Genomic DNA, 144,179 nt, shown 5'->3' with positions numbered 1-144,179 from the left:
TCAATAAAGAAGTCACTGAGCCATTTAAAAAAATGTGAAGTATTTGCAAGATACGATGAAGTGAAATAAATTGTTCCTCTTATGGCTCATAAAAGTAGCCCTATGAAATGTAGAAAAGATTCCAATGATTATCTTATCAGAAAAAAATAATACTTGATTTGTATTCCAGTTAAATTGTAGCAATTTATTAGAAAGATCGTGTCACCTATAAAATAAATAGCTTGATACATACCATGTCATTTCCACTGCGAGCAAATTTCAGTCTAATAGAAAATCCACTTTTGCTGACTGGTTTCATGATCTTTCACATAAATATTCCACAGATGCTCATGTTTCTGCAAAACCAAAGTGAAAACCTCTCAGAAAATGTGAGGGAGAAGTCTAATAAGATTAGTAAAAGACTAATAGGTCTAAAAGAGACATCTAATTCATAGTAATTTAAAAGTCACCTTCGGATAAGATGTCTGGAAAACTGGTTTTCCTACATGCTAAAGGAGGAATTGAGGTGTCCAAAGTCACTTCCAGGACAGGCAGCAGATAGCTGGCAGAAATCTACATTTTGGACAAAGGTTTCTCCAGGGACACCTGGACAGCACATAGCCTCTAATTTCCTCTTGTGGAGTTGAGCATCTGGTGGTTTTGCTCTTCAGCTGTAAAATGGTGGTACCTATCGTATCTTCCTTCCTCACCAGAACATTGCGAGACTGAATCAGATTAAAACTTTCAACACCTGGTTCTGAGGAACTTGGGTCATGGAAGTGTCTGAGATGTTACTTTTAACTGCAGCATCAAGAATGATATCTGCTTGATCGTCTGATAGCTAAAGGGATTGATTTCTATGCAACTGCCAAGAATCTGAGACTGTTAGATTTCCATTTCTCATTACCTTGTTTCCGTTCTCACAGGGCACCAGCTGATTTGAGATATAGGCTGCCGTTTTGGATTTAAAGAATAAGATTAGCTAACGCTAACTATGGATATCACTATTTATTCAGCTTGTCAAGATGGATTCTTTATGGCCTAGAAGGGAGTGTCTGTTATTTCCATTTTCCTGAGGAAAATGGGAGTTAAGACATATATCTGGAAGTAGCCTATAGTCATGACACGAGATCACAGACCTCTGACCACACCAGAGATTTCAAAGAGAATTTAAACACCTTAACCGTTGTGGTGGGCTTGATCACAGTCTCCTACCAAAGTTCAGGTAACTGAATCCAATTCTCCAGGATCTGAGTACTACTGCTGTGATGGCAGCTTCCTCTGTTGCTGTGTTTTATCTTCACCAAGCACATGTGAATGCCAAGCACCCAATGAGGGTTAGCAATCAGTGTCTAAGAGGACATTAGCTATAGTGTCTGAAAAGTAGAATCTCTTGTTGTGCTGGTTCATCCATACATCTAATTTGGTTTTCACTTCCACTGACCGCAGCTTGAGCTCCCTTGCTATGTAACTGGTAGAAAGGCACAGACACCTTTGTAAGTGTGATTTCTAGGGAATAAACTCCTAAATTAATGGTTTGGTCTCCAAAGAAGAATCTGGTAGAATAAAAAAAGGTTATTCTGAAAAGTATCAGCGTTTATAATGTCCCTGGAGATCGTTATCACTCCAGAATGGCTGCAGACCTCACAGTGGCTGGAGAATATAGGAAATCTTGTGTTTTATCATGAAATGTGTTTTTAAAACACTTTAAAAACAAAAAAACCCCACCCCAATTCTGCTGTAATTCCTGTACATTCAAAGGCAAAATGTAAATGTCCCCCTAGAGAACAGTCTACTGGATGATAGCGGAAGAGGAGAAAATTGAATGCAGGTGAAAATATAATAAAAAACAACTACTTGCATGTAGCTACATTATTATAATTCATGTGGGCATTGCTAACGTCTTGCTGAATTCTTACAGATGACAAAACTAATTTGTGGCAGTGGCATTAATGTCGGAATGTCACATTTGAGCACAGCGTTTTTTCACTCTCCAAACTTCTTTTCTCTTCCTCAGTTTTCTGGAAGACTTTTCCACCTCTGCTCTCTCTGCTTATCCCCAACCACATTATGGGGTTTTCTAAGTTCTTTTTTCCCAGTTCTTATTTGTTACCTTTTTTAAAAAAAAAAAAAAAAAAAAAAAAGGAAAGGAAAGGAAAAAAACCTGTGCCATTAGAGAACCATTAAGATCCCCTTTCATCTCTGGGGCTGTTTCTACACCGAAAACTCTTGAGTCAGGACTGACTCCACCAGTGGGCATTGACACCTTGATGCCTAATGGCCTTCAGAGTTGCATAGTTCATAGCTGTGCCTTTGGGACCAGAGTGAGGATGGGCATCAGCAGGAAGAGTATGGCCCTACATGAGATATCAATCCCAACCAGGATGGCCTTCTGCCCACCAAGGAGACCCTCTACTCAGCTATCTGTATGGCACACGTACATGGGTCCTGAATCGGCTGAGGCAGTCCTGCGCTCAGAGGCACCCAAGGGAAACCCATCAGGAAAGTCTGGATGTTTGCATCCTCACCGTTAAATAAGTAGCTCTGATAACAGGGTGGGCAAACCCCCTCCATCTCATGGATTAACCCTTACTCATTACAGTTCACAGAATCTAAAAGCCTGTTATTATTTTCACAATTGTTACTGATATCATTCTGGCTGTTTTATCCCCATTTCCATGAGGAAATGGTTTCTTTGGGTGGAGAATTCCAAGCTGCCATTAAAAGATAATCCTCAACACTTCTCTTGACACACTGTGCAGAGACAACCTGGCAATAGTGTGAAGGGCAACTGGTATGAAATTATTCAAAAACTTTTTTTTTTTTTTTGTCAGAAACATGTAGGATCAGATGAAAACTTGTTAGTTTTCTAACTTCAAGGGAGGAGGCTGAGATACTTTCCCATTGCATGGAAGAGAAGTCACTGGAGATGGGGAAACTTCAGTTGAAGATCCTACTGCATTTCATGCAAAACCAGAACTTGAACTTGAACACCTTCTTGTACACTGGTGGTACCTGAACCACAAGCTAGACAGGCAAGGTTGGAAATCCTCTTTCTTGCTCATGTTTCAAAAGGTAAGACATCTGTTATGGTACAGGAACAAACACCTCAGAACTAGTAAAGGTTTTGTGAAATGGGGCTGGCATCCTCCCCCAGAGGACATCCCTCCTGCCCTTCTGCTGCCCACACACGCAGAAAGCTCTCCTCTCCCAGCAGAAATGGGCAGTGACGGAGCGGGAGCCACCACTCTCACACCAGCTCTGCATCAAGCAACAGTGAGGTTTGAACCTGGGTTTCCCATTGTGTAGGTAATGATCCTAATCACTGCAATTTCACATTGATTTTATGAACTTACCCTCTGATTTCATTAGCCAATTTGCTAAATATTCTCAAAAATCAGATTTGTGTTGTCCTGAAACAATTATCTTCCCATTTTGGGGTATAAGCCTGAAAAGAATCAATTCTCTCCCCTCATATATCTATGTACCTCAGAATCCACAGTGCAGTTATCCCTTCATGTGCAGAGAAGTTGTAAGTATATTTTTGATTCCACTCGTAGATGAGTGACCACGGCACGGAGCAGAGAAGGGGTTTGCCCAGGGCCATACAGATACTTTGTGGAGGAGCAGTGACGTGAACCAGCTTTCCCACATTCCTTCTCTGGTTCAGTAAGAGACCAAGATGATTTCAGCCAGTAGACATTAGATTGTTTTGACTCTGACTCTGCTCTCACATTTCACAGTGTAACAGTCAGGTACAGTATTTTCTGCAAGTTTGTTTAACTTTGCTAGTGTTCCCAGATACCTGCTTTCCTATGGGCGTGCTCAGTATTTCCATCAGAAAATTTTGACTAGGCAGGAAACAAAAGGGATTTTGCCATTTGTCAAAGACCTCCAGGTTTTGGAGCAGCGTGGTCAGCTTGGCACTTGTGGTGCTAGTGTACACTTCACGCAAGTCATAGGCAAGTGGCCTTTCTGCAAATCTGCTATGTTTCTTCTTCACCGAGTAAGTTGCTAGCCCATACATAAATCCCTTTTTTCTTCTAGGGTGTCCTATTTAGAAATATGCAAGACCTGCTCTGTTCTTTTCTAGGCTATAGGAATGATGAGTTACTTTTTGCCATCTACAAAATAGCTCCACTGGAAAAATCCAGAAGCTGCTTAGGTCTTGTAAAATTTTGGTGTAAGCAATACTCTAAATGGCAGACATTATGCTTACTTAAAAGTGCTACCAATTTCTACAGTGAAGCCCAGAGTTTCTCAAATGTAATAGGAAGAACAGAGTTAAAAAAATGAGATGATTCATTATTTCTGTATCTTTACTGCATTGGTAAATTCTAAAACAGTGCGCATGAGTGAAGAATAAGTTTTTGAGGGATTCTAGGGACTGTTCCCATTTCTGTATGTGCAAAACAAATCACTGTAAAACTAATTTGATTTATCTTCACATCACTGTGGTAATTTCAGTCTGAGGTTAACACCTGTATGTCAGCAGAGGTTGTGGGCATATAAGTGAGGTGGAGGACAGAACAGCAGTAACACTGTCCACTTCTTTATTAATTACCTGATAAAAGATTGCTGGTGAAAAAAATACGTGCTACACTGTCCTGACATTGAATGCTCTTTTGTGTATCAGCTGTTTTACTAAGGCTGCTTGGTTCCAAATATTTTTAGAACTGTTTCTGGTATTTTCCTACTTAGATCTGATATATATCATACCTCACAAGCTTCCCCTTGTGCTCAGCTCTCCTAGATAGCATAATTTTTAAGGACACTGGTTTATGAAACACAACTGGCATCTATACCCCTTATAAGAAATAATACTCAGGAGAGAGACATGTGTAGTGGTCGTGAAGGAATAGCAGAATTTAGATTCCCTGACTGCTGCAGGAAAACTGCAGCATTCCCTCTATAAAATATAACAAGATGTAGTGCTCATCCTACAAGCAAGATGTTTTATACCAACACATATATCTTTATGTGACATACAAAATTATTAGTCAGTTCAACGTTCATGCAAATTACCAAACGTGTCTCCAAACCGGGCACCCTGTGGCTGGTGCCGGTGTGAGGTCTGCTGCTCCTCTGCCTCCGAGCGCCTGATCCAGAAGTTGGTGGATGCTCTCACCTCATCGGTGCATCAGACACGTGGGGCCTCGCTTGTGTCTCTAAGCACAAGCGACTTCACGTCTCTCTGCCTCTGAGAAATTATGTGCCAGAGCGTCGGGCTCCTTTGGAAACAGCGGTGTGACTTCCCAGGGAGAAGCACCCATGGAGGGTTAAGGAATGTTTCTGGGCAGCAGCAGCCAAACTAATTCCTGCTCTCATTTCCACCAGACTAAACCCAAAACTGTGACAGAAGCAGAGAAGCACATTGGCACCTTAAAGCCAACATAACGGAGGTCCTTCTGCGCCTGCACACAGCAGCACCTTCCCTGTGGACACGGGCACGTACCGCCTGGGAAGGATTTGGCCCAGAGCTTGTGCAGTTTGTCCTCATTCCCCCTCTAGACGAGCTCTCCTTGTAATTCCAAAAACGTAGTTCAGTAGCTCAGCACAGCTTGGCTGATGACGAGAGGACGCAGAGCAACTTTGGAAACACAAACTGGCACGGGGAGAGAGTCTTTTTGGCTTCGAAAGGACAGCGCACACGTTCAGAGCCAGAATGTGTAAAGACTTTTGTTCACAAACAGAAATCCCTTGTGCTGACAGGCTCTGAACAAGGCTGACACTCCTGTGAACGCAATATGAAAGTTGCCTTGTATTGGGATTAGCTGAGAGAGCAGTTTGCAGCGAGCAATTGACTGAGAAAAATTAGTGGTAGGAGGATGGTTCTCTAATATTAAAAAAAGAAAATAAATCCACTGTGAACAGCTCTGCTGTTTTGACTTCGTTCTCTCTTCAAAATCACCCAGCAAATGTTTCAGGAGAAAGTGCTTCAGCCCAAGGGTAGCTCATGGTCTGTTTGTTACAAATATTCATTATTCAGGGTGTGATACTCTGTCTACAGAGTGACCCATATCCATGGCTGTTGTCTATTTGCATCTCTCGAGCAACGACCTGATCCTTGCAGCGAAGCGTGGGACTTGCTTCCCCCACCTTACCCACAGCAAATTGAGGTTAACAGAGCCAGAGCTTTGGTACCAAGTCACACAGGGAGTCTATTGCCAAATTGGTCTTGCTGTGTCTCAGCAAGAATCACAAGGTCAGAGCCACGTCTTGTTTTGGCAAAACTGTTATCTCCTTGATACAGACAGGTTAGAAAAGGGTTCTTTGCTATCAGGCAAGAAAGTGAAGTGTCCACACAGACACTCTCTCCTGGATTCTTCTCTCCCACCTGGGAAGGGATGGGCTGTCCTATGGACGAGCTGCTGTTTCCATAAGCTATAGAGGGAGCATGAATGGGCCAAGTAACTCTCTTACGTGTCTTCAAGTTTGCTGTGGAGGGAAGAGGCTGAAGCCAGATTATGCTGAAGTTTCTGTTCCTGATCAAAAATCCTGTATTTTACAAATTACTTTTTTTTTTTTTTCCTTAATTTCTTCTCAAATTAATTTCAGGCCGTTTTCAAAAAATGAATGACTCAAATGTCACTTTTCTCTGTGAACTTTCACATGTTCCAGCTTCTCCAGAGCAAGTATTCTCTGAAAAGGTCACAAACACAGACATAATAAAATCCCCAGATTATTGCCAATACTTTCCCCTCACTTCAGGCAGATGTGGGGCTCAGTGCTTCACCAGTGCTGTTTATTTCACTGCAATGGTTTAGTTCCTATGCCCTGTCTTTGTTAATTATCTTGAATGGAGCTAATTATTACTGCATAAATTCATTTATGTAATATAACTAACCCTCAGAACTGAAATGTGAGCCAAGCCTAAAAATGAATGGGTTAAAAACTATGAGATATTAAAAAATAGCAATTAGTCTTTGGATTTTTATTTTTTCTTTGCTAATAGCTGAGCCCCACACTCCTCAGTTTCAAGCTTTCTGCAGTGATGAGAAACTTCTTGTTGTCTAAACGATAAGCTCCTTACTGCCTGGCATGAAAGCATCAGCATTTGCAAAAGCCCCAGTGCAATGGGAGAACGCGGGCGGAGGGGGCTGCCCTGGCCGAGCAAGAAGCAAAGCACTACTCAGAGCAGGACCTCAATGCCAAGGAAAGCAGTAGGTTCACATGATACAAGTCCATTTGAGAGTGGTTTAGGACCAACACCCTTGCGTGGTGCCCCATGCATGTGTCAAGCCCTATGTATGCTACCACGGACTGGCTGGGACTGTGGATTTAGGGGGTCTACTTTTGTATTTCTTACACGAGTCACCAGACTGTGGGTCTTCACACCTCATTTGCTGTCCCATCAGGCTGTGGCCACTGAGGAGGCCCAGGGCAAGGGACTAGAAGTAATTTTGTGGGAATTTCAAGACCAGACCTATGAGATCCAAACCTGAACCCTGGTGGGGAACCTCTAGGTCTTCATAAGGGCACTTTTACCTCCTCTTTTCTCTGCCACAACAATGTGAAACAGCATGCTGTTCTCCACTTTCAGGACATGCCCCCAAAATGTGTACATTTATCCCTTTTCCACACCTATCAAATTCCTTTGTTGTTTTTTTTTTTCTTCTTCATTTCTTTACTCACTATCTCAACTTGCATGAGGGACTCCACACAAAACCATCTGAGGGTGAATAGGAAGGACCCTTCCACTGAATATCTGGTTAGGGCTCACAGGCACATGCATTTTCCAGCAGCACTGAAAGGATTAATTGAAATGTTGAGCCAGAGCCGTAATTATTTTACCAAACAGTGAAACACTATTCAGCCTTCCCTTCTTACCTGCTACTGATGCAATCAAGGCCAAACGGAGCCAGGATATAAAATTACCTCTGCAGTTCACCAATACTCTGCATTTTAAAAGCAATTAAAAGAGAGAGGTGCCCATGATTACTCTGTAAGAAAGAGGGTTTTCATTAAACAAATGGGTGTAATACTTGCTCTAAAGCCCTACTACTGCTTCCCAGCAAAACAAAACATACAGGACTGGACTTACTTCTGACTTTCCAGAATGAATCCATTCACTTGAGTAGAATTACTCCAGATTTACACTGTGACATCAGAATCAGTCCTGTTCAATGAAAGATATTAAAGGTGCTTTTTCTTTGCTTTGCTTTGCTTTGCTTTACTTTCCTGTGAGCGTATTTTTATCTCTTCTTATTTGCAGTTCAAATACAGGGAAAACAATAAAAGTCCTAAAGCAGAAACTAAACTGGGGTGGAGAGGAGGAAGTGAAAGTATTCCAGTCTTCATGTTTATTCTTGCCATAGGAGTAAACAGGGCTTGATTCAATGCAGAGCTCTGTCACAGTATATTGTGTTTGCTTCTCCTTATGTCAGTGAATCTCCACCAACTGCCGTGAAGTCATCACTACAGTGAGCAAACGGAAACCAGCCGATGCTCAGAGTGGACAGCAGCTGTCTCCTTTCAGCTTTTAGAAGCAGAAACTGCTGAATGATCTGCTTTCTCAGACCTGCACAAAGTGATCATCAGCCTTATGCTAACAGTGAATGGCCCTGCACTTTTATCACTATGAATCCGCCTCGTCAAATCCACAGGGGCAATGTGCATTTCCCCGACCTACATTTGCACACTCTGCTTCACCAGCCATCTCCATACATTTTTTGTTCTTTAGTCCACTTGGAACTTTCCAAAAAATTCAACCACCTTTGCTGAAATTTTCCATGTTTCATTTCTGACCAAATGTGAGTTTGGGTTTTTTTAAAAAGCCAGAGGAAAATTCCATTGGCTGCTTGTGAACTGAAATGAAGTGCCAAAACAAAGAAACATTTCCCCCATTTGAGAGGGCTTCTAGCCACATCTCATTAGGGAGTGCAACACCAACCATTCGACATAAGGGAGCTGCACACAGACCTTATGAAGGTCTCACCCCACCATTCAATAGGCAATAAAGAGCTACACCTGGACTTGCACAAGCAATGGCAGGTTGGAAACCATAAGATGCAGCAGGTTTATTTATATATCCAGCCCAAGCCCTATTGAAATGTGCAGGCATCCTTCCATTGATCTAACAACAACTTATTTGGACCTGAACATCAGCAATAACTTGGTAAAATGTGGGGCTGCTGTCTGGGTTTTGTTTGTGGCTAGCTGGATACCTGCTAGCCCAATGAGGTTGTGAGGTCCCTGCATGCCCCTCTGCTTTATATCCACCTTCTTTCCCCAAAGCAAACATTTTTCCTAACAACAGTCCTCCCGGTTCTAGTCTCAATTGCCAAAAATGACCCTCTGCCTCTGAACAGAAGAGGTGGCTGGTAATTTTCTACCTTTCCCAGCCAACACAGAATTAGTTAGTCCTTTTCCAGAGAATCAAACCCTGGGGTAAGAAGGTCTTTATTGAGATTTTCATTGAAGGACTATTCCATCACTGGAGGAATCTTAAAAGTTTGGTCTTTTTTTGCTATGAACAAAAGTGAAGCTGCAGAGATCTCCTAGATCTAATAATGGAAACCTCTCTCTAATGCAGCTACCTTAATAACTTTGCTTTGGAAAGCATGAGGCAGACCAACCTTTCCTGCTATTTCATTTTATTTTTTCTTTATTTCATTCATGTTTCTCTTTCTTTCATTCATTTTTCTCTTTCTTTCTGCCCATTGCAATCTTATCCCTAAACTTGTTTTTAATGCTTCCCCTCAGTACTAGTGCCATAGTGGTATTTGACTTACTGGGTACAGAGTAATGTTGTTCAGCCCTCAGAAGGAGCTCTCTGGGGTAGGACTGGAACATGTTAGGGAAGTTTGTTATGGCCTCTGTCTTGGCTGACACACTGGGATTGAACTAGGTGCCTCCAGAGCTAAAAGCCCAGGTTGTTGCAGGCTGAGGTTCAGAGCCAGGCTGCGTAGCTGGGAGCCGTAACAACTCCTATCCTCTGCGGATTAGCACAGAGGGGGACTTGTGAGTGGTCCATGTGATATCTGTTCTGGAGGTAAACAGAGGATTTTAGTCTCCTGGGCTGTCAAACCAGTTCCTTTGACAAGCTCTAAATTCACTTAAAGCCATGTAATTTGAACGTGCTGTGGGGTCCAAGTCTACTTCACCCTTGATACTGCTTCAATAGGCCCATTAAGATTTAGCCAAGTTTTGTGTGGTTTGTTCGTAAACAGTCACCGCGATGTCTCCTCCGGAGAGATAAGCTCTGCCAGAGCACAATAGGTGCCGCTTACATGGTGTGAATCCATGACTTTAAAATCATTGAGGGTAAAAAAAGTGCAAAAACAAATAATGCTCAAAAGACGTTATTGAAACTTTAGCAACTTTGCCATCTTGTGTACATTTTCCCAGATAGAGACCTCGTATGCTGAGTACGACTTTGTCAGCACTCGAATCATAAACACTGCCTTGTAGGGCTTTTATAAATCAGGCGTAAAATTTTATGATAGGATGGAACTTTGCACACAGCTCCTCAGGTAGAAAAGAAAAAAATTCTTCTTTTTAAGGTTAGGAAATTTAAAAATTGTGTGGATATATCTAAGTGCCAGGATGTTGCAGGACAGTTCTGTCTTATTGAATAGAAAATTCCATGCAGAGGAAGATCATATTGCACTGACATTTGCTTAGACTATTTTTTTTTGGGGGGGGGGGTGGGTGGGTGGTAAAGCCATAGCAGTATCAAAGTTCTAGAGGTTCAAAAATGCAGTCTTGGCCCCCAGATCATTCTTGCAGTTCTTCTCTGAACCAGCATCAGATATCGCCTTCTAATCATAACCTGGAGATGGTCTTCCATGATCATACATGCACTAAGTATGTGTCTCGAGACAATTTGGCAAATCTCTTCAAAACTTCAACAAGGAGCACAGGCTGGACATTCTCGCCTAATAAATTCTGCAACAAATCTGTCTTTTTTGTTTGATCTATACCAACTGCTTCAAACACAATATTTACACGTATCTTAAAGATTGCAGAATTCCACCGTGGCCTCTCTAGGTAGGAACCTAAATTATTGCCATGTGTAGGAAAACTTGGGTAAGGAGAGATGTATGAGGAAGCTAAGTAGTCCACAGATACCGACTGAAGCCACAGGGGAACATATGGTTGCAAAGGAACAGTATTCAGGTGGGTTGTTATTTTCAAACATCTTTAAAAGAAAGGATGGTTAAGAAAAGACTTTGCTGAGAAATTGCACAGATAAGAATTCACTGTTAGTCTCCCAGTGTGATAGAGCGGGACACCAAGAGAACGTGCAGACAATTGGGCAGGGTGAGAGCACTCATGAGTACGGAAGGCAGCCAAATCACCGAGCCCCAAGTCTCTGAGGAGGGGCATAGACCCATGCTCTTCTGTGCCTGCAGCCCCTTGGTTAAAGAACTGGCAGTTTGGGTATGGCTGTCTTAGAGCACAGGCAGCCAAAGCAAAGTCTTCCTGCAGCAGACTGTTCCTCGTCCAAAGAGGGTTGGCCAGGTTGTATTACAGCTGTCTGCTATGACTGGTAATATTTGCTTTATCAGTTTTGTGCCTTACATTATCTGTATGGCACATAACAAGTTTGCAGTAGTGGGTTAATGCTCTCTCTTTTTGCTCATACCAACCTCTGAATGGCTGCACTTGCAGTAGGCTGAGTACAGACCTGTTTGGATGTTGATACATCCCCACCCTGAAGGCCAAGGAAAGGCTGCCACTGATTGCTGTGGGGCCGAATTCCCCATGTTTTTTGCAAGAAGAAAGCTTATAAAAACAACAGGGAGGCAGCCCTGAGTCCCTCCTGGAGCTGGCTTCAGTCCCTCTCCTCGAGATCCTCTTTAAGCTAAATCCCAATTTTCCAGTCTGCCCCTAACTCCCCGAGCTTTCGCAGCTTTCCAAGTCCCTCATCACTCCATTCTCCTTCAGGTTTTCTGAGTGCTCCTGCACACAAACCTCCTTGATCACTCCCTGGTGTTTTAGCTCAGCAGTAGCCCTTTGCACTGTGAACCAGATGAGACAAATGCCATCATTACAGCTGGAAAGGACACAATGTTGTTCTGCAAAGCAAGCAGCTATCTCAGGACCCAAGCTGCTGGTTTCGAGTCTTAAGGAAGGGGTGTCGAGGTCTGTCTCGGCTCCACTTCAGTGCTTTTGCTGGCCTTCCTTAGCCCCTTGGTGTTGCTTTAATGTTTTTTTGTATGCCCGGAGCTCTGCCCATTGCCTAAGCTTCCTCCTCTTCATTACAGGGCTCTCAAGTTTTCAGCCTTCCTTGGGGAAAGGACTATTCGTCTTACACCAAGTGAGACTTTGGGGAAAGTGAATGAACAGAAGAGAGCACTTAGAGCCCAGACGTTGAAAGGCTCCTTACACAAAACACAAAAGAGCTTTTCTTCTCATCAGTGTTTTCAGGAGACAAAAGAAAACACATTTTCTGAAGTGTTCCTTGGAGATATTTTGTTTTGAAGTGGTTAAAGAATTTCAAATGTGAGATAAGGGGGAGACACTGGCATGGAGTGAGGATAACAGCTTGTTCCTCCAAGGGCTCGGATTAAATTGCAGGGAATGCTGGCACTCAGCCCACGCTCAGCTTCCCCGGCCCAACACTTGCTTAAAAAGGTAGAACTTGAAACATGTGCTTTGCACTCTCTTCTTATCATCGCCCTCCCAGTTTCAACCATTGTTCATGTGCTCTGGCATTCACAAAGCCTGCATCTAGGTTTTGCTCAAGACAGAGTTGATAAGCCAGATGATGAATGTGGAAAACTCCTCCCTGAGAGGGTTTGATTGGGGCTGCATTTGAAATCACTGGCAAAGGACTCCTCTGTTGTTTTTTGTTCGTCTTTGCCCAGCATAGGGGCAGTCCCATCTTGCAGAAGGCTGCACAGTGAGAAGCAGAGATGCTCCGCTTGCAGGTCACTCATTAGCAGGTTGACAGTGCTTATTGCTGGATTATGTCAGCTCTTGTTTTGACGTGACACAACCCAAGATCTGTTCCATGTGCAGTTCCCACTCCCTCTCCTTACCTGCTGTTGCTCTTTTTTACAGCAGCAAAGACTTGATTGCAGACGTTTGCAGCTTAACATTATTTGAGGCAGAAACTGTGCAAATCACTCACAAAGTCCTCCCCTCTCAGTTTGCAGGCACTGCTGACAGATAAGAGATGTTTCACCTGTCTAACCCTCAACACACATGTTCTCACAGCAGATGGGTGAGTGGGGATTTACGTGTACTCTAAGTCAGCATGGAGCTGCAGATTAGGCAGGTCTGTGAGTCAGAAAATACTGCGAGGCCCTTTTTGTGCGCTGACAGAGAGTGTCAAGACCTGTGTTTTCCTACATCCATTTATCATGGCTTGGTATGTTCAAAAATGTTGTTGTTCTTCATTAACTCTTTCATCTGTAAAAGGCCAGGATCTTCATGCTGTCTTTGCTGACGCATTCCTGGGTCTCCCAGGTTAATTGATTAATGAAGTGGTGATGCTGGTATCTGGAAGAGAGGGCATCTTGATTTAATGTAGATACCGCAATGACGGTCACCAGAGGCCTGAGGTAAACACAGGAGCCTGGTATGCAAGAAGAAAGACACAGTGCTCTGAAAACTTTATGTGCTAAATAGCAAGGCAGAGTAGCATTTTACCTTTTAAAGTAAGGGAGGAGGTTGGACGTGGTGGAAATGAGGGCAGGAAATACACCGTGACTTGTCTAAGATCATACAAGGCGGCAGTGGAACATTTAAGAACCCAAGTATCAGCCATGTGTCTTAGCCACAAAGAAATCAACTTGCAATTTTAGGTGGACTTGTCTTGTTAGCTACGTGAGCTATGTGTAGACTGCCAGCTTACTTGTTCTCTTCTGGTAAGAAATGGTGAACAGTCCCGTCTCTAATCAGGCAGAATGCAGGGATGCACACTGGGCCATAAAGTTTCCTGGCTGGCTGCTAAACCCAGCTGCTGTAAGTGGGTAAACATTGTGCTGATCCCTATCTCATTCTCCTAGAGCAATTTTGGCATGCCCTGGCCTGCCTGGGTTACAGGTGATTCTACATCCATAACTCTGCTTTGTCCCATCATAAGGACAGGTCCCAAATCCAGCACATGTAAGCGCAATCAGTAATACTGCATGGCTTAGATTTCCCCTGGGGATAAAAAGGAGTTGTAAAGCCTGCTTCCTAGTTAGGGTGCCAGAATGTACTGATACTGAACTGGGGAAAGAGATGCCCCATAAAAACCAGAAGGGTCAGTTTAAACCTTGATCTTCCTATGGTTTGGAAAGAGGCTGTTGTGTGTTTTGGGTTGGGTCAGTTTTGTTTGGATTAGGATTTTTGGAGAAAAAATATGGATTCTAGCCTATGTATTTTAAATAGTTGTATCACAGAGTTTGGCCTGTGTTGTCTCTGACATATTGTATACATGCAGCTTTATTTAAGTAACAGCTGGGATATATGCACATATGTCATGCATCCAAGATTGGAGAGGGAAACACGTGAGCTGGTGCATTTTTGTATACTTGCTGTCATCACATTTCTGTAAAAAGAATTAAGGCTCAAAGAAAAAAATCCTTGTTGTTCCATCTGACCCTATGGAAATCTTCTTCCTTTAACCTTATGCCCTGCATGGTTGAGCAACTATACGGAAAAGTTTAAGTGGATAGTAGAGAGATCAAAAGAACTCCATCCATTATAAATTATTTGAGTCTCTTGCACTTCAAAACCCCCCCCCAGAGTCAGGTTCTGTTTGTGTTCTTGTGGGTTGTTGTTGTTTTAACCTGCTAGTATTTGTTTCTTTAATGTCTTAGTTTGATGCTGATTGTGCCCTTCATCCAAAGCCTAAGAAAATCATTAAAACAGGGACTGTAAGCTCTATGGGGCTAGGACCTATCGTTTGTCTCTCTTGGACTGCTGGGTAGCTGCTCAAGGATATAAATAAAAGTTAGTGATTTGGGCCCCTTTCTTGGATGGACAAACTTTAAGGAACCAAAGTCCCAAGGGAAAACAATGTGTCTCTGTTAGGACTTTGTAGAAGGTATCAGAATCCCACTTCCCCAGGTAACATGGGTGATATGGGTACGCTACGGGTAATGGGAGGGCCTGGGGAGGTCAGAGCACACCTTTGTGGATGGATGAAATGCCACTTGAAGCGAGACGGTGTCTGGCTTTGAAATGTGTCGTTTTGGTAAATCCCCTCTCAACAGAAGCACAAGATCCAAATACTGCTTACGACTTTTTTTAACCCCTCTCAGACAGCAGAGGCAGCTGGACTTCGAAACACTGAATTTAGGTTTGGATACCCTTTGTTCTTCATGCCACATTAGAGAAGTCAGTGAAGCATAAGGGAAAGACATGAAAATTGTATTTATCTTCTGTATATCTCATCTATAGATCTACAGATTGTCTTTCCCCATCCCCAGAATACAGAAGCTGACATTTTAAAAAAGACCCAAAGCTGATCTAATCCAGTACGTTGATTCTGACAGTAGCCAGTGGCAAATACTTGAGATAACTGCATTAAATCATGACTGCAGGCAAATTTGAAATAATCTCTCTCAGAATATCCATCCTGCACTGAAATAGTTAAGGAATTACTTCAGTTCTGAACCAGGAAGTGTACTATCCCTTCAAATGTGCATGAGGTTAACGATGTATAACTTACACCTGGGTATGCTTGTTATTCTTAGGAGTATGCCTTTTGGATTATGGCTAAGCAACTCCCTGCAGCAGTGAGTGCCGCATGCCTTCGTGTGTGGTACTAGGAGATGGTGTTTCCGTATAGTCTTATGCCAGTTCCTCTGAAAGCCAGAGTTGTGTTGTGAATTTGGAGAAACACCTTAAGATGTCTCCTAGCAACTTATTTCTATCACATCTTCTGCTATTTCCGTCCTTTCTCATTTGATACAATGACCACTTACGTGGGCCTCTCCAGCTTGAGGAGCTTTGCCCTTAGGAACATTCCTCCCAGCAGCAAAGGCTCATGTGCATCTCAGCTAACTTCAAGCGGCTCAGCAAACTGACCAAAGGAGATACCACCCAGAGGCCAACTGAGATGTCATGGGCATGACCCTGGAAGTGCCACACTTTCTTTGTGGCTGGGCAGAAAGTTGATGTTCCCAGTGCCAAATGCCGTGAGTCGGGGGAATCAAGACTTGTCATGAGTTTGCTTACAACTGCCCCTACCTGCAGTCCATCTGCATGTCCTCTTCTGTCTTGTCTTAGTGGAAACACCATGTCTAACCACAGTCTGAGAACAGGGACCTTTCAAAAGGGCTTACAAACAGTAAACCAGCTACAGATTGCATTCAGAATTGGTTTTAAAATGCTACAAAGCTCAGCAAGTAATACCAGCTGAGTTTTGTATTCACAACCTTCTCATGTCCTGAAATACAGCAAGTGCCAGATCATGTCTTTCCCTTTCTGAGCTGCTGGGTGGAAGGAGAGCTGTCATGCTGTTCCCCATTAACACCACCACCAGGCTGCTCCTCACACACAGGCTTTCTCACAGAAATCCAAAGCCTTGCATGAGCTGTAGGTGGATTTCTAAGACCTGGAAGCATTTTCATTACTCATAAACAACTTTTTCCACAGGCCTGTCTGTAACTCACTCTCTGAAAAGACTTGACATGGATGCCACGTATCTCCACAGGCTTGCTCCTGTCCCAAGCTTGTTTCCGGTAATCTGCTACAAATAACATCATTTCACTTGCATGCAAGATACTTTAGCCAAAACCTTCATCTGAACTCTGTGTACTCGTTCTGAAGAGTTCCTCCCTCCCTTTCAGCATGTTGATTTTAATCTCCTGTATGGAAATTGCTGTTAAAACCCATATGGATCGATTTCACCATCACCAGCACTGTTTCAGCCTTTATCCTGCTGTGAAATGCTGCCAGGTCAGGAGAGTGGTGTTTTACTGTCACCTTACCTGCAGCAACTGACAACACTGGACAGGTAACAGTCCTGTGGTTCATGTTTAATTTAATCTCTGGCTGTCAGGATTACTGGATACTATCAAAAGACAGGAAGAAAAGAAAGGAAAACCTTACTTCCACAGAGCTGTGGTCAACTGAGTGTTGAAACTGGAGTAGTTGAAATGAGAAAGAGTCAGGGTGAGGCAGCATATAAGTAGGATTTAAGAAAAGAGAGGATGAGCTGTGAGGATAACTCGGGTCTGCTGTGTGTCCCGCAGCCCAGGCCGCAAGGCAAAGCTCCTCACGTTAGGAGAACATCAGATGAGCCCAGACCCGGGACTCAGGGCACCGACGCAGGCTGAGCTCTGCTCTGCTCTCCTCTCCCGGTGGAAATGATGCTATAGGCAGGGATGTGATCTATATTTTTGGCTCTTCCTCTCTTTGTGGCTAATGTGAGACTTATGGTAGATGAACGCATTTTGAGGAATGCATTGAGGAGCTCTCATTTCTAGCTGAGGTCACCTCTTGCATGCCTTAATTTTGCTGGAGAAAGCGAGGTCCATAGGGTGAAACACTTTGAGATAAGGGCCATATAAAGACATATATGTATGACTATATATCATCTTCCACACCACACTCAGATCTCAGCAAGCTGTGAACAGTTTCATACCTGTACCCACCCTTCAAAAGGTGCTTCCTCATGGCTTTTTATGTTTAGCAAAACGTCTGGGCAAATAGTGAGCAATGATTTCCTTCAATTGTTGCCGCCATCCTCCACCACCCCTCAAAATTATTCATTCTAAAGGAAATTTAAAAAAGCTTTTGTTTGAGAATTCCCTCCCTCTAATTGAGTGCATTGTACAGAGATCAAAGCACTGTTTTTAGTGGGTCTTGGTAGGCAGGAGTTTTTCTGAACAGACTCCAAGCTTTTGGTGTAGAATGGGTCAAAATGACCTTTGCTTCCCCCTCCTCCCACATTCATACACCAGTGACTGCTAATTCCCATTAGCTGGCATGGACTAGACTTAGTTTCTAGATCAATTATTCTTACAGCCTTATAGTTTTCACACAGTGTGGAAGAGTAAACAGTGCTCTTAAATTGCACACATTTGAATCTTAGAGTGTTGCTCTACAAGGGAGAATATGCCTCTCAAAGGCTTTTTTGATGGATACATTTCACCTCTACCAGCTTTCCACTCATGGGACCAGAGTGGAGGGAAGTGGAGGGAAGACTGAATCCACAGCAAGCTGCCATCAAAGAGGTCCAGATTTCATGTGTGGGTGATTTTCCTGATGCAGTACTCTCATAGGTGGGCAAAGCAAATAAAAGCTCATTTTATACCCCTGAACACAGAACTCAAATGTCGACCTTCGGCAGAAACATTCATCACAATGAGGAACATGGACTGTTAAAGACCTAAAAAACCAAAACAAAAATACAGGTAAACTTTATACATCATCCCTGGGGAAAACCTCGTCCAACACGCAAGTGTCAGGTGCTAGTCTTGGCTTGATTGTTGCCTGAAATGCTAAATCACTAAAAAGAAAAAAGAGATGGCCACCTTAGCATGACTGGTTTCAAAGCTTTGTGTAGTTAATGACCTTTGGAAGGAGCCATTCCTCACCCGCAGGAAGTCCTGTATTTAGAATGGCCAATGGGTTATCAGAGGAAAGCAAAGGTGGGATGGCTCCAGAGAGAAGCACTTGATGGAAAAGGGCAAAAAAGAAGAGCAGAGGAAGATAATGTGAGGATTTACTCATAAGCAGACGCATTTCACTGCTGCCAAATCGGCAACCTTACTAATGAGGGTTTAGAGAGTCTCTTGCCAAATAACTAGTATTACACTGTGTGAAAAAGCTCAGGTTTTCTAAATGCATGCCTCTAAATCTCCAGCCAAAACCAGCTGAATGCTTCCTCATTTAATACTCAGTAAAATGTTTTATTTAAATGTACCATAATGCATTCAGTGTTTCTATTACACTGAAATGTAATTTGTATCATTTAAATCCTGAAAATACCACCACTTTGCAGGTTTGTTCAAGCTATCAAATACATCATATTGCCCACTGCTGCTATATTGGGGAGTATTTTGAACAGAGACAGTAGTCCAAAACAGTATTCATGTTACACTATTTTCCCAGTCTCAGACAATTTTTTTTCCCCTAATTTTCGAAGTCTGCAACAATCCATCTGGAATTTTACATGCATGATCTTCTAGAAGAACGGACCTTTCTTTCTGGAAAGTTTTAAGTAAAAATGGACAAAGCGCCTTTGAGACCTGGAGGTTCAACAAATGAGGTGTTTTCATTCTTGGAAAAGTTGCCCAGTTTGTGTTTATTTTGGCTCATCTGATCGTGTATGGCTAGAACTACAGACAACTGGGGAGGATCAATTCTTTTTCACCAGCTCTTAGTAAGGTTGTTTAGAGACAAGGACCGGAGGCCTGGCCCAACAGACGCAATTAAAAAAAGTGGGCCAACATGCTTGAGTTTAAAGCTGAAAATCTTAACACGGAAGATCACTGAGTCCAAGAAACAACTAAATTACCTTTGCCTAAATGGACGATGTTCCTTATATGGTATTCTGTGGTAATTTGAAAAGGAGGAGGACGGTCAAACTCAAATTAAATGCAACACAATTTTTCCACTCGTTCACTTAGACCTTACTCCCTTGCAGACCCGTCTCCCAAGGCTACAGGAGATGTCCTGCTGGGCTGCAGCTACTCCTTTAGAGCCATCTCCCCTTCCCAGCAGTGCAGTTATTGCTCTGTCTCCGCCGCAGATCCCCAGCTACACCCACAATCCACCTTGGTTTTCCTTGACTTTATACTTATTTTCTTCACCTCATGACTCATTGGGATCAAATAATTTTTGACTTTTTCAGCAACTGGACGTCCATTTCCCCCCACCCCCCATTCATTTGTGACTATTCTAGCATTACATGTTTACAAAGATGCAGCTGGGCTAAGGAAGTCTCTGAACCCCAAATTGTTGAATCTTGTATGTTTAACATTTCTTAGGCATCTGCTACTGGTCAAGGCTCGGAAACAGGACAGTGGGCTACCAGAGTCTTTATACAATCATCTTACATTCTTGTGCTCTTACAATGCATCATTTCTACTATGCTATAATAACTGTAAATCTGTGTGAGTGACGAGGCTGTAGTATTTTCAGGAAAAAGGATGTTCCTTCTTTTAGGTGAAGCACTGATCCATGTGTGTTTATAAGCTATTATTTCTGCCTTATCCACAAAGGAAGAGAATTTGGGACTGTCTATTCAGCAAAAGTTGTGAATGCAGTCATGATAGCTCAATCTAGGCAGCTGTTAATGACAGCACTGACAATATGGTGACGCTGGCCTTAGCAATGGCACTGTGAGTAAATAGCACGGCCCCAGGAGAGCTCATATGTTGTCACCAAAGCTCTTGCTGTGGGGTCTTTGCTGCTACTGCAATTTACTCAAAACATGTACCATCTGATTCCATTTTCTGCTAGAAAGCTAAGCCTGGCTTTAAAGACTCCTGCTTTCCCAAGCATGATACCCAGCGTGAGCCCGAACTAAGGGCATCCCAATGGCCAAAGCTGTTCTACGCTTCTATATACAGCTTGGTTCCTGGAGTGTAACCTTAACTCAACCTACAGACATTGGAAAGACAAAAGCCCTGCTGAAACCAAATGGCTTCACTTCCACAGGAGTGTAAGAGTCAGCCCTGAATTTTGAAAAGCCCTCTGTCCTTTGTGATGCCAAGATGTTTTGGAGAAGTCACAGGAGACCGAACCAACCCCTCACCCTTCCTTGCCCCGATCTGCCAGTAGAGGGTTAGACAAAAGTTCGCTGTGCCGTATTGCCCAAAGCATTAAAGACTAGCAAGAAGTGACACGTGGCAAATGCCCCCTCCAGCTAAAGGATTACCAACATGTAATCATGCGAGATTTATATAATGATAGGAAAAGAAAGCAGATATTTTTCTTTTCTAATGAAAAATATGCATATGCAGCTACACTAATAATGTTTGCTTGACCTTGGCTAATCTGCTTCAGTAAATACCATTCAAGTGCCCCCTAGGAAGAGTTCAGGACACTGAAGAGTTTGGAAATTGCCTAGGAAAAATGATAAATAAAACAACCTGGCCTCCAAATTAAAAGCCAAGCTGATGGAGGAGTACAGTTCCTGAACACAATACTCCACAATCACAAGGTTGCCTGTGTTCAGTTGTACGCACATGAGTACCGGTGAAACAGCAAACCATTTACCAGGACGAAAAAAAATAATTTCAGGCCCTGGATAGGAGGGTAGATGGGAGAGCAGCTGCATAGTCAAGGCTTGTGTCACTTGATCTGCAGCCTTCTAGGCAATGTAACTATTCTTTTCAATTTACCGTGTAGGCTGCCTGGATAAAGAAGCTGTTTCTCCGCAGTGCGAGGGTACTCACTGTCTCTGGAAAGTCTCAGTCACTTGGAAACAGAAATGGCAAATGCTGGCAGTGTTAGTATAGTCATTTTTCCATCACCCATGCTGAAAGTTGTTTTCTGTCTCCAATCTCTTTGACATGAATGGTCTGATTTTGAAAAAAAAAATGTGTGTACGCAAAGGAAACCACTGAATGCAATAGCAAGAAAACTTGTTTAATGTGCTCATTTGGGTGCTGTCATAACCTGGGTATTTTCAAGGTTCACAAGTTGCCCACTCCATAGTTGAAAAATCATAGATAAAGCTTTTCAAAATTCTGAGATCATCTTAAAAAATCATGAGATGGTTGAAAAATTAGCAACAGATTTTTACTAATTTGAATTCTAAGGATTAAAGCGTCATGGCTCATAGTCTCAGCCTCTTTTTTGCAACAGCTGCTTGTATTTTTGTTTTCAATAAAAGGTGAATTCTTGTGTAGTTGCCCATAGGAAAACAGTCATAAAAAATTCATAGAGGCTAGTGATATTGGTTTAGTCAGACGCTTACCCAGATACGTGCAGACAAAAATGTCATGGTATTACTACAGGTTTCACAATTTTCTGTGTTTTTGCTAAAGGTCCACTGGCTAGAATAAAGAGGTGTGTATAAACATTCCATTTTCAGTTAAAAAAAATCATAAGGAACTTCTAGGCATTAACATTACAGAGAAATATTCATATGTGTGAAGCTGAGAATCAGATGGTGATTCAGATCTTAAAGGCATGACTTTTACAGTGAGATGTCACAATTTCCAAGCAAGTCCCTTGGATCTGAAGGCCCAGCTCAAGGGTTAGACCATGGGGTTGGGATGTTAGCAGTATTCCAAAACACTCAGATGATCTGGGGAAAATCTGGTCTGAAGTTAGGTACACAGGCAAGACACCAGTTTATACATGTGCCTCTGTTACAGGAGAGTGTATAAACACAGATCTGTCAGTGTATATCAAACAAAAAACAAAAAACAAAAACCCAAAAAACACACACAAAAAAAACCCCAAACCCCACCCCATGTTTTAATTCAATGCAAATTCTGGGAGCATTAAGAAGTCAATCCATACCCAATTGTTTACATCACTGTAATGGTGTCATGCAATGGTGCTCCCAGCTTGCAAACCTGGGACACAATGGCTGCAATCAAGAAATGCACAACCTGGATTCTTCTCAGGCAGTGGTGAAGTCCGAATCCTAAAGCCGCCATGTAAACAGCAGGACTGGGGCTACAGCAAACGCCACTTCCTACAAAGGGAAGGGTCCTCAAGCCCCAGCACATGGGAGTCAATCCCAAAGAAAGCAGTCCTTAGAATTCAAATTATTAAAAATCTGTTGCTAATTTTTCAACCATCTCATGATTTTTTAAGATGATCTCAGAATTTTGAAAAGCTTTATCTATGATTTTTCAACTATGGAGTGGGCAACTTGTGAACCCTGAAAATACCCAGGTTATGACAGCACCCAAATGAGCAGTCAAACTGGTCCTCCCAAGTAAAAAGTTTGGCTGTTCATTGCATTGCCCTCAGAGCCATCCTGCTCTTGGAGAAGGATCAATGTTTTACACCTTTGAGCCTTGCTGTTTGGAAGGTGACTGTAGGAAGCCAACTTCTGGTGCTTTCAGAGCATCCAGAGGCACCCAGACAAAATCACCTCTCACACATGCCCCACAGCTGAGTCCCAAGTCCAGGTCTTAAAGGAAGAGCTTATACTAAAGTGGCAATGACAAACCAAAGGCTAACACCGCATCCTTGCACATGAAAGATGAGGTTTTGTGATGTATATAAAACACCCAAGATTTCATGATCTCAGAAATCTGCTTCCTTTTACCACTCATACGAGTCACTCACCAGGTTTAAACCTGCAGCCTTTCACTTCCTCCACCATAAGTACCTGCTCCTTGAGTTACGGTGCAGGTAGCATCTGTCCCCAGTGCCCCCACCAGCACAGGACGACAGGCATATACACTTATACAAGTACTTGCAGGATGCAATATGGTACCAAGCACTGTGATTCAGAGTATGCTTCCCTGTATCAGCGAGCAACCTGCGGACAGCCGGAGCCATGCCTTTGCTTGACACCTCTGTACAGAGGAAACAGGCATCAACCCGTCTACAAACACAAGCTGAAAAATTAGCTCTTCCGCAGCAATCACAGAGAGAGATTCATCAGTCTGTGTGATGCAAGGACCTCAGCAAACTATTGTTAACTTCAGTGTCAAATGGGTGAACGATGGGCAGCTCCTCCACAGGGCAGAGGCATGAGGTCACAGCTCTTAATCCAGCTATGAACAACACATCGATATTCACTCCAGGCTGCAGAAGTGCTGGGACTTGTACTGTCTTTGAGCTGGTACATGAGCACATTCCTCCCACCTACAGCATGGCTGTGAAGCCTCTTCAAACGCAGACTGGAACTCCCTGCATGGCCACAGGCCCGGCAGCAGCAAGGCCAGGTCCTGCTGCTGAGGAGGAATGCAATCAACAGCCCTGGGATGGAGCAGCCTGAATCCATTTTCCCAGATTTTTATTCGGGGGATGTTTTTGTTTATCCAGCTCACCCATTTGCATTTGCCGCTTTGCTATTTCACCTCGTAAGAGCTTGCTAAGCAATTCTTCACGGCTGTGAGCACTGGCAGGGTACAGCCTTCCACCAGACGGTTACTGGGACTTTTCTCCAGCTCTGCAGAGTGAGTCACTCCAGCACTCTGTCCTCCCCTCCTTTCTTTCTCCCTATGCACAGAGACATTTGTGAGACACAAAAGGATAAAAGTCCTCCTGTGAACTGCTGGGTGAGTGCTGACACTTCTTGCCACGCAACTGATAGGACTGAGTTTATAAATATAAAACTTCACAATAAATTTCTCAGGAGATTGCTAAACTAGAGAAGAGCCATTTGCTCAGCTGGGGAAGTCTTCGGGAAATCACTCCCCAAGAGATTTCACCCTGGTTTCCTTCTGCTGAGCCAAATCACTTTTATTTTGATCAAAGCATGACTTTCAGTAAGGCGTTGAGTATTGATTTGAAAATGTCTTGCTTCCCCTCCATAATCTGTGCTAAGGGTTAATCAGCCTTGCTGTTTTAATTATTTTTTTACATGCTTTATTTCCCCTGTGAATTTGACTGCCCTTAACTTCCAGGCTGAGCTTCTTCTTACTGGTTCTTGTTGTGCTGCTTTCTGGCTGAATTTGAAAAGCCCTTGTAGTGCCCGGTATCTCTGGAATGTACTTGGACACTTCATCAAGTCAACTCGTCGTTCAATCTTCCTTTTATTGTCCTATTTATCTGGGGAACAGGAGGGAAATCAGGCATACAGTTACCACCCCAAGGAAATCACAGGTAGCTGGGGCTGTGTCCAGCTCTGGAGGGATTATCTCAGCACATCACAAGCATTGTCTCATGGTTTTCTCTCTGGAAGTCAGGATAAACTGGGGACCATCCTAGTGAGGGCTCCTGTCTTCAGTGACTCCCTCAGGAACCCATCCATGCCCCAGAGAGCATGTAGGTGGTGTTATGAGGAAATGAAGTGACATGATGGCATAGTCTCTCAGTGACAGAAGGACAGTGAGCCCAGTCCGGTGACCAGAGCACTCTACGAGGAACTGATGTTTGTCTGTTTTCATGACACCATTCCCCTTTACACAGCCCATCACTCATCTTCCTTTGCACTGGCACCTTTAGCCTCAAGGTCTGTCGCCTTCAGTTTCTTGACCTTTCTCTCTGATTCATAGACTACAAACTCCTGGGAGAAGGATCACAGTCTCACTATGTCTAGACAGCACCAGAGGAATCTGATGTGTAATGTGGTGAAGTTGTGTTTCCAGCATGAGACGTGATACTTGTCGGTGGACGTGGGCCTCGAGCCCTTCTCCAGTACATAGTTCTTCAGGTGAGTTTGCTTCCTGGCTTGTCCAGCAATTTTCTGTACAAGCTGAAACAAGGGTCCCTGCCTCAGTTTCCCCAACCAGTGAGAGCATTTCAGTGTGGTTATTGGTGTTATTCGTGGGGGCATATGCTCTCCTGATGGGAGTGGGACCAGAGGTCTGGTGAAGATGTGCTCAAGGTGGTAGTACTGAGACATGAAATTGCTGTGGTTGCCAGCAATCCCTCTGTTTATTCTCTTGCCCATGAACTGACTAGTTCCTTAGATTTCACAGGGAAAGGAACAGCCCTGACTGGGGAGAAAAGGCACTTTTAGCAGCAAATGCAGAAAGCTCCCATTTTGCAGCCTATCGGCAACTGAACTTCACACCCTTTCACTCTGAAATGGACCTACAATTCCTCCCCTCAATTTTTTCTGCCTCAAAATCCAGGTTGGTTTGTTGAAATAAGAAGTAAACATAGTGACTTTAATGGGATGAGCTTGCGGGGCTGTTGGCTGACTGAGGCCACCCAGCTAGAGTTCAGCATGAGACAGTCTGCACCTTATAAGGCCAAGAGATGAAGGCATTTAAAACAAAAAAATAAAGGATCTGAACATGTTATTTAAATCATGGTGCAGGCAATTTTTTTAAAATTTTTTTTTCCCCTTCTGGTTCATGACAAAACCTGAAATATGCAAGTGAATATAACGTCTAACATTTGTTAAACCCAGACTGAAGGCCAGCCAGATAGCACTGAAAACAAACTGTGAATATTTTAAATGGAGTGAGATATACATGACAGAGTAAATAAAGGGCACATACCACATAAGAAAAATTGGACAAAGTTCAAATGCTATTCATCTTGGAGAAAGGCTTTTGAGCAGAGCAGTCCAGCTTGGAAACACTTGTATGTACATTAGGGTGCATTAGGGTTAGCCAGCTTTCGGGGGCAAGGGGAGTCGAATCATTAAAAAGAAAAAGGGGGAAAAAAAATTGACATCCCAGGTATTGCGTGCTATTAGGTAATCGTGACTCTGAAGAGCTAGGAAAAGAGAATAGGGGTTGTATTAGGCAATAGATGGAAGTGATCCAACATGTCAAGAGTTCAATGCTACTTCTAGGTCTTAAGTGCTAATAAAATAAGCTCCTAAACTGCTGAAGGCACATGTCCAGCCCCGAATACTTTCCAGTTCCTTAGTAGCTATTATTATTTCTGTCTGATACAGCATTTCTAACTCTACTTCCCCAAGCACACAGATAGTCCCAAATTTTTCTTGTTTTGTTGGTCTTTGGGTGCTTTTTTAGTAGATACAACTTTGGAAACTATTGAACTGATATTCCTGCCGTGCATAATGCCACTTTTCCAACATTTAAAAACATCTCTCACTCTGCTTGTGGATTTGGTGGGAATCCCAGCTATGAAAAAAGGCAACATACACAGCACATACAAGATGGAAAAAATTGGATTTAATTTACCCATAAATCAGGAGTTTGTTCTGTGCAAGCGATAGGCCCAACTCTATGACTGGAGAGAAGTTGCTTACAAGTTAAAAAATGATCTTTCACACACGTGGAGAGGGATCTGAGAACAAAATTAGATTTTTGGAAACATTAGGACTGGGATTTGGAGCTGTTCAATAGAAGTGGTAGCTCAACACCCCGGTACCACTGACAGAAATTTTGAAGCTCTCAGTAGAGTTGAAACAAGCTGTCTCAGGAAGTTTACAAAGAAGTTTATTCCTGCAAGAGCTGGAGACATACTCGCAGGTCAGCAGGAGAGTTAACAAAACTCTACCCATGAACTCCTGCTCCTCAGCCATCCTGACAGCCCCTTCCCCAAAACGTGGTGCTTCAGCCTTCTCCCTCAGCCAAAAACTGACAGCTCTTGGCAGCCCGGCTCAGTGTGGCTGTTAGTTTTAATCACATTGCTTAATTTCTGTTTTCACTTCATGCCCATGTGTCTGTTGCCCGTGAACTCCGCATTTTAATAGCAGCATGTCAAAAGAGCTGTTTAGATGCACTTTGGCGTATGAGCAGGGAACGCTCATTTGTCATCTTCCACAATATCGGGCATCTCTGGCCTGTTTGGCTATCTCCACGGGACCTGTTTGCAAGGGTGGAAGGCGACAATATTTTTCCAAAGACTCTTCTCTCAATCAAATGACAGGGGTCTTTGTGCTACCTCATGGGAGTCCCTCTCACCCCACACTGCCCTTGGAATAAAAAAGCAGAGAAGCACACTGTTTAAATATGCATATAAAGCTCTGCTGCACAATAGATTAACTGCCATCAGCTTTCTATTTAGTGCGAGGAAAAAACAGTAGAGATTTTTAATTGATAATTCAGAAAGACACCCCATTGAATGGTGTTAATAATTACATCTGCCTATTCTGAGCTCTTCATCTACGCAGGGGTAATAGAGCCTTGTCCCTCAGGGACTGGAGCCCAGCTGAGAAGGCGGGACACCAAGCAAAGGAGTTGTAATTTGTATTTTGTCAACAAAAGCTGCTTAATCCTCCAGAAAGGCATCCTTCAGAGAGGCAAACCTTTGTCCCAGGGTTTTCAGAGTGGAGGGGGAGGACGGGGAGGGAGGGAGAGAGGGAGAAAAGGGAATTACTGGCCACATGTAATTTATGGTTGAAAAGGTTCATTTATAGCTATCCCACTGTTGTATGCTTAGCCTGAGACCCTACTAGCTTCTCATTCTCTCATCAAGTTTGCCTTTTGTGGCTATACGAATGGTAATGATTTGAGGAGAGGTTGGTCATGGTTGTTAAGAGTCATCTAGCATGATCAGAACTGAAGTCTCAAATTGATATTCATGTTTAAATACATTTCACCAGCATGAAATTTGGGGTCCCTGCAATAATCATCTAGGAGTAGGCAGTCATGATGCAGTACTATGCATATATGTATTTACTAGCCACGTTTCAGTTTGTTTTCAGTAAGTTTCAGATGACACAAAGGGTCTTTAACATCTGGTAGAAATGATTAAGCATATATGAGGAATAAATAAATAATAAAAAGATCAAAACTGGAGTCTCAGAGCTGAAGCTCTCTGAGCTCTGGTGATCCGAACACGCCGTCTGGTTTTGCTTTCAGGTCAGATCCAAATCAGAAGACACCTATTTCTCACACTGCAGTTTAGGTACAAGAAGCGTTAAGCGCTGTAACTGCAGCAGCTATGTGACATTTATGCTGTGTAAGGCTGGCACCTCATGGGAATGGACCCCAAAACACCAACACCCCGTTCCCGCATCTGACTTCCAACCTGGACAGCCTACACAGGTTCCCAGCCCAGAAATAAGACACAGCGGTCATATACCTTCATGGCAGGTATATCAGCGGGCTGGCCATAGGCTAACACAGAGCTGGATGTAGCCATAGCCCTGTTTGACGTGCTCACCCTGAACCTTTGCAGGGTGTGATTCTCCGTGTCCAGAGCCAGGCTCATGTCCAGACCGGTGCAGTGAGGACCCTCTGCCCCAGGAGGCTTGTTCTGAAAGGTGGAAAAATAGTCTGCAACTAATTACCAGGGAGTGATCTGCAAAGTGGCTGGGCTGAACCCAACAAAACCTCTGCCATCCTCAACTTAAAGTCAAGGGCCTGACTTCCTTGTTGCAGCATCACTTCAAAAGAGCTGTGTAGATGCACTTTGGTGTGTGTGTATCATGATCTGATGGGTGCTTAGCCAGGCTGGTGTTAGCAACATGTCCTTTTTTGTGATGGGCTTCTCCTGGCTTCAAACACAAGTCAGAGAAATGGCTATGGGATAAAAGCTGAAAGAGGAAGATCCTCCTTCAGTACAGGACAAAAAAGGTGTTGGTAGAAAGGGAGGTCCATATAGGCATGGGGCAGTAGTGAAAATAGCATGCAACGGGATTTGATTTCAAAGCACAGCCTGGCCAGCAAAGTGTTTGCTTTCCTCTGTTCATAGGAGGCAAGTGATGTGCTCTCCAGGAGTTCAGAACAGGATGTGTAGAGATGTGGCTTAATGACTGTTCAGGCATGTAGCATTATTGGAAGCGTGATGCCAAACTGCACATCTAAATAGACCCAGATCTGAGAACACTTGAAATCCAAACTTGCAGCTTCATCTGCATTTTGTCACTGGGCTCTGGCTCTATGACTGACCCAAAAGCCACATCTCAATGTAGATCCACTTCACACCATGCAAATGAGTCATTCTGAACTGGGCTGGCACTTTGGTCAGCCAGGCTCCAGAACTGGATTGGAACTTGACACTTATGATCCATTCTTACACGTTTTCCTTCCCTCCAGCCTTCTCCTTTCTTCCTTCTTCTTCCCTCCCATCCTGCCCATCTTCTCTCCATCTTTCTAAATGAAATTGCACACGCTGTCACACTTCTAGACAATGGCCTTTTTTATTAACATCAGAAGCTAATTGTTATAGAAACTCTAAGTAATATGAAGTCACCAGCCTAAGTTCAAGAGTTTGAGGGTTTCCATTCTCTAAAGGAATTTCATTTTAAAGGATGAACAAAAGCAGCAAGGGCATATCTGGGACAAACAGAAAAGGCACTTTACAAACCAAATCAATAAGTGTTCCTGCAACAGACTAATCATTAATTGATTCATATGACATTTTATCAGTGCACTCGTTTAACGGGAAACTCACTAATCAGGCAGTTATTCTCCTCTGTATAGTACATACCATGGATGATTTTTTCACTCAAAGGCATTGTTCAGGAGATCGATGGGACTAAGCAACTGTCATGCCACTCTTATTGCACCACCTTCATTGAACCTCTCACTCTCAAAACCTCAGTGAGGTTTGACCTACCTTGCAGATCAGTACCACCAGTGCTTCTTTACATCCTGGTAGCTACCAAGTCTGTAAGCATGTTAGAGTGCTTTTTCTTCTCACTTTTTAGCAAATAGGGAGTTTAAGGCCACTACCACATTTCTATATCCTGTCTAGCTTTTTCCTCAAGTTTCACTGCAGATCTGAGTTTCACAAATGCGAAGAGGGACAAATAATAGTATGTGCATATGGACAGGGCACAAATAATTTCTGGAGTGAATCCACTGAAGGCAAAAACTAATATAAAAATCATTACCCAGGTAATGAATTTGTCCCTTCTGCATTATCCCTGCTAATATGTGCAGTAAATGTCTCTGAGTAAATGTCTGTTAGCGATGGGTTGTTATGCACCTGCAACTGTGTTTTAATACAGCAGCTTCCTTGCCCATGCCTTTCTAACCACCTTTGATCTTGCATTTGAACCATTAGGGCTAGGCAATCACCTGGTTACTAACCTTGGGCCCGAGTAACTTCTCCATGGCATTACCTGCGTTAACAACTGAATCGTAGCAGGGGAGAAAGAGCGTGGTGTGTCATGTAACCGAGGCGGATGCCTGGGACGCTTTTGGGTGATTGAAGTGCATACGATATTGGTTAGGGTACAGTATTGACTGATATTGATGTACGCTTGCGTTGATATGCTGCAGTCGCAGTACCAGGGGTTACTTGTCTATTTAGAGTCATCACGCTTTGTTTAGTCCCTTTGGTTGTTTGGTAACTATTTGCATTACCTTTCTTTGCCTTTATTATTACTGAAGGGGGACCAGTATGTTCTTAATTGTAAAAAAGAGTTGGACAGGTACCTGAGAAACCAGAAAAACAGGATAGGAACAATGGGAAACTTTCTGCTCTTACAGAGCCAACAGTGACTGGGTAGCGGAGCTGCTGAGAACCGGACCAAGACCTCCTCCCAGTTATTTCCCTCTGCATTGCCATGCCTCCATGAAGTATGAGAGGTTTTCCTGGTCTATAAGTAAAACCAGAACCAGAGACTTTTTTTTTCCCCTCTCATCATTCACAAGATGACGACTGAACTCCAGATCACTTAAAAACTCATTAACCAAAAGCCTTTTGGTCAGGTGGGAACAGAATCAGCTTGAACAAAACATTCTGCTCTGTGCCTGCGTTTGTGAGAGGATGACTCCAAATAACAACTTGGGGTTTACTCACAAAACAAAACCAGCTAGTGTTTCTGTTGAGCCAAAGCCTGTTTAAGGATTTCACATGCAGAAGACCAGCTTCAGCCAAAAAGACTGTGCCAGGCTGATGAATTCACTTAAACTTTTCAGTTTGTCTAAATCAAAGGGGAGAAAAAAATAAAGAAAAAAAAAAAAAAAGGCACTTCCAGCAAGGGAATTAAATAGCTGTGCTAATTTACCCCTACCCTCTGTTCCTTGGGCAGTGTGTTGAAGGGAAGTCTTTGCCCATGTTTACAATTTTGGCCAGGGGGAAGGTAGGAGGAAGAGAAAGCTAAATTCAGTTTATCCTTTCATAACTTACCAAACACTGTCTGCTCATTGCTAACAACTGAGGTTGTCCCTTTCCAGACTTCCAGAGTCTTGTCCTATATAGCTTTTCTGGTTTTGGTACATTTCAGGGAAGAAAATTCATATTGTCATCAAGAAATAAGGTTAGGGCCATTCCCAGTTCTGCTATCTGCTTCTTATATTAACCAGAAAAATGATTTCACTGCTACCAGACATTTCATTATCTGTTCTTATCTTGCTGGCTGAAATTTTCTCACTGGTTATTTCTGTTCCCTGAGAAATTATTTTCCTCAGAAACAGCATTTTCCCAACAAACTGCCAGCATTGTTACAATTTTCCATCTTTTTTCCTTCCACCCTCACTTGTTATAAAATATTTGCCTTGACAGATGAAGGTGGAACTAGCAGGGATCTCCCGGGGCTTTGAATTGGGTCCCCTGCTCTCGGGACATGCCACCCCTGCCAGAAACTGCCCAAACACCGTCCGAGCAAAGCCCAGCCCTCGCTACCTCCACTGCTGCTGTCTCAGAGCTGCGTTGCTCAGGTGCCTGGAAAACATCTAATTTCCTGACTATGTTTATTAGTGACCAGTTTATATCCATTTGTTCTTGTGCCAACCCTGCCTTTTGCTTTAATAGCTCTTTTCCCTCCTTCGTATTTACTTCCCTGATGTATTTATAGACAGCAATCATGTTCCCTTCATTTCGCTAGGCTTAACAAGCCAATCTCTTTTAGTCCTCGCTCATAAAACAGGCTTTACAGGACCTGATTAGGCTCCATCCTAGTTGCTTTTCTCTGCACCTGTTCCTGTTTGAATTCATCTTTTCTGATAAAGTCAGAACCTTTTAAAATCACTGAAATATCCTAATGACTGAAGGACTGGGTTTGATTTTTTTTTCTAGCCAGAAGCATTATAATAGACCTCAATATTATTTTATAAGAGCTATGAACAAAGGCTACCCATTTTTTAAGATTCAGGTATAATCTAATTAGTACTTGAAGGACCACAATAGTTAATAAAACTGCTGTTCTGACTACCCAGGAGACATGTGGCCATGATTGGCATGAAGCAGATGCTTGCGCTGCCTGTGACATCGCTCCATTCAGTGCTGGGAGAGAATCTATTTATTTAACTCTACCAGTTAACCTTTATTTTTTAAGGTTTGCCATATCATCCATCAAATTGGGAGGACTGCCTTTCACAGGTGCAAATGAGTCATCACATGTTTGCCAGCTTGGAAAACATTTAGAAAATTAGGGGCTAGAATTAAAAAAAAAAAAAAAAAGAGGGAGAAGAAATTACAGTCATACAGCCCTTGCTGGGATGTGGCTGTCCTGCAAGAAGCAGAGATGGGGTTTCTTCCACCACAGGTTTTGTGCTGGTTTCTGAGACCCTTGTCAGCAAACGTCAGTGGCTCTAAAGCTGAGCCTGTCCCGCAATGAAACAGTTATCCCAGCCTTAAAGGCAGGATTAGCTACCCGAAGTGGAGCAGAGAGCCCCTCTGCACTTTTTAACACCTCATGAAGAGATCTGGCTGCCAACAAAAGGAAAATCCTAATGTGTAAAAAATGCATAATAATAAGGACTTTGGCTGAGTGGAATTCCATCACGGATCAGATGAAATTGCCTTGTGCAACTTGCTGAGGGCTTCATGCTATGCTAAATGACCTTTGTACCATGTAAAATGGGCACTGCTGCAGGATGCGGGGAGAACCAGGGGCTGGGCTGCTCTTTTCTTTTCCCCCCCTATGGAGTTCAAGCTTGTCAAGAATACAACAAAAACGAGAGGGAGAAAGAGGGGGAAGAAATGTCCCATTGAATTTTTCATGAATGATTTTTGTCAGAGGAGAAGGAACATCTGTGTTTATGAAGGGTCCAGAGAGGGGACACAGCAAAAGCAGGATGCCACCATCTGGTCCTGGGTACCCAAGGACACATGCAATGCCCCACACAAGTGATAAAATCCCACCTGTGATGCAATTTTTAAGGTTACAGCTGAAAACACCCTGCCTTTGCCCTGTGCGTTGCCCGCCTGAGGCTACCCGCTTTGCACTCGTGAAGGGGCAGTGATTCCTGGGGGGGGCTGAAGTTTACGTGAGTGCTGCCCCAAAATGATTAAAAATCCATGGGTGCCCCATTTGTTGGTGTGTCCAAGAAGGGCTGTTGGTGACCAGGTAGGGTCATGTTCCTGTCCACATGGGACTGATCTTCACCCAAGACTGTTCATGAGTGCCTGCAAAACCTGGGAAGAGTTTTTCTTTCTCATTTTTCTCTAGGGTTTCCTCACCTTCCTCAGATGCACCTGAGACTGACAAGAGCTGGAAAGGGGAGGCACGGAAGCACATAAGGGCTGGTCCTCCTGAAGGTGTTAAACACTCCCAGGATGACAATTGTCTTTGATCACACACTCAGGGCTACACTTGGCACCAGATTTGGGACCAGGAATCAGTCTCCCCCAGCTCAGACTGGCAGGAGTTATGGGGCTCTTTGCCTTTTTTTTTTTTTCCCCCGGTAAGAGCTGTGACCCTTTTTGTAGAGTCAAGGGGGAATTTTACTTAACGATTTCTCTCCTGTGTCATGACTGAAGAGATGCCCTTGAGCTGTCCTGCATCTTACAATGCAACTTTGAGTCTTTGTAAGTCTGAAGTTTGTTATAGGGAGCAGGGCAACAGGTTTTTTTGGTTGAAGGTGAAGACGTGTGGAATAGCTATTCAGTGGTGGCTTTGGGGCTGAACACATGTTGCAGAGCTGCCTGTGGTGGAGGAGGACTGAGCTCAACATCAAAATGCGTATTGTCCCTCCTGCCTCCATCCTGTTTATTTCACTAAGGACTGGGACCGATGTGCTAGGAGCTGTACAAACACAGTGCAAAAGCTTATGCCTGCCTACCCAGAAATATTGAACAGAGAAAGCATCACTAACAAGTAAACAGCACAGGATGCTCCCTTAATAAAAGAAAAAAAATAAATTAGAAGCCAAAGATATCTCAACAGCCATGTTATATATGTCTACAGAAGTGGATACAGACATATGTTGTCATACACCCAGTGGCTTTTTATTTGATCTGGCTATGCAGAGTTTCAAAGTTCCCAGGAGCTCACCACTCAAACCATGGTCAGATTTCGAAAGAAATGTTTTTCACCAGAGCTCACCAGGTCAGCAGTCCCTGAACGTTTGCCCAGGAGGATGATGAAGGGCTCTGAAAGAAGCAAGCCAACTGTAAGTACAGAGCACCTGAAAATCAGCCCTTGAGTTGTTGTCAAGACTTGCATTTCTGATGTTGCCTTCTGTTCCCAAATAACTCCATACTGCCCCACACATACACATATCCTGAAGGGTGAACAAGCCTGAACAGGCAGAGATGAGTATCTGCTCAATGGCTTTAGATACCTAAATTGCTTCAGTCTCCTGTCGGCTCTCCATGTTGCTTTGCAGCTCTTTAAATAAAGATGCCCCAAGTTGAGGTACAAAACTCGCAGTACAGCTGGTGTTCCTGAAGGTCAAATGGCACAGGGAAAACACAGCCCGAGAGGAGAGACAGAGCTGGGCCCCTGGGTTCTTTTTTTACCCACTCCAGTGCCATTTTGCATGACTTGAAGCTGTTTATTCACTCCATCTCCAAATCTCTTTTCACCTATCTGTGGAATTCATACCGAGCTGCCAGGAATTTTTCATGAGTTAATTTGGTCTGGGAACGTTGGAAGAGCTGCTACTGAAATGCAAAGGGGAATTTTTTTAATATTATTATTGTTTTTATTAAACCTTGTCCTTCCCCTACCTGTCTCTCCACCCACTGCCCATGGCCAGAAGGTAACTCTGCACCTTCTGAGAGCATTACAGAGCAAGTGCTTCCACAAATCTCCTTGAACTCTCCTCCTGAAGGGCTGGTATCAGATTCCGTCAGAGACCTGATCCATCTGGAGATGAAAGAAGTAATTTGTCCTTTGCAGCAGTTCATGTTCTTGCCCAGACATCCTCAGCACTGAAGCAGGGTGGAGTCTTTCTCCTGGAGGACAAGCAGAAGAAGTTGCTCCTAATGCCTCTTTTTCTGGTGGTGGCAGCAACATTTGACACTGGTGATGTCTGATGCCCCTTCCCTCACTGAGATGGCCACTGAACAGACACAGGGAGCACATGCGTTGTCCTTGCAGTTCTTCCTCCCATCCTACAATCCCCTTGGAGAGGTTTTGCTCTTGATGCAGAGTTGGATCTCTGGGCAAAGACTAAGGGTAATGGAGGTCCCCTGTGCTCCATCAGTGTTGCTTATGGTTGCACACCCACCATACTCAATGTGGTAGCACCAGGGTGGCTGAGCCAGGTCTCTCCAGCACCCCGATCCCAAACAGTGGGTCTCATGGGAAGGACCATTCCCCAGAGCCATTACTGGGCATGCAGCCCCATTATGCATTTTTTTGTCAGCACGGTGCAAGCGTCACACTGTGCCCCACAGTGCAGAGCTAATGGTGCTCCTCCAGACCCCTCGACTCCACGGACACGGCACGTTTACCCACACGCACTGCACAGGGCAATTCTGCACTGCTCCTTCCCCCATAACAACCAGTCCCTGCGCAGCAAACCCTTTCTTCTTCAGTTCAAAGTGCTCTGGCACTTCATCTGGAAAATCCTTTAAATCTACATTACCTCTGCCTTATTTAATCTTTTCGGGAGCGCTGACATCCAGTGCATGAAAAAGAGATTTTAGGCTGAAAGGAAAGCTGCCCCTGATCACTTCTTGGGGCTAAGTTACAAACTGAATTGGAAACTGGAAGGCGAAAAGAATATGTTACCTTTTAAGTGTCACATTTTCCTCTGCAAAAATGCCTTTTAACTGAGCTGTTGCAGAAGGAGTAGGAATAGCATCAAGCCGCTGCCTTAGATTTTGCACTGTGCTTTGAATGCTCCTAAACAGGTGCCTTTGGTATCTGGCTTTGCTTTTGCAGAAATGGGGGCCACTGGGCACATACTAGGAATTTGGAAATCCCTCAGACTGGATAAGGTTTATATCTCTGTGCTGAAGCACTGAGCTGCAAGTGCCCGTTGCTTGCAACACTTCATAGCACAAACTGGATTCATCCTCAGCATCAGCAGCACAGGAACAGCCCTGGGCACACTGCAAATATCAGAAAGAAAAGCAGAGGAATTTGTAGGCAGCACCAACACAGCTGAACATCATAAATCTCTATTTATTATACCTGAAAACCGCAAACCACAATGCCACTTGGAGCTTACCTGGTTTTAACTTGAGGTGTTGCAAACTTTGTGTATCTATCTGGGTTGAAGGATGTGCAGCAACTCATGGTACAAACATTCCCTCCATGCTGCAGGACCCAGGGCAGACAAAGCGCTCACATGATCCTGGCTGGATCCCCATCAGCAGAACTATTTTAGGACGCAGTCAATGAGCACACATCCTGGAGCACATCACCTCTCCAGCAGGCACAGCTGCCTCCAAAACCTACTCAGGGTCACTATACCCCCAAAATACCTTCCTGCATCAAAACATCTATTTACATAGGGTGGGAAAAGCAGGACTGTCCCGCCACTTGTCCTGGCAGATGTAAGGTTAGTAGGTGCCAGTGACAGAGAGGAGGTGGGCAAAGGTGCTGGCAACAACTGGGGAGATGCACAGACTCGCTGTGCAGGTCGAAAGCAGATGGAGGGAGGCGAAAGGCTCACTGAAAGCAGCTCTCCAGGGCTGTTTCTTCCCTGCGTGTCTCACAAATACCATCATCTTCAACCTCTTTGCTGCAGCCACCTGCATTGGGGTTGCCTGACCACGCTCACACCCTGGGGGTCACCAGCCCGTGGGGAAGCTCCGACATGGTGGCTATCTCCCGAGCCCCTTACACAGGCCACCCTGTCCTCACATTTCTGAATGTAGCTTCTGCCAGACTTCTGTGTCTGCCTCCTTTTCTTTTTCCCCCCCAGGACACTCACCTTGGCTGGGACCCATCAACTTTGACAGAACTTAACTTTAGTAGGAATTTTGCCCAATTAAGAAAAAGAAAGCCACAGTTTCCCTACAGAAAAGATAATCACTGTTGTTTGTGAGCGAACAGACTGTAGGACACTGATAAGGGCAGTGTAAGAGAATAAAATACTATTTATATATCAGACAGGCTGACAAATGCTGATTAAAATGTCTCCTTTCACAATCAAACAGCAAATATAAAGACATATTTTCTTATCTGTTAAGGAGCTTTCATAGCAGCCTAGGCCAGAAACCGTTTGATATTGTACAGTATCCAGTAATGTGGGCACTCTTCACAGAAACAAGCACCAGTCTTTGTTGCAGGAGATCTTGGCTGGGTCCTTCCCTCTGACATGACTTGATTTAAGAGGTCATATTATGCTTCAATTCAGTTGCTTATATATGAGCATCTAGTGCTTCTGGACATGGCCTTCATGTCCCTCCAGCCTCCAGAAGGACACAGACGGCCCAAACCCTTCTGTTTGATGTGTTGGTTCCCTTCAGGTATTTGCAATACTCCCAGTCTTGTCCAGAGGCAAAAGATAACCAGACCAAGGTGGTCAGATTGAACCCCATGCATCAGATTGCAGTGTACAAAACTTAAAATACCCTTTCCTCCTTACTTTGTAAAACAGCCTGCAAGATCTAGAGAGGGGATCTACAGCAGGGATCTCTCCTAAACAGGTACCATTGTGTCCTTCTGTAATATACATGCCAAAAGCCACTTCCAGGAGAGCTCTTTCCCAGTGCATTGATTAAAGGTTTATTGGTCTTCTTTGGGAGGCTGGTGAACTCCCCATGTGTATACCTCCTCCACATGCTGTGAGCCCACTGAGTATCAAAACAAAATACAAACAATCAGGAGCAAATTGGGTTTTATTTATGCAACAAAGCTAACAGCTGTGCAGGGCAGAGGCAAAGGAAGCTCCATCTCCGGCTGCTGAAGACCTCCCTGTGGGCATCAGGCAGAGCCTGCCCTGCCCTTGGCTAGGTGGGGCTTCATCCCCATCCAGCAGTCCCAGGTAAAGTGCTAGGGTCCCGTTAGTGAAGGAAAGAGAGCGAAGGACAGGTTGTGTTTGCACCAGAGTGCTCCAGCTTGCACCCTACTAGCTTGCACGTTAGAACAAGTGGCGGATGCATGAATGAAAACCCAGGAGCAAATACCCCTCCTGAACAGATGCAGGCAGCCAGGAGCTGGGAATGTGTGTCTGCTACCAAACCAGCGGGGCTCTGCTGCAGCTGGAGGCAGGGCCGCAAGGCAGGGCTGCGTGTGAGCAGCTCCATCAGAGCAGCCCCAGGACAAGCTCTGGTGCAGACAGCTCTGACTCACTGGTCCTCCCAGCTTCATCCTGGAGAAGGAGTGGAAAGCAAGTCCGTACCAGCCCGAAAACAATGGCATGTGTTCCCCCACGGCAGCTGTGCGGCGATGTGAGCGAGAAGAGCTGGAACCACCGCTCGCTGCTCACCGTCCTTTCAATCCCACCTCTTGTGCAGAAAGGACGAGCATGGGAAGTGCCGCTCGCTTGTGGACCTACAGCCCAGGATACTTAACAGGGTGCTGGGTGGCAGCAGACCAAGACCAAGAGACTGATGGCACAAAAAGATGGGGCAAGGCAGGGAGCTGAACATAGATCCCTTGGGGCAATTTGCCCCCCTGGCAGGAGACCGTCCTTCTCTATAAGCGAAAGTGCTCCAGCTGAACACCTATTTTCCCAGTGTTCATGCACGCCTGAGTTTGCTGTCGCCTCCCATCACCATCAGTGCCTACCTCTCCCAGGGCACCCCAAATGTGCAATTCATACCTGGAGCTGCCTGAGGGGGGACGGGCTTGGCTCTGATGCTGGGCAGACAGGTGAGCACTGCTGGTACCGCAGCTCCTCCGGGGGAATGACTACCTGATTTATCTCCAGCCAAATCCTCCCTGATGTAAATTGTAGAAGCTCTCTTGGCAGGGAGCCCCATCCCCTTATATAAGCTGAAATATTGCCCTTTGAGATTTATCCACTACTGCCAGACTGCTGAGCCGTCTGTCTTCAGCAAGTGCCCCAGAAGAGGAGAGGATGCTTGTGTTTGTACCGGTTTTGTCTGTGCAAGGTAAATATTATTGCGTATTCTCCCCTGCGGCAGAGAGGCCAGTGCCACTTGGACAGAAATGCCTCCGCTTTGTTGTGCTGAGACACTGGCTCAAATACTAGGAATTTAATTTGACCCTGTAAATATCTTTCACAGTTACACGTTTGATCTTGGGCAGGGAGGAAGGCTCTTTTGGAAGACTGAAATTTATATATACACACACAGAGAAAAAGATTTCTTAAGAAAAATTGAAAGCAGCAAATCACTGTGCATATGGGAAATGGGTTTTCAGTAAACTGTAATCCCTACTCCCCTTCTGTCCTTCCTCCCCTCCTTCCCACCCACAGAGAAACACGTGCGTACACACACACACACACACGCACGCCCCGCCACCTCTGGTCCCCACTAGAGCCGAGCAGACGCCCGATCCCTGCTCTCCCCCCCACAACCAGCATCTCTCCAGGCAATTGTGCCCCTGTTTGCCAGAGGGATCTGCTCCGCATCCCCACGTTCCCACAGCGATTAGATTGTGCTGTTGAACCAGTTGTGTTTGGAGAGCTACATGTTTGAACTGTTGGAGAGATGACAAGCCCAGAGGAGGAAGGCAGCTATTCCCTCTGCAGAGCTCTGATAAGGCCAAGGGTCTGGTTAATAGACCCGGAGTTTTGAAGTGCTCATTACATAGCTGCAGATTGCAGAAGAGAGCAAAACTGGTGCCCAAGCAGCGCAAACCCGAGGATGGCGACAGGTAGCCTGGAGTTACACCGGCTGAGGCATCGCTTCCCTCATTGAATTTCACTTAAGCTGCCACTTGAACTTACAGCCGTTTCCTTGCACTGAAGTTCAGTAAGTGCTCTGTGGCTGTTATCACTCCCAAACCCACTGCTGGGCACCGGCACGAGGGGATCTGGTGCAGAGAGGCTCTCGGGTGGGATCTTGCAGCAGAGCTGGGTCAGGTCTTTCTGACTCGGTGACAATTCACAGCCCCACCGAGGGTGGATGCAGCAGCATCCACCGAGAACTAGTGTCCTGGAGAGGACACCTCTTCCCTTGCTATCCTTGACCTCCCTGTCTGTTTCAGAAAGATCCATTTCAGCTTGTCCTGTCCAACCCAATGCTTCAAGCTCAGCTCCGCTCTGCCATTCCCGCAGCGCCGAGGCAAGCCACTGCCTCTCCGAGGGGAAGCCGGCTCGGACATGCTTTTTTCTGGCTGCAAGGGCAGCGGGGAAGCAAATCGCTGGCCGTCACGGCACGAATCGCTGTACCCCTTCCCGGTGCTTCCTCGATGCCTCTCACTCGAGACCCCTTTGCCACTGGGCTGCAAATGGCCTCACCTGAACCCCCAAAAAAGCAAAACTGGGATTTCAAGCATGAGATCCTGGACTAGGTAAACCCCGGCTTTACAGTAAGTCAGCCCCCCGTCCCCTTCAGCATACTGTCTGTTTCTCAAGGGTCAAAGACCATTGTTAGAGAACAATGCAGCATTTTTATAAAAGAGGAGAGCACAGTTAATAAGTTCACTAACTGAGAAAAACACAGCCTTTTAATATCTCTCTTTGTGACTCATAGTGTGAGAGCCAGCTGTTACTACTGGAGTGAAATTCCTTGCTGATTAGTCTTTTAAAGGGCTTCCCAGATAATTAAATAATGATTTCTCTCCCCATTCATTCTAAGTGACAGGAGAGCCTGGCAAACCCACTAAGCATGGAGGGGCAGCATGTTTTCCCAAGCCTTATAGGAGCTTAGCTATTCTGTGGCTAATCCGGTGCTTAAACCCAGCCGCAGATCCCCGCAGCAAGGGACAGGCTGCCCCACCTTCCTGGTGCTCCAGGGGTGACTTGGGTTTTGATGTCCAAAATGCTGAAACAAGGCTTTAGGCCAGGGCCACGTTATCAAATACGAAATTATGATTCAGGATGTCTTCACCTGGGCAGACAACTGAATTTTCTTTTTGCCTGAGCTTCCAGAGAAACCAAGTTTGTCCTGGGGTTTGCATGAGCTTGGCAACGCTGAAGATTGATTAATCCCTCTCTGTCCTCCCCAAGGCGTGTTCAGGGCCACAACTAGAATGAACCAGCAACCGATATGGAGGCCATTTGGGGGTATTTCTGGAATAATCTGGTCTTCAACACATTTGATGAACCACAGTTCCAAGTTTTAGCACAATTCACAGTGATTTGCTCAGGCAAACATTTCAACCATACGATCGTGTGGCCTCTCTGGGTACAGCTCCTTTGGTCTGGTGGAGTTGTTGTGGGTTTCCACCAAAGCACAAAAGGCGAAGGACAACCTGTGTATTCCCCAGGTGTAACACTGTGGTGTAGCCCATCAACACAGCCGATTCAGAAGCAGGCATGCCTACGCTTGAGTAACTGCATCCTCACTTAGTTTCACTTATTTGGCTTTTAGAGAGGCTTCTTATCTCATACCTTGCTAAATCAGCAGGAAATTTTCAGGTCTCAATACTGCTGGAAAAATTAAGGTCAGAAATTTGTTATTTTCACCACCAACAGAAAATAGACTTTTCCTTAACGTATATTTCACCAAAGAACAAGACCTGTTTGTAGCTTCAGTTATGCTGAAACATTTTTCCAGTGAGCAGATGCTTTTATTTAATTGAAAACCAATCAGAAATATCAGCTGAGACAGAAAAACATTGACCAACCATATAAATATGTGAAAATGAGCTTGTGAGATTTGCCCATTCCTAATTGAGAATCTGTTCCCATGGTTAATTGAGAATCTGTTTAGGGGCAAGACAGGGGTGGGATAGTTAGAAGGGAGAAAATATTTAAGAAGCAAGTGCTCTATCAGCAACATACTGTAATGAGAGTCTAGAAAAAAAATAAAAGTATGAATTTTATTTTTTTAACTAAGAGCCATCTGGCCATCTTGGCAAGAAGAAAAGATGCGCCATTAGCAAAAGAGTCTCTCTGAAGAAGTGATTCCACCCTAAGTGTAATCCAGGAGGCATGTTCAGGCTCTTGGAAATGTTATGGATTTGTAATATCCCCACAATACCAGCACTGTTTAACCATTGAATTGACAGGTAATCTGAGGTAGAAGGTGGTTGGGTGGCACTACTCTAGGACAAAATCAGTCAGTGGAAGAGGCAGAAGTGCTTCTCTCTTTGCTCCAAAACTGAAGGACACATCACCCGACTATATTGAAACCTGGAGATGGAGTGAACTCTGATGGCAGGAGATTTCGGATGAGCTGTCCCCAAACCTGCAGCCATGAAAGCAATGGGCACTGCAAAACTCTCCATGAAAGCATGGCTGGGGGGGGAATTCTCCTATAGAAAACTTGCATTTAAATAGCATTGAGCACTTAGCCTGACAAAAGGCAGGAAATTCAAAGCAAAGGGTGACACTCTGTCTTTAACTTACATTTTTATGCCTTTTATTCCTTTCTTCCCCACAGTGCAAATCAAGGACAGGGGGTCAAATTGATCCCTTCGGGAACTCCCTGCATTCAGTGGTGTTCCACCAGAAATGTTTGGTGGCCCAAATCATCAGATTAAACAACTTTTCCTGGGAATAGGAAGCTTAGGCATGATTTTCTGATTCACAGTGCAGCAGATCTCTGTAGCCACCCTTGTCCCGGGGAACGTAGTGCTGCCCGGCAGCGTGGGTCCCAGTCCCTTGCCCTGCAAAAAAGGTTAGTGAGGCAGAGGTGCTGGGAGACAGGCAGAAATGAGGGATGCTTTGTAAACCGATAATATTCCCTTTGATCTGAGTGAAGGAAGGCAGAACCTTTTTCAGATAACCCATGGAAAGAGAGCAGTCCAGAGCATGAAGGCTGAGCTTCGGCAGAGGCTGGAAGAAAGAGACTTCTTGCTAAAAGTTAAATGCTTCAAAACCCCAAAGCTGAGCTTCCTGGACAGGAGACAAGTTCTCTACTGTCATCTTTAATTCAACAAGATATGTTTCTTAGATCTGTTGAAACCATTAAAGAAAAAAAAAAAAAAAAGCTAAAAAACCTTAGCAAAACAAGCCTGAACTCAGGGAATTATAGAGCTCTGCCTGGAGTCCCAAGCATTGGGAAGAAGTTCAAACTTAAGGTCAAAATGCTACCACCCCTAATTCTTTTTTATTAGCTGTGTCCTTAGAAAAAAAAATTACCTTTTAAGCATCCCAGCAGTGGATGCAGTAACAAACATCTGGGAATTAACGCTGGCTTTTAAGCTCTCTGCTGTTTGCAGATGTTCCCCAGACTTAAAAACCAGGTTGAGCTGAGCCGTTCCTTTACTCATGTAGGACTGAAATGGGACAATTGTTTCCCCCCATGGCCTTAAACATATGCAAGAGCCTCCTTCTTCAGGGAGCTGCGCCAGGAATCACAGGGCAGGTGTTGTGGTGTGAAAGTGGGGCAAAAGCAGGTGTCATAAGGATAAATAGGTCCAGGACATTAGGGGCAAATTTAGGGACTTGGAGAGAGAGGCTGGGGTTGCAACACCTCTTCATTCCCCACACTCATGAGGCAAAACTGAGATAACTGCAGCCCAGCCCAGCCTGTGATCAGCCACCAGCCTGGACAACACATCAGAAAATCCCCCCTATGCTGTGAAATGTGCACTGTGATGAAGTCTGTCCAGCCTCAGCCACTGGACCAAATTCTTGTGGCAGGTACATGGGACAACCCCATGGCTCTGAGCACACAGTGCCATCAGGTGATGCTGCAAGGTCTCCCAGTTGTGCTGTTCTTGTGCACTGAAAAGTAAGATTTTACCAGCAGAAATCAGCTCACTGGACAAGAATGGTTTTAGCAACAGTAGTTGTGCTGCCGTAAGTGCAACGCACACCGATGGTGTAGCACAGCCCTCCCCACACAGGCTTGGCTCCTGCACTGAAAGAACAGCCATCAGTTAACCAAAGGGGCTTTCACACCAGCAGGAGAAACCCTCGACAGGAATTGCATTGCTTTTTTCAAGAGAGCCTCCGGGTGACTAATTATCCTAGGTTGAATCTTGGCCTTCCCAATCTTGACAGTCCCTTTTTAACTGCACCGGGAAGGGAGCAGCAGTGCCACAATGAAACTGTTCATGTTTTCTGGAGCTGCACGTCCAGATAACTCTCCTTCTAGTCACCCACCAAGCACAGCCCTGGCATTGTGGCTGACACTAAAAGTCTGATTTTCGGTGCCTTTGACTGCTCGTAGCAAGTCCCCAGCAATCTCAGCTGGTAATGTATTGATAAAGTAATTGAAACCCCAGATGCGAGGAATGGTGTTTTCTTCAGCTTGGGGATCTGGGGTGGGTTAGGGTTTGATTTTGTCTTTTTTTAACTAATAGGAAAAAAAAGAAAAGATAATCAAATCTCTCTGCCACTCTTAATTAGCAAAGGGAAAAAGCGGTACAAGAAATAATTAGCAGAGGCAACTTTCTTTTAATATGAGACCGCAGTCAGCCACCCCAGGCGATCCCAATACATCTGATCGTGCAGGGGCATTCAAAGTCAGCTACAAAAGCAGAGGAACTCCTCCAAATCCAAATGTTACTGCCCTCCTTATATTGCACTATAAAACCGGGGTGTCAAAAAGCCTAGAGATTTTACACTTAGTGTCAGTGTTTTATAGTCATTAGACTAATTATGTTGGTGTTTTTACCACCTTTATTCTACTAATTGGCCTAAAAGCCAAACAGGGACATCATTACTTTACACAAACAAGCAATTATTGGGCTATAAACACACCCTGGTTTGTGTTCCCTGGGTGAGGAGGGAGCCCCTAATGCTCTCTCTGTGGTGTCTGCCACAATAACAGGCATTACAGATGCACTTGACTTTCGCTCTGCTTACAAAGAGGCCTCAAAGCTGCTGATACACGAGAGAAACTGGATATTTGTTACCTCCCTACAAACAGATTAAGGAAAATGGCATAACTCCAGGTTCAGCCCATGCATCACTCTTTCAGTGCCAGGGTAGCTTGGCTTTATTTTTGGTTGGGATTTGTCGTGTATTTGCTTTCCTAGAAAGGAACAGCTCGGTGAATGTGGCCAGAATGATTTGTTTATGAGACATCCATGAGAAATGTTTTATTTCCAAGAAATTTGGTCTGCTTGCAGGCTACTGGGTGAAACATTAGCTACGACTTTCCAAGACTTGTCATTGCCTAGAGCCCTGCAAAATACATCTGCTTTGTCCGAAAGGGCAGCGTCTTCCCAGGTTACACTCCCTGGCAGTTCCTCACCGGCTATTGCTCTCCCAGCTGGGCTGTTTCAGTAAATGATTCCAAAAAACAACCACTGCACGTCATTCCTCCTCACATTCATGGGAAGGCCATATCTGCTGGCTACAGTATTTTGCTCTAAGGCTTGATGCACTTCATGCATGGAAGCGCTGCCTGAGTTTGAAATTAGACTTATTGGAGAGCAAACACTTGCATGGGGTTAGAACAGCTGGATTATGTGTCACCTGGCAGCAGGACTGCCAGATACATCAGAGACCTCGGTACTTCGTCGCTTACAGAAAAGCTTTTTGGTACTCACAGAAACCCTATAACACCTACTTCCAGTGACCGTGTGTGCAAGGGGTGCTTCAGAGAGGTATGAAAAAAAAAAAAAAAAAAGGTGAAATCCTCCTCAATATTACCACACTGGCAATATCAATGGTCTAATATCAATATGATGGTCTAATGCATTATTTTACCACCATGGAGATAGCTCCTCTTCAGCTGAGGTTATAAACTTGAATTTATCTTCAAGTAGACCACATGTTGACCGTTCATTGTTTTAAAGAGGCCATAGTGACTTTCTGTAAACACTGGCATATCAGGGAAAGATCAGGACAGTTTGGAAGGGGGACGTTTATCTCAGGCAAAGCAGGGAATGACCTTGCACCTCCCAAAATTCCCTCCCCAGTTTCCCCGGGGTGTGATAGTCTTCAACACTGATCGTAAATTGCAATGCAGCCTTGTGATGAACCATTAAATAATAGATGTGCCTCCTACGAGGGAGATCTACTTTCAAATGTTGGTTGAAACAATCTGTGCAATTAGTCTGAGTTCTGATGCTGAAAATGTCTGTGTTTTGCCTAAATAAAGTGCTCGGGACTGAGGTCTTTTTAGGTTGCTGAAGGGCTTTGAAATCCTTGTGTCCTTATCGTGTCATTGTTTTTTTAAGCCTTTTCCCTGAAGACTTCATCAAGGACTCTGCTTCAAAACTGATGACACAATATGGTCCATTAGAGTTAAGTTACACGTGAAGTAAGTCAAATGCTCAGTATTTCGCAAATGTTTTCTGCAGCATGACTCTGGCTGCTGTATTTACCGAACACATCAGATCTTTGACTACAGTTTCTTGAACAAGCCAAGTTTTTGTTTTGTTTATGTTCCATAAATCCGTTCAAACTGAGCTATAATGGTTATTTTTAAGCTATCTCTCAAATGTTACTAAGGGACTTCTGTAATATCCAACAGAGCTGGCTCCTCTCCTTTGGAAATAAGAAACTGCAGCCTCAGTGACGAACACTATCTGAACAATGTCTTCTTTAAACAGCCCCCAGAAGCGCTGCATTTCCAACTCTAAAGGGAATTTGCATGTGTTTCAGCATCAAAGGTTGATACGACCCAATCACCTAGGGACTGTCATGTTATCTAAGTGCCCGCATATCAGGAGCAGGATAACATTGTGTGGTTCACAGCTGCTGCAGAAACTACATGTTTTCTGAATTAACCTAGGCTCAGATTTATATAAACTATCCCTGATAACATCTGCCCAGGACCCTCCTTTGAAAATGTGCAGAGATCCTACCCAGGCAGGCTTACTTCTGCAGCTGGGAGCCTGCAGAATAAAAACCAAATCAAAACACCTCCTCGCTCCCTGGAAAAACCACGCTTGGTTTTGCGATGCCCATCCCAAGAAACGGTGCAAAAAAATGTTTAGCAGCGAAGGTAGAACAATGAAGATGTCAAGCGGCTTCTTGGGAGCGAGCTGCTGTGTCTTGTCATGCTTGGACATGAACGGAGAAAAAAATGTCTTTATTACCCAGAATGGTAACCTTGAAGTGCACTGGCTGCTTGATCCTATAACTTTCCCATTAGAAGAGGGCGCCCGCAATCCTAATGAGGCACAATAAGTAGATTATGAGACTCCTTTTGTTTTGCTAAACAGCAGCTTTTTCTGCAGGGAGTATCACAAAGGTGTGCGGGGCCCTGGTGCATGGGGCCGCTGTGACTGATACGCCGATTTGTTCGGTAAGGCCGAGGAGAAGAATTGAAGAAGACAGCACTAATGTGCAGTAGAGCCATGGGGGGCGGGTGCCAGAGCTGCCTAAATTAGACTCATCAGTATAGAGGCTCTGCCCATTGTATCTGGGCTATAAAGCTGTCAGAGAGGAGCCCGTTTGAATGTTCCCTCATTCCTACCCTGGCGCTTCCTCCGCTCTCAGCAGAGAGCTAAGCCCCGGGATCTTTTGTTTGCATGAGAAACCACTGGCATCTTACATTTATAAGGACTTTTAAGGCTCTGCTATGAAAAATAACTTTGTCTCGAAAATACAGGAGATTTTGTTGTTGTTGTGTTTCTTTTAATTGCATGCAAACCAGCCAGTTGAATTTGTGTGCTCCTCTGAGAAGTTATTTTTACAGAGAGATCAGTGGTCATTTAAGTTGCAAAAGCGAGCACAGCTTTTTACCAGGCTGCAATCTTTCCACCTTGCATATTCGTTTCGATGCCTAGAGGAGGAGACTGCTCCAGGGAAAAAAAGCAGGGATGGATTCCTGTTTCTGTGAAGGGGCTGGATCTGGTGAAAAGATAAGAGGGAATGGCATGTGGGCTCACCACCACCAAAATAGGCTTCTCAGCAATGTTCCTGTAACCATTCCTGTGCTGGATGGATGTGGAGAAGGTATTAGGAGTGGTCAAACCAACTTGCAGGCTGAGATGCAGAGTGCAAAATTCCATTCTTGTTTTCTGTTGGTTTTAATTAGGCTGCCCAACCTTTGAGGACTGAGGGTGTGGAGTTGCAGGTCAAATGAGGACCCTGTAGCATGGTTGTTGATGTGAGAGGAGGAAGTTTCATCACAGCCTGCTCACATATTAGTTGGCTGCTTGTCATCGCTCAGGCTGAACTGGAGATATATGGAGAAGAGTCTCTCCTATTCTACTTTGGCCTCTTCATGTGAATCTGGCAACAGACAGAGAGAAAATATAAATCTTGGGAAAACAAGTAGAAGTAGCTGGGGTTTTGGTTCTCTGGGAAACTCTGCTCTGTGTTACAAAGGCACTCCTAGTGCACCTTCAAGGGGGCAAGGTTGCCCTGGTCTCTGGACCTACCTGCCCACAAGGACAGGCTGTGCACATCTGTGCAAATCTGCATTTCACCAGCAAAGTCCCTGAGTGTCTGGACACAAGGCATATGCAAGGATTTTCTCAAACTAGAAGGATATTTTGACGCATTCAGTTCTTTTGATGGGTCTGGAATTATTTGCTGGGGAGTTTGCCCTCCAGTCCTTGGTCTGGAATTGCATCTGAAATACTATTTTCCTGCCCGTTTAATAGGTTCTGAGTTGTGTAATCCTCTAGAACTAGTGTGAGTGTTTCCATTGAACCAGGGCAGCAAGAGGGGGAGGAGGCTATGCAGTTCATCACTGAGCGCTCCTTCTTGAGTATGATTGCTACTTACTATTTTAATGCTGGTATTAACCCATCATGGATTGAGATCCCACTATGTGAATCACTGTGATTCATGTATCAGAGCAGATGGACATTGGAAAGTTAGCTCCTTTCCCAGAAAGGCTGATCCAAGCCACCAACAGCCAAACATGAAGCCAAGTAACCAACTGTGCCACCCTCCAAGAGCAAACATTTTCATATCTAGCCATTTCTCACAACTCAGGAAAGAAGACTCAGTTACCTGGTCACATCAGTCAACACTTGAATCAATGGCTGGGATCATCTCAGTCAGCTGAAATAAAGTACAGCATAAATGTGACGGAACTGATTAAAGTTATACCAAAAATTATGCACACACAGAAGGATTTTAGATGTCAGGTATTATGAATCTTCTCTGTATTTGCAAAAAACACGAAGCAATCCTTTCATACCCGATCCAAGCACCTAGTAGTGTTTTTTACTGACACTGAGACATGTTACAGGTGTGGTGTTGGCACCTAACAGTCCTATATTCATTTGCTGCACTCTTGGTTTGGACCCAAGCTGTAAAAATTGACCGAAAAAGCCCTTCTGGATGCATCTTTTCCTTAGACTGTATCAATGAAACTTGGAGACTTTTTCCAAAAGATTTTGTCTTTGATCTCCCAAATCCCCGTCTGGTTTTACATTTTTCCTCCCCATGGCTGCATCCTCCTTGCTCCATGCTGGCAAAGGGCTCCGGGAGCTGCCTCCTTCCAGTGCTTGGATGAGGACTCTGCTCACAGTCAAGTTGCATCTTGGCAAACACACCGCAGAGCATCACAGCACAGGCAACAGTATTTTTAAAACTTCTCTTTCCATGGGATCCAAAAAAAAAAACCAAAACGATTGCAGACTGATTTCTGAGAAACCAGGGAAGACCCCTGCAATGCTGGGCTGCAGGACAGTTCAGAGACGGATGCTCGTACCATCGGCACGAGCAAAGGCACCTGCGCTACCCCGCTCTCAGGGCTGTACATCCTTCGTGAACCACTCCTGAGAGCCCAGCCTGGACCTCTCGGAGACCGCAAAAGTTGTTGGGAAGCATCTGGGGATGTTGCAGCACTAGCACCTTCCAACATACAAAATGCAGCCTCAGGCTGCCAAGTCGCACCCTGGATTTCTCCACAGAGCATCTAGGGAAGTGTTTAGATAAAAGATATTGCTGAAAATAAATCTTACTTTGCAACCATTTTTATTCTTGGCAACCGGTGGGCCATTGGAAAAGAGACTGTTAGAAAACAAATCTGAATCTGTATTGTTGGCCAAGGCATAAAACAATTGTCCAAAATAAAGCATGAAACTTGTTAACAAGTAAAGCACACTATCAGATTCAGTGGCAACAGAGCAGGCAAAAAAATATGAAAACCTGCTCCAGGCACTCTGAATGCAGCCCTTGTGAACTAGACCCTTTTCAGAGATGTCATTTTATTTTTTCCCTTTTTTTTTTTTAAGGGTTTTGTTTTATTTTTAGCAGCAATCCTGTTTTTTTTCCTTTTTCTGATATTTTTCTGTAAATAATAATTGGTTCCTTTGTGGCAGCATTTCCACATTGGCAATGGTGTGTAGTGCTTTCTTGGAGGTGGCAAGAAAAAAGGGAGTGATTTGTTTCAATGGGTTATTGTTGAGTGAATGCAAATATCTGCAGCCACTGGAGCAAATAGGAGCAGGGGATTAGGTGCAGGAAGCTGGCTGAGTGGCATAGGCCATCTGTCCCGGTCCTGAGAAAAGAGGAATCTCGTTTGCAGTGTATGTTAATTAGTTAGCTGATTGGCTCAGCTGTCACCTTTGCAGAGTGAAAGCGCACAGGCACAATTAAATGCATGTCCATATATGTTTATCAAAGCACATGGGTTTAGTCTGCATTGGTTTTTTTGGTGTAATTTTGTCTTCTCGGGGACCGAGAGGATTCTTTGCTATTGTGCCCACAAATGGAGGGGAGGAAAAAAGGAAGAAAGAAAAAAGAAAGAAGAAGAAAGAAAATACCTTAATTAAGACATGATCTGGATTGTTTGCTGAAGCGTCTTTGGCCGCATTCTTTAATGCACTTGAAATTACCCATTTGCATCAATAGGCGTTAGCTGAATTTATTTCCATTCAAATGTATTCCCTTGATGTTTCTACAGAAGGTGGTAGGTTTGGAAATACATGTATGGCAAGTTTGGGCTCCTGCGGTGCCCCCATTCAAACACAATGTCAATATCCTACACTTAAAAGGGACCCGTTAGTTAAAGTAAAACACTCCCTGGTTTGGGGTGGGTTTTGGTTTTGTTTTCATTACATTGACATCTCCAAGGCAGCATCCCCAGTAACTTTCCTTGGGAAGAAGTTGTCTGCTTGCAAGCCCCAGGGAGTTATTTCCCATGGTGTCATTTCAATTATTTTTGATTTATTTGTTTACTGTCTTCCAGTCCTTGTCAATGCACAATGGGCCACATCTCCCCCTCCACGGGCACACAGGACCCCGCCTGCAGCGTTTCGGGAAGCTGCAGAGCACTGTAGGAGCCACGAACATCTGCCTGGATGCTCACGCACTTTAGGGGCTTACGCAGAGAGGGCAGGCGAGGCGAGAGGGCAGGTCAGGGGTGAGGGATCCTCCCCAGTCGGGGACACGGGCATTGACCTTCACACAGAGGTATGAAAGAGCTGCAGAGGCTGCTGGTCCTGGGCTGGAGGAGCAGCCAGGGAGCTGCTCTCCTCAGGCTGCTTTGCAGCAATGGAAGATTTTTTCTTTCCCGGCCTCTGAGGAGAAACCTGTCGCCCAGCCCACCTGGCCAGGCAAGTCCTGGGGAGAGGAGCTGCCTCGAAACACTCCAGCCCAGCGCCATCAGGCTGCCTTCACAGCCCCAGCTCCACAGGGAAAAACCCATCCTGTCCTTCCCATCCCCTGGCGGGGTCTGGCCACGGCTCCCCAGGCCATAACACCAGCCAAGGGCCACGACTTCACACCCTGGGGAGATGACAACCTGTGTCTGCCTGCAGGGACTCCCCAGAAGCCAGCAAGCTGATTCACATGGTGGGGAGGGAATAAAATGCCAGGAATTCCCTTTATTGCAAAAAAACCAAGAGCAAATGCATTCAAAGCTCCAATGGCCAGAAGCAGAGGACGAGATGTTTGTATCCAAAAACTGCAGCTCCTAGTTGTGAGCCATGTAACAGGAATACACACTTCTGTGCTAAGGACTCCCATCCTGCCCAGGGATAACGCGCTCTGCTGGGAGCCTGGGCTTAGGAGAAGCAGGGTATGGGCATATCTGCATGGTTACAGGCCTGTTGGTAGCATGTCCGAATGCTCATGTCTGCAGAGATGAGACATCTCCCATGTGCTCACAGATTGATAAAACACAGCAACCTCCAGGAAAACATATGTAATAGCTTATTGCCCTGTTTCATGGGGCTCACACCCTTTACCTGCTGGGGGTTCCCTTCCTTCCTTCCCTCCTTCTTTCCTTCCTTCCTTTCTTTCTTCCTTCCTTCCTTCCTTCCTTCCTTCCTTCCTTCCTTCCTTCCTTCCTTCCTTCCTTCCTTCCTTCCTTCCTTCCTTCCTTCCTTCCCTCCCTCCCTCCCTCCCTCCCTTCCTTTTCCTCCTTTCTTCTTTTTTTTCTTTTTGACCTGAGGCACAGACCTCCAGTCACATGGAGCCTCTCTGTCCCACCGGAAAGGTAAAAGCTGCGTTGGGTGAAACCACTCTCAAAGATGCTGAATCCCACCAAGAGAGACACCTAAGACAATGTCACCACTATGGCCTTTGATGGGTGAGATGGAATGTCTTGGAAGTATGTTCAGCCCCTGGCAGAGTAAATTAAACACGCACACACATATCTAGCCATATTACTCTTCTACATGATTCATGGGTCCTGGCCATCTACAATATTGCCTAATACCTTTCATTGGCATCACCCCCTTATGGGTTGTGTGTGTAACTGTGTGTCTTATTCCTTTTTAAGACAAAGCACTAAATCAGCTATATTTATAGAGGTTCAGCAGATGGCCAGCAAGCTGTGAAAAAAAATAATATTTGTCAGGCTTATAAATCTGAAAGGGGAGTTTAAGCAAAACTCCACAGCACGTGATGTCATTAATTTCTGGAATGGTATTTTATCTCTGCAAAGTTATGCCGGGCCTTCAGTGCACAGAGGGTGCAAGGAGTTACCTGGGTGCCGTAACAGCAGCACTGAAGTGCTCCTGGGCATCGTCACCACCCCCAAGGGAGGCATGGCACTGCTGTCCTCACGAAACAGAGGGAGAAGGACTGGGCTGCCCAAGGCTGTGCTGAGGAACCTGCAGCAAAGAGGGGAACCAAAGATGGGCCAAAATTTGGGTTCAGCGTGAGATGGGAGACATGGGATAGGCACAGCACTTTCCATGCACCCTACACCAGGTGCTTATGGCTGGAGCAGTGCATCTGTGCTGACTCTACAGAATTTCACTCACTGGCTCTTCTGGAGATTCATGAACATCCAGGCCCTTGCAGGGGCTTCAGGGAAGCCTGGAAGAAGCCCCAACATGAGCATAAAGAGAAAAACTGGTGAGGGTCAGGAGGGCAGAGACAACCTAGGACCATGATCCATCAGTGGGAGCCCTGGAGGAGTGAGCAGATGCGCTCCCAGCACGGTCCCAGAATGGCACAACTAATGCAAGATTGGAGTTACCCCTTTTTTCTTTAACCACTTTGCACAATGTATCCTCACAAAGAGAATCATGTCACAGCACTGCGGTGTTTTCTCTCATGTCCTAGCTGACCTATAACGAGTTTTACTCCCTTCCACTACTGGAGACACAGGGTTTAACTAAACAAAGCTTAAAATTGCATATAATGTATTAGCAAAGATTGCCAAAAGTCCTAATTAAGACAGGTAAAGGCTGTGTATTAACATCAGCTGATCAGAGCAGCCCCTGGGAATTTCCTCTCAGTAACACAGCAGGTGTGAAAATATAACTTGTCCCCTCTACGGGAGGCTTTAGGATGTATTAGCTGAAATGTTTTTAAAATACACTTTTCCTTCTAATATAAACCAGCTTGCTGCATCAAGTTCCTTTGGAGTCATAGTTTTTACAGGCAAAGAGTCCAATACACTGTTTTACAAAGGGATGTAATTCACAGCAGAGCATGGGATGACGAATCTGTTTGGCCGTTGGAGGTGGGAGAGCACCGCTGTGCCGGCGAGATGCACAGTGCTGGCAAGCGCTGAGCACCTTCCTTGCAATAACTGCCTTTCTAATGAGGAGGAAGAGTAAGTGCAAGTACAAAAAAAAAAAAAAAAGCTAGTCCTTCATGGTCATTATTCTTAATTACATTATTACTTCATTCAGGAGTACCACAAAATTATCCAGATTTGCCACTGCCTTACATAGATGTTTATACCAGCACAAATTGAGTGCTAAGTGGGTGTAAATCAATACCAACCCCTGAGCAGAGACTCCTGGTGTGGCAGCATTTTACATTCATTTTCTGTAGCAGTAAAGGATACCATAAACCAGTGGAAAATCACCTCCTCCCTCTCTCATTTTACCTGCAAGACCTCTAATACCAGGAGCAGCTCTCACTTGCCAGACCATTCCCAGCAGTGAACCTTATATACCCACACACGATTTTCCTTGCAAATCCTTGCTACTTTGCTTTTTAAATCCTCAGCCCTCGCGTTTTCAAACAGTAAGTGATAGCTCTGCTTGTCCCAGGTTGTTTGTCTCCACCAAGGACTGGCACAGTGCTCTGTGTTTCATTTAATAGCCCTCTCGCAACAGCCAGAATTTTCCTCTGAAAAAATAAATAAAGCTCCTCTCCCCACCCCTCAGAGAAAAACGCTCCCCAAAACCCAGCAAGAATCAAAGCTGAACCACCCGGGAAAGCTTATTTCTTAAAAAGGACCAACGAAGTTATTTTGGAAGACAACTGCCAGAGGTACTGTGAGAACATTGATATCCAAAGCTGTCATAATATTTGACCCTCAGAAAATAGGAATGTCCAGCCCTTGGGTAAACTGGGATAATATTAAATGGGAGAGGGAAAGAAAACACTTGTTGTCTTTCGGAAGAGGGACGCGGGGCTGCAGCAGCGCTCCTCGGCTGAGCGTGCAGGCAATGCAGAGATCAAAAGCTGAGCTTCAAGTGCTTCCAGTCAGGAGCCTTTCATCTGCAGCTCTGCAAGCGTTTAGAGATGAAAGTCCTAGAATTTCACTGGGAGTGACGAAAAACATTCCTTAGGACCCTGCTTGAAAGTGTGGCTGTCTGCAGAATGGATTTATATTTGGGTTTTGCGCTCTTTTTCTTTTTTTTCCCCATCTCTAGGACTTACATCATACACGTTGGGCCAAATGCAGAGGTAGACCAGCTGCAGGCAAAGGATATTTAACACCACCCCTCTCTGCAGTGGTGGGATGTGGAGTCTGCTCCATCAGCTGTGGGTTACCATCCCAGCACCTTCAACCAGATGTGTGCAGGTAGGGTTGTCTTACTCCCCCCCAAGAAGAGGGTCTTGGATTTAATCTTCTCCCTCCGTTGCAGGTCTACAGAAACGCGTGGCTGTCTCCAGGCGAGCAGCCGGGGAAGGAGGTGACCAGATTGCTGCTGCCGCGGAAAGCATCAGGTATGCAACTATTCAGCGAATTCTCGCAAATGATGGTTCTGTTCTCAGAAATCAGGATCACTCAGCATATGCTTCACAAACGGGGGGGGGGGGGGGGGGGAAGGCAGGGGAGGATAAATTCATGGGATAATTTATTCACGATGAATAATTCAACCAGCAGAAGTGACTACTCCAAAGATCGGGTCAAAAGTTGAGTGCTTGAATAAATGAATTGCCCTTTCACAAATATAAAAAGCAGAAATCTCAATATTTATCATTTGCAGACACACAAATATTCCAGAACAACATTTTCTAATGAAGTGGGGAGGGGTGTTAATAATAAATTCTATTGATAACTGGAGTTAGAAAAGCAAATAATAACTGACTGGAACATGTTTATATATGAAAAGTGACTTTTCAAACAAACTGTCAACAGTGGGCTGCATTATAAGACTATTAGGAAATAGGAACTCTGTAAATAACTTGCCTACCCAACAACTACTGAACCTGCTGCCAGTAAATAAGCATTACCTTAGAGCACGAACCACGCTGTCGCAAGCTCACAGAGATATGGCGAAAGCACAAGCAGAGAGGTTCGAAATCCACAGCTGAGACCAGAGGCACAGCCAACCAAGGCGAAAAATGGGAACCATCAGAGAACTCTCCTGGTGTTGCACCCTTAGAGGAGCCACATCCCCTTGCTGGCCAGGTGTGACCTGGGTTTTACAGCCACTGCTACCCAAGGACTGTAGTGTGCAACTCGGGCAGCGTCCCTGAAAAACCATGCAGGACAACCAGAGACATCTACCTCCAACCCAACCAGCGTGGCCACCACATCCTTTTCACTGTGATCAGCCACATCTAGGCTGCTCATGGCTGGGGTAAACACATATGAAGCACCCAGCCATAATGTGTCTGCCCCATCCACTGCTTCTCTGCAGTAAGATAACCGTGGAGGCTCGCTGTGCTTTCTTGGAAAGACATTGTCAACAGTTCCTACAGGATTTAACCCCACAGGGGTCCAGACTGGCATCCCCAGATGCTGTCATAACTTGAGCAGATACTGAATTTCTCCTGCATGCTTTGAGAGAGTCTGTCCTCATGGCGTTTACTGTCAATATCTGCTATGCCATCATGGCAAACCTGCTCGTTTCCAGTAATTACAGGGGCAGATCAATGTAGAAGTAGGAGCTGATCTGTGCTCATCAACTCATTTCACACAAGTTACTGTTGGTCATGCTTGCTCATGGCTGATCTAAGCCATGGGAGGAATTCATCGGTCCTGGAGAGTCCTCTGCCACCTTGCTGGCAGCAGTAACTGAACTTCAGCCAAACCAAGGGGATTTGGTTCAGTGCAGTTTGGACTGATCAAAATTAGGGTGCAGGTCCTGCGGCTTGGCTTAATCCAGTCTTGAAGTCATGCCTTGAGATCACATTCGGATGAAGACACTGGGAAGAGAGTGAAATTTAATTTTTCCTTATACTGTGCATAGCTGTAGTGAGCAGAGCTTTCAGCAAAGATCGGTCTTTGGCACATGGGGCTTAAGAAAAATGATTTGAGGCAGCCCAAAAAGGGGGAAGGAGGTTGATGGAGCTGAGGTACTGCTTTCCTTCTGCAATGGGGGTCCAGATGAAAAATCTCCCAATACTGCCTTCCTACAGCATCCTTCACCTGCCCTGAAGAGAAGACATCTCCTCAAACTGACCCTGACAACCAGCTTGGTGTTACTGAAGTACAAAGAACTGTGAAACACCACCCAGATGGTGTGGCAATGCAGCCAGGGTTTATGGCTTTGAGCAGGACAGAGAGGCAGATCTGCTGGGAAGGCCAGTGTGCCGAGTATCACTTCGCTCTGCCACGAAGCCCTGCCTGCTGTGACAAGCTATGGGCCATGCAGCAACTTGGTGGCCAAGGTAGGACTCTCACCCTGCTGCTTCACAGTCCCTATCCTCTTGCTGCAACCAGAGCGCAGCCTCTCCATCCAACTGCAGACAGAGATTGCAAGAAAGTTGGTTTGATTGGATTTATTATAAATAAATAATAATAAAAAAAATATTTCTGGAGAAAAAAAAGAAAAGGCCATTTTCAACGTGGCAACAGGAATAACAAACACACGAGTACAAGAGCTGACAGCCTTAATTTGCGGTTACATTTCTACAGCTTTATCTCAACAAGGATTCTGGACGCAGGGGAGGCAAATACTGCTCCTACCTTATAAAAGAGGTACAGGGGGAGAAGAATGTGGTCCAGTAATTATAGAAATGGTCTGGAGTCAGAAGGACTCCACTACGAGCAATTAAAAGGAGAATTAACCATAAGAAAAGTTTTCTTTCAGTTTTATAGCTAAACCCACAAATAGAAGAAATACTGTTCGGTTGAACTCCAACAAACAAGCATGCCTGACTTTAATGAGCAAAATGAAGGGCTTGTTTTATGAGACATGTAATATAATAGTCCCATGGTAAGGGAGCCTATTTCTCCACTGCTCTGCACTGCATGCAGTTATTCCAAGTGGTGCGAAGTGGGTGTAAAATGCTACCGAAACCAAATTTCTTCCTTGTATCCTCCGGTCAGATTCTACACCCCTTGCTTGCATTCCTGCACCACTGTTCTGCATGAATCAACAGATTAAAGAAAAAGGACTAGTACTGTGATTAGGAAAGGAGAGGAGGGAAGAAGAAAGGTTCTGGGCTCACGCCCTTGCCACAAACTTCCTGCATGATCCTAGTTGAGTCACTTCATTTTGGCAGAAGGTGTGATGGTGGGGCTCTGGCAGAGGTCCAGAGGTCCAAATTGCTGGTGAAGGTGGGGTGCACGAGGCTGGCAGACCATGAATCACCCGTGCCGTGGCTGAGCCGTGCACCTTCCCGTTTGCTGCCCCTTACCTGTCTCTGTGGAGCTGTAACTCTGCTCTCAGGGATGAAATACCATTCCCTGTCCCCGTGGTCATGTTGTGTGCCCACAGCCATCACGGCAGTAAAATACCCCTATGACAGGGGTGCACCAGAGTTTGTAGCTGAGTTTGTTGCTGTTATTGTGGCAATAGATACTGTTGTTTATGAATACAGGGATGAAAAATGAAAGTCTGGCAGCAACAAGGATGCAGCCTGGGGGAGCTGCAGATGGTTGGGATCTCCCTGCACGCCAGCAAGGACCACGGCCATCTCGGTTTTCCACATGTGTGAGGGACACGCGGCACCATCGCACACAACACAACCTCATCCCTCCCCATCACATCCACCCCTGCCTTCACTGAGCTCTCTCTCACACCAGAGTAAAAAAAAAAACAACTAACTACACTTATACCCCATCACCACTGCCACCACCCTTTGCCCCACAGACTAATCTGTTCTTACTTGCCCAGACTTACTGAAATAAAAAGACAAGTTGGTGTTTATAAATGTGAAAGAAAATATATCACTTATTTGCCAGGGAAAAGGTCTTTAGGCTATGTAGTAAAAATTATTTCCAGTTGACTTCTTCCACCCCATCAGTTTCAAAAAACCAATTTGTTGGCTACTTTGTTGCTTTATTCGAAGAGAAAAAAAAATCTTTTTTTTTTTTTTTTTAATTATTCTTGCTCTCATATTTCGTGTCATTCTTCTTGTGGGTAAGAACAAAGCAGGGCAATACCAGCATAGAGGAGAAGAGAGAAAGGTCCAACCAGCAGCTGGGTATGAGTGAAAGCAGTAATCTTCAAAGCTGGCTTTCGTGTCTCATAGCCCTTATGATATGAGACAACAACCTCACCAAGGGTCATGCTCCTTCTCCTCCTTCTTCTTCTTTTCTCTCCATTTTGGTGTTGCCAGGAGAGGCTGCCCTGTTTAGAGATACATAACCCAGGGTTGTACCCCTCAGGGCATAACACATGGTGAAGCCTGCTGTGATGCTCATGAACACTCTGGACTGCACTTTCCAAGGTGGTGACATCCCAGGGCCTTTTACCCAAAAGGTGCATTTGGCGGCACAGCAAGGCCAAATGGCCAGGATCAGCTCTAAGCAGATTGTACCACAGGGTCTGATGGCCACAAGGCTTGTGGAAATGGGTTAAACGTAATTATCACAACCTCACTTGTCCTACATCTGCCACCAGCAGCATGCTTCTTGCAATTTATATCCAATCATAAATACCTCCCACCTGTGCCTGGGGCCATGACCGGTGCTGATGAAGCGCATGTTGTGCCGGGTTGCAAACCACGTGGCACCTTCTGCCAAGCAGCAGCTGGCTCTGCTGGAATGACCCTGTCTTCATCAAATAGCCAACAAAACTCAACGTGTAAATGTATCATGCCAACAAACCTGCTGGAGTTGCTACTCCTGAAGAACTTCTCAGTGATACCAAGCAACGATCTCACCAACTGCGTCACCCTTCCTACATCCCTGGGGAGCTCCTTGCTTTGAGCTGGCAAGTGAATCGCCTTCCCTGCCAGGTTTGCTGGAGTCTTGGACTGATGAAGAGGAGGACAGGAAGGCAACACCAATTTAGCAGTCACCTCCCTGAGTGGGGGAAAAACTATCTTGATGTAATGGTTGCAACAGAGGTTTGAAAGGTAGGGCTATCTGCTGCCCATGTCCTGAGCCGACAGAAAATCCATCTCAGAGGTACCCAGGTGCTCTTTCCTCCCTCATCTGTATCACAGCAGCATCCAGAACTGGTTCTCACAGGTAACACAGGACATTTTTAATTTGTTTTTATTTGGGGTTTTTTTTTACTAACAGCAAGTACATCAGAAATCAAAGATTTTGGAAGATGAAATTCCTTGCAAGTTCAGGGTGATCTGAGCTAATAGTTTCAGCCAGTGGGAGAAACAAAAAGGAAAGAAAGAGAAAAGAGTGGGAGGGGAATTCTGAAAAAATTTCGAAACACATTGTTTCAACATCTAAACAAAATGGGTTCAGTTTTTTCTGAAATACCAAAATGTTTCATTTCAACATTTTCACATTGGTGTCTCAAAACAGCCTTTTTGTTTTACAAACGAATATAAATTATAAGAAAACAAGGTTAAATGCAAAGGTTAATAAATACAATAAATCATTTTGGGTTTGGACTGAAGAAACTATTCGGGGTTGACCCTACAGGAATCTTGTCCTTTTTTTTTCCCCCAGTTTGCCAAGAAAACGCAAATAATTTGTTTTGGTTTGACCTGAAGCAATTTATTTATCATTCTTGGAACGTGAAATGCCATTGTTTACCTAGAGCATCCCTGGCACCCTTTTCTTGGGGGAATTAGGAAGATCAAGGGGATGAAGAGAGACCACATTGAGTTGGCTGCGAGAAGGGTTGCTGTGGGCTCTGGGCTTTTTGATCCCAGTCAGGGTGGTTAGGTGCTGCGGTACCCACAGCGCCCTCAGGACACGAACCAGATGCAGGGAGAAGTGAGATCTTTTATTAGACCAAAATAAAAGATCTAATAAAACATATTATCTGCACCCACAAGACTTATCTTGCCTAGAGGATGAGGCACAGTCACTGCTCAAGTCCTTCTGTTCCGAAGGACATCATAGCATCCTGATCTGATTTTAGATTTTTTGGAAAGAAAATCAAGAAAGCCAGGTTTCATGGCGTGCCCTCTGTTTGGGAGAACAGGGAGGAAAAAATGCCCCTGTTGAACCACACAGGAGATATCAGGCATCATCTCCACAGGAATAACGTGGAGGCCCCAAAAATGGAACTGGCCCCAGGTTGTACTCCTTGCTGTGCCATGCCAGGGGCTCCTGCATACATGCTATTCATTTCGGTTGCATAATGCTGAGCTGCAAGACCTCATCAGCTGCTACTCATTACACACGCACAGCCCTTCTTGAATAGAAACCATAGCAGAAAATAGATCTCGGGATGTAAAAACTGACATCTTGAATTCATAAACCAAGCGACAGCATTCTTGTTTAGAGTCTGAGGGTGGCCTGTTCTGAACTTGCCTTTTTTTATACCAGATGAGTCTAACCTCAGAGCCAGGATGACTCCAGCAAGTATCATTACCCTAAAGCAAAGAAAAGAAAATGACTCAAGTCTAGCAGTGCTAGAGTCGCTACAAAGCACCCAAACAGGGGACACCAAGTCTGATCCTGCCATCTGTCCAAACCCATCGACCCTCTGATGATCTCCTCAGTCCCAACAATGGCAATGACAAAGGGTGCAATTCTGGGCTGCAGTCAGACTGTTTTCTCACACGTGATTTTCTAACTGGGGAAGTGCCTTGGAAAACCCCAGCCACTAGAGAGAGACAGAAAATAAACCAAGAAACCATCCCCCTCCACCTACCTCACTACCAAGCCAGTTCCAATGTTGAAAGCAGGAAGGACTTGTCCCATGGCATGTCCCCCTCTCTGTTAACACCAGGCTAAAGGAAGTCATGGTCTGAAGTGGTCTTCATCCAAAGAACAGACCTAGAGACACAAGACCTCGTGAAGCTCCAGCATCTCTTGGTGAGGCTGACAAAACACCAGCCCCACCACAGAAGTTGCATCTCCCTCGCCGCTCTGTTTTAACTCAGCTAAAGGAGAGAAATAATTTCTCTGCAGGTAGGTAGGTGCCCAGCCACAGTTTTCAGGGCATACTTGGCACATAGAAAAAAAGGCTGCAGGAATCAACACCCATTGCCTCCCTCATCCAGAGCTGTGTGAAGGAGAGGGGCAAGAAAGACTACTTTCATTAAGCAGTGGAGGGACTAGGGGAAGGACTCAATGACCTCTCAAGGTCTTTTACAACTCTAATTTTTTACAGTTTTATGTACCTGTTCCATTAAGCCATGGGTTTGAGGAGCTAAGGGTTTTATGCCAGATCTCCTGTATGAGCCCAGGCAGGACATTTAACCTCTCCTCACCTTTGCAGCACCAGGAAAATGTGTATTGACAGATCCATTCAGGGTCATGAGATACTTAGATAATGGTGCTGGGGACACTGAAGTGTCTGGCTGGCCAGCAGGTAGGGACAATGTGCAGGAGTAACCTGAGATGGCATTAATGTGTCTCAAATACACCTCACCACTGTTCCTAACCCTCCCATACCCAATCTTCACCAGTGCATCCACTGAAAAGTCTCCTCCCGCAGCTCCTCGTGCTCTCCCAGCACAGTGCTGGCATCACCCTTTCACAGCCTCCTTCCAGGGCGGCTGGCAGCGCAAGTCCCTTTCTCACCAACTCAGTGGGAGGGAAGAAATCTAATATACAAGATAAAAACACACCCTATGCAGCAGCCTGGCTTAAGCATGCTGTCACCAGGTTCTGTCTATTCGTCGTCAGCTCTTTCTACTTCCTCCACCTTTCCTCACATATTTCAAATCTGCATTTAATTCAAGTATTACATTCATTTATTTTCTTAATACTTTTATTCCCCTGAACCATGCTTTTATGGTGGGTAGCCGTCGTTGCAAGCATAGTGCTGAAATAAGGCACTTATTGGCTGCAGCTCCAGGGATTTTAACCGGATATCTGCCTTTGTTTAAATTAAGTAAATCAGGATGTTTCCTAAACACCATAAGGACAGCAGTTTAGACTTCTACTGAATCAACTTTTTGACCTAAAGCCAGCAATGTTTCAGTCAAGGACATTCCCTGGATGTATCCAAGGATTCCGAAAATCCCCTTCACCAGGTCCCAGGAGCTCTGCGACTCACCCTGTTGGGGACACCAGACCTGCTCCCTTTGGAGGGGATGCTTACCCCTATAGAGTGACTGTTTGAAGACAAACTTGTAGTCACTCAAAACTGAGTGAGATACATTCCACCCTTCAAATCAATTTTTGCATACAAAACTGTAGTTTACATACTTGGAGACATAATCACCCATACCTCCTGATGAAAACAAACCTGCAGCCATGACAGAGCACAGCTGTAGACATCGCTACAGACAGAGCTTTGGTATGGGTTTGACAGAGCCATGGGCTGATGGATGCTGTGTTCCTCAGTACCTTTTCCTACAGAAATGGTTTTCCTTCAGTTTTGATTACGTGAGGGTTTTCTAAAATGCTCAAAGCTGGACATAATAGTGAACTCAAAGTAAAACAGGCTTCAGCACCGCTTCTTACGCTGGTAGCTGTCTGGGAGCCCAAAGGTTAAGCACACAACTTCCATAAGCAAGAGCAAATGGCAGATGGACAAATCTTCCCAGCAGACCCATGGCCTTTGGATACTGGAGAATCCCCAAAGCCTTTAAAGGATCTGTGCATCCTGGGACTTGCATTTTTATTGTCTTCTGAAGAAGTAAACCACAGTGGCCCAGCCATAGTCCATGGGCACCCAAATGAACTGGAAAGTTCCAGCTCACCCAAAGGAAAGAGAGGCTGCTGCTTGCTGGGGATGGAGGGAGGGTGAATAATTCCTATCAGAAATTGGTCCAATTATTGGAAATGCTGAGAAAAGCTAAGTGTACAATAAACTACGGTGGTTCCCAGCATGGAGATGCTTTGAGCCAGCAGGAGCTCTGCTGTGCTTCAGCCACAGGCCACTGACAAAGAAAATAGAAACTGCTGATGAAAGTAATCATTAATTGTCTTAAACAACTGAGGAAAAAGCTTTGTCATCAAATATCCACCTTCCTTTTGTCAAGAAAAGCTAATGCATTTGCAGTACAGGATTTGGAGAAGAACAATCTCCCAAGATCAGATTTAGATTGCTTGAACTGATTCCCATTTGAAGCTTTGTGGTGCTTAACTCAGTTGTTTCCATGGGATGGAGCTTCACCCTCAAACCGTTACATGGGCTTTACTCTTCCAGCCTCTTTCCCTAAAGTCAGCTGATTTATTTAAGAAAAGAGATGCTTCTGTGTATGAATGATGCCAGTAAAACATGATCAGCAGTCCTGACTGTGGCATATCTACAGAGGTCACTGGCTTTGAAGGCCTTCTTAAATATACTTTATTTGTCTCAGCTAACGTCAACGTGGTGATTCATCCTGTTTCTCTAGGCCAGCAAAATGAATGAGCATCATTAATGTTTTATACTGAGGTGCAGAGCGCGTAGTTAAATGCCTTCACACAGGCACTGACGTCACACGAGGATGTTTTCCTTCACTTCTCCTCCTTGGCATTGCCCAGGACTTCCGCGGAAGAAAAAGCGTACATAGATGCAACACAGGCCTTATGTGGCTCCGCAGCAGCACCCTACATCACTTAGATTTTACTAGCAGTGCAGTTTTTTAGATGAAAGCTGTACTGACATATAAGCAGAGCTCAAAATGTTGTTGAGATCAGCAAAAAAGGAGGTTAAATAATTAGCTATAAAAAAAGCAAACCTAATAAGAAGCCAGGTAATACCTAACTCAATGGGATATTAGAAAGCAAAGGAATCTAACTGAGGTAATTTACGTATCTTGGCACCACTGTGCAGCTCAATAGGAATGTCTGGAAGGAAATCACATCTGGAGTTAGCACAGCAGTGTTAACCAAGATTTGATCCTCAAAATCTATAGCTTAAAGTCCCATCACTCAGGCTCCAGCTCTTATATTATTCCCATGTTCATAAATGGGTAGAAAAAACCTCTGAAGGTCCAGAGACCCAGCCAAATTACTTAGGATGCAAACCCCTTGGGAAGAATGATGTCTCTGATTAAATGAATTTATTACAGAAAGTGCAGAACTTGATCAAAGGATCCTCTGTAGTGGAGATAACCTGTAGACGTACCTTGAAGCAGCTTTAAATATTGCATCAATAGCAGTCTAACCCAGCAGCACAGTGCAGTAACTACCCATGTACTTACCCTGTTCTTTGGGTGGGTTTTGCCACTATTTTGAACCTGCACCTGCTCCTAAAGATATATGGTTTGGATCAATCTGCTCTGAGTTACAGCCACAACAGTGATGGCAAAGTGGACTCAGAGAGTTCATCAGATCAGAGTCTTCAGCATCACCCAGTAAGGGAGAGGCACACAGCAGATATATGGCAAAAATGAAAGCAGAGCACCCGCAGAGGCTGTCCTGCCATCAGACAACTTGAAGAAAACACAGAAGGGGATGGCTACAAGCCACTCAAAGAAAGCTGGGAGAGAACATATATGAGGTTTAAGAGGACATGCAAAGAGCAGCTCAAGCTAGCCAGGGATGACCGAGAAGTTGCATTAAGCGTCTGATGGAGAGGGAAGCATCCAAATTCAGATTCTTCAACGTCTTGTTAGTGGGTAAGCATAAGCACAGAAGACAAAAGGAAATAATTCATTTTTCAGCTTGTTTCCACTACTGTCCTTCAGTGCCTTCAGAGCTAAAACTGACTGAAGCTCAACAGGGTAAACACAAACCAAACCAAAATCCAGCCTCCTTTTTGAAATTACTGCCACTAGCTGCTCATTTGCAACTAGTTTGACACCAGAGCCTATTCTGTGAGAGTTTAAAACTTGCTGAACCTGGATGGAGCCACGCTCCCTGCAACCTGCCTGCTCCTGCTCACCGTACCCCTTGAGGTGGACAGGGCTGCCCAGGCGCAGAGCTGGGAGCAAAGGGCTTTCCCAGCACGGCTAAGCGTGATGACCCTTGAGCAAATGCGCTTTCAAGGGCAGACACCGTATCTTTTCTTTCACCTCTTTAATCTTATCAGTACTGCCTAAACCTGGTCTAACAGGCCATCCAAGGGACAGCGATTGCCTCAGGGGTGGACATGCAACTGGAGAGAGACTGCCAAGTATGCAGATGGTTGTTGTCTGCAACAGCATTGCTGTGCAACAGGCTGAGCAGGGATTCTCCAGCCATTTCCTAAGGAAGAGCAGAGCATGTCCCTTGAATTTGGCTTCTGCAGAGGCTGCCTTTGATCAGAGCATCACCAAAGCCTCGCCAGATTACACTCCACTGGACAGATCCTCAGCTGTGGCAAATCAGCGCTGCTCCCCCGGGGTGGATGGAGTTATGGCGTAACCCCCCTGCAGAGGATCCAGCTCTGTCTTTCATCCAGCTCGAGCATCAGTGATAAACACAGCTAGTTTCAAATGCCTTTGTCAGTCTTGCTGGAAGAATGCTGATTGTGAAATGGGAATTTGCAATGCTAACAAAATCCTGAAGAAGGGCTGCTGAGAAAAATAACTGCAAACAAACAAGACCAAACCTTCTCCTCGCTTAGAAAATTCACAGCATCCCGCAGAAGTCATAGCAGGGAGGCAGAGACGGACACTGAACACTCCACTTCACGAGGAAGATCTGTGGGCAAAGGACACCCGATGCTGCAGAGGCGATTGCTGGCTACTTTGCAAGACTCCAAAGCATCAAACACCCGTGCTGGCTCCAGGATGGAGGTGTTGGACTATAGCACTTTGGTGCCTGCGCTGTTTTCTCCTCACATTTGCACTGACTCTGGACACAATCCTCGCCTTTCTGCTAAGCTTTGCTGCTCCCTCAGCACGTTGCACCACCACGGTATAGCGTTGCGTTGGTGGGTGGAAATGATCCCCTGTAAGGCATGTGTAAGCAGAGACCCTCGCTCCCTCGGCCCACTCAGCTTCTTCTTGTTTTCTTGCACCTTCTCTCATTTCTGAGAAACTCACCCTGGGCTCAGTTACTCCGCCTGCACCGTCTTTCGTCTGGAATTAAAAATAGAGTTGGTGCAGGCAATTTCTTAACTGATTGTGAATATGAAGAGGTGAGAAGTGAAAATTAACTTTCCACCCATTCTGGCCCAAATTGCCTGGAGCCCACGTCTTGTATTTTCTGCCCAAGTGAAAGGGCCATACACACAGCTTTGGGGAAGAGAAGGGTTAGATTTCACCACTTAATTACAGAGCTGCAGTCCTCAGGCTTTGCCCTTTAAGGTTCTAGCATCCTCAGGAAGTAAAAATTATAATACAGACCAAGGTGGGAAACACAGAAGACAGCAATTACCAAAGCAAGTACTGCAAAAGTAACACCAGGTGATTATGGCAAGGCAAGACCTCTCCTTTTGAGAGACCACCTGCTTCTTCTGCAGACCTCAGCAGGGATCTCCCACACCTCTTACCCCAGATCCTCTCTCATAATACTCCTCAAGATGCCCCTGCGCTCCCCATTGCCATGGGGCAGTTAATGCCCACCAGCATTTTTTTTCCCCAACCAACATTATGTCTTCTAACTTGAATTTGCCTGTGGTGATCCATGGTGGAAGAGCACAGCCAGCTCCCAAAACACAGAGGCTTTATTTAAATAAAGATAAGTCCGCAGATGTGACAATGGCACAACCTTTTTATTCCTTTTCAACTGGGTCATTGCAAACGCCAGGCGAGGTTGAGGTATTTCAAATACAGGCTGGGATAAAGACTGAGTGCAACAGAATAAAAAGAGCCAGAATAAGGACAAGTGATTATTGCACACAATAACCAAAGGAAAAATAACATTTTTCAATCTTCCTCCATCAAGTACCTTTGATAGGGAAAGAGTTAAAGTCCAAATATGTCTTCCCCCCCCCCCCCCCAAATAAGTCTCACGGTCTCTTGGCAGAATGAATTTTGCCCTGAAAATTTCACTGACCCCATTCAGTTAAATTCACAGATCTTTTAAAGTTTTCTAACATCATGAAGCAAAAAAATAAACACTTGCGACGTTAAAAGCACTGCAAAAAACTTTGATTTGGGGAATTTTCCTTACTCACTCTCAGGTTCGAGCATATGGTTAGCATTTTGGCATCTGCTGGCAGCCGGGGACCGGGCAGAGGTGGGATAGCCCTGGCTCTGCTCAGTGTGCACTGGTCACCTCCGAGCCCCCCCTGGACACAAACAACAGGGCAGTAGTTTCTCAAAAAAACATGAAAACCCTTCAACCGCCTGCAAAACATGAGCAGAAGATCACTAAATGAAACAGCCTCCTCAATTCAACATTGATCTGAAAGGCAAGCCACAAAACTGGAAGAAAAGGGAGGGAAAGAGCAAGGAATCCAGATGGCAGATTATTATTTGTTGCCTTTTAGACCACCGTTGGCCTGAAATCACGGCCCTAAGCTGCGGTTTCCAACTAGATGAGCCATTGGTGACGTGGCCATGCTGTCTGCTTAGCGTAATTCATGTATTTGCAGCAGTTGCCTGCACAGGTTCCCGGAGCAGGGTGGGCTCACGACAGCATCCAGCTCTGGACACGGCAGAGCAGGTACCCCCAGCTGCAGGAACAGCCCTCCATGGATGGAAATGATGCTCCAGTGTTTAAGTGTCCCCTAGTGAAACACCATTTCCTTCAGGTATATCCTGTGTTTTCTCTTCCAAGCAGGCTTTTCTTTTGCTTTCAGTTGGGTGGTTCATTGTGATAAGCCACATCATCTTATTTTAAGTTGTGTTTATTACCAGTTTGACACATTACACTAATATTTATTTTTCAAATAATTCCATGAAACGCTTTACTGATGCAATTGAAATGGATATTAACTTAATGTTTGCCCTTATCAGGACCAATAGTCACCAGATTTCTTAAGTCTGTCCAAGCCTGTTTACAAAAGGAAACATATTTTTCAAAGCTGCAGTGAGCTAGAAGCAAATATATTTCACACATTGTAAGAAACCAAGAGAACTTGAATTTAAAGTTAGCACGAGTCCATTTCCTAACACAAAACTCACAAATGCTCTTCTCATTTCTCTGAACACAATATTCCTCCTGCAAAATGATCCATAATGAGCCATTTGTCGGACTTCAGACCTTCCAGTAATGCTTACAATTTCCTGAGAAGTCAACATTTATTTTCAAGCGGCTGAGTCAGGCCACAGGTAATTTACTGGCTGAAATCAAAATATGAAGTGTGGCATTTTGAAAGCTAATGTATAACTCTGGATGAAATCCATAATGCCTCAATGTGTTTTAGATAGCAGTAATATTTATGACAAACGATTGTCATCATTTGTTGTGTTTATGCCTCAATTACCGTGTTATGTCATACACTCCTGCGTAGTCAAAATCGGCATTTTAATTTTAGAATCGTCTCACGGCATACCGCAAAAAAAAACGTATGAAATATAAGTAGCATACTTTAGTCATCTAGTATGTCTCTCCATCAACCTTATCTTTCTTATCTTTAAAGAAAACTATAATTGGATAATCTTTACTTAATGTAAACTTCTAAAAGCTGGAAGCCATTTCAAGATTACACAGATTAACTGTGGCTACCTGTGAGAACATGCTTCAACATTTCTATGAATTCGGGGTGGATAAAATCAAGTGTCTCCAGTATTTATGAAACTATTTTGGCAAAGAAAAGACTGGAAATTTGTCACACAGCCCTCAAGAAAAAATGATAATTTTTCTGTAGTGTCCTTGTCTTTCTTATAACCCTATGAGCCAGTCAGCTGGCTGGAAGCAAATACTGGTTTTAATTTTCTGTTGGTTTGCAGACAGAGTGCTGTCTGGCTCCTAGGTTAACTTTATCACTGTCAGCTGCAGAAAGGAATACATTTTCAAAGTTCAGATCGTTTGATTTTTATATATTTTTTACATGTACAGATATTCCTTGCTGTCTAGCTGCACAGCTGCCTGCAGAGAAATCAGCCTGACAGTGGATTATCCCACTTCCACTGTGCAGTAAGATACAAACTATTACAAATATTTTCATATTTCTATGGTTTGAGGCATCAACAGCCACAGAGAAAATATGCCCTTTTCAACCAAGTTCCTACTTGTGTTCTCAATTGAAAGACGAGCTAATATATTCCTGGCAACACGCAACCCTTTTGTCTTACCATGGCCTAGGATTAATACTACGCCTGAATTTTGGAGGAGGACAGAAATTTGCTGTCGCAATGAAGTGACTTGTATGAACCAGAGTGGATACTGCAGCCGCCTGCTTGTTGTTGTTTCTGAAGTGCCCAGCTTTGTACACTTTTCCTCCCAGAAAACAAGGTTTGCGCTCCAGTGCTAGGCTAGAGAGATTCATAAGATCTGCACCGCTTGCACGCTGTCTCCTCTGAGCCCACCATGAGCAATTAAGAAGCAATTAAGAAGCAATTTCTGGGTAAACTACATTGAGCCTTTTGGCAATTATTGCTATTTTCCCGATTCATTTGAACTGCTTTCTCCACTCGTTGCATCAAGTTTGGAAACTCATGACTTGATTTCGTCCATTAATGTTAGTTCCCAGTTACTGTTGTAGTTACAGTCTACATAGGGATATCAGTAAATAATTGAAAATACCTGAATAATATTTAGATTCAGCTCAGAGCAAACCTCTGTACCCCCTAACTAGCAGGTCCACAGATTCCAGACACTGTAGAGACTGAAGCAGACAGTCAGTATAAATATATGGCAGAAAAGAAAATCATATTTGGTTACAGAAGAATAAATATATAGTAATTTTCAATTGGTTTTACTGTAGTCTGCGGGTCTCTGGGGTACACTGACTTCTTCTGAATGGTCTACAAAACGTAACAAGAAAAATAAGCCTGTTGTCAGTAGGCTTCAATTTAACTATACAAGGGGCTGAAGCTCTGCTGGAAAAAATGTGGATGTCTGCAAATGAAAAAAGATTGAAAACCACTGACTGAAAACCACTGGCTATTCTGGCTGCGTTTCTGTAAGGAAGACTGGAGTTACACTGTAAAAAATACCTTCAGAAGTATCTATTTACCTTTCACGAGTACTGAAGATATATTTGCAGTTTGCAAAGAAATTGCGATCTTGGGAGTTGGACTCGATGATCCTTAAGGGTCCCTTCCAACCTGAGATATTCTATGATTCCATGATCTTTCAGATTTAAAGGTGATGCACAAATGTGAAATAGCGCTGTGCGTGAAACGGAGGGTGCAGACCCCGACCTCAGGCAAGGTGGTGGTTTGGAGAAACAAAGCCTTCAAGCCACTGCGGATCTCCCACCTTGGACCACCTCTGGCGCTTCCAGCCAGCACCCGTGGGCCAAGGGGCATCCAGTTTCTCTTTACACCCCTGCAGTGAAGCCTTGAAGCCCCTCTCCACCCACAGAGAGCAACACCACAGGCTGCTGAAAAGAGGTGAAAACTCCCCCTCTTCATGCATTTTCAGAATAGAGAGATGGGCACCATCATAGAATCATAGAATCATAGACTGGTTTGGGTTGGAAGGGACCTCAGAGATCATCTAGTTCCAACCCCCCTGCCATGGGCAGGGACACCCTCCATTAGCCCAGGTTGCCCAAAGCCTCATCCATCCTGGCCTTGAACACTTCCAGGGATGGGGCATCCCCGAAGCAATTTAAGTTCAGAAAGTCATATTTTGGAGGCATCTAGCTCTCTCCATTGACCATAGAGTCAGCCCAGGTCCATCAGGTTCCTAACTCAGGTGCTTTGCTAACTTCACTTGAAGTTATGTGGGTTTTTCAACCTGAGTAGACATGGACAACAAAGTGTTGCAGAGGCAGAAGATGCTCAAAGAGGGTGGGGAGTTTCCAGAGTCACACAGTTAATGGCAAATCTGGGGCTAAACCTTTGGTTTTCTCCATAAATAAAAACCTTTGACCAGCCAGTGAATCTTTTACAAGGTGCTCGAGATCAGCGGTACCTGGCATCCAGCGTTTCCAAATGCTTATTAATGATTCATCTGATCTATTGACCTAAAGTAAAATTAGCTGTGAAAAGCATGGCAAAGCCATGCAGGCCTTGCAGGGCTGATTCTCGACAATACATCTGTCCCCCAGCACTTTTCCAGTCACATTTTAAATTACTCAGGGTTTTCTTTCAGAACAGATAGAGCTGACCTGTGTTAAAAGTATACGCAAAAAAAATGGAGCAAAATGCAACAGATGAGGGAGACAGACACTAAGTTCTGGAAAAACGCATTGTGAGCAATTTCTTCATATAAAAGAATAATAAAGAAGAGAATTTCTATCCCAGGAAGAGCTCCCAGCATCAAGTTTCTAAGAAGCCTGTCCAGTTTAGGAAGAAAGCTCTCTCATTTATTCAAAACATCCATTTGCCCATCTCCCCGGTGCCAGCAGGACCACCACCCGCCCCTGCCCGCTGCAGCATCCCAGCTCATCAGGCACTGGCAAGGCTGTTTACGCGTTGCAAACTGTGCTATAACTTGAGCAATCAATTCCCTCCCTAGGAAAGAGGCTGCTAGAGCATCGCAGTGTTCCTGGAATGTTTGGAAATACTTGTCAAAACACGACTCTGGTTTCATTGTTAGTTCTATTAACATTCAAACATTTCCCTTGTTGATTAAAGGCATTGGCTCCATGCAACGTCTTAAAGTCAATACCTACCTGCCTCCTATCCAATTTCTTATGTAACTGCTGCTTTCCACACCACAAATGTTTTTCTCCTAATGATGAATGAAATGATTTATGCCACAATTACTACGCAGGGGCCTTTCAGGGCTGACGAAGGCCAAACCTCCCTGACCACAGGTTGCATTCTTCATGATGTTTGATCTGGACATCCAGCACGCTGTGTGAGGGGAATCACATTTCTGCAAAAGCACAAGATCCCCGAGGTAGTTATCGCTTTATTATGACAGAGCTGGATGCGGTCCCACACGACAAGCTGCAGACCAGGAGTTGGTATTTGGGAAGGCACCTTCCACCGTGTGTACCATGGGGATAATAACACTTAACTATCCCCTATAGAGTCATCTCTGTTTATAAAGTGTCCTGAGACCCTCAATTGCTTTTCCACTGCAAAGCTGCTGGATGTGCACATCGGATCTGGAATACATATGTATGTTGCTTCTTATTTCAAAGGCCAGTAAAAGCTATAGAGCCACCCAATTCTGTAACACATCCTGTATACTTAATACACCAACACGTGTCTGATGCACCCACCCTATCTCTGCAGCAGAATATACCCAGAACAGAGCTTGTGCCATGTTCTTTGGAAAAATACAGCTACCACAGGAATTGCAAAGAGATAGCCATACCAATCAGCCTCTAGATGTGGCTGGGCTGGAGTCAGACGCAGCACTGTGTCAGCACTGGCTTGCGGGAGCACGCAGGCTGTGTGAAAGCAGCACTAAGAATGGCTGATTTGTCCCTGTATTCAAGCCTTCCCCTGAAGTAAGACAGCATGCCACTGAGAAAGAGCTCGCCTAAAAGTCAGAGTAATAATGCTCTAACATTGACTAAAATTCTGCCGACCCTAATAGATGAAAGCCCTCAGCTCATATTTATTTTAGGATGTGGCTGTTTATGCTGAAGGCTCCCATGCTGCTTGCTGTGCATCCCTTTCCCTAGCTCGGAGTGGGGCAGAGCAGAAGAAAAGCCCTGGAGAAAGGAGGGTAGGATGTGGCCACCCAGCCACACAGCAGGGCCAGGACTTGGGGGACAGTCTCCGAAGGGTTGGAGACAAGGGGTGTTTCTGCACCCCCCTGCTGCGGGTGGGCAGCTGGGGTGGACGGGCAGCAGCAGGCAGCTGATGTCCTTCGGTGGCGTCTGGTCGCACCCAGGAGAGAGGACTTCGACTATGGCCACCGGGCTCCCAGAAGCTCATCTTGGCAGCGTGTGGTTTCTCCTCACAGGCATCAGTCTGCACAGGCTGGTGGGGGATTAAACAGGTTGTGGCTTCATCTCAAACACCCCCAAAGTAAGGTGTCCTGCTACACCCGCGAGTGCAATGCTCCAGCCCATGTTTGCTTGAAATGTCCTTTGTGGTGACAGTACAAATAGATCGGGCAGGCAGAAGTGATTGTTGTCTTCTTTCCAGGCTCCAGACCACTGTCTTGGTTTACTCCAAGGACAGGGAACACCCAGCCTGCACTGGCGGTCAATGGCACCTCCAAGAGCCGCTCGTGACCCTGGCACAGTCCCTTGGCTGTGCACGCAGAGGCGGTGCTAAGTCAGCATTATTTCGAGGTGTGATTTTAAATCTTTGCTTCTCACACCCTCCACAGGCTCGCTCTAGTGTTTTTTTCTCTCAACTTTCTCCAATCGTCTGCTTGGCTCTCCAGGCTGCCAAATTATTTTACCTCTGCCAGCACCTCCCCGTACGCTGCTCTTGCAGGAGAGAGTTGGTGTGTCTCTCCAGCTCACTCATTCCTTCTTATGTCACTTCAAATCAAACAACTCACCCTGTGCAGAGCCCTCTATTCCTCATCTGTCCGCGCTGTTCAGTGGGAAACAAATTCCACAGGACGAAGTTGTGTTGCAACCAGCTCGCAGAGGGTGCAGGCACAGAGAGAGCCTTCACAGGGTGGCTTAACCTCTCACAGTGTTTACCCTGACAATCATTTGGATCCTTAATCCTAGCAACAATGACTTTCGGCTTGAAATTCAATAAACCTGCCTGGTATCACAGTCCTTTGGGCTGGCTAGTTAATAAAAAATGGTTTAGCCATTCCAATGCACCTTATTGATATAAATGGATAGTGACATGAGCTCTGGAGAACGTACCCCGGCGGCTGCATCGACTGATGCTATTTAACCCTTGGATGCAAAGGGGTGGGCGGCTTGGGCTTCTACACGCACACAGGGACACTGATCTCTGAAACAATATCTCAGTTCACTCTCGTGAGCTCGTAATGGTCTGTGGAGCTGAAGGAACAGCTCGTTACAGCACTCAGTCTGGCTCACAAGTCAGCTAACAAGTCCCAGTTTTGATAAGAAATATTTGGCGATATTTATTGTGTGTACCTAACCCGATACGATTCAGAGACTCATGTGACCGCATCTCTGATCAAACTTGCCCAGCGTATTAAAACTTGCATTAAAGTTTCTCCTACTTCATCGCTCCAACTCCATATTGATTCAGGAATTGCTCTCTGCCCACTAAGGAAGCAAGTTCTGCAAGGATCCACTGACGGGGTTGTACGGAGGTACCCGTCCCCAGTATCATTTTTGCAAGTTCCTTATGGAGCCCAGCACTGCGTTAGCTCAGGGCAGTCCCTGTCTGCTTTGCTAGATACAACAGCTCCGATGCGCAGGCAAACGGCTTGCAAAGCTGCAGGGGAGAAGGGAAGGGAAGCGGCTCGTGCCACCGCACCCCGTCTCATCGCACGCTCTTCTCCAGCAGCGTCACCAAAGGTGACACAGGGAGCCTCAGCCCCAAGGGCTTTCGGACAGGCATCTCACAGCCTGTCTCGTCCACATCTCCTGAACAGAGAGGCAGAAGGAGCTGCTCAAAGCATTCACGCCTGGAGCCGATTTTGCTGACCGCAGCCTGCATTTAACTTATTTTGAGACTATCAATAGGTTGCACTTTTAGAGAGATTAGCAGCCTCCCTCCCAGGCAGGGTTTTGGAGAGGCATGAAGGGAAAGAGGGGTTTTAGCCATGCCAAAGCCCCCAAGGCCTGCAAGGCCCCCCAAATTTCTTCTTAGGACAGCTGTTCTCAGTGGCTGAGCCCCCAGGGAGGTCTGGACAGATGGAGGTGCCCTTGGGAGCGTGACGGTGACAGGCTCGGACACCGAGAGCACCGCTGACCACCTTGTATTTCAGCCACTCGCTTGAAAAAGGGCAGCCGCTCACCATCCTTGAGCTGCCAAAAGGGGTTTGATTTTCATCACTGACAGCTCTGGATATTAAGAGGATAGACAAATATAAAGTTCTGGGAAGGGAATGTTTATAAGGGGTAAAAGGAGAACAAACACATTGGCAGCGAGAGTATCCCTGCGTGAAGGCGAGTGCGCGCTCCTAGCTTGAGGGGGAAGGAAAACTTTGGGGCTAATACACGGCTTATGGCATAGTAGTCCCAAAATAAATGCAATTGTGTTGTGCAGAGTTTACTAGACTAGGTACATGATTTTTTTTTTAATAGTAAGAAAGTGGCTGAGACACAGTTCAGAGCCGTAGTTTTTGCTGCACAGCACTACGACCCAGGCTCTGCTACGGTGGCCGCCGCAGTGATGAAGCAGCATCAGAAAACCTGCGCTTAATCGGGTGTGTGCTCCCCAGCCCCACGTGAGTGTGCTGCACCAGAGGTTAATAAACGGGAAACCTAAAAATATCCCACTCTAGGGAAAACTGCGGACCTTGAAGTCCTTCATACAGGACTATCTCAATACCCCTTTGATTTCCTGTTGTAAAGGGCTTCCAAATGTTATAAGCTTTTCGCTTTCGTCCAAATGAAAACCAGTTCAAAACCATTAAGAGGCTGAGCTGACTTGATCCAAGATGCAGACTTTACATCTCCCAAGTAACCTTAAAACTCCCCGGGTTCAGATCGACCATTTCCATCCTATTACCCTACTCCAGAAGCATCACAAAGGTGTTTGCCTTCACCTGACACGGAGGCACAGTCACTGTGGCACTTCTGAAATGCAGTCTACGGTGTGAGAAACCACCCTGCACTCTCACTTAAGTTTCTATTTTAGCTGCGGGCTTAGGAGAGGTCCTCATCCTCCTTTGCTGCTCCCCCTTGGAAAATGGGGACCGTAATGGTAATAACGCGTGTTACTCTTACCCTGCTGACTTTACATGAGATCAGAATTTGGCCCCACTTTTGCAAAAAGTCATCTTCAAAATAACCATGGCAAACACTCCCCATATAATTATGCTGCTGTTGTTTTTATTTTTATCGATTTTCTGGCACCTCCAGCACAGCAATTGTGAGAGCAAACATCGTGCAGTTTGACACGCTGCCAAGCCATCTCTGTGACGGTGAAATAACCGCATTTTATTTATATATCTGCTTTTCCCCCCATTGTTTTCATTTAAACTGATGGTGTCACTGGCGAGGGTCTCCACTGACATGTAGGATTTCCTCGCCGCAGCCCCGTCTCAATGCTTCCCCACACAATGCGACAGTATTGAGATGTCAGAGTCTCTGTGCCTGATAAAGGTGTCAAGACAGATCCCGGTCGCAGCGACAACAGCTCGAACTCCGAGCCCTCCACGGTGGCCGTGAGCGATCCCCGCCGCACGCCCTCGCTGAAAGCCAAACCTCCACACTGCCCTGGCTTTTTCTCCACCCCAAACCACCTCAGCTTGATTCTTATACAGGTTGGGGTTTTGAGGCCCCCTATGCAGAATATTTTCAGCTCTGATAATATTTGCATCTATTTTCGGTGAATGAGCTGCTACGTCAAGGGGATTAAAGCAGAGCTGTGACTTCCCCCGTACGAAGCAGCTCGGATGACTTCTCGGCAATAACTGATGCATGTCACTTAAGCAACTCGGCTGTGGCGGGGTTCTCTGAGATGACCACAATATCCCAAACCATAACTACGATAGGGACTAGATCATCGTAATCGTACCTAGATACAAGTGACATTTAATCGGATTTTATTAAAGTACTTTGTCCAGTTAGTGGCAGCAAACATGTAGAGTCCGTGGAGGCTGTGATCGCTCCCTCCCATCAATAAAACACAGCGATTCTGGGTGTTTGGTGGGTGAAGTCAGGGTGCTCGAAGCGGGTTGCACGCTGCTGGCTTCACCTCAGGGTACAGCGTGGCAACCCTGCCGGGGAGTGGGTGCCTTGCCCTTTTGCTGTGGGAGTCCTCAGGCTGAGCCAAAGCTTTGCATGCAGCTTACGGGCTGCCCCCGACCCGCGAATCCCCCTTCCCTGCCTCTTTTCAGAAAATGCAGTTACAGGGCCAGAAAAAGAAAACACACGGGTGTGTTTCGCGGCACGCGATGCCACTCTGGAGCCACAATGGGAGCACTGCCGTGGCGTTCCGAGCCAACTTTAATCTCATATATATGGGAAAAGGGTGCCCGCTTCACCCCCGGGACTTGGCGGGAGAGCGCAGCCCCTGATCCACCGCCTGCCCCGAGCGGCACCCGGCCGTCCCCTTCCCCCTCCCGGCTGAGACCTTCCCCCCCCCCACCCCCCCGCGCAGCCCCGGGGGCCGGGCGCGGAGCGGAGCGGGCGGTGGGAGCGGCCCCCCGCGGCGGCGGCGGCGGGGCGGGGCGGGGCGGCGGGGCGGGCGGCCCGGCCCGGCGGGCGGGGACATCGGCGGCCGCCCGGCTCCGCGCCCGCACCGCCCAGAGCAGACGCAGGAGCGCCGCAGCGGCGGGCGGGAGGGCGGGCGGCGGCTCCTGCGGGCGCGCTCGCTTCCCCCATGCGCGGTGCGCGGCCAGCCGCGGGGCTTGCGCAGGTAGGCGCCCCGCCGCCGCTCAGCGCCCGGGCTGCGCGCGTCCCCTTGCGCTTTTTTACTCCCCCCACCACTTTTTTCCCCCCTTTTCCTATTATTTTTCCTTGTTATTATTATTATTATTATTATTATTATTTTTCCTTTTTCTCCTCCGTGTCGGCACCAGGGGTGAGGGGTTTCTCCTCCCCCTGAGCGCCTCTCTCCCTCTCCCGGCAGCGCGGCGGCGGAGCGGAGCGGTGAGCGGCGGCAGCATGCGGCCGGGGGATGTCTGAGGCGGGCGGTGCGGCGGCGGCCGCGCTGCCCCGGCGCCGCGCCGGAGGCATGCGGGCGGCCTGGGGCTCCGTCTGGTGCCTGTGCCTGGCGGCGGCCGTCGGCGGGATGCCGGCGGGGCGGCGGGGCGGCGGGGCGGCGGCGGCGGAGAGGAGCGGCGGGCAGCCGGCAGGTAAGGCTGCGCGGCCGCGCACACGTGTTCCGCGCTGCGGCTCGGACCGGGGTGGGGGGAATCGGCCGGCGGCGGGGGCCGGGTTTAGCGCTGCGAGCCCCCTTCTCTCGGAGAGTGGAAGGGGGGCGGATGGAGACCGCCGGGAGCCGTCTTCGGAGCGGGAGTTAAAAACCGCGCGGGGCCGGGGAGGTGGCAGCCGGGCCGGGGTGATCCTCCTCTCAGCGCGGCTCGGCCAAGCTGCAGAGGCGCCCTGGAGTGAAAAACTGCCTTTCGCACGATCCCTGTCTCCCAGGAGCCCTCTCTCAGCGCTGGCAGAACGGGCAGCCCCCGGGGTTTGACCCGTGTCTGCGCTGGGAAGGAAAGATGCCTCCGTGCCTGTGTAGCGCGCATCTTCAGCGCACATCAGAAATGCTCTGGCTCTGTGTGTGTGTGTGTGTGTGTGTGTTTGTGTTCGGGTGGGAAAAGTAAGGGAGGGTCATTTACATCCACATCTTGGGAGCAAAACTGGAGTTGGGGCAACTCCGGGCGCGCACACGCTGGATCGCAGCTTAGTAAGTGCGGCTGTGCGGGGAAGGGACCAGCGTTTCGGGGAAGCCAGGAGGGATCTCCCCTCGAGTGCCAGCACTGGAGTTACAAGTGAAAAGAAGTTAACACGTCGGACAAAACTTGTTTGGTTTTGTTGGGTTTTTTTCTTTTAAATATATACGGCGGGTCTAAAACGTCGTGTCTCTCTGATACGCCTCAGCTGCTACCTGAGTCCCTGTTTATTTTTCAAAGCTCTTTAATGGAAGGGAGCCCCCTCGCAGCCCCCCGTCTTCGAGATTGCATGTACCCGGCAGAAAGTTTCCATTGTTCAGGAAAGGGTTTGAAGCCTGTTTGCCAAAAAAGTGACAGGGGAATAAATGGGCTTCGTGGAGGCTGGGGGGTGGGGGCATTACTTTCATACCCCTTTTGGTTAAAGCTATAAATCACACAGGGGGTTGGTTTTGTTTTCAAGAAAGTCCTAATAAAACACCAGATTCTTAGTGTAACTCGTTTGGCTCATTTTTCACAGCCAAAAGAATTGATTTATGGGGCAACATTCAGCGACTTGGTCAGAGCAGGTGAGGTCGGTGTGCGGGAGGAAGCGAGCCGCCTGCGCTGGTCACGGGTGGGAAGCGGCAGAAACGAGGTGTCCCTAATTCTCCCTATTTTAGCGTGAAGTACGTATTGGCGCTGTCACTTTGGGCACAGTTGAACTCATGGGGGTGGGCAGCAACCCACGGGGGGTGAGTGGTTGCCTCAGCAGTCCCCTGGGTTTCCACCTGCATCTTCAGCCCATAGGTTGGGGTTGATGATGTGGTCAAGTGGTGCTAAACCCTTCCCGTGCTCCGAGACACCTTTGCACGTTACGGCTTTCGGATGCTGTTTGAATTGTTGCAAGTGGCGTACCCGGAGGTCGCACTGAGGGAAGCGTCCCCCTGCTGATGTCTGTGAGCTGAGTGACGGGTTGGGATTTCCAGGGGCTCTGGTGGAAATCCTCGGGACAGGCTCTCTTACCACTCTGTCAGCTTTCTCCAAAGTAAAAGTGTTGCTGTCAAAGCCCCTCTGTGCGTCCTGGGAGCAGGATTCGGCCCTGAGCAGAGGGCTCCTATTAGTCCCAGCACCCAGCAATGTGGGTTACCCCATCACTATGAGCTGCTGGAGGCTCCCGCAGGCGGGGGGCTGTGAGGGCAGGGGGAGCTTTGCGATGCCGGCAGCTCTCCCACCGCTGACCACGTGTGTGGGGAAGCGTGACGCCGGCGCTGCTCACCCAGCTCCACGCCAAAGCCAGCAGCCCCGCCAGCACGGGGGCACCCGCTGCCCGTCCGACCTGGGGGGGAAAAGGTTGTGCAAAAGAAACTGTAAAGAATATAAACCTTCAGAGCCAAGTAAAAACACATTTTACTTCTTCAGTCTTTTTGAATTGAATGGTAAAAAGCAAATTCTTTCTCCTAGTCAAATGGGCCATGGGGTATTGGCTCATTACTGAGGGTTGTTGTTCGCCGGGCTTTGCATTTACAGTCTAAGGCCTTATTTTCCATAAAGGGGCTTGGAAGGATTTTTCCCCAGTGATCTAATTCTCCACACGGGGCTGAGAAGGCTCTAACAGCTACCGCTTTGTGCCTATACTCAGCTACATAAAACACACATTGAAGGGAGGCATTCTCGAGGTATGTGTATGTTTGCTAATATGAATACTCGCTATTAGCGGAGGTGGAGGGGGTGCAGGTTTTAACATCTCCGCAGGGAGGTGTTCGGCTGTTGGCAGGAAGGAGGCAGATGGCGGGGCTGTTGCTGAATAGAAGCTAAACTAAAAACACCAGGGGCCTCATCTGGGCTGAGTTTCTCTTCTCTCCCTTTCTCGGGGCTGCTGCAGGAAGAACAATGTCAAATTTCCCCCCCCTTCTTCTTTTTTTTTTTTTTTTTTTATGAATGAAAGTAGACAGGCGAGGCAGGATTGAATGTGTATGTCATTCAGGGGCTATGACAGAGATGATTAGGGAGGTCAGTGAACTCCTTTGCAGCCTCGAGCATGCGGTCACTCTATTCAGCAGCCACAGAATAGACATCAATATAAAAAAGCCCGTCCAATTTGCATTAGTATTCAGATAAAGATATTACTTCGTACGATTTGTGAATGTCAAGTAACGCTGGCTGTTTTCTTAGAGAGCAGACCGACTGAAATGGCAGCATTTTGCTTTTAAAAACTTCTGATAACCGGCCTGTCTCCTGTAGCTGGTTTGTGTGTGTCTGTCTGCATATGGTATACGCAAAAAAGGGAATTTCTGGGCTTCTTACGATTTGTATTGCACTAGTTAGCTGCTAAAGCTGTCTGTGTGCATTGAAAGAGTTTTATAGAGAGCTGCTAGTGTTTGAGCAGGTTTGTGCGGGAAGGGGAGAGCTCTCCCAGTCTGTCAGGAGTAATAACCGAAGTTTCCTTGTGTGGCACTGGAATCAAATTGTCACCCAGAGTTACTGCACAGGCAGTTTTCAAGCCAAAAGAATGGAAAAGGTGCCGGTTTGGGATTTTAAGTTGAATGGGGGGGCACGTACTAATTCCTGTGACTTTTCTGCTTGGAAAGAACGGGTGATGCACTCGTTGCGATGTTTTTCTCCGTGCAACTGGGCTCTTGTAGCCTTCCAACATGCGCCCAGCGGAGGGTCCAAGGTGTAGGGTACAGCAGTCCGCGTCGCTTCGCTTTGTGTATCTGAGCGTTTCAAAGTTCACCCTGAAATTATAAGGGGATTGAAGTGAGTGCCAAATGGCACCAGCCATTCCTGGGGCTGGCCTCGGGCTTTACACATTAAAACACTCTAAGAAGTGTCTCTTATATTATTATTATTATTATTATTATTATTATTATTATTATATTGACAGTTCTTCATACTTTTCTGCCTGATACCAGAAACCCTTTAGATTCAGTGGGCAGCTCTGAGTGATACAGTTTTGAAATTAAAAGTTGATCCATTTGTTCTCATTAACAGCAGCAGCCAAAAAAGCTAATTGAGTCTTTAATGTTGAGACTAGCATATTTTACTGGGCAATAAAATAAGAGGATGATGAAATATGGCTTTTTTTAAAAAAAATAATCTATTTCTTACCTAACAAATAGCAAACCAGAAAGAAAGTCTGTTCCAGTGCAGAGACAGACTTATTAATGAATTCGATACTAGCTCTATAACTTCACGTCTTCTATGCATATTGACAAGGGTCATTCCAATTAAATCTAAGGATTTTTTTCTTTTAATTTATTAACAACCACTGAGTAGGGAATGTGATGAAAGTAGATCTGAAAATTGTCTAGCGAAGTGTTGATCTGCTAATTAAATCATGCAATTAAAGTAAGCCTCTCTGACCAGCATGTTAACTTTTACGACTTCGTCCAACAAATCTTCAGAGCTGTTCAGGAAAGCGTACCGGTCCCAAAGCCTGCCTGAGCGTGGTTTTTCAAGTTAGAACACTAAAAAAGTCTTGATTGCTGCATCTCTGCTACATCAGGACCATTTCCATGCAGTGGGACCCAGTCTGCTGCCTGGACAAAGCTGAAGTTTCACATGAAACCAGGGGAGGGCTTTTTTCCCCTCTATAAGGCTGGATTTTTTTTTTTTTCCTCTTAAAGTATGGTGAATAAAGGTGAACTTTGATATCCAACTATCTGCTCAGAAAGCTGTCCTCCCTGAAAACCTACTGCATATGTCTGCCGTTTCAGTTACAGACCCTAAAAGATAGAGAATCACCCCAGTTTCTGAGCAGTTAAAATTTCCAGTTTACAAAAGGGTTTGACCAAGACGTTTCTGACAGTGATCTGTCAGCTGGCAAACAGAGCTGACTGAAAGCATTAGCTGAACCTTAATTTCAGCTAAGGTTAGGGCATGGCCTGCCGCTAGGTTTTTCTGGCTGGTCACTGAAGTGTGTAGGACCAGCGCAGGCGCCGGGACGTGAGCTCGGAGGCTTCAGAATACGTGGAGAAGGGGCTGCGTTGTCCTCACAGTTTAGCTTTTGGCAATTTTTAGTGTATGTGGAGTAGAACGACCAGGAATGTTACAAATTCCAGTATTTTTACTAAAACTTCCCTCCCCAGTTGGACAGCTTTTTCCCAGCAAGGCTGGACCCAATACACAGACGATCAATTAAACCAACTTAATTTGTATTCTGTTTCCCTGTTTGAATACTTTTCTCTTTTTCCTAGTGTGCTGTGTGCTTATAACTTTTCCTGTGTCCTGGGGGTTTGTCTGGCTCTGCATACCTGTTTCTTCTTTTTTCTAACCCTTAAAACCAAGCGGCTTGAAATCGCCTGCTGACTCAGCACCATCCAAGCCATTATGGTTTGATGGAGCTGTTTCAGTGTTTGCCGTTTTGACTCTCTTAATACTGGTTAGTTAATGAACTTTATTCTCCTCAACGTACCAGGCTGGATGCCAGAAAGGATGGTGGCTTGGTAAAAATTTGCCATACCTCCTTTTTTTATTTTTCAGCAAATGGGACTGCGGTTCAGCAAAGCCATTCATGGTATGTGAAAGCGGGCAGTCCCGGCTCTTAGGAGGAGTAAATCCGATAGCACCCCCTATGCAAACACTGGGCTAAAACCATGTCTGAAGACACGTACGATGCCGAAAGCGCCTTAAAATACCTTGTTACACCCTGAATTTTTTTCCTTGGCCTCTTACATAGCTTATCAGTTTACTGTTTGCCCCTCTTTTGGCTGTTTACCTGGTGATCGTGTAAAAAAATTTACTTTTTCTCTGAAGTAGAGCTGACTGTCCCGGTGCCCCCTTTCCGATACGCTCACAGCTCAGGTTGCCAAGTGCCCTAGATATGATTTAAAGCCCTGGATGTGTGAAGAAGGGCTTTTATTCCTGTGGTGAATGCGGTATTCCTGGTGTGCTTACCCCTAAAGTATCTGCTCCTTGGCTTGAATGACCAGGAAGTTTCTGTAATATCAAAAGCAAACAAGAACTGTGAGATACGGGCTGAGTAAAACCTTTGGTAAACTTAGTAGTTAAAATGTGAAAGGTAATCAGACGTAAACCTGTCCTATTATTCTGATAGGCTGTCTGGGGGGTTGTCGTGTTCAGGTGGATAGGGACTAGCCAGGTAGTTAAATCAATTATTTTATTTTTTTTTGCTGTGACACTCAAGTTACACAATGTAACAAAGTTTCGTTTTGTTTTGTTTGGGTTTGGTTTTTTTGGTTTTTTTTTTGAAGAATAGCAGCACAGTCAAATAAGAAAACATTTATCCAGTAACTGCTTCAGTTTCAGATAGATTCATCTAAAAAGGTGTGGTATTTATTGCAGAGGGGGATGTAGGTCTTGTGTGCTGGCCTTGCTTTCTCAAATCCAGAAAGCAGGGGAAGATAAAGAGTTGGTTAAATAAAAAGGTTATATTAAAACTTGGAAAGAGATTTCTTTATCGTGCAGAACTGTATGCAAACACAATTACCATGTGCTTACACGTTTAGCATCTGTGAGATTTTGGGGCTGTGCCATTCGGCAGGTTGCGAGGGGTTAAAAGTATTAATGACTCAGAAGTGAGAAGGGTTCCAAGTTTTCGGGTGAGGAAAGGACGCAGTCTCGGATTGCTCTCTGCAAGCAAGTGAAGCCTCACAGGCTGCGGTGTGTGCTGAAGGCACCCTTCCCCGGGAACGCCGCGGCACAGGGATCCCAGCGTCGGTGTTTGCACCCAGCCATTGTACCGTGAGCCATTGAACTGCCTGCAGATGTCAAGCTGACACACGGCAGCGCGTTGGTCTGGGGGTTTTTTTCCCCCTCTTTTCCTTTTCACCCAAGGAGCCAAGCCATGGCTACGTCCCTTAGTTCGAGGATAAGGTTTTTAGGGAAAAGAAGTAACAGGCAATCATGGTGCACCATGACGTGCCAGAGACCTGCAAGGAGGGCTTCCCAGCTCCTGCCGTTCGATAACTGATGAAAGTGTTTGTTGGCTTATCTTCGTTTAATGCTTTTGTCCTAGAAATTGGAGCGTTTTGTAGTTGTGCCTTTATTGCACCTAATTACCTTGTGCTGTTCACAAGGAATCTCACTAAAATACTTCAGATGATGCAGTTAAATCAGTAAAGCTTTGGAGACCAGATCACTGCTAGGTTATAAGGATCACCCAGAAGTAATGGAGTTGAAGTGTTTTGGAGTTGACCTGGGGCAAGCTGGGTGTACGGGAGTCAGCGAAATAGTTGAATATTGCTTAGGGGCCAAACCTTGCGGTGGTTATGATGTGGTGCGTAGGTGAGTTCTCACTGATGCCAAGAGAGAGGAGCAATGCAAGGCAGCAGGCAAGAAGTGGAGAACTTGACTGTCGTAGAGCTCTGAGGAGGGTGCTGTGGACGAGAGCATCTCTGAAGGTCCTCTCACAAAATGCTGGCGGCACCTGGCCTGTGTGGAGATGGGGTGGAGATGTGGTCCCTGTAGCAGGGCCAGTGTCTCAGGAGCCACCTAGTCCCATGTGTTGCTGGTGGTGGCTCTGCAGAGGGACTTGCTGGGGGGGTTCTTCCTGAGGTGGGGAAGAGGAGATCATGTGAAGCCCTGAAGGTGTTTCTGCTCTGGGCTCCACAGGGTGCTGCAGGGTAACTAATGTGCATCACCCTGGACTGACAACTCATCCCCTCTTACTCACTCCCCCTGGGTAAGGCAAAATACGCATCTATGAAGGCTTTTCTTTTAATGAAAAGTGAGCTACGGGAGATGTTCCTGGATCCAAATGATGAGCCCAGCCTTTATCAACCTTATGCTTTTCCTGTCAAAAAACCAAAAAGCTCCCAAGAATTGGATTTTTAATTTCACTTTGCTTGGCAGAGCTTGTAAAGATTCTTCATGGCGAGTTTGGCTCCTGGTTTGGAGGGTTGTTGCTTTGTTTGGGGGTTTTACCATTCTCTGCTGCTTGTAGTCCTGTAAAAATAATAATGAGGTCCTGATCTTGCGCCTATTGAATCCTAAGCAAAAAAGCCCCCATTGATTTCCAAGGGAGCAGGCTGAAGCCCTTCACAGTGGTGGGAGCAGCTATTTAGCATAAGCAGGGATTATTTGGAAAGTTTTCTAATGACCCAAACATTTTAACAACCAGAGGAAATTCCGCAAGTAAAAGGGCTCCCCAGTTTGGGGGTGGGGAGATGCCGGGTGCCACTTCATGGGGGTGATCCCTGGCTCTCTGTCACCTCCCGTTCCTGTCGACCTGCTGTAACACAGACCTTCGCTTCCCATCCTGGTTTTTATAGCTCCAGCTTCAATGCAAGCGGGCGGCAGCGTCGCAGCCCAAACACGAGCACCGGAGACCACGGTGACGGCCACCGCCCGGGCTCCCGGTGACTCTGGCGTGAGTCCGGCACGGAGCCGAGCCGCGGCGCCCGCCGCCATCCCTTCATGCCCCATCCTTGGTTCCATCGTATCGGTGTCGGCCGGCATTAGCCCCCAACGCCGTGATCTGGGAGCGGCACAATGCGCCGGGGAAAGTGTTAATAATCCCCCGCGGGGGTCGGCAGGCAGCTGGGGCCGAGCTGGGGCTGATCCGGCCACGGGCAGGCTGGGGCTGCCGAGCTCCGGGGCTGCTTGCACAGGGACAGGAGCTGGCAGAGGAGCTTTCCCGGTGCTTCGCAGGCAGGCAGAGCAGAGCTGGGGAAAAAAGGAGTTTTCTCAGATGTTTGGGTTGGTTTGATTTTTTTTTTTCCATATATCTCCCTTTCATGTGCAAGACTCAAGCACAAGAAATTCGCTCCCAGCAAAATATTTCAGCAGCGTGTTTGGAGATGGTAGGTCTCAATCTAACCAATGATTTGATTTTTATTTAAAATTTTTTAACTTCTCTATATAGATTCCCCCAGGCGAGCATTTTGTTCCTAGCCGGTAGCAGGATCTGTGCAAGATGAGCATGCTGATTCCCTGAGATGTGCCTTGGGAGACAGCGGTATCGAAGCTAAAAGTGAAGGGGAAAAAAACAGTTGCAATGGGAAGATTAGGGAGTTAAAAGTGTGCCCTGACAACTAGCATGTGCAACCAAAGATAAATCCTCCATGAGCCTGTCTTTAATTAAAAGAATGAATGGAATTAGGCATAGTACCATCTCTCCTGATCTGTATCATGTGTATCTGTAGGAATAAAGCATTTTTGGGGAGGGAGAAGAGAAAAATATCAGATTTTAATCTTCCTTTGGTAGCCGATGTCTGCCTTTTGAAAGGGCATATTTCTCCCTGTCTTAGAGTACCCGGGCTTGTTGACAGTAAACAACTGTCACTTGGCAGTTTATGAAAGAAGAAGAATGTTTAAGAAAACATGTCCAGTTTAAATAGTTATGTTAATAGGCTGGGGATTCATGCAGCAGTGGGGGGGCTGGTAAATGGAGGTGCATAAATTGGCTGGTGTTTACTGCGTAAGAGATGAACTGTGAGGGAATGCAATTGGAAAAAAAACAAAATAAAAAATACATTCATTTTTATGGCCAGTGTGTTATGCATGATCTCGCAGCTTTCCGTGAAAGCAATTTTTTTTTTTTTTTTTTTTTTTTCCAGGGAAAACTCAGAAAGCCTCTTTCTTGCAGCGTGCGGTGGGTTGTGCCCCGGGAGGCCCCTGGGTGGGACGAGCGGCGGGGCTGGGAGCCCAGCACTCCCACTGACCGGCCCTACTGCTGCTCCACGGGCAGCACTTCGACCTTGCGGCCGCCCTGACGTGTCCTTCTTAGCCTTTGCTTTGCAGGGGTGATCGGAAGAGGAGACTGCAAGAAAACTCTTGCCTCCCAATTTGCGAATTGATTAATTACAGAAAGGAAGGGAAAAAAAAGAAGTAAGAAACGGCAGATAGTGTTCTCTCTGCATCTCTGCCCAAAGTTGCTACAAATCCATCACCCACCTTCTTCTGAGTTAAACACTCCTGAACGTAGCGAGTGATGAGCAAGTGTAAAGCATTTAGTCCAGCTTGGCCCAAAGGCATCAGAGTCCAAAGTGTGTAAGTGGGGGCCTGGAGTGAGGCACTTGAAATCTGTAATTAAGCATAAAGATAAGTTTCAGGCTCTCCAGGCTCCTGATTTCCCTGGCTTAGGAACAAGAGTATAAGCTGCTCTCAGGGAGTGTTCATGTTAGCCTTGAAGATACTCGGTAAAGCCACCCTCCTGCACCCCCTGCTCCCATCCTAGCTGGGGTACAATGTAAATACAGTAAATACTCTGAAGTTTACATAAATACAGTGTAGATACTGTGTTACAGATACTCAACCTTTCTTTCAGCCTTGGGTATCTTGGAGGGAGACACCTTGACAGCGGCACCTTCTCTTGCCTTGTTTCAGGTAGAGCAGAGGAGAGCTGCAGGAGCAAATGGGAACCCCCAGAGTATGCATGAAGGGGTCACATTTAATTTTCTTTTGGCCAGTGGTTCAATTAGTATTGCCATTATTTGGACAAGGAGGCAATGGAAACCCAAGTCTGAAACCTCCTGCCGCAGAAAGGGTTTTAGATCTGCCCACACAAAAAGGAAAATAACTCCTAGAAAATGTTTATTGAGTTGTACTGGGGCTCCAATCTGTGTATTATTTAGTGAAGGAATGAGATTTCTGCTTCATTTTTATGTGTAGGTGTGCTGGCACCTTGAGATTTGAGAAGACAGTGGGCTTCTCCATCAGGAAAGGCTTCGTGGAGGAATGGGGACCACAAAGGTTGCTGGCGGGGGACAGCAGGGCTTCCCCTTCACCCCATCTCTCTCAGTGCAGGGGCAAAAAGAGGCAGGTTTGTACCCACTGCTCTGGTTTTGGCAGTGGGTCGCTGCCCGCCCAATGCTGGATCTGGTGACCCCACGCAATGTAAATCCTTCCTGCGAGGAGCCGTCTGTGCTCTGAATAAGGTCATCTTGTGGGTGGAATGTGTTAGTCCTGGCAAAAAAGGGCCTGAAACCTCCTCAGGTGCTTTCAAAATATGTGTAAATGTCTGAAGTGGAGGTTTTCTCCCTCTCTGCCCCCTCCTCCCAGTGCATAGTAAATGAGGTGCGGACAAGCGGTGCAGTCTTTGCAGGAATCACTTCACCCAGTGCTCGAGCCTGGCTGTTTGGGGAATGAGAAGGAGCAGCCGGAGAAGCAACACGTGGTGTCTTGGGGCAGGGAGGAAGAGGAGGTGACCCTGAATTAGCCACCCAGCCTTGGAAAGGCAGTGGAGGGGCCAGACCCCAGGTTTTGGGTCATTCAAAACCTCATCTCACTGCTGTGGGCAGCTCTTGCTCCATTTACAGGTGTGTACTTCAGTGTGGATAAATGGGTGTAAATATGTGGGGAGGTTGTCCAAATTCATGTCTTCACTAGTGGTACGCGGTGGTGGTTCATCCACCCATCCCACCCAAGGGACCGTGGCTGAAGCTTAACTTCGATGCCTGACTTTCAGACAAATCCAGGTTGGGGGAGGGCTGCGGAGCTCGGTTTTTATCATCCACATTTTCCATCTGCCGGAGAGAAATGGCTGTTTTCTTTCTCCCTTGGCTTGCCTGTTGCGATGGCCATCCTGCTGTTGCAACAGCGTCCATCTCGGACGCTTGGATGCTCGTTTGCAGAGAGAAAGAGGTTTTGAAAGTATTTCTGATGGGGGAAGGAAGGGAAAAGCTGGGAAAATCAGACTGTGGAGGACGGGGCAGGTGTCCAAAGGTGCCTGTGGAAGGTCCCTGGCTTGTGCAGGCAGGACCAGCCATGTCCTGCTGCAGGACACTGGAAACAACCCTCTGCAGAGAGTCGATTTCTGTACAGCAGCATTAAAATAGCTCTGTATAGAGGTGTCTGACTTGCTAACTGGTATTACCGGAGCCCCGCGCGGTACAGGTCGTAGAAGATGATTATTTGGGGACATTAAAACTGCTTGAAGGGAGTGGGAACCTAGACACGCATGACTTCCTTGAACTCTCTCTTAATTTATTACGTGCATTCCGAAACCCACCGTAATAGATACGGTTGCAGGAGACCATTAAAAGGTCTGTTCTGGTGAACCTGATGCCCTGCTGTTGCTGCTGGAAATGATAAACCACCGCGTTTGGGTCGGATGGTATGCGATGCCCTGTGTGTGCGCGCGTATGCATGGAAGCCGCTAAGTCCTGCTAATTTAGGGATTGTTTTCCAAGTCTGTTTTCTATAACTCCGTAGACTTAATACAAATAAAGAACGGACCAAGTTTCCTGTGAGAAGCACAGAACAAACGCTAAGCGTGGGATTTGAATGCAGAAAGGTGAAAACACAAATGTATACAGAAACAGCAAGTCAAACAAGCTGAAAAAATATTGTAAGGTTGATTTAACAGAGCAGTGAACTCAAAGCTGTCTAATCCCTTTAGCAGCCTTCTTTAAAGAAGAGAAATAAAAGAATTTTTGACATCCACTTTTCTTTTGCTATCTCTCCCAACTCTTCCTAATAATGCTGAAGGATAAGAGTTGAGTTTAACACAAGGACAAAGTGTCTCAGCTTTAGTTAGATGTGCTTTTTAAATAACAAAATCTTCATTTGTCATTCGCAACTTCAGATTAAAGTGGATCAGACTTCACAAAAGGAGATTACTGTTAAACTTCTCCAATTTGGGTACCTGGCACCTAAATCTCGCTTGAGGCACTGAAATAGCAGGCTTGGTTTTTGAAAGATGCTGAGCCAGGTCAGGCTCTGCATTTAAGTCACTTAAGCACTCTTAAAATCTGGCTACTCATTTTGATGCCTAGATATGGATTTCTGGGCTTAATCATTGACCTTTGCATTTCAAATGTTTGGCCTTTGTTTTCTTTACTAAGTATGCAGACAGAGTGGCCCCCAAATTAATTTTTTTTTTTCCTCTTACACAGCTGAAAACAGCTAGCAGAGAAGACTTGGAGTACTGCGTGTTATTACGGAGACGTAGAGATCTTTGAAAAATAACCATTTTATGTAACTCAAGGGAAACTTGCAAAAAGGGGAATATTTACTTATTTTCATTCACATGAACATGACCCGTCATATATCTAAAACGCACAATCAGTTGGAAAAAAACCCACCCAAACTACCCTAAACCTTTGCCCTCTCTTAATCTGTGTACAAGAAGGGGTTTTTTTCAGATGTGCTTCCCCCCCCCCCCGAAATAGAGGCAATTGATAGGCTCATAAACAAATACCAAACATTAAGTCCTAATCTCCATATAGAGGAGCCTGACCCTTTTTATGGAGAGAGAGGGTAGAGGGAGGAAACGGGGCCAGGAGTTTGAGGTTTAATGCTTATTAAAGTTTTAGTGGGTGGGAAAATGCAATCAATAAATTTTGTTTAATGCCTCGAAACTGGTGTTAGTTTTCACTAGCTACACTGGAGAGTAGTTTTCATTTTGAAACTAGGACACTCGTAGTTGGAATGACAATTAATGTAGAGTGAATATGGTCCCAGTTGGAAGCCGATTTTTTGAATAGCATGAAAACCCTCCCCACCTCCCCGCCTTGGCTCCGGAGTGGAGCAGCTTCCGTTTTTAATTAGCGAACCAGGCAAAATTTAGCTCATTGTGTCTTTCTGCTCCTTTGGCCCAGTGGATAGCTTGGATTTCTCCATCTTGCTGTCATGAGGCTGTTCTTTTTTTTTTTTTTCTCCCCCCTCAATTTCGATGCGGGGAGGAAGGGGGGGGCTTCAGGATACTTGGGATTAAAGTCATTGTTCGGGGGTATTTGCCGCCAGCTGCCTGCATTAAATGAAGATTAGAGGAGCGCACATTAAAAGTGCGAGGGAAATGGAGAGGAGCTGGGATTTGGGAGCTGCATAGCTGTGAACCGAAGGGGAAAGGTTGGGGCTTTATGGTAAATTTTTTCTGATGCCATGTGATCTCAAAGCCCACTTCAGAAAAGCATCACAAGTAACTGCCAGGGCCAGGCCTGCCCGGGAATCGTAAAGGGATCCTGAGTCTTTGCATCCTGAAAAAGTTCCTCTGAGGTAAACCTAAACTTCTGGGCCTGGTGAACTTGCTGCTTAAAAACTTATCTGCAAGAGCACTTAAGAGGTGGTGAACATTTTGCTAGAATTCACTAAGTAGCTGAAAACCCACCCTGGAGGTCAAAAATTCAAAAGTAATGGAGTTGTGAAGGATTTTAGGAGGGAAATGAGGGTGTAGAGGAAGAGCCCAGAAAAAAATAACTCAAAATAATTTTTCAACAATACATTCTTATTCTTTTAAGGATTTATTAAGACAGTTCAAAAACATCTCCAAAGATTGACTTTCTCTCCTTTCATTATGCTTTGTGGAGCACTCATTTGCGTAATCTGTAGTTCTTGTTGCAAACTTTGCTAATTGCTTGGTGTGCGTCACCTACAAAACTCCACCAGGTAGCCTGATCTGGCGAAGCAGGAGGGATGGCATGGAGCACTGATGCTGAAGAACACAGGTTTGCTCAGAGCTTCCACGCTTCGACAGGACCCAGTCCTGCTGTGATGGGGACGAGCTTTGCTCAGTCTGTTGGGACGCTGGGAAGCCTCACTCTGTGCCTCAGTTTCCATAGCCGCCTCCATCGGCTTTAGAAAGGGGTCGTGGCAATGTAAAAGCATCAGCCATTTTGTGGTGGCATCTGTTGAGATCTAGCCGGGATGACCCTGCTATGTTGTGCTATGGCTGGGGCCAAGCTGGCCACCATTTTTCAGAGGCAACAAGAGGCAGACACCAAAAAGACAACAACTTGTCGGCACAGTCTCTTGTGTTCCACCTAGCATCAGCCCAACGGGTGTCCTGTCACTCTGCCTTGAGTAGGGAGCAGTCTGGGTTGACCACATTTGGCCTCCGCAGTCGGGTGAGGTGGGCTGTGTGACATGTGGGCAAACCAGCTACAAGGACGCGCTCTCTTGCCCACGTGCCAGGCTGGGACTGGCGTGGGCTGCTGAGATCTGATACAGCTCATTGCTGCCCTCCTCTTGAGTAAAGCACAAAGGCTTTGGCACCTGGGAGAGCAGGAACCATCTGCATGGGCATCCTTGAGGTGCTTCAGCATGAGCTGGGAGCTCTCATAGGACACACAGACCAGCACAGCCTGGGGACCTCGGCATCCCCACGCTGCTGTGTCTCCGCTCCACCGTTCCCTGACTTGTGGGACAATTCTTTTATTTCTGTTAAAAAAAATGCCAAACCTCAAGGAGTACAGAACTGTGAGATAGATACGGGTAGTGATTGCACAGTCTGGCCAAATTTTAAGGAAAACTCCCATCGCTGCCTGTTCCTTTAAGCCAGCAAAGCCCCAGCTGAAGGCTGTCCTTGGGACAGGCTCTGGGCTCCCAGCAGCAACCAAAGCTTTGTGACTCTTGGGTTTTGCATTCCCATTTTTGTTAGGTGTAGCCAGGAGACCCCTTTGATTTGTTCTCTTGGGTTTTTTTTTTTTCTTCCTCAGGGCTTTCCAAGTGCTACAGGGAAATCCTCCTGGCCAAAGTGTTTTTGTAACTATTTTAGCTTTGTGACGATTTATTTCTTCTTCTAGCTCTCAGCATCTGAATTGGGTGATTTGAGAAAACAGTCCATTAAAAGGAGGATACTGTAGAGTCCTGATGAATCCTGTTTTCTACTTGGCCGGTGGAACAGAAAGCTAATTGCCAGTAGTAAATCCATTCAAAGGAGGGCTGGAGGGAGGGAGAAAAGCTAATATTCCTCCTTGAATGCCATCTAATCTCTGAAACCTTTCATGCAGATGTAAATTAGGATTTGCACAACAGAGTCAACAGTTGCTCCATAGATAAGGCAGATTTGCAACATCTGCTTTTCCATTCGGGAAGGGAAGCTCTTCCAAAGTCGCTGTCGGGGATAGCCAAGCTAAACACGAGAGATTTTTTTTTTCTTTCCATAATCTCTTGTCTATGAAGAAAGCTGCATATGACAGAATTAAACCTGGTTATCATTCTGCTAATTCTGTAGGAAAAAAAGTTTGCTTTCCTCCTAACACAGACCTAAAAAAAAATCCCCACTGGATGTTAATACAGTGCAGCACACTTGTTGACATCTTTGGAAGACATGTTGTCTGGTAACAATTGCATAGGCCACTGTGGTGGTAATACAGTATAAACAGTTTACCTTGCATTATTATTAGGAAAGCTATTTTAAGCTTTTCCAGGAGAACTACCACCCCCCACCCCCAAGCAAACACATGCAGTAGGTGAAAGATAAAGTGGCACCTTCAGATGATGGAATCAAACCCTTTTCAGACCTGGTTTCCTAAAGGCACATTTCTCGATCATGGTTTAGGCTTTTACAGAAGCAACCAGATTTTTTAATTTTTGCTGAGGTGTGAGCCCCACTGAGCCGGGGAGGTAACTCGGCTGACCACTGTTTCAGGAAATAATGTTGCTTTGGCAAGGCATCCCGTGCTGCTGTGATTGCTGGAGCCCCTTCTTCCTGGGATGGCTGCAGCCTGATGCTGGGAAACGTGCTCCGAGAGGGGTCTTCACCTTGGAGGGGGAGAAAAGAGGGGAAGAGAGAAGACAGGATATATATAAAAAAATATAAAAAATATAATACTTTTAAAATTATATATAAAATGTTATATATAATATATAAATAAAACACTATATATAATATTATGCATGTATGTATAGTTATATATAAATTTAGAAATATATTTAATATTATATATGTAAACCACATAAAACTTCTGGGTTTATATATTCTATTTTGCTATGTCAGGCTGGTGATGTGCCCTTTGGGGTGGCATGGCTGTGGCCAGGCAGGGATGCTCTGCCACCGGCACCGTCGTGGCTGCTGCAGAAAGGAGAGGAAGCTTTGCCTTGCATAAAGCACCACCAAAAATACACGTGTAAAAAGTACCCCATCAGCTCCCCGTGGTACTGTGAGGGTACGCGGTGACTTTAGGTGAGCTCGCCTTGCTGCAGGGGCTGCACAAAAACATCACAGGATGCTCATGGGGAGGTGGCACTGGGGCTGCCTGTCATCCCTCCTGGCTGCTTTTTAAATTAAGGCCAGTCCCAAGTGAACAGTGTTCGGCAAGAAAAGTGTTTTATTTCCCTTCTGGGCAGCAGGGTTTGCTCTTCCTCGTGCAGAAGTCCCGAGGTGAGGTGAGGAAGCGGCCCCATCCCATGAGCAGTGACACAGATATTGGGAAAAACACTGTTGTGGGGGTGAATAATACTGTGGGCCCCTTTTAACACAGGTGGGACACTTGTTTAGAGGACACGGCTCCAGGTCTGAGCCTGGAGATAGTCTGTGTGCTCTTTACCATCATGGCCTTATTCATCCCAGCGATGCTGGGGCTGGGGGGGGTTTCCATATCCCTACAGCAGTTAGCCACCAACTTGGTGGCTGTAACCACCATCCCCCTGGGAATGAGGTACCAAGCTCAACAGGAGAAAGCTCCGGCACGGTTGCTGTTCTGTGATCCTATAATATATCCTATCATGGTAGATTTGGTACAATAAAATACACAGAACAAGAAACATTTTCAAATTAACCCGAAGAGAGGAGTGCGTGGAGTGCTGCTATCTTTCTGTATGTTAACATGTCAAATGCAGCTTGTCCATCTTGAAAGAGGAAAAATGTGATCCACTTACTTAGAAATGAGCCTCTCAGTCCATTCCACCACTGGGCTGTGAAGCAATCCCCAAAAGCCTCTCCTGGATTGCCAGGATTGAGGGTGGAGTGAGGAATATTTTGCTGGTGATACTGAAGGTTGTGTGTCTTGAGCCATCTGTGGTGGGAGTCCCGGTGGGTTTTGGTTGTGTGGTGATGTGTGCTGGCTGCGGGATGCTCGCTGGAGTGGGATGATGACGATGATGATAATGATGGGGGAGGTGTGTACCTGCCTGAGCAGTCCCTCCGGAGGCTTCCAAACACTTTGATGTTTGGAAAAGCAGAATTGTGGGAAGCTATTCCAGGAGGAAAAACATAGGTGAAGAGAAATAACCAGATGGACTGTCCTGGAGCCAGGACCCAGCACCTTGTGAGGTGCTGTGGGGCCCCAGGGCTCCTGCACCCCATCGAGCCTCCCACGGGCACCGTGCTTCCTGCCACAGCACCTGGAAATAGTCCCTGACACCGAGGAGGGCACCAGCCAGCCTCTAGGTTGGCTTGAAGTTTTTGGGAGGCCATAAGCAGCCCAGGAATACTCTGCCACCCTTCACCTTCTCATCCTTTTGCACCTAAAAAATAAAAAACTGCATATTCTCCTGCAGTTCTTGAGAGCTGCCTATGTTAAAACCAAAATAAAACATTTCCAGGCTCAGCCAGAAACAAGTATTGATGTCAAAGAGGAACAGACATCTGATGGAAATACTGACACACTTAAGTGCTTGGAGCTGCGAACCACACAGAAAGTGAATTATTGCTGGGATGAGCCAAACAGCTATGGAGATGAAGTATCTTATCCTTATCAGTGAATACATACAAAAGCATTTTAGCATTGCTGGGCCAGCTCCTCCTTGTGGAAGGTGCTTCCTGGCTAGTTGCTGCCTTCTTGCTCCTCTGAACAGCTTAAAAATTGCCCCTCTCTCTGTGGCACGTTTGCTACGAGCAGCAGTGATGCTGCTGCAAGTGCTGATCTCCATCAGAAGCGTCTCTTGGTGATTCTCAACTCATTACTGCTTTGGCTAAACTAATAAATGGTTGAATTTTAGTCATATCTTGGGAGCCCACAACCTAGATTGCCTCCTTCTCTCTAAGAACCCATTAAAGCTGCAAACTCATTAATCCCTGCTCTGCTGGCAAGTGGCAGAGTGGGCTTCCGTAACCCCTACATGAGTTAACTCCCCAGTAATTTATACCTGTCTACTGCGGATTTTGAAAAGATGCTGTTCATGTCAACTAGATCCCAAATGGGAGTTTTCTTTGGGAGAGCTGGGGGGGGGGACCTTTGCAACCTGACTTGCAATAGAAACGCTTCAGGAAGGTTTTAAATGACACATGGGGATAGCCATTTGCCAGCAGCAAGGATGGTTTTCTTAGGACACAGGACTGAGATGTGGGAGATGTGTGTTCGTAGGGCCAGTAAATGTGAAAGCCTGCCTCCCCGCAGCTGAAGAAGTCAATCTGATGGCTGGATGCTTGGCCTCAGGAAGGACAACTTCACGTCTCCTTCATGTCTTGGTAGTGGAGGAACTGTCCTTGTTGAGGAGGTGTTGGAAACACGAGGCACTTGCAGCTGAAAGGTGGGAAGGATGTTCTGGGCTCTGGGCACCCGGTGGGAGACGTGAGCTCTGGTTCCCTGCTTTGAACTTCAGCTGTTCTCAGCAAGGAAATGAGACTGTTACATTTATCATCATATTTGAAAGCTGTGTGAGGAATAATAATAGTAAAATTTCATTCTCCAAGGTTGCAGTTGAGCAAAGGGCTTAAGCAATTAAGTGCACATTTAAGTACTTTGTGGAGGTCTCCAATTTGGGTCCTGTTTATTTTTTTAAGCCGTAGACATATAAACTGAAATTTGAAAAACTGGTTAAAGAAGTGAGATTATAACCGTGAGTAACATTCTCCTTTTAATTCGCCACTCCATCTTTCCATATATTACTCCCAATCAGTAGGAATAAAGTCAGTGGGACTGAAGTTAGCATTTAACAGTCATTAGGATATCTGCTGGAGACCAGCTGGGGAGATTGAGGGCAGAGATGCCAAAATAAAGTTGTCAGAAACAAGAGATGATGCTTCTTTCCACAGAAGAAGCTTCAGACCCCAATCGTTCTGCTCTGAGTCTAAAGTGAATTTCCTCTTCATTTCAGCATTCATTAATTATGTTTTATAAAAATAGTTTGTTGCTTTGTCATTAACCCAGGTTTGATATGGCTTTCAAAAAAGAGTGATTCCCTTTTAAATGGCTAAAAAGTACAGTTTGGCTTCTGCTTAGTCTGGGCCTGTTCCTGTTTGGTAGGTTTATGATACAAAAGCCAAAATATACAAGTCTTGATCATTTGGCAAACAGCTTGGGTAAAACTGTGTATTTTGTGTGGCAGAACTCTGCAGCTGCATGGGGTTTGTTTTCCAGTAGATTAAATTAGCAAGAGCTTCCATCAGAGTCAACAAATAAAGATCAGCACCCAATCCTGCAAGTGCAAAGCTGTATAGAGGGCTTTTTAATTGGAAGCCAAAGTTGGTACCATTGAAAAAATCCTTACAGTCTAGAAGAAGGAAGAAAAAAACCTGAAAGGAACACTTAAACTAGAATATTTCTCAACAGTATTTTCCCCAAGGATATATCCCAGTTGGGAAGAGACCATGGGCGAACGCTCAAATGTCGCAACAGGTGCTGATCTGATAGGAAGGAGATGCTGGAGCTTTGCCTTCTTTTTACTAAAAGTATGCACTTTCAGGGAAAATCTTTTTATTAAAAGAAAAAAAAAAAAACAACCAACCAACCACCCTAAACCTTTGACTGTACCAATACCACAAAATTCTGGCCAAACCCTAAAATATTTGAGTTGGAATGGCTGCCAGGGTATCACAGGAAAGGTTCTTTGTAACCCCAATGAGTGTGGGCTTTGCCTCCTGTGAGACGATACCTCCCATGAAATACCACATTTTCAGGCCTCCAGGATTCTTCATTTCTACCCTGCAAGGCTATTGACTGAAACATTTTTATATTTTTACATTTCCACAAGAATAAAAACGTGCGTGGCAAGAAGTAAAAAGCAATACATTTTTCTCTTATAACCTGCTCCAACCTTTTCACTTAATGGCAGAAGAGCAGCTTCAAGCCAATGCCACATCCTCGGGTATTCAGAGCTGCTGAAATTGCATTGGTTTCACAGTCAGGTTGTGATCTATGAATACGCTTAAGCTGCAAAATTAGGATCTCTATCCATATCTGATTACTATCAGAGATCAATTCAGGCCATCTGGGTTTGGATCATGGGATTAAGTTCAGGCCGATCTGTTTTGAATTACTTTTTACTTGTTAATTATATAATCGTAGCACCACAACGTGGAATAGGATCCCCCCTGATACACATTGTACAAAACCAAGAAAACTCTTACTCCTGGCAGAGCGTACAGTCTCAGAGCAGGTGTAAGCCAGAAGATACAGGGCAATGCCAAGTGAAAACGTTGGTTAGCATAGGAGAATGGCAGTCTTGCTGCTGATCCACTGGGTTGAGGGCAGCTGTAGAGGGCTAATTCTTCTTCATTAAACTGGTATAAAGGATGAATAAACCATTCAGTGTCAAGAGTGAGTTTATATGTCACTAAAATGAGCCTGAGGACCATCAGATGCAAGAACCACGCTTTCAACATGCCCCACATTCCTCCGTGGGGAGACTTCTGAGCTTAAACCTTTCCTTGTGTCATTATCCTACGGTAAAACAAAATTCTCCAGCCAGCGGCAAGGTTCACTGTCCTCACTAGTGAAACAAACTGCCGTAGCTGGTAGATAGACTGAAGAAATAGGGATTTCGGTCTTTGGTTCCGGATTTCTTTGTTGCACAGAGTAACTCCAGCGAGCTGGTGATGGGTTCATTTATTTTAGTTATTCCACCCTGTGTCTTCTGTCCCTTCTCCCTTGTTTCCTTCAGCCCACAGAGGTTGCCTTTGGGCCACCCAGAGTCACTTAAGAATTTGGGTTTATCCCTATTTCTGCTCCTTGTGTCCACTTCTTGCTGGGTCTCACAGGGGTTGTGGACAGACTAGTAGGAATAAAGAAATCGAGATCCAGAGACTGAACTGTGAACTTTGCGGCACACATACTTATTTCTGCCAGATCACCTCCCCGACACAACACTGGGTGTTGCAGTGACCCTGCATAGAGGTCCGTGCTGTTTGTTGTGGTGCACCTGGTGGGGTGGCCATGTGTTGGTCCCTACGGGTAGAAGCCATCCTTGTAGATCAGCCAGAGACCTGACTGTAGGGTGCCCGGCTGTCTTTGTGCATTACCACCTGCCTGGGGCAGGCGGGGCTCAGCTCTGGCAAGGAGGTGCTCTGGGCACGTGGAAGCATCAGTAGGGCAAATATAAGTTTCTTTTTGAAGTGCTTTTTCATTCTCTGACACCTGCTCTTATTTATTCATTTCCATTTCTTTCTCCATTTGCAGAATACTTGAGGAGCGAGACCGCCTTTCTGGAAGAGTTGGTGTTTGGAAGTGGAGATACCATTGAACTTTCCTGTAACACCCAAGGCTCTTCTGTGTCTGTTTTCTGGTTTAAAGATGGTATCGGGATTGCACCTACCAACAGAACTCATATTGGACAAAAACTTTTGAAGATAATCAATGTGTCCTATGATGACTCAGGGCTGTACAGTTGCAAGCCACGGCATTCCAACGAGGTCCTGGGGAACTTTACGGTCAGAGTTACAGGTACGTTGAGAAATATAGCTGCCTCAGTGATTTTTTTTTCAAATTTTTTTTTTTTTTTTGCCCCTTCACATATTCAGCACGGCTGTTGCTTTGTGGTGTTCTTCCGTACTTGGTAGGTCTCTACCTCCCTGGTAACTCCTCACAGTGATTAGACTGACAAAACAAACCAGTTGAAGAATGCTTGCATGCCCATACCAAATGTTAAAGCTTGATGTTAATACCGAGAGAGACTTAGAAACGGTGCTAGTCAGATTAAACCCCAAATCCCCCTTAACACTCAAATAGATGCAATGCTACATGTGCCTTTGAAGTCTTTTGTGAGTGAGTGAACTGTGGCTCAGGGAGGTTAAGTGACTTTTCTCACTTTATGTGACAAATCAGTGGCAAAATTGCATGTAAAAGCTGGAAGTTCCTGAAAACTGTTTTCCTATTGTAGCTGATAAATCTCTTCATTCCAGTTATCACAAATTACTGGTTTGTTTCGGAAGCAGCTTATCTGTAAACTGCGTATCTCAAATACGTGCTTCATCAAAGGTACTTGCTGGGTTTCATATATTGCAAACAAGTGCCGTGTTAGCAAAGCACATGCTGTCATTGGCCATATTTTCTGTGATTAGGACAGTGGGACAGAACAGCTACAAGCTGTCCAAGCCTGGTTCACTAAACAGAGAGTGCCAGAAAAATCTGTTGTTCCCAGATAGCTAACTGCTAACACTGAGTTCATCTCCATGATTGCAGGCTGCTGCATTGGTAAATGGATAGTCATCACGGTAAGCAGATAGAAAACCTCCCGATCACATAGATTAAAAGGCTGAATTTTCAGAATTAACCCCTTGTAGATCTAAGGTTTTGAAAACTTTGCTTTGCCCTTGTGTTGTTGGAGTTTTATCAAGCATCCCTAAACAGTAGGTCCTTGCTTCCAAAAGTTGAGTTCCGTCGAAAAGCAAGGGGCTCGGTCTGAAAACCAAACCCAGAGATGTTTGTGATTGTAAATCACATCCACTCCATAAAGGGCTTTCTCGTGCCAGAAATAGGATTTTGTGTAAGTGAGAGAATCAAACCATCGTGAGAATAAAAGCTCGTTTCAGCAAGCCTTCACCAACATCTGCTTTTCATTGAACCTTACTGGAGATTGCTGTGAATGCTTCAAGGTCATATCAATTAAATGGTTAAAGAAGTATTTGGCCCTTGAAAAGCTTTCTTTAACTAGGTACGATTATTGGAACTATCCAAGGAACTGCAGGTTGTTAGAAATGTTACTCTCTTGGTTTTTTTAGGTGACATTAAAATGCTTTTGAGTTCAAGGGGCAGCAGGGAGGCAGAAGAGGGCAGCTGGTTACACGCTTAAATAAAACAGCTGCCAGCCCCAAAAGTTCGTAAATTGAGAAATTGTTTTTAATAGTGGAAGGGCTGATAATCCTCTGCTTTTAAAAAGTTTAAGCCCCTGTGTTTTTCCTCTTTGCTAATAATAGCTAATAACAGCTTAAGAACAAGCGAGTAACCTGAACCTGCTTTCTGACAGCATTATGAGTCTTTGATTCTATTAGCCCACTGTCATTACCACCAAAGTGCTGGTAACGTGGGAGTCTCCGTTTTAGCTGTCAGCAGCACTTGTTTTAAACTTTGAAGCCCTGCTTCATGTGGCAATAGTGGCGCCTCTCATATGCTCAGATATTTCTTCATAATTAGTATTGATTGCTCAGCGTGGTACTGCGGAGATGAGATTGTTATCGGAGATTTGTCGTTTGTGTTCCCACTTCTTAAATGTAATGCCAGTGATTAGCTCTGTTACCTGGTCAGGTATTTATGTGGATATCTGATGTTCAGGGCTGGAGTTGTTCTCTGCATTAAACTGGTTTAAATCTGTACTAACGAACTGGAATTGCTCCAATCTGTATTCTTAAGTGAGCAAAACTAGGCTGGGTATATTCAGAATAGCTGAATGTATGTGTAAGTCCCATTTTGAGAGATGATTCTAGGAGCATATCAGGATTTTCCTACGTGGGGCCATGAGTTTTGAATCGGCAACAGATTGGCTCTTCAGCAGCAACTCTCGGAGTGCACAGTGAGATGCTCGATGCCGAAGGTAGAGCAAGGAGAAGCTGGAGCTGGCATTTCAGGGTTGAAAACCAGGTTGATTAATAGCAGGGTTTGATCTCTTTAAAATGCCTCCCTTGACAGACACAGGCTTGAGTGTTTTGCTAGTTTACAAAAAGAAACGTACTGTCCTCTTAAAACCTGAGCACTTGAAGAGGATCGTAAATAGAGGCTGCATACCCAAACCGCTCTCCAGCCCTGTTGGCAGAAGCTCCGTTTCTGCAACCATTTCACGCACACAACAGCCTTTGCATTTAGTGGCCGAGCAGCACCCCTGTGACGAGCACGGACTGCAGGCTGGTACAGCGAAAAGAGCTTTCAAAAGACTAAGCTCTTCAAAACAGGAGACTAAAAAACTTATCCCCTTTCGATTCATAATTAAAGCCCTTTTGGGAATAGCATCTAGCAGTTCTTGCTGATGCCAATACTCGTCAACTTTTGAAAAGGATTACTATTTTGGTAAATGATTAACAACTAGCTTACAAATTTTTAGTCATCTTTTGAAAAAACCTGGATAGGACAGTAGCTCTGAACATGAGATATTTGGTCTTAAAACCTAAGCTGCATCTCTCGTCTGAAACGCAAGCAAAGTCAAAGACTCTTCCCTCAATCTTGTGGAAATGTTTTTGAATTGATTTAAAACTTGATTCTGCTCCTCTGGTCACAATTGGTTCATTGGAAACCAGAAGTTAACTATGATCACGTTAATAAATGGGTAACCAAATTTGAGAGTGCAGGGCTGAGAATGTGCTGGTTTCTCTGTCGATGCTGGTGGGGATTTGGCTCGGTTTCTGCCTTCACCGGGACTTGAGTAAACCTGCTGGTTCAGCCAAAACACCTCAACATCCACTTCACTTTCAGCAAGCCCTGTGGCATTTCCCTAGTTCTGCTGCCAGCAGGACCTCAACTGTGGATTTGCAGTTAGGTACGTGCTTGAAGTCTTCCTTGAGACTTTGCCTAGGAGAAGGTGCAAAGGAGGATGCGCCACTGCAGTCCAGAGCAGAAGAATGATTCCTGTGTTACTTACTCATGTAGATGGTGAATATGTCTGGAAAGTCCCTCCAGCTTCTGCAAAGAAGTAGTATTTGGTGTTACCTTTCCCGTACTTCTTTTTATCTTTATTTTTTCCCCCTACTCCACCCCCCCCACCCCCCCACCCCCCATTTTTACCTCCACTGAGCTGGTCAGAGAATGGCAGAAAACTCAAGTGCATCTTGAAATGAAGGAGGTTCTGCCTGGCTTGGTCTGAAGTAGTGCTTTGCATTTCTGGCCACATGTTGAACACTCATAAAGTTTCCTATTTTCTAGAGTTTAAGGCCAAGTTCTGTTACCACTGTCTCAGAATATAAAGGCTGCTGGGTTGTTAGTATTCTGCCTTCATTTAAAAAAGAAATTACAATTCCTGGAGATTATATAAAGTCAGTGATGCTAAATCTTCCAGACACTGAATTATACTAAATCAAACACTAAGCTGCTATTTTATCATGGGATTTACTTTTACAGTAGTCATTTGGTGGGGGGAAGAGGGACTCAGACTTCATTGTGGACAGCTTGGAGAAGGTGGGATGTTAAACCACATTAAGAGAAACAATTCAGGATGTTTTGGAGAGATACAGATGGAAAATTCCCACCTGTTAACCTGTATTCAGTTACAGCCTCGAGGTGCCTCTGTAGGAGGAATATAACCGAAGGGAACTGTTTCACAGCGTAGCCATCAAAATGTCTATCAAGAGAGAGGTTTGATTGCAAGGGGAGGTTTTAAAAGCTTTGGTCTGAGTGGTTTAGCAAGGAGTTAACAAGGGGAGACGTGGCAGGGGTGTATTGAGTTAAAAGAAAAATGCAGGGAAAGTGAATTAGAAATGCTGACCTGTCATTTTGAGACGTGGTGAAATAAAAAGTCTTCAGAGTGAATGCTAGAGGGGAAAAAAAAGCGGGGGAGTGTTTGTTCTGCAACAAGAAACTTCCCTTTTGGAATTGCCTTTGTATTTATAAGGAGAAGAGCACTTTGCGCAGGGAGAAGTATTTTGCATTGGACCCCAGTCTCTGGTGGCAGAGCACTGGCAAACTCATGACACCTGTCTCCCAGTTCAGAAAGCTCCTGGCTGGTTGTCTCCAGCCCAGCAGTGTGGGAAGGACGGGCTGGTGGAGCCACAGGGAAGGGTGACCCATCGCTTGGATGTCCTCCCTCGCTGGACCCCATTGTGGCACCAACAGCCTTGTCTGACGTGCTGTCCCCACGTGCCGTCCTCTTTCTGCTTCATTTCTTTCTCCTTCTCCTCCTAGACTCCCCTTCGTCGGGTGATGATGAAGATGACGATGATGAGTCAGAAGATACAGGTAATTTGTTTTCTGGGATACAGAGGCCTTTTGTTTCAAAGAGATGTGGCTCCCAAGCGGAGCGGCTCATCTAGATGTTGGGGCAGCAGCTCTTCATGCATGTTGAAATCGCTGACCTTAGGATGGGGAGGGCAAACTCCCCGGACCTGGTACCGTGATGGTGTTTATCCTAGAAATTTAGAAATAGCTGCAGGAGTGGTATTGCTGCTATAATATCCTATAGCAGCGGTAGCATGAATTTTTTTTTTTTATTTTTTTTTTGAGACTTGATTCTACAAATCTGACTTGGTGAACTAGAGTTATAAATTCTCCTTGCATGTAAATCCAGACAAACCCACTTATCTTTTTTTTTCTTTTACTACGCTGACATTACACTCGTTTTACACCGTTGCAAACCTCGGCCTGCTTTATTTTTAGCTGTTTTGCCTTACCAGCATTGTAGCTGGAGGCAGAGCATAAAATTTACACTAGCCAGGGGCCAAATTTACTGATGCCATAAGCGGGAGCAACCCCTTTGGCTTTACTGGCTTTTTCTTTCGCTCACGTGGGGAAGGGAGCCCCAGGACGGAGCCTCTTGGTGCTTTTACACTGAATCCCTTTCAATCCCTGTGCTTGTTTCTTTAAGTGCAATAGCATTAATCAGGATCATTACATGCTTCAGAGGCGTTGGTGTTGTGTTTTATTATGCTCTTTATATTTCTGCAAAGCGAGCTGCCTGTGTGTATGTGTTTTTAATAAATAAACGTCTTGCATTTGAACTCCCAATCAGCTATGTACATTGGCAGAAGTTCAACATGACTGGAAAATTTCTCCTGCTCATAGCGTTGGACATGCAGGAGTCTTTAAAACAGGTCTCCCACTGTAATGAATTCATACCGCTGCATCGTGCAGTATGTGGACAGTAATGGTGAGTTACGGTGCCAGGCGACCCATCGACAGCAGTTAGTGGTTTTCTGATAGCTTCTAATTAAGGGCCAGATCCTGTGAGGTGACAAGCACCTTTGTGGAGGTGCTCAAGGGCTCCTGAAGCCTGGTAGAGGGAGGGTCAGGTTTGGTCAGGATTTGTTACTGCTGCAGAGCGGCTTCTGATGAGCACAATTAATCGTTCTGTACCTTTTTTTTATGTGGTTTGTAGTAAACTCCATCTCTTAGCAACAGGTATCACAAAACATCAGCTGGTTTATGGTACAGAAAGACACGGTTTTCTTCACTGAAAGGAAAATGCACGTTTCACCGCATGTATTTATAGCCTGTATTCTGGGTCTTCTTGACTTCAAGGCTGTGTCTTTTTTTAGACCCAAAGGTAACCGCTGGCTTTGCTTAAAGGCCTCGTTATAAAAAGTTGGACTCTCTTCTGCTTCAAAAACGGTTGGTTAACTTAGCGTGCCAGCGCATGGTGAAACCCCGTGGCGTGGCATGACGTGGACATGCTTTATGTTGCTTCACTTGATGTCAGACACTACACTTAACCTTCACAGATCTTCTCTTGAGTCTGGGGAGCCATGTTGTTAACCCTGGCACTGCCGCCACCGCTGGGACATCCCACTGAGGGACAGGGGCTGTAGGACCATCCCGGGCAGGCAGACGTGGGTATAACCAGTGCCATGTCCTATGGACAGCCCAAAGGCCTGTGTCCTCCATCTCTTGTGGCAAAAAGATACCCCACTAACGAGGTGTATGAGCTTGGCCATCAGACATAGCCACGTCAGTAGTTAGAGGAGTGAAGGCAATAAATGCTTTCATGCGAAAGAAAAATACAACTGATAGTTATTCGTATTTAGGGGGAGGTAATCCATCCAGGGCTGGCTAATTGCATGTTGTCATATTGCATGTCACTGAATAAAAACCTTGCCTCCTGGCCCTTGGTGATGATAAGTTAGTTTTCTGGCTTACTTGTGTTGTTCAAGAGAGTTTCTTACCCTCATATTTATAGAGAAGAGCTTGGAGAGCTGATTCTAATAGCTTCATGAGTTTGAAGCCAGTATTGTTAATTTGAGGGTTTTCACCCAAAAATTGTTGGATGACTAGAGCTGGAAATACCAAAGCAAGAGAACAAGAGGAAATCTGTGCTAGAAGAAATGAATATTTGGTGCAAAAACCCTTGGAGAACACGGAGACAGGCTCTCCACGTGGAGTGCCCGCATCCTCTCCCAAGGGCAGTACAGAAATGGGGCATCCCTTAGGGATGGGCAGCAGAGAAGAAGAAAGAGGAACTTCAGCAGCTTCAAATCATTGGCCCGTTTGTTGCAGCCTTGTCAGAAACCGTGATCTGCCTTTGCAAAAAGAGGCTTTCCAATACCTCTGTTCTCTACAGCTGTTTTTCCTGGCCCTGAAACAAAAACAAAACTCCCTTTTCACACACTGCTCTTCTGCCCCAGTGCTCCCTACCCCTCTGTATCTGTTTGTTTGGAGCCCCTGCTGTGTAGCCCCAGCACCTTCAAAGAGCCCCTATAATCTCCAATTAAATCTGGCTGTGTACTTGGAGGCGTCAGCTGGGGAAATTACACAATTAGGGTTGATTCTGTCTGCTGCAGAATTTTGTGGCAGCTCCTAATTGGTAAATGAGCGCTTGGCTGTATTAATTATTCCAAGTATCGCTCTCTTTTTTTTTTTTAATTGGTCATTCCAGTTGGATGGGTGGCCGGTGTCTTTGACAAACAAAACAGACCATCGGGCTTAGTGTTTGATGATGGGAAAGAGCCGGTGATAATGTTAGCGGGCCCCTTTTTTTTTCACACCTGCGCATGCAAAATCGTTGCTTGTAATTAGTTTAGAGAGAGTGGGTCTAGAAATTTTTCCTGTCTTTCATCCTTCCTCCTTCCTTGCTCCTGAACCTCTCTGGAGCTTTGCAAAGTTTGCTTGAAAAGAAGAGTTAGCAACATTTTCACCCCCTTAAAAAGCGGTAATGAAAGGACTCTGAGGGCACAGCAAACCAAAAGCAGTGATGTTTTGTTCGCTGCTCCTGCAAGTGAGAACAAAGGCACCATTTTCAATGCGTAGACACTTTCTTCCAGTTCCAGTTCGACTTGAGAGCGATGCCCTGCTTGTTTGAAGCTTGGCACGTTAATCCAGGGGTGCCTGGCCCTGGCGAGCTCTGTATTGCATGGAAGAGCACCCGAAGGGAGGGGAGGCATTTGGGGAAGAAGCCGTGTCTAATTGCAGGAGGGAGGAGTGGATCCTGCCTTTGCTCCATATGGAGAATATCCCCAGCTGGAAACTTTCCTGGGCCCCATCTTGTTCCTCTCTGATGTCCGATGGCAAAATCTCCCTTGGCTTCAGTGGCAAAATTTGCAGCCAGTGGGTTGATGGGTCTCCTGTGAGAAGCAAACTCATCTTTTGAGGGAGAAAACGTGGCGAAACGTCACTCTGCAGCACATGCAGGCAGCGTGGCAAATGGAAGACCCCCCCCCCAAAAGCAGAGCGCGAGGAGGAGCCTGGTTGTGACGGTGCAGCCATGCAATCTAGTTACACCCCCGTGCCCAGGTGAGCATCACTGACACCATGAAGTGGGATTTCTTGTAGGCAGATACATTAAACAACAAACAGCAGGTTATTCAGCTGCCCCTCTTAGCGGCGGCACAGGGGGACTCTCCCCTGTAGCCCTGTTAACCTCCTGTAAAGTCGCCGGGAAATCAGAGTGCATTGCCAAAAGGAAGCGTTCAGCCAGAAAATAGCCAGTGCTTCAGAAACCAAGGACCAGATGTCTCCCAACATGGTTTCTGCAGCTCCTTCCTCTTCAGCCTTCCCAACACCACCCCAACCATCCCTCCTCCAAATTCCTCCCTGCTGCTGCCTGGGCTTTTGCCCAGCCTGTGCTTGGTCTCTGTCTTTCCCAATGCATGCAGTAGCAGCATCTTCCTTTGCCATCAAGACCTGCTCTTCCTTTAGGGGTTGCATCCACTCTTCTAACATTTTTTTGAGTATTCCCCCCTTTTTTGTGCAGTTCTGTATCATTTTTCTAAGCTTAGATATTAGACGGTAGATGGTTACATGGCATCATGCTTTAGCCCGTGTTATTGTGCAGCATTTGAGGCCTCTCCTAGATGTGCCGTGTGTTCACAGTGAGGTGCTGTAGCCAGGATTTTGCAGGAGCACGGGAACTGCAGAGATTCCTCCTTCTGCTTTTGTTTGTGCCAGCCGTACTCCTGCTCCGGTGCCATCCCGGCAAGAAAAGGGCCTTAAGCAGTTTCGTAGTTTAAAAAAGGAGGCACCATGTACGCAGCATGGGTGAGCACCAGATCCCTGTGATACGTGGAGCTCACTCTGATAGGCATCACGGCACGTTGTGCAAGGCAGTCTGAGGGCAGATGCAAGCCCTCAGTACTGGATTTCTCTCCCTGGGACCGCATTATTGAGGCACCTACATTCAGCCGTCCGGCTGCAGAGTGTGAAAGCTGATGAGACGTGAGAGCGATGTGCCCAGCGCGGCCATCTCCGACAGATGGAGGGCCTCCTGGATGTCGCTCCTGACATCCAGTTCCTCATGGCCAGGTGGGCTTTGCAAGGAGCCATGGGGAGAGGTGACCATGTGGAGAGCATTAGCAGGTGCTAAAAATCGATGGGTGCATGGATTGTCTTGGCTGAGCTATATGACCTTGCCTGCAAAATCCTTGGAGCTGAAATGCAGCAGGGATCCTTCATGGGGGACACTGGGCACTTAGAGCAAGGTGGGGTCATCACTGATTTACCAGCAATTGCAACAGGATGGGTCTTGTGGAGCCAAACACATCGGGGCTAAGTACATCAGAGAGCGCTGGAGAAAGAGCAGCTCAGGTGCATCTCAGAGGGATGTAACAGGGGGGAAAACTTCGTACACCTTTGTCGTTAAAGGGAGGGGGATTGCAGAGACTTCAGAGTAGCACCAAGGTGGGGCTGTGATGCTGGGTGGTGTTTGTGATCATCGTCACCACTGCAGGAGAGGCCAGCAGCGATGCTTTCCTGACACCTTTGGTGGCCATCATGTTCTCCAAGGCAGTTCTTGAAGGACCAGCACCCTCAGTTTGTCTTGGCCAGAAGCACACAGGTCTCTGTGTACCGGTGGGTTTGGGTACTCTGTGGGTGCTTCCTTCCCATCTAGAGGAGATGCCAGTTACACTCCTTGGCCTCCTCTTGGCTATTTTTCAGCCCAAACGTTGTCTGCCCCCATCTCCCTGTGGCCTTGGCGTGGAGCACGGAGCTGGGGGGGCTGGATGTGGCCCCTGGCACGGCAGGGGAACACCCCGCGTGCAGCTCTGCAGTGTTTCCTTAAGCAGAAGTGAAAGCTTGGGAGGCTTTTTTTAAAAACTTTCTCTTTCTTTCTTCCCAGTATAATGAGTTTGCTGCTGCCTTAATTTGGAGTTCATATGTAATGTTTGTAACACAGCCAAGAAACATCGCTGTACTTGAGGCAGATTATAAAAAGTATCTCATGCTAACACTGGTGTTTTAAAACTTATCCCTGTTCAAAGGTAACATGAATCTTTAAAACTAAAATCACTTGTACTTAAAGAACATAAACATGATAAACCAGTTTGGCACTGGCTTTTTTTTTTCCTTTCTTTCCCTTAAGGCGGCTACGCTACATTTGTGCTCGCTGAGAAGCAAAATTTTCCAGTGCACTCAGCTAACACTTTTCTCTGCTCCCTTGCTGGCCCATCAACATTTTTTACAGTTCCAACATCTTTCTGCTGTTCATGCTTCTTCGCTACTATTGTCCTGAAGGTACATCTGTATCTTTTTATGCACTGAGACCAGATCCTCATCCTGATCTGGGATAACTCTCCCTGTTGATTTGAAGCAGCTACTCTAGATTTATACTGGCATTACCGAGACAAAAAAACTGGTCATGAACCTTTCATCACAAACCTAAAACGCAAACACCCTGTCTACGTCTATGAGAGTCATTTAGCTGGGGAGCATTTCTGTGTCATTTATCTTAACAGCAGCAGGTAGCAATTTAACTGTCACTCCGCACATGCCAAAGCCTCCTCAAATGCATCTGCTCACCAGCTGATAGCCTGTGCAGCAGAAATGGGCCTGTTCAACTTGGTCTTTCCTTTCTCAGGTGTCCCCTTCTGGACCCGGCCAGATAAGATGGAGAAGAAGCTGCTGGCAGTTCCCGCCGCCAACACCGTTCGCTTCCGATGTCCGGCGGGTGGAAACCCAACACCTTCCATCTACTGGCTGAAGAACGGCAAGGAGTTCAAGGGAGAGCATAGGATTGGGGGCATCAAGGTACGGCCTTGGTTTGGATCTCTGTTTTTATCGGGAGTTAGTTTTCTACTGACTGTATAAAATTGTATTTCAGAGAGGTTGGCATTGGTACGTGTAAGAGCACGGTCTCATCTGCGTGGGAATGGGGGTGTCTCTGGCAGCCTTAGCAACTGCTCGACACCAAAGCGCTAAAAAGGGCTGCTGTCCCTTGGGATTGAGGGCTAATTCCCTCAGAGTCTGGCTGTAGTGTTCATTCAGGGACTAGGTAAAAATGAGGCTGGGTTTATGGTTGCGTTGTGGACAGCGATGAGAAAGCAGGAGCAGAAACTTCTGGCCTAATTTCTGGAGATCATCCCAGTGCTTTGAGACACGTCAGACCAAACCGTAGCTACTCCCAGCTTTCAAGGAAAACCAACTCGGCATCCTTTGAAGGTGTAGGAAGGACCTCACCAAAGAGCTGGACCATCATGCTGGTGATCATTAACATTCTTGTGGTATAAATCACTGACCCTCGGTCAAGTGTTGGATTCCCTTGTAGCCAGAGTAATAGCATCTGCTCCTTGGCTGCTTTCGTCTCCCTCCTTTCCTTCTACCACGAGGTGTTCTGGAAAATGCTCTGGCTCTTGTTTATAGATGGAGCTAAGGGACACAGAAACCCACTGCACTCAAATGATTTAATTAGCCAGAAGTTTCTGTGCTACTGTATACGACAAATTTTGGCAGGATTTTAACAGGAAAATCAGCTCTTCCCTGATTTTGTTGTTGTTGTTATTACTTTGTCCCCTTGAGGTCACAGTCAGACTCCTTTCTGGTTTTACTTGAGGAGAATAAAACTGGCAGCAGCTGATTATAACAAAACCAGTGGAGCAGGAAGGATTCCTGAGCTCTGCCAGCCCTGGCGTATCCCTGGGCTGCTGCTACGGAGAGAAGGCGATTTTTAGGAAGGTGCCTTCATCAGTACTCTGAATGGCTCTGTGCTGATGCCTACCACATCTGTAGCATGTTGGAAGGGGGCTAGGCATGCAAAGCGTGACGGGCTCCAGAAACCAGAAAAGGCTTCAAAAAAGTCTTCCCGCAGTTTTGGGCTGTTTCTTTCCTGTTAGCTCAGACCCGTTCCTGAAAGAGCCTTTTGTGATTGCTTCAGTGAAGCCTTTGAAGTTCCCTCCTCAGCCTTGTCCCTGCTCCAGCCTGGATGAGGCTGAGGTCGCTCAGGTTTAGATCTTCTGAAAAGTTATGGAGGGAAAAGAAGTGGGGAAGCAGCTCCTGTGGGTAAACAGCCTTTTGGCAGATAACGCTCACAAAGCACAAGCATCTTTTACTAATTGTAGGCTGTAGGGATCATCATGAAGTGTTTTCAGGCTTGCGTGCGCCGTTTGAACGGCTTTGTACAAAACTATGTGACATGAGCTGCACTAAATTATGCTTGCAGAATAAAATCTAAAGCTGAAAGCAATTCCCCTACCCACTTCCCAGTGGTTTTAATCTATGCTTGAGTTTAAATTGACACGTTTCATCCTCTGCAACACGGTAGTGAGTCTTTGGCATCGCTGTGCTTTGTTTCTCTAGGGGCACCTTCCAGCAACAAGCCGATGCTTAAAGAGCTATTGAAGGCAATGTCAGGCCAATTACAGCAAGATTGGTTTAAGCTCTCTATCTGTCTAGGTGTAATTCTTTGTCCTTTTCTTGATATAAAGACATCTTTCTCTCTCTGTAATTTTCCTTCCCTTATTTGCTTGCTTTTGCTCTTGAGCTGCGGTTAGATGTAAGTAGTCTAATGTAAATCTCATCCACTATAAATATACTGATAGATATCAGCTGAGATTTGAACCAGAAAAAGAGATTGAAAACCTGCTCAGTATCTCATGTATTTAAGATTTAAATTCCCTGTTACAATTTAGCTTCATAACAGGATTAGGCAGCTTGAAAAGAATGGGCAAGATCCAGATCTGGCAGAGTTTGGCTGGCTTACTTCATCTCGAGTTCTGGTCTTAACCCAGAAATCCAGCTGGGAATGTTCTCATTTGTTTTGAGTGTGTGGAAGAGTTTAAACGTTGATTGTGAAAGGTCTGTGGTCAGCAGATAAAAGCTGACCACTCTTCCACTTCTGCCTCTGGCAAATGGCATTTCGATCCCGTGTGATTGCCCGGCGAAAAGTCTGCAAGAGAGAAGGACGAGTGTGGAAAACATGAAGTCTAGGCTAACCTAGGTTTGTTACAGTTCATCCTTAACTGGTAAAGAAAAGAAATTCATATGACTTATCATATGAAATTTCCCAAAGAGCATTAATGGTTAAATCCTTGTAGGAATCTCTAATATCGTAAGCCTGTGTGTGTTAAATGACCCTAGAAGGGAAGATTGAGGGGGAGGGGAGATAGAGGATTATCCCTTCCCCAGACCATTGCACTGACTTGCATACCAGTCTGGCAAACACGGACTTAGGTTCCAAGTGTGTCTGCAAATGTTTGTTTCACAAGGAGCCAAGAATGACAACACCAAATAAACCAGAGGGATTTCCAGTATCTCACCCGCTTGATTAATGCCCGCACTAAGTCGCTTCATGTTTCTAGTGTTTTGTCGGGTACAGCGACTATCTTAACTTGGCACCATCCCTTTTTATTATCCTTTAAATCTAGACACCAGTCTCAACCTAAAAAAAAAAAAAATTATCTTGTTACTTCTACAAGAGTTTCCAAACAAGTTCTGCCCCATGAGTTTGTGCTCCCCGGGTTCTCCTCTCTGTTCGGAGTCCAACGTCCCCGTCACAAATCTGATGAAGAGAAGCTCTTTGAAAGTTTCATAAAAGTGTCTTTGAAAGTACATCCTAAGTAAAACACCTAATTTGGACCTGATTTTATAATACAGGTCAGACTAGGCAGTTGTTCATGTATCTGGAGCCCCATTTCCTTGGAGTAGTAGCTCCTAGGAGTTCCAGAGGCAAATGCTTTGCAATGCTGAAAAGTGGATTAAAAGAAGTATATAGACACAACTATGGAAATGAGCCACTGAGCAGCCACAAATTTGCATTGAAACTTCCTTGACAGTCTGGTATGTTCAGCTGTGAACTCAGGGTCCAGGCTCTCTGTTCTCAGAGCTCCTTTTACCCCGGAACTGCCGTGCTGTTACAGAGATGCACCAGGTGGGATGTTGCTTTACAAATGGTGTGATGTTGGTTCAGCATTGAGCAACGTCTGTGCTGTCCTGGGTGGGCAGAAGGTGCAGTCGGACCTGACCAGACATCTGCAATGACATTTCTGTGCTTACAGTTTAGCCACAGCCTCCTATTACCTGTAACCTGAAACGAAAGGCAATGCTGAATTCAGCGGTCTGTGAAAAGTGGGGTGCTCAGCAGTGCTGTTCCCGGGGACGCAGAGATCTACAGAGCAAGGGGCTTTGTTAAAATGGCTTTTGCTTGCTTGTCTTGCAACTAAGCTATCTAGTCCTATGACTTTAAACCTTCTCTTTGCAAAATTCTGGCTTTAATTGCGACTTGGCCCTTTAAAGGAAAAAGCATATGGATGCAATTTATGTGTAGCAGAAGAGGTTAAATGACTTCATATTTGAGTTCACCTGCTACAGCAAGAAACCTCCAGGAGCAATTACACCCTTGTTTTTTTCTATCAGCCCTTGACATTCTGTACTGCAGCATTATTGTAATCTCCTGCTTCTGTGTCCTTGGAGTCACCTTCAAAATGTTAATAAAGTTAAATGTTCTGCTCTGGGTGGCAGAAGGCATCAAATTAATATCCAGAGATTTGGAGGGCTTTGATAACGCTATGCATCCTGAAGTCATCTTCGTTAGCGTTGGTTGCTGTCTCTATTAATTCAAGATTTGCTTTCCATATCCGTTATTTCCTTTATACTCATTAGAAACAAATGCTGTAGCGGGAAGCACAGGGCAGCGGGTCAGGCTGGAGACATGGGTTGTGCTTTCCCTTCTGCTACTGAACAACCAACAACTCTGGATATGAGCCACATCCAGAAAACCAACGAGTATAAAACTTGTTGCCAAAAGAGAAGGGCTGACCAGGCATCCTAGGGACCAGACTTGAGGCTGGGCATGTTTTCTCCTATTTTTTACAGGGAATTTAGGGGACTAACACAGATGTAGACACCCATTTCTGTTCAGACAGATGCTATGCCCTGTTGCTTCCATAGCACAGATCTTTTAAAATATGTTATAGATGGGGTAAGAAGTATGATTTTTATTGTTTCTAGTCATCTTACAGGTTATATGTAGCAGTTGGTAAAGGTCTGCAGACGAGAGTACGATATTTTGAGCTGACAGAGTCTCTGGACCAGAGTGGTCTGGCAGAGGGGACGAACGGATCAGAGTTATCTTAGTTGATGCCTTCTGAAGTCGTTATTGTAATCAGAGGAGCCACATCCAGCTGTCAGCTGGTTTCATTATTGTTATTATTGTGGAAGCATCTACAAGTCCCCATTGGAATCTCAGCATGTTACATTGTGTAGCACACTGTTCCTGCATTGGTCTTAGTTCCTTTTCACATCAAGCCTTTAATAACCCTTGAAATGGGTCCTTGTGATGTTCAGGCCTACTCTGGGGTCCATTCATGTTGGCCAAGTGTATGGAAGCTCGGTGATTGTTCACTGATTTGAATGGTTTGGGGATGATGGTGGTACTTGACCACGAGCTTCATGGTTTAATTTCTTCTTCTAGTTGCGACACCAGCAGTGGAGCTTGGTGATGGAGAGTGTTGTGCCATCAGATCGAGGAAATTACACCTGTGTTGTGGAGAACAAATACGGCAACATTAGGCACACGTACCAGCTTGATGTATTAGGTGAGATTTCACTGTTTTCCCTCAACAGCTGATCTGTGGTGATGTTGAACAGGCATGTGGTGGAATATGGAAAGCAGCAGGAGCTTGGTTTCTTTCCCAAAGGGCTGGATCATGCATCTTCTAAAACCAACGAGAAGCTTCCTTTTGGCCAACAATTCAGCCTCAGATCTGCAATCGGTAAATTACTTAGCTGGTCCGCAGAGGGCCAGAAGGAATTGCAGGACCGAGATGCTTCCTCCGTTCCCAGGTGGTTCTTTCCTGTTTGGCTTGAGAAGCACTGGGTAGAGTAGTGGCCAGGACACCCAGGGGGGCAATCCCAGTCTGCACCCTTTCTGCTGACAAGCCAGGAGATGAAGGGTTCAGAGGAGAATCCTTGCTGGAGGAAGGACAGGTAAATTAGGATTTCCCTCTGTTTTCTGTTTTTCAGAAAGGTCGCCCCACCGACCAATCCTACAAGCAGGGCTCCCTGCCAACCAGACTGTGGTGGTAGGGAGCAACGTGGAGTTTCACTGCAAGGTCTACAGCGATGCCCAGCCTCACATCCAGTGGCTGAAACACGTGGAAGTCAACGGCAGCAAATACGGACCCGATGGGACGCCCTATGTCACGGTGCTGAAGGTCGGTACACGCTCCTTCTTCTCACCCTCAGGGCAGTCCTTCCTCTGCCCCCGTCTCGGTGTCACAGAGACAGCAGCTGTGTTGTGGGGATGCTCCTCAAAGAAACCCACTGCCATACTCACGGCAAGAGAGATCAGCACTGAGTAAAGGTGTTCGCCATCAATGGAAGCTATAAACTTTATTTATATGTTTATAAATAAGCCCTAGAGTAGCAGTGCAATGCGAACCCGAAACTCCCAACAGATTATGTTCAATGCCACAGTTCCTAGAAGGGTAATCATTATTTAAATGAGATTTTGGGGAGCTCAATGTCTCATTTTCTGTAATTGTTTGATGTCTGTAAGAAAAAAGTCATGAGAACAAGCCAAGGACAGCTGTTGGGATTGTTCTTTCCTTTAAGCCTGTGCAGTAATATTTTGCTTTTTGGAGGGGGTACAGCAAAAATGTCCTAAAGTTGATGTTCCAGACTCCTCTGTTTGCCAGAGATAACACAACTACCGTAGTGGCACAGATAAGCAAAGTAGTTGTAAGAGCTGAGGCAACTGTGAGAAATGCAGCATAATAAAAGAGAAGCTGTCAGATTGCATTTGACCTAAAATTGTAAAAATAACCTTTTTGTACAGCTTCAATAGAGGTATTTTTGGGACTTACTAAAATAAAAGGCTCCCGACTAAAACACATTCTTTTCCAAGTAAACGCACTGCAACGTGCACGTACTAAATAACGCTGAACTACTGGCACCTGAGAGCCAAGATAGTCTTGTCCAGCCACTGACATCTGAGAGCATTGCTGTTATGCTCAGGAAAGCCTTTTTTTAATTGAGCAAAAACTCACTTAGTAAGACTTGACTTTGCTAAAATGCTTTCTTAAAAGGGCACTTCCAGATTACAGCCAGAACAAAGCCAGCGGATCTGGTTTCCCCTCAATCCATGCAAATATAAAAAGTAGAGAATAGAGAGTTAAAAGCACATTGGACTTTTAAAATCCCCCCCTTTTTTGTCTTTTAATAATTAAAGGCATCCTGTGTTGGTGTTTAGTAAAATAAATAGGGCCAAATGGAGTTTTTCTGGCTCTGCAGTTATAGCTGAAAGCAGATGTTGTCCCTGCAGCTTCAAGCGGAGGTCGTCCTGTGCGTGGACATTCCCTGTGCACATCCTGCTGCACACACCCTTCTTCTCTTTGTGTGAAGTTTATGAAAAAACCACCCCACTTATCAGACAGCATCTACAAAACTGTAACTCAGCCAGATAATAAAAGCCAGAGACCCTGGAAATAATTACACAGATTGAAATAACAGATTGGTTGGAAGAAATGGCTGGAGACAGTTCTTCAGGATTGGCAACACGCGCTTCTCGCGAGTTGATAAAACTTTTTATTTTCTCTCTGTCTCTCCAAATGTGTTTGAATTATGCATATTTGAATTTCCCCCTGGTTTCACAGCCCAGTACCAAGCTCTGAATAGCTGGCTGTGTCACATGCCATCTAGCATAGTCTCCGAGCTCCGTGTGTGGTCCCCGTGGGATAAAGTGCTACCTTTTGGAAGTTTGCAGAGCCACTGCGAACAGTGCCTTGTGTCACAAGCACAAGCTCCCATTTTGCTGTGGCAAAGAACATATAAATAGTCCGTATAAATAGTGTTTTAAAATTAAGTTGGAGCGGCAACGGGGTGGCTAGGTAATTAGAATTGCCAAATACCTTCTCTTCTGTGGACGGCAAAGGCTCCGCATTCCTCGAAGGGGAGCACAGGCAGGCGTTTGAAAGCACAAGTTTTGTTTGGTTTTATTTTTTTGCTGAATAGGACCAGCACACGTCTATTTACTACTTCTGGTTAATCGGGAACGCTTTGAATTGTATTAGTGCCGGCATCAGCGCTGGGGCACGGAGCATTTCCATTTTGGGATGCATCTTTTGTGTGCCAGTACTGGGCCTCCATGGAGCTGTATCAGACCCAGCTTTGCAGGGATTTTTTTTTTTTTTTTAATGTGTCATGTGCTTGTTTTTTAAAAATAAAGATCTGATAAATGATCTCACTCTCATCTTGGGGCCAGTCCGTTGTCTTTACGGACTCTTTCCCCTCGTGCCACGCAGTGCTGTTGCTTTGAGCCAGCATCCTGGCCGTGCTGCTGCAGCAGGGTGCTCTTAACAGCCCTTCCCTTTAGAAAGGGCTCTCTCCTGCCCAGTGCTGTGCTGCCTGCAGGGAGATAAGGCTTTTTTATCAGCCTACCCTTCCCTCCTGCCTTCAGGAGATTTTGTGGAGCATAGGAGCTGCTATGGGGCAGTTTGTATAAGGGGAGAGTATTCTGGTCTCCATCAGAGCAAGAGGGAAGGAGAGGTGCCCAGCACATGAAATTCCCCCCTCACATCTAAACGGGGTCAAAACCCACCCCAGTCCAGATGGATAAATTGAATGCCATACTTTCAACCCATTTTTTAAACAGCCTAACAAAACCAAGCCATCACCTGCATCAGTTCCTGAAAGCCTGGGCTAATTTGTGATCAAAGGAAACCCCTTTTTCTTTGCAGAAGTGCACTAAATGCATTCCAGTTACGGAGGGGGGACTGGCAACAGGGTGCCCAAGCTTTGTCAAAGGCTAAATTGTGTGTTCCGCATTGAAACATGCCCGGTTTAATTATAAACAAGGCAGCAAGGCAGGCATGTTTCCAGCACTAGTCAGGACAGACAACTGCCAGCACGTAAGTCTTAGAGATGAGATCAGGTCGAAACTGGTGGTGTTTGTCATCAGACATGGAGAGTGGGGCTCCTCTCTGATGCCTCCTCCGGGTTCAGTTCCTAATGACCTACCAGATCTGGCAGCCCGCTTGGTTTTAATGGGCTGAAAGTCATATTGGCAGGATCAAGCATTGAGATTGAAGGCACTGAGACTGGGCTGGAGAGGCTAAGACCAAAAATGAGAAGACCAATTGTTTTATTTTCATTTCCAAAACTGAAGCTGATATTTTTTTCTAGACTTTCCCTAGGCTACTTCTGACACCACCCAAAACAGTTGTGCATTTTCAACCAAAATAAAAACAACTGTTTAGGGAAAAAACTGATGTGCTCTTGTGGCAGCATGGAAGAAGAAAAAAGAAAATCCTCGCTTAAGAATCTGAAGTTTGTTTGATTTATATGCACCACTTTATTTAGTAAAGAAGAGCCTCCTATAAGCAGTGGAAAAAATTACAGCTAATTTCTGAAAGGCAAAGTCAGCAGCGAGTTTCAGACCGCCACTGCTTATATTTTGTTTCCAAATTCTATTTTGGAATCTGATAATTGAAACAGTATTTGCTGAGCCGGGTTGCAAACACACATCTCTGCTTAAGCCCTTTCTCTGGTGCTCCTGTCTGCAGAGTTGTTACAAAACTGTAGGGCCTTTGACTGCTGTCAGATGGAGAAATGGGAAATGGGTCCGTTTTTAAAAAAAAACACAAACTCGCACGTGTGCCGCTAGCAAAGGGATGGGAGTTCACTGGAGCGTGGTTTGGGGGCCAAATGCCACTTCTCTGCTTCGCCCAGGTCCTGGGTTAGGTCTCTCACCGCAGGGTGAGCTGGGGATGTTGCCACAGCGGAAAAGAAAGTAGCCGTGACCAGTCGATCCTAGCTAATGTAGGTGCGATGGAGGTATTGCTTGGTTTACTGAAGTTCAGGTTTCTGTCTGTTCCTGCAGTCTTGGATCAGTAAAAACGCTGAAGCCGATGCTAACCTAAATCTGTTCAATGTGACAGAACAAGATGAAGGAGAATATCTGTGTAGAGCCAACAATTTCGTAGGCATAGCCGAAAAACCATTTTGGCTCCACATTCGCAAACCAAAACCAGGTAAACCACAGACTCTGTCCCAAGGCCCTGGCAACTGCAAGAATGAGCTATAACATTTTTAAGAAGCTAGTGATTAAAATTACTATTCATTTTGTATTATACCCTGTCAACTGATGCTGAATGGCTTTATCTTATTTTCTTGCTAATTTTTTTTTTACAAGAATGTAACGCCTATACAGCAATTGCCATGGAAAAATTCCCACAATAAAATGACTGTCAAATTTTGCTATCAACTCTTCACGCTTTTATTCCTTTCCCTTCCTTACAATTGAGTGCTGATAACAGAATTGCATGTTAATGACCTGTGACGTTCAAAGCTCTGGAAAACCAAGCTGTTTCAAGATTTTCACCAGTAAAACCGATACAATCAGTACACAGGTACTTGGAGAAGTAATGGAGAAATAAATATCAACATTGGCTCATGCAGGCAGACCCGTTAAATCGAGAGCAGCAGCAATCTCGTGGGCCCCGGGGTTTGACTCCAGCCTGGAGGGTTTGGCTGCTGCGTTGCTCAGTGCCGCTGCAGGGGAGTTCTTTACGGGCACTTTCTTACAATTGACCAGAGTTATATTACAGCATCGAGGGCTGTATAATGAATATATGGCTTTGAGATGCCCGCTCTGAAAAAATTCTAAAAAATTGTAAAATTCTCTATTTTTCAATCAACTAATGAATCAAAACGTTTGTATGTTCCTCTGATCAGCACTTGAGTCTTTCCCCACTACATCTCCCCTCCCTTCTCCTTTCTTTCTGTCCTTCCTCTCCTCTTTTACCATCTTTCTTTCCCCCTCCCTGTACTCACCCCACTAACCCAAAGCCAGTCATATTGTGGGGGCAATTTTTCATTTGGATGCTTTTGCTTGCATGCTTCTTTAGTGGGACAGAGTAAGAACCTGGTGAAGGGAACTTTTTTTTGCTTTTGACTACAGGTTGCAGAGGGGAATGAATAAATGAATGTGGAAGATGGGTCATTGTAAAAAAAACAAACACCTTAATCTGCTTTTGAAATTTGCCTGTGGTGTCCTCACACTTGCTGGGAATGTGGCTTATTCTCTGTTTTCCCTCTTTCTATATGTGTGTGTTTTTTTTCCCCATAGACGGCAGGTGTTAACACAACGGATAAGGAGCTAGAGATTCTGTACTTGCGAAATGTTACTTTTGAGGATGCTGGGGAATATACTTGTCTCGCAGGGAATTCTATTGGGTTCTCACATCACTCTGCTTGGCTGACGGTGCTACCAGGTATTTCCTTCTGTGCTGGCCTCTCTTTCCCTCTCCAGGGTGCCTTGATGTTTTGCTTTAGAAATGCCAAGTTCCTGCAGACTGCCCCTTGCTTGGAAGAGGGCACGTTATCCAGGGAGGGCTCTCCTCTGGGGTTTGCTGTGCCGGTGGTGAGTCCGCACAGCAGAAGACAGACCTCTGTTGCATATTCACAGTTGACACTTTTTGCATTGCATCTCAAGATTTTAATTATTTTTGTAGTAATGATACAAAATGCTCAGGCTCTTTTTTGAACTAAATAACAAGGAGGTGTTCACAGCCTCTTTATTAAGAGACTGTTAAGTGCCAAAATCTGGAGCTTTGTCTTCTTACACTGCCAGTGGGAGAAGGAAACCTCCCTGTCAGATGATCCACCTAAACTGGACAGAGACTGTGGCTCATCTTATGAAGGAACCTTTCTGTCTAACCTCATACCTTAACCTAAAATTAGATGCTTAAGTGGTTGGTGTGAATAAACCCTTCCCTGCCTGTAGCATTATTTCCGCTTCACGGATGAACAGGCCAAGATAGCGATCTCAAACAGAAGGTCGAGGAGAGTCATCTGCAGAGAGAGCCCAGGAGCCCTGGCTCCCAGGGGGATTGCATGCTGCCTGCTCCAGCTGGGATCGATGAAAGCTGTAGTGGGCTTGAAACCCAAGGCCAGAGTGACCTCAATTTTGTGGTCCTTTCATGTGCAAAGCTCTCATTGACAATGAAGCCAGCGCAGAATACGCAACAGAGGGGTCTGCTCTCCCAAAGAGGAGGACGAGGCTGTCCTACCCCTTCACCTGCAGAATGTGCCTCCATCTGTGGGAGGGACATGTGCATGGTCCAGGAAAGCACCAGCGATATTCATATTGCATCTCATAGGTGCTGTGCTGTGCAGGTGCTGCAAGAACAGACCTGCATATGTTCAGTAGACCCTTACTGAAAGGGCACCCAACATCCTGTACGCCCCACTTCAGCTCACCCAGTCAGAGAATTGGGTCCATCTCGCAACACATCCATCTCGGGATGTGTTTGGGAACTGGAAACTTTGGCATTTCTAATCCTGACTTTATCTGTGCGGGTGATTTGAATGTAATCACTTTTACTGGGGCTCAAGAGGGTTTCCTCCACGCCCAGCCCTGCTGCCGATGGGATCTGCTGGTCTTTTCTCTGTTCATTTGCCAGCTGTAAAGTAGCTGATCTGATCCTGTTTCTGCTTCTGCCATCCGCTGGATGAGAAATCGTTTCCTTTGGTTAGAAGACTAATGCCTCTGTTATTTTGAGAATCTCCTGATACTGTCTCATCCAACTGTTACGCTGTTTTTACAATGTATGAACTCACGCCTCTTATTTAAGCAAAGAATAAGCAGGAGAAAACCCACCAAAAAACCTGAAATGGAACTTTATATTGAAGTCAGACGCAGTGAAGGGCAGCCGTCTGTGCAACAGCAGGCCCCGAAGCGCTGCCCACAGAGAAGGTGCAGGATCCAGCCCGCCTGGGGAACCTCTGCTTGCAAACCCCCATCCACGCTAAGGGAGGAGAGTCGTGGAGCAGAGGGCAAGACGGTGTGAGCCAAGGCAGCAGAGCTGTGGCACCCGCGGTGGTGCCTGGTGCCGGGAGATCTGGTGACCCTTCCCCGCAGGAGGAGATGGCAGGATCAGGCACAGGCTCACACACAGGCTGGTGCAGCCCCCAGTGTCACCGACAGCCCTTTCTTCATGTCCCCAGCCACCGAAAACCTGATTCGGAGCCTGCTGCTGCCAGGAGCAAAGCTCCCGCTGCTTTGGGGCAGCAGTGATGTGCACAAGCCGTTAGCGAGCTAACCCCACCGGCATGACTTCATTATAAAGTTTCCTACGGCTGACTGTTCCTCTGATGCCAGAAAGGCTTTGGGGGACAGAAAACCAGTCCCACCATGTCTCCTTCCTCTGGTCTATGTGCCTGTCCTGAAAGGAACAAGAGGAGAAACACAGCTGAGCTTTGCTAGTCCCCAAAAATGTCTTGCTAGCAGGTTGCCACTGCTGATGGGCTCATGCCATCACCCTCCTGGCTCAGCCATCTCTCTGGGCCAGACCTTCCAGCCTCTTCCCAGCAGAACTAAGTTTTCATGAAATTATTGTGCAGCTTGCTCTCATGTGGCTTTTTCCCTGTGCGATGCCTTACATCTGGGTGTCTTTCCAGCCCCTTGGTCCCTCAGGGCAGGCACTGGTCCGGTGGAAATCTTTGCTGGAGAAGCCAAATCAGCAAAGTGCGGCAAACCCCAGTCCTGCAGCCTTTGCAAATCCCAGGCATCTAGTTACGTGGTGTGAATGTGTGAGGAAAGCGAGATCTGCATCAGAGGGACAGCACAGACATGTGAAGATGCCTTCAGTCTAGAGCAGTGATTTTCAACCTGTGGGCTGAAGGCTCTTAGAAACCCCAGGGTTGCATCAAAGGGCAGTAAAATTACCCCAAAAAGGCAAACTGAATGTTTTAGCTACAGCCACAGGTGGAAAACCACTGGCCTGGGAGAGTCCTCTCACTGAAGTCGCTCAGAAAATTGGCGTAGATGAGCAAGTCCTCCCCAGATTCCTTGTGCTGCATGTGTGTAGTTGCGTGCAGGCAGCTGCCTGCCCCGTCCTGACTGCTGTCTCTTGTCACCCCGCAGCGGAGGAGCTCATGGAAATGGATGATTCAGGCTCAGTGTACGCCGGCATTCTCAGTTACGGCACTGGCTTTGTTCTCTTCATCCTCGTGCTGGTCATTGTGATTATCTGCAGGATGAAAATGCCAAACAAAAAAGCCATGAACACCCCCACTGTACAGAAAGTCTCCAAATTTCCACTCAAGAGACAGGTAACAGAAAGTAGATACAAGATTCCTATTCCCCCCTATGGTTATCCCTCTTTTTTTCCCCCCCTTGAAATTTTCTCTCTAAATGAGAAGCTCGACCAGAAAAACATTGCCCAAGAGGGAGATAAGTTGACTGCAGTCTAGGAGTTTAACCCCCTTTCATTCATTTCTGTTCCAGTAGAGCAATAGCTGGTGGCAGCTGACTCTGGTTCATGAGCAGCTCCCAGGCAGCCGCATTTCTGTCACCCCTGTCCAAGAGGGGCTGGCAAGGCAGCCGTGGGTGCCACAGAAAGCACATTTTGCAGGGGAACAGTTTAGTCCAGGCTCCCTGGTGGAGCGGGGATTTGGGGAGCAAGAGCACGTTGAATTGTGCTCAGTCCTGCTTTCACAGAGATCAGTGGTGGCTTGAACCAATTCTCGTGGAGGGTCCTCTTTCTCCATGCAGTTAGAGATGCTCTGCCACGTGTAATTGCAGAGAGGTGGGAGCAAAAGGCACCTTGTAAGACCATATAGTGAAGGATATGGATTTCACGGCTTTGGCTGCAAGCTCGTGGTGGGCATTTACAGGGCCAGAACAGGAGAAGTCACTCCATAGCCTGTACGTGCTATGGAGACGCATACAGAGCAACTGAATGGATTATGCCTCCTGCCTGCTGGAGGGCACTGGCTGACCTGTCCCTCCTTTCCACCAGCTAAAAACCTGACCACAGGTGCCTAGATCAGCGCGTTTCTGCAAGGATGTGGGGAGAGGTGGGTGGGGGAAGGATTTCCCATTTAGAAATTACTGGAAAGGTGTCAGTGGGCAAAGATAGCTCAAACCTCCTCAGTGATCCATCTCAACCACTGCTTGCCCTGGGAATACAGTTGGCAATAACACTTCATTTGCTCTACCCAAGCAGGTGTCGTTGGAGTCCAACTCTTCCATGAATTCCAACACGCCCCTGGTCCGGATCACACGTCTCTCTTCCAGCGATGGGCCGATGCTGGCCAATGTCTCTGAGCTGGAACTGCCTCCTGATCCCAAGTGGGAATTGGCACGCTCTCGGTCAGTCAACCCACGGGTCAGGGTCCCCTCATCTCCCAGGAGTGTCACATCCCGGTACCCACTAACGTGTCTGCTTGTTCCTTCCTCCAGCCTGACCTTGGGGAAGCCGCTCGGTGAGGGGTGTTTTGGCCAAGTGGTGATGGCAGAAGCGATTGGGATTGATAAGGACAAGCCAAACAAGGCCATCACGGTTGCTGTCAAGATGTTAAAAGGTATGGGGAGTCCACGGAGGGCAGAACACTGTATTCCACTGGAACTTCCTCTCATTCCCTTTCTTTTAAGTCTTTTGTACAAACAGATACAATAGAAGAAAGCAAGAACAGCCTTTTTTGCCCTTCACCCACATAGCCTGGGGGTGAGGGCTGTCTCCTTGGAGAGCAAATCCCATCAGGAAGAGGGAATGAGAATTAACCCAGTTCTCTGCCAAGGGGTAATAGCATCCCTGAGAAGAAGGGGAACCCCCTTCACTTCTAGCCAGGTCTGTGAATTGACCCGCTCCTTACTCCTCCAGTAACCAGCGGTCCCTGTTCTAGCAAAAGCTTATGCAACAAGCTCAGGTCGAGTTTGCACAAATTCAGTTGCCAAACTCCTTCTTGAGGAGTCTCTTTGTTGAAGAAACTCGATCCAAAACTCCTGAGAGGTTAAAGGGAGACCAGAAATGGGGGAGCCACTGAGCACCTTCAGATGAGTCTCTGTTTCCCATCCATCCATCCATCCATCCATCCATCCATCCATCCATCCATCCCACACACACGGTTACCACAGACAACGCAGAGACAAAATTGCCCAGAGGAGTTCAGCTGGAGCAAGCAGGGCAGATGCTCCAACAGTGAGCAGCCCAGGTTTGAGGTTACATGGGGTCACATCTTTAAAAAAATAATATTTCTTGTCAGAAAAGGATTCTTTTAATTTACATTTTCTTCAGTCCGTTCTGAAGTTGGTTTTGGAAGCGGGAACATTCCCATCTTTCCAAACCAAAGCATTCATTTCGGGAGGTTTTCCCCATTTTTCTACTTTTGTAGAAAAATTGCAGCTTTCCATGCAAAAAGTACATTCCTTCCTTTGGCCCCTCTCCCAGCTCTGACCTTCCACCATCCTTAACTCTTTGCCCCTGGAGCAGAAGGAAGGAAACAGTAAGAAAAGGAAAGTGATCCCAGGTACCAAAACTGGCTTTTTTTTCATGAATACTTAACCAGGATGAAACAGAAGATGAAAGGCTGTATTGATTTCCATATGAACATTTATCTCCATTTATTTGTTTTTTTGTCTTCTTTTTTGTGGTAGTAGGTTTTGGGTTTATTTTGATTCTTCTTCCCAAAGTAGAATAAAAACAAATACCACCATATTTTGAGCCGTATTTTGAACCATACTTTGACCACTGTCTCCCCATCAAAGCCCCACATGGCTACACAGCAGTTGTATTAACTATTTCACAAAATGCTTTTTTTCTTGACATTTTTTCGCTTTCTTGCTTTCTCCAGATGATGCCACAGACAAGGACCTTTCCGATCTGGTCTCTGAGATGGAAATGATGAAAATGATTGGGAAGCACAAAAACATTATTAACCTCCTCGGTGCCTGCACGCAGGACGGTAGGTAGCAAAGCAGCCCGGTACTCGCAGGGCGGTGGGAGGCTCGGGTTTGACTGTCCCTTCTAGGTAATTACTCACTGGCTGCCCAAAATGTCCCAGATGAGATTTCGGTGGTCAGCGTAGCCCCAAGCAGCACGTGCTGTTCCTCCGCTGGATGCTGATGGTGCTCTTGCTTGCAGGACCGCTCTACGTGTTGGTGGAATACGCGTCGAAGGGGAACTTGCGGGAATACCTCAGGGCACGTCGCCCACCTGGCATGGACTATTCCTTCGACACCTGCAAGCTGCCTGAGGAGCAGTTGACATTTAAAGACCTGGTTTCCTGCGCCTACCAGGTGGCCCGTGGAATGGAGTACTTGGCATCTCAGAAAGTAAGTTGAGAAACTTCATTTGGTAGAAGCGTCAGTCAGACCCATGTGTTCAAAGGCGTGCAATGCGGGGCGGTGTGTGTGCATGTGTTTTGGCTTTGAGATGTGCAACATGGTCTAGTGGAGGGTGTCCCTGCCCACAGTGGGGGGGTGGAACTAGATGATCTTTAAGGTCCCTTCCAACCCAAACCATTCTGTGATTCTATGATTCTATGAATCCTGAGGCTCGGGCAGCACTGGTCAGGGTGAGCATCACACCAAGTTGTGAGCTGCCGTCATGGGAGATGTCATTTCAGACAACAGTCAGGGGCTACATGCCTCCCTCTCCCTTCTGAGATGGCTAAAGATGCAGAGCACCCACGAGGAAGCTGAGATCCTGGGTGTAGCTCATGTGTTTGTGGCTGTCACCAGCACGGGTAGGCTCGGTGTGAGCAGAGCTGGCGGTGGATTTGGCTCGATGCATGGCCGTGCCCATGATGCTCCCTGAGGAGCACTTCGCTGGCATTGAGCCGGCTGCTGCATTTGCTTACATCATACCCTGGGATTAGTCCTAATTTACCCTGACATCAGCAAGAGGAGAATCAGGCTTTGGGTTCACGAAGCTCTGCACCAGCCGGCGTGACCTCTTTTTGCAGGCAGGGAGCATTATGGCAAGAGCAAGTTCAGCTTCAGATGTCAGGTGTGTTGGTCCTGTGACTGCAGTTCAGGGTGGATGGTCCGTGGTGACTTTAAACTCCCTCTCTGCACCGTGCAAGCTAATTTAGCTTCTTTCTCAGCTAAAAACTATGATGGATTTTGGATATGTTGGGGATGTCTTAATTTGAGGATTTTTTTTCCTTCAAACATCAGCCAGCACTCCTCTTCCTGGAAGAAGCAGGGCAGAAAGACAGTTTCACGTCCCAGTAGACGCCCACAGAAGAGGAGGGTTGTCTTCCTCATCTGTGCATCCCCTTTGGAGAGAAAAGACGCGTGGCTGTGTCAGCGCTGAGGCTGCCGATTAGGTGTTGCTAAGAGGTGGCTCCCACCAAGCATGCATGATGGGGCAGTGACACAGAAAGCGAGGAGTTAAGCAGTGCCCACAACTTTATGAGCTTGGGAGTCAATGAAACGGCAGCTCATAAACCACACGGTGCTGTTGGTTCCACGCGCAAGCAGCTAACAAGCCCTTATTTATTGACTTGCTCACCTTTCACAGTGCATTCATCGCGACTTGGCAGCCAGGAACGTGTTAGTCACTGAAGACAATGTGATGAAAATAGCTGATTTTGGCCTCGCTAGAGATGTTCACAACATCGACTATTACAAGAAAACCACCAACGTAAGTACAGAGCTGCCAAGCACGTGCAGTTCTCCTTCTGGCAGGGAATTCGGCCATCCCTGCAGCAGTGGCCTTTGTCCCACAGCTCCCTTTCTGGAGGGGCTTAGGAGGAAGAAATCTGCTGGTGGTCTCACCTAGTGAGGGACCGTAGATAGGCTGGTCCAAGGACTCCAGCCACCATCCGTTTTCTTCCTGACAGATGCTGCTGCTGCTAGCAGCTGGTTGTCAGGTCTCAGCTCTGGCCAGGAGGCTTTAGACTAAGAGAAACCAAGGTTTTTACCAAAGGGGAATGGAGCCTTTTCCAATCTACTCCACTACTGTTCTTAAAGGTCCCAAGGAGCCAAATTCTGGCCCACCAGAGAGCCCTTGACACAGGAATGTCACTTTTTGTATACCTGGAGCTACCTGGCTTTCATGCCTTTCTCTCTGTTTTACAACTGAGCTCCTTGACTCCACTGCCAAGGGTGAGAAGATAGTCCCAGACAAGGGCTGAGTCCTGTAGTCGTTTATATTTTCTGTGGAGGTGAATTTACGAATGAAGGGCTGCAGAGAAGACCTGTGTCTTGGTTCAGAGCCCTGCAGCAGATGTGGAGCTCTGAGCAAAAGCCACAGCTACAACGGAGTGCGGAGGTGGCAGTGGAAGAGGTTGAGGGCATTGCAGAACCTGAGGGCCTTGCGACTGCAAGGGGTCTGAACATCAAGGCAGTCCTACAAAGCCCACCATGCCCATACTGATCCTTTCCAATGTCATATCAGAGATCTTTCTTAACTGCCATGACTTCCTAATCATAAATGAATACAATTTCTTGGGAATTTAATTCCAAATGAGATGAATTTCCCCTGTTTGAGCTGTGTTGGATAGCTGAGAGCATAATCTCATTTGTGCATCCTGCCTATGCCCCATCTCTAGTTGTCTCCCTCAGTGAGACAACGGGTCAGAAGAGGACAAAGCCCTCCCATAGCCAAATTATGCCTCAAACATGAAACGGTCCTTTCTGACTCCCTACAGAGGCCAAGCAAAGCCCCAAAGAATTATGGTTAATCTAGTCTTTCTCATCTCATATTTCTCATATGATTCTCATTTATGACCCTGATGTAGGATGTTCCGCTGGAAACCTGGGATAAGGCCTCCTCCTTTAGCCTCCAGCGGGATCAGGATTTGATTCTTAGAGGATCTGGCCCTTGCCTTCACTCTTGGAAGTTTCCCTTCAAGTTCAGTCTAAGCAAGATTTGGACTTTGAGTCAAACCAAAGAGATGGAAAGTGTTGTCCCATGCTCTGCTGCAGAGCTCGCTGCATTTATGAGCAGTGGATGCTGTTCCAATGCGAAGATTTAAATGGTCTGATCGGTTAAACCTGCCTTGGCAGTGAAATACAGTCCTCCGCAGAGAGCGTTTACTGCAAAGATTGTCAGCGAAGATCCAGGGATCAAATGCTCTAATCTGTTTATATGTGGCCACTACTGCTTTGCCCACTGACCGGGAAGGCAGATGTGGTGGTTAATGAAAATGTTTCAAACTGGATTAGAAAAGGAGATTCAGATGGTGCCGTTGTGGCTGGAGGGATATGCTGATGGGATGTTCCCATTGTCTTCCTAATTACAGGGTCGGCTGCCTGTGAAATGGATGGCTCCAGAAGCCTTGTTTGACCGGGTCTATACTCACCAGAGCGATGTGTAAGCATACCCGTACTTTTTAAAAAAAAAATATAAAATGACAGGGAAACCAACACCTATAGTTTGTTAAAGACAAATGTGCTGCTACGCACGAGCAGGGCACGTTCACTGCTTGGGGTCCCCGGGGATGCAAAAGCAAATGAATCTATTCCAAGCTGCAGCTTTGCACACATGGTTTTATTTTACCGTTATCTAGTTGCTTTCATCTGAGGATCTCTAGTGAGCTGCTGCAAAATTATTGGAAGGCAGGCAGGTATTTCTTGTCCAGTTTATAGATGAGGAGATTCATTCTGCAGTCAAAAAAATTTGTGCAAAAAAGAAATTCCATGCAAAACACATTACCCTCGGCTTCCTCCACACTTTGCTCCAGACAGTTGCTCTGCACTTGAGTACGTGGGATGAGCTTGAAATATTCTATCTGCTGTTAGTAGTGTTGAGCAGAGAATATTCAACAAATATATTCTGGGATTAATTTTGCCGCTTCATTTATATTTGCCTTTATTTTGCCTAATCCTGTCTTGTCCGTTTTGGTGCCTCGGCACGGTAAGCAAACAGCAAAGCCTGTGCTAGATGTCAATCTGTATCACATCTGAACTTTGCAAGGGCTGAAGTAGCTCAGCACACACACCGGCTTTTTTATTTCGATATTTGGTCGATAATGGCATTTTTACAGTAATTCAGCAGCCAGCCTGCCTGCTCCCCGATGCTCGCTGTTAGCAGTTGGACAAATGAATCTTTTCTATTTCTGTATTTTTCACATCCTTTGGCTTTTATTGATCTTAAATCATAGTTTCCATGCTTAGGTAACGCTGCAGTGGGCATGACAGATAAATCAAAGCTAGAGAATGGGAGAGCAAGCGTGCGTGAAAGCGAAACAGAGACAAATAATCCCTGTTTTTAAAAAGAAAACGAAGAAGGCAAAAGATACTTTTGAAAAAGAGGACTTTTAGCCAGAGCACAGCTGCAGGAGTGGAGTGTGTAACGTTAGTGCTCTGCTGATTTTTGTTGGGGTATTTTTCTCCCAGCTTGGCCAGTGAAATGAGTGTTGTAACAAGCAAGTTTTGGTATCAGCTTGCACAATTAGTGGCCTGTGGTTCCAAGCCTGCAATTCAGTGAAGCTGTGCATGAATAATTTGATTTGTTCCATTCAGTGGAGCTGGTGGAAGACCTAACAAAGAGCTGGGGGTAATAGATGGGCTGTCACCTATCTGATTAAATGCTCATTTCAATTTCAGACTTGGTGCCTGGGATTTCTTTGCTATTGAGTTGGATCAGCAGAGATCTCCAAGTAACTAGTAAAAATGGCCTAGGCAATTAGTCATGCTATTGATGACTTTGTTAGCTATGCATGGCTGCACAGAAATAAAGCCAGGCAGGGGGAAGGGGATACAGGAGGGGCTCGGAAAAAAAACCTCATTGAATTTTAAAGATCTTTCTTTGGTTTCCAGCTGGTCTTTTGGAGTGCTACTATGGGAGATCTTCACTTTGGGAGGGTCTCCGTACCCGGGAATTCCCGTTGAGGAACTCTTCAAACTCTTGAAGGAAGGCCACCGGATGGACAAACCCGCGAACTGCACCCACGACCTGTGAGTGCATGGTGGGGGTGACCTCTTCTCCCCACTCCCCTTTCCCTCTGTGGCCAAACACCACTCAAGGCCATGGTTCAGGCTGGTGGGACATCCCCGCCGTGCAATTGTGGCGCCAACGCTGGGTAGGTTCACCCACCCTGATGTCTTTTGGCTCAGCCCATGACTGCCAGGTGACATAACGCACCTGCCCTCGTTTGGCGGGTGGCAGTGGGGGGTGAAGCTCGGGTGTGTCATTTTTAGGACAGTTCCTCCTCCTATTTCAGGAGCATGGACATGAGTGAGGTGATCAGTAACGAGGAGCATGGCTCCACAAAACCCTCCTCCTCCTCCTCCCTGCAGCTGGCCATGCACCAAGGCCACCATGGCTGAAGTTGCATTGGCCATAGCTGTTCTCTCACGCAGTTTGGGGGGGGTGGGCAGGTGGGTGGGCACTGCTTAGCCTCATCGTGGGTGACAGTCCCCTCTCACACAGGTACATGATCATGCGGGAGTGCTGGCACGCCGTCCCCTCGCAGCGGCCCACCTTCAAGCAGCTGGTGGAAGACCTGGACAGGGTCCTCACCGTGACGTCCACCGATGTGAGTGTGGTAGGGTGGCCACGGGGAGGGGTGGCTCGGTCCCCGGCGGGGGGCATCCAGCGTTGATGGGTCTGTCACCCTGGCAGGAGTACCTGGACCTCTCAGTGCCCTTCGAGCAGTACTCACCGGCCGGCCAGGACACCCACAGCACCTGCTCCTCGGGGGACGACTCGGTCTTTGCACATGACCTGCTGCCCGACGAGCCCTGCCTGCCCAAGCACCCCCCTTGCAACGGCGTCATCCGGACGTGAGGACACCCCGGACAGATGGATAGACGGATGGATGGACAGGCGGGCAGCGTGCCCACGGAGGCGCGAGGGTGGGGCGCCGAGGATGAAACCGTAGTGAAGGATCTTCCAGTGGAACTGCATGGTGGTGCCCAGAGATTTGTGGTGTTGTCGAGCTGTTCAGGGTAAAAAGAAAAAAAAAATTAAGTTTTTTTTGTTGTTTTTTTTCCCCCGTTTGCTGTATAAAAAGTCAAGAAGCACTGTTTGGCCTGAAGGAACTAATCTCTTGCCAAGATGATCTATCATACATGATTTTTTTTGTTGTTTATTTTTGTTTTTTGTTTTGTTTTTTTTACTAAGCAGAATGTTGAACCTGGGGGGCACTGACCTTCCAGCCTCCGTGCTTGCATTTCGAGTGCCAGAGTAGCCGTTCTGTGCCTGCAATACGAAGAAGAGGAAAAAAAAATCTTCCTTTTTTTATAAAAAGAAAACACAAACAAAAAAAAAGTGTAAAGAATGTAGAAATTCTTTGCTTATGCAATCTGTACATGAACCTTTTTGGTGGAGCTGAAAAGCCACGTTGCCTGCAGGGATTCATATATTTATAAAAATATCTATATTTTTGTTGTCGTCGTTTTTATAGCTTCATGATGTTACCCAGCTACATAGAAGGAATCCTTTTTGGAAGAAGAAAATAAGTAAAATGCGAATAATCATGGAGAAAGAAAAAAAAAAAAAAGATAAAAAGAGACAGTCAAGTCATCTGAAATGGCGGTGCTGGCCCTTGCACCAGGCTGGGAGCGATGGGGCCATGCCAAGGCAGGAACAGACCCCAGGGATGGGCAGAGACCCAGCGGCGGCCGTGGGGTCCCCAGGGAGGAGAGCATCATCCATCTGAGAGCAACGTGGGACCTGGCGCTTGGGTGCCCACACGGCATCTCAAGCCACATCCCGACCTTTGGGAACAGCTGTTTTGGAGGAAAAAAGTAAAAAACCCTTGCTTTTTGGGGTTTGCGTATTTTTGCTTGCCAAGGGTGAGTGGGAGGGGAGCAGCTCTTCCATCCACTCCTCGACGCCAGCGGTTTGGCTCCATCTATGTGCAGTGACTCGGAGAAAGAAGTTACGGGTACCTGTAGGCAAGAGCCTTTAACTTATATCAAAAAGGTTTATTCCAGAGATCTGTGTATATATCTATAAATATATCCTGTATATATATAAATAAATATATTAAAAAAAAAATGTATAATACTAATGCAACATAAAGCAGTACTGAGAGAGAGTCTCAAAATACGAGCATTGCAATCTAGGATATACTGATCTGGGCGAAAGAAAAGGTTGGTTGGTTGTTTGATATCTTCACAGTTTTGTTTTAAAAATTGTACTTTAACATGTATATTTGTAAAGTTATTTATAGACATTAACATATCTGTTCATCGGTTTAAATAGCGTAGCGTTACTGTAAACTTTAAATTTCACCAAGTTTAAGGGTGGGGTTTCTTTTAACTTATTAAAAATGGAGAAAAAATATATTAATCAAGTTTTTCTTTTGTGTTTATGGGAAATATTGAAAGAATGTATAGGTGTACAGTCCTTTAACAAATTACATTTAATGTTATAAATATATATATATATATGTATTCATTAAAAAAATATTAGTTTATCCTGGATTGCAGTGAGCAAAGGTAAGTTTATTTTTCAATACATCACCAGTGGTTAAACCAAACAAATAGCAGCAGAGAGATGATTTTTACATATTTCAGAAAAAACAGGGCCAAGAATTCTTCCATCAGTTTAACCACTGTGCATTAAGGGGGCGTGGGTGTTTATTTTTCTATTTTCAAATGAAGGTATTCTTTGTGGTCGATTTAATAACAAGTATGCAGCAAAGCTAAATGTTGACTTTGGATGATGCGGGGTAATTTTTTTTTCCCCCCCTTTGCCAGTACCGTTGTATTTTGGGCTTCAGAAATGCCATGTGAGCAAAATAGGAAGAAGTGTGACACTGTTTGCAGGAGAGGTGCAATGACTGTGTATTTCTTTTGCATCTAACACGTTGGAAAGTGCCAGTGATGCCTGATTTTCTGTGTTTAAAATGCTGTGCTGTTCTGTTCCTCGATGTCAGATAGCTGTTTAAAAGCACACGAGCGAACTAGGGAGTTTTAGTGTGGATCAAGGTGACAAGGGGGGAGATTTGGGCTGGGGTTTTTTGTGGGGTTGGGTTGGGTTTTTTTTCTCTCCAGAAGACTTATCTACTATCACGAAGAGGCAAAGCAAATTGCATCCTGAATTCTTTCTTTCCATTTTTTTCTCTGGTGCATATTACATATCAATGTTTCAGAATAACAGGATGACAGCATCTCATTTTAAGATTTTTTTTTTTTTCTTCTTAGAGCCACAAAATCCTAAAATAAATAATTTATAGTTTGAGGTTACTTCAATGGAAGTTTGAGAAGGTAGATTTCTATAGATTTTTGTTTTGTTGGAATAAAAAAGAATTTTTTGGTATTTTCTTACAAATGTCTGCTAATTGTGTACATTCCAAGTACTCGAAGCATTGAGTTTTCCTGTACTGAAAAAAGAAAATGTACAAAACTGTGCATGATTTCAAATGTTACTAGATATTATAAATATATATATAATTTATTGAGTTTTTACAAGATGTATCTGTTGTAGACTTGTTGACTTTAACATTTCTTATTCAATGCTTATATAGTTTTATAGCCTGGACTATTATCTTTAAAAGCTTAAAAAAATTAAAAATTCCAATTTTGTTACATTTTATACTGTTGATGTTACAATCCACAGGTTTGCATAGCGTGATTTTTTTCAATGAGCAACTCTGTTCAGTTTATTTTAATACTGTATTTCTGTGCCTGACAGCTGCAGCTGTTGAAGGTGTGAGATGAACACTAAATAAAACTATTCTGCTTTTGTTAACATGGCAAACTTACTTTTACAAAAAAAAAAAAAAATAAACACGTTGTTAAATTTTGGGGTTTATTCCCAGTTGTGAAGGTCCTTTGCAAAACCAAGTCTTCTAGGCTCTGGGATTTGTAGCGCCAGGAGATTTATGTTTTACAGTGCTGCTTTGTGAGTCCTGGCCAGCACAGATTTTATATTCATAATAAATTTATAACAACTTTGGTTTAAGGGCAGTATTATGTATTTGTTGGTGGGTATATTTATAGCCACATCAGCCATTGTGTGCGTACAGGTACAGAGGTTTTTAACCCCCACTCTCGTACAGGATTAAGCATATAGCAGTAGTACAAGGGCAGGAATTGCGTATTAAACTTGTTAGGGGGTTCTCCCAGCGTGATCATGCTGCTCACGTTGCATTCGGCCCTGCGGATGCTGGTGGAGGTGCAAGGTCCACAGGAGGAGCCCGCTGCTAGGAAAGGGGGGAAGGTGAGTGCTTCAGAGTGGGCACCGAGTGCCTGGTGGGATGGGCGCGAGGCACTGCATCCTGCCCGGCTCCCAGGGAGCAAGGGGAGCCCAAGTTTGGCTTTGTGGGGGTTGAGCAAGGTTACTCAGTAAATCCTTGTTTCGCTGGTAGCAGATGACACACGGTGATGTTGCAGCTTGGGAAACATTGGGCCGATCCGACCAGCACTTGCATGTAGTATTAATGGATTCCTGCAAATGATCCTGTGGAACTGCATCCCAGACACCTCGATTTTTGCATGCAAATTTATCTGCCTACTTATAGCCGCCCGACAGTAGCACGCATTTTTAGTTTTAAGGAGCTGGGAATGGGAGTGCATGTGTCTGAGCAGGTTACATCTGTGGCACTGGGACTGGCACCACCACTGCACATCCTAGCAGAATTAAAAAAAAAATTACATGTTTTTTAGGTCATTTCCTTGGCATTGTTAAGAAAAAAAATTCTTTTAGCACTACGAAGATGCTCTGCATTGTGGAAGGAGAAGTCTTGCTACCTGGAATGAGTAGTTTCTGTGCTTTAAGGACACACTTTGATGGCCAGCCCTGAGCCCTGCCCAGCAGGAGCAGCGTGGGCCAGGGAACAATCCCCGGTCATCCAGGGCTGCAGTCGGAGCGCAGCTGAACGGCCTTTTGCTGGCTCACGTGGAAATGGCTCCATCATGGCAGGGTGGTGAGGATGCTGTGCACCATTTGCCACCAGGACTCAAAAAGCATGAGGGACAGATCGTTCTGGACTTAGCTGTGGTGTGTAGCATACCCATGCTTTATGGCTGCCCAAAAAAAAGTCCTCCGAGCACACAGAGAGCACAGAAGTCAAAGAGGTGAGTCTCTGTCCCGGCACAGTGGCTGACCCGTGCATGGAGCTGGCGTGATGTTTGCTTTCCCTTTCGGGTTTCATGATGTCATTCTTCTTCTGCTGGCCTTCACCCGCAGCAGTGTTTGCTTGTGGGTTAGGGAGGAGGGGGTAATATTTTACTGTAATTGCCCTACAATGCAGCCAATTCTTAGCCGCGGGTGGATATTTGGCTGCAGCGTGTGATGTGCATTGATCAATGTGGAAAACAATCTCAAGGAACGTTTGCGAAGCTGCTCAGTTGGGCTTTGTCACTGATGAACATCCCACCGCAGGTCATCCCCCCCTTCGGTGGCTGCAGCTTTCCACCCAAACCGTATGCCCTTTCCACATGAAAGAGGTATTTTTCAAAGCAGAACAAATGTCTTTTTTCCTCTGTGGGTGACTACACAAATAGGGCTTGCACTGGCTGCCATGTCCTGTTTCATAGCAACATTCAAACAAATTACTAAAATTGTGATTTTTTCTCATTGGTCATGGCTCCCTGGTGAGACAGGGAGGATTTGGCAAAAGGAAGAAAAGTCTGAAGTCCTGCAGGTGTCAGTAAGAGATGGCAAAAATAGCAAAGTTTCCTGGTGGCCGATGCCATTTAAACTCTCGAAGGAGGTGTCTCCTGCTGGTGGACGACTCTGAGCAAGTTCATCCTTCCCAGAGGCTACATAACCTGCAGAAAGGGAATATGGAGACATGGGTCATGTTGACATGAAAAAGGAGTGTAAAAGGTGAATGATGGATCTGCTCAACACCACAGAGCTACTAACTGGGAGGACACAAGGGAATGGCCAGGGGAGATACCAGGACATGAAGTGCTTTCTAGGGCTTCATGGTCCAGGACCATGGGCTCACCAGGAGACAGGGAAAAGATTTGTCACTCTTGCTTGTACCTTCTTCTTCCTCCACTTTCTCAGCCATGTTAGATCTGATTTAGTTTCTCTGTTTCATCAACATCGTGTTGCTTTTCACAAGCAGCATCCTGGGTGTAGGCAACATATCAAGCAGGAGAAGCATCGTATCCTGCCCCAACAAGATTATTTTCTAAAACCAGGAAAGGCATCAGTGTCCCAAGGCACGGTGATACAATCATCTCTGAGCCTTGCAGGGACATTTTGTGCCTAGATGCACCACTCTGTGATCAGCTCTCCTGGCTGGTGCCCACCGAAGACCAGCCCATAACCGTTGCACCTGTCCCAGGCCCTTTTGGGAGGGTCTGGCAGCATGCAGGAGCAGGGGATGAGAAAGGAAAGTATGCAAGCAAAAGAAAGATATCTTACCAAATGTGCAAGTGGGACTGGCCCGGGAATGATTTTGCTAAAGGCCAAATTCTGTATGCATCACCCACCAGCCGTGGCTTGTTCCAGGTTCCTCACCAGTGCAGACACAAGTGGCTTTTCCATGAAGGAGGAAGGACCCCAGCTGGGAGGGGAGAGCAGGGAGAAGAGACAGAGTCAGGTGCATCTTCCAAACAAGTGCTGCGTTCTAATAGGCATTGAGCACCAAACTCAAGCAGTGAAAGCAAGGGGAAGTTTGGCACCAGTGGAGCATTAGATACCTCCACACCTCCATGGCACTGGGGTGCACTCCCTACGCATTCAGCCAGAAAATCAGGCAGCACAAACTAAAACCAACGCCGGGCAGAACAAGATAATGCCATGGATAATCAACAGACGGCCTCTCTGCTGATAACACACCCTGTCTAGCCGTTGTTGCTGGCATTTAGCTAAATGCAATGCACACTGGTGCTGCCTCACCATCCTCTGCATGCTCTTGAGGCATGCTAAGCTGTGACAGGGGTGGAAGGTGGTACCACTGCCTTACATCAAAGGTAGGTGCCTTACATCTCAGGTAGGCACTGTGTTTGGGTTCAGTCCACCCTGAGCCAAAGTCAACATGGATGTTAGAGTCATCAGAGTCTTCCAGATGTTAGAGACTGTATTAAAGAGCAGGCTGCAAGCAGGGGTGCTGAAACTTGTTACCTTTTGACTCATACTGACAAGACCTCTTAATAGGAGAGGAGCAGAACCTGACGTATTGATGGCAGAAAGTCACAGCTGAGAAAGGCAATATAAAACACAGCACATCCCCTGAAGACTGCCAGACTGGTACAGCTGGGAAAAAAAACCCCAAATAAATTCCTACAAGCCCTCACTGAAGGTGCCTCAAGGAAGTATCTGCTTTGGGGAGTAACTTTGCAAACACAAAGTGATCACAGCCTGCACAGACATAGCATGAAGCTCTGTGCAGAAGTGCTGTCATGCCCTCCTGACATACTCAACGCACACCCGAAACAGCTGCCTGCACAACCAGGATCCAGCCAGCAGCTTGCCACTTTCCCAGGACCCACCACGTTTGCTCTATGAGATAGCTCTGGTCTTACCAAAAAAACATGAACCCAACCCAAGAGAAATCATTCCATGTCTTTCCTGGGTAGCACCACAGGTATCTTTTTTCCCAATATAGCCAGTAACTTGGTCAGAAAATGATTCTTTGTGCCGACTTTCCGTCAGATGTTTATCTAGTCTGCTCAGCAAGGCAGAAAATCCATTTATTGGTTCCAGCCAGTCAATGTCGATTTTTACACCTCCACACCAGTAATATGGAGGAGGCAGACAAATACAATTTTCTCCCAAGGTGAAAATTAGCTCATCTTTGCAGAAGCTGTTTTCAGGCAGACCCTGGAATTAAGCCTGCTTTAGTAATACTGATCGGTAGTCTCTTGTTATTGCAGGAGGGAGAGATCTGCTTTCATCCTCTTGTGCCTCCTTGTAGCATCCAGCTCCCTCAGCCATTGCTGTCCTGAGGAAGATGGCAGACTCCCAGGTCATAGTGCTTGAGGCCATTCTGCAGGAACAAACTCAGTGAGCACTGATAGGGGCTCATTGCACACCTCTTCTACAGGGCTCCAAAACCATCATCTTCCTCTGCTGGAGCAACACCTACACATCTTTCACATGGGAAGACCATGCGCTCAAGTGCTGATATTACATGGATGATACCCACCACACCTTCACTGTGTACCACCACGAGGGCTGAGCAGCTGGACAAGATCAGTTCATGGATGTGTCTAATTGATTCAGTTTGGCCAGTGGCTTCAGAGGACTCCTAGTCTTCTGCCAATATTAAGGTTTTGCCTAATGCAGTCTCCTAGAGACGTCGTCTCTCATTTGAGGTCAGTGAAGAGTTTGTCTTGTCTTAGCAGACAGCAATCTGGCCTCCATTGCACACCGCCTGGTCCAGCCAAGGGAACTACAGCAGAACGTTAACTATGTGACCATGGACCTTGAGCCCTTTGGAAACTGCTGAGTAGGCACTGCTGAACACATCAGCAGAAAGGCACTGAGAGGTTTGGCTGGTGCAGGCAGGATGGAAACCAAAGGAGAAGAGTACAGACAGACACATGGATGGTGAAAGCTGAGTCATCTTTATACGAGGAGGGAAAGGACCAAGCTGCCAGATGGTTTCCCAAGAAAGATGCAATAACTTTCCAGGTACTTATGAGTTCACATGCTGGGAATGTGCTGCTATCAGAAAGGGGCACTCATTTACAGCCTGCATGTGAGAATTTAAAAGTCATGGTGACCTGAATGTCATCTCAGAGCTCTTGTTATACAAGTAATTCAGATTTCTGGTGATTATTCTTCCTTGGACAGAAACCACGCAGCCAAATCTAACCTACGCAAGAGATGGAGGAGGTAAATTTTAGGGCTGATTGATCTGAGCATTGTAAAATGAGTTTGTGGAAACGCCCTCATCAGTATATACATTCCTGCCTAGTGCTTCTGTTGGAGATTTAATGCTTGCACATGAAAAATTCCTGCAAATACCTCCTAAAGGCATTTATAGTCAAACTTTTGGAGAACACCAGGAAAATCCAGAATTGGACCACCTTAATGAGACCCTGCAGAGCCTCCCTCTTTAAAAAAAAACGTTCCACTCAGAATAAACCTCATCGCCTCAGCCTGGGGTGTATAAACACCCAACTAATAAAAATCATCTGCCAAGCAGCCCTTCACAAACTATCCAATGAAACATTCATATCCCAACAGGACAAATGACAGAAATGCCTGAAAATTAGATAATGCCTTTCCAAGTTTTATCACCTTCCAAATAGCCCAGGAGAGAGAAGGAGAGGCTGTGCAACATACCCCTGATGACCAGGGACTTTGATTTGGCAAGGCCACCACCGAGGTCTGGAACCATCACACTTGGTTCCTGAGCGGCACAGTGACTACTAGGTTAAAAATACCGATAAATGCAACACATGTCGTGAGTCTGATGATCAACAAACACCAAGATCCAGACAGGGGTGCAGGTCCCAGGCTGGGCATCACTCCCCTTTGGTCTGCAAGATTGTTTTTTGCTGCTAGTTAATAAATGCATAATTATTAATGTACAGTTATATCTATATACTTTCTAGTTACAACTTCAGCATATGAAGAGTTCTGCTTTTAGATAAACATGCCAGGAAAATGGATGCTTTTAATATTGCATACCAGCTTTACTGACATTTACTACTAAGATCGTAATTCTACTACTAAGATCGTAACTTACTACTAAGATCGTAATTCTGCCTTAAACTGGAGGAAGTCTCAGATGGGCTGAAATATTTTGGATACAGCTCTTCCACCTCCACCTATGCCCCCTCTAATTAGCTAGTGCTGAGATTTTTCATCAAACAGGTCTCAGAGCATGGGATGTATGTGCACACTCACACCACATTTTCGTTTTATTCAGAATTATTTTTAATTTGTGAGGATCCCATTTTTTTCTCTTTTTAAAAAATAAACAGGAGTTAAGAAACCTGAGCCAGTGGGAGCCTTTGGATACCAAGTCCATTTCACGCAAAGCCCCACTATCAGCTTTCACTCTTTGAGAGCGACTTTAATGACATTTTCAGGAATTAAGTTTGCAAAAGCAAGCCTGTTATTGGATATTCGGAAAACAGAAAGGTAAGTGCCGTATTCATTACAACATAACAACGCTATGCTGGCACAGAAATAGCCATGACTTTTCCATCACCCTTGTACTTAAATATAGAATTTAAGAAATTTTTACAAGGGCAAGAAATTATTGGCAAAAAGGGGTGGTTCTGAGGTTACAGAATCCAAAATCATTTTAGTTGGCTGACAAAAAGCTAGTTAATTTTTCTGAATGCACCACAATCCTCATGTAGGTGGTACTAAATCATACTTGCCTTGCCCCGATGGGTGTCACATAGATTTTATGAACAGGGAAGAACGTAAGTGCAGTATGAGCCCAAGGAAAGTGGGCAGCTCTCCAAAAGGGAGACACTCATCCTCACATTAAAGTCACTCTTAAGAAACCATGCAAAAGGCCATCATTTTAGTTGTTAGGCAAATTCTGCAGTTAAGCCAAGGGAGGTTTGCTTGTGTGGGAGGGACTGGAGAAGTAAGGCCTCCGTGCATGTGTGAGCGTGTAGAACAGGGCAGAAAAACAGTTGTTTATGCAACATTAAAGTTGAGAAACGAAGCAGCCGAGAAATGCAGCGTTAGGGTTGAATGCTCAGCTGTAATGTTGCCTCCCAGTATTTAAGTGTCAGCAATGGTGGTTTTGCACATCGTTGTAACTCCATGTAACAGGCAAGATCTGTGAAACCTGCCATGGCTGGGGTTGTTTGGTGACAAGTCAACCTGTGATTATCCTGCAAGGGGAAAAAAAAAAAAAAGAAAAAAGAGAGCAACACTTTAATTTGAGACCTCACCATCCTTATGGCCCCACACTTTGTCCTTGAGCTCCAGGTCTGTGTGAGCTGTGCCTTGGTGCAGAGGTCACTTCACACTCAGCAGCAGAGAATTATGCCTAAAATAAGATTGCAACCTGGCTGACCGCAAAGTGTTTCTCTCTCGATGCCAGCATCCATATAAGAGTCTAAAACTGTCACCACTGATTTTAGCTGCTGCCTGCTCTGCAGATGGGCACTGTGGAGCTGAGTGTCCCTCACTGCCTGCGCAGCCCCGCACACAGCACATCGCAGGACCAGCCTTTCCTACTCAGCATCTCCTAGGGAAGATGTGTCCTGCATTGCAGTACCTGATTTTTCATTATTGACTCAGTAATTAGCTGTTTTCTGGCTCTTGGCCTAGGATGCTCCTCATAGCTGACACGTATCAAGCCAACTGCCCCTTTTGGCAAGCGCAGGAGCACCTGAAAACGGTGCTGCAGGTAGTCCCTTACAAAGTCCACATCACCTCTCAGGATTCAGCTATGCAAGACAAGGGCAAGCACAGTCCCATTGCTTATGATGAGAGCTTTTTTCTCCCTTTGAGAAATGAGAATCTGTGGCTACAAAGGGACAGATCTTCCACATCCCTGTGCCTTTTAAACTTTCCAGCTTACTTTGCATATAATTCCACATGATCAAATCTAATGCTAATCTGACCTTTGTTTATTTTTCTTTCTTCAATGACTGAGTGGTTCATTTGGCTTAGAAAATGGATTTAACTATCATTTCAAACATCTGCTAATTACAGTGACTGAAACCTAATACTTAATTCCAGCCTCAAAGGAACCAATGGTTCACATTAAATATCAGATAAGGCGAAACATCTCAATTTAGTCTGGCTATATGTTTGTCAGATTTCTGTGCAAAATGCACGCATGAGCAAGATGATACAACCAAGACGGAGGAAATCAGATATCACCAAGCTCTCGGTGAGAGCGTAAGCCACACCATTCGTCTTAGGTACCTTGACGTTCAGGCACTGATGAAGCAGATTTTGGGTCGGACATCTAGTGTGCAGAGAGCGGGAATTTCAGCAGTGAAATAAATTATTAATCATCAATATCTCTATTTTT

General features: G+C 45.7%; 1 protein-coding gene across 4 annotated transcripts; it reads left to right on the top strand.

Annotated features, from left to right (window-relative positions):
• Nucleotides 1–78,436: 78,436 nt before the first annotated feature.
• On the top strand, nucleotides 78,437–133,815 carry FGFR3 (fibroblast growth factor receptor 3). 4 transcript variants are annotated; one of them, XM_075752688.1, is made up of 18 exons: nucleotides 78,437–78,554; nucleotides 78,768–78,993; nucleotides 100,473–100,736; nucleotides 105,117–105,170; nucleotides 111,214–111,383; nucleotides 116,041–116,164; nucleotides 116,592–116,782; nucleotides 121,696–121,840; nucleotides 124,495–124,682; nucleotides 125,579–125,724; nucleotides 125,815–125,936; nucleotides 127,206–127,316; nucleotides 127,496–127,686; nucleotides 128,879–129,001; nucleotides 130,605–130,675; nucleotides 132,124–132,261; nucleotides 132,737–132,842; nucleotides 132,929–133,815. In XM_075752688.1, exons 2-18 carry the CDS (start codon nucleotides 78,816–78,818, stop codon nucleotides 133,091–133,093), a joined length of 2,487 nt encoding a protein of 828 aa, XP_075608803.1. In that variant the 5' UTR covers nucleotides 78,437–78,554; nucleotides 78,768–78,815; the 3' UTR covers nucleotides 133,094–133,815. The 4 variants fall into 4 exon arrangements, with proteins under 4 accessions (XP_075608803.1, XP_075608802.1, XP_075608801.1 ...); XM_075752687.1 differs by having other exon boundaries at nucleotides 125,576–125,724; XM_075752686.1 differs by lacking the exon at nucleotides 121,696–121,840 and adding an exon at nucleotides 120,448–120,598.
• Nucleotides 133,816–144,179: the final 10,364 nt, after the last annotated feature.

This window comes from Balearica regulorum, chromosome 4 (genome assembly GCF_011004875.1).
Source record: "Balearica regulorum gibbericeps isolate bBalReg1 chromosome 4, bBalReg1.pri, whole genome shotgun sequence".
NCBI lineage: Eukaryota > Metazoa > Chordata > Aves > Gruiformes > Gruidae > Balearica > Balearica regulorum.
Note: the sequence above shows the minus strand (reverse complement) of the source record. Positions and strands in the feature narration are given on the sequence as shown.

Coding starts and splice junctions, on each gene's coding strand:
- FGFR3 (XM_075752685.1), top strand. CDS start 78,816: ATGTCTGAGGCGGGCGGTGCGGCGGCGGCCGCGCTGCCCCGGCGCCGC. Junction 100,737..105,116: donor CTTTACGGTCAGAGTTACAG/GTACGTTGAGAA, acceptor TTCTCCTCCTAG/ACTCCCCTTCGTCGGGTGAT. Junction 116,783..120,447: donor CCTATGTCACGGTGCTGAAG/GTCGGTACACGC, acceptor CTGTTCCTGCAG/TCTTGGATCAGTAAAAACGC.